Source organism: Rhinoraja longicauda, chromosome 28 (assembly GCF_053455715.1).
Source record: "Rhinoraja longicauda isolate Sanriku21f chromosome 28, sRhiLon1.1, whole genome shotgun sequence".
Taxonomy (NCBI): Eukaryota; Metazoa; Chordata; class Chondrichthyes; order Rajiformes; family Arhynchobatidae; genus Rhinoraja; species Rhinoraja longicauda.
The window spans coordinates 32,659,227-32,803,405 of NC_135980.1; the positions used below are offsets into that span (position 1 = coordinate 32,659,227).

Here is a 144,179-nt window from a genome sequence, read left to right on the forward strand (position 1 = left end):
ATGATCTGTTTCCTTTATCATCGTTACTTTTTTGCATATCTCTCATTCATTGTTCTTTATCTCTCAACATCATCGTCTATATCTCTCGTTTCCCTTTTCCCAAACCAGTCTGAAGAAGGGTCACAACCCGAAACGTCACCCATTCCTTCTCTTCAGAGATGCTGCCTGTCCCGCTGAGTTACTCCAGCTTTTTGTGTCTATCTTCGGTTTAAACCAGCATCTGCAGTTCCTTCCGACACACCTATCCATATCTTTCAGAGATGCTGCCTGACCAACTGAGTTGCTCCAGCACATTGTAATTATTTTTGGCAAACAGCATCTGCACTTACCTTGTTTCTATCACTAATCAATGACCTTTCTATTGATACAAATTTCATATTGTTGCTTTGTTAATATGTGCAAAAGCACAAATTATCCAGTTTAATGGAATTTGTCAGGTCCAGGCCAACATCTAGTTCATATTCCATGTCTAAAGATAAATTGTTTTATTGTGGAGCAGCTGGCAGAGCTGCTGCCTCATTGCGCCAGAGACCCGGGTTCAATCCTGACCCTGGGTGCTTTGGCAGTCTGAAGTTTGCAAGTTCTCCCTGTGACCACGTGGGTTTCCTCCTGATGCTCTTGTTTCCTCCTCCATCCCAAAGATGTGCAGGTTTGTCGTTGCTTGTTACTTAATAGCTCTCTGTAAATTGTCCCTCGTTTGTAGGGAGTGGGACAAAAGGTGGATAACATAGAATTAGTGTACGTGGGTGATCGACGGTTGGCATGGATTCTGAGGGCTGAAGGTCCTGTTTCCATGCTGTACCAGGTAACTAAACTAAACCATTATGCCAGTCTGTATCTGTAGCATATTTAAATTGATGAAGATCTATTTACTTCCCTGTATTGATCACTGCATCAGCCAACAGTCTATTGCAAAGTTCAGAATGTTTTACCAATTATTTCTTCCATTCTTTGTTCTCCTGAAAATGATTACTGGCTATATTACATTTCCATTGATTGGTCCAGGAACGCTGAAGCACTGTATAAGAAGGGACAGAGCCGTCTATACTTTCTGAAGAGGCTCTGCTCTTTCAATGTCTGCAGTAAGATGCTGCAGATGTTCTATCAATTGGTAGAGTCCACTGTCATCTTCTGCGCAGTCGTGTGCTGGGATAGCAGGGCAAAAGCCACCAATGCCAACAGAATTAACAAGCTCATCAGGAAGGCTGGCTCCGTCCTGAGGTTGGAGTTGGATTCACTGGAGATGGTCTTGGAGGGGAGGATGCTCCCCAAACTATGGAGCATCTTGGACAATACAGCTCACCCCCTCCATGACACACTAGTCAACCTAAGGGGTACCTTCAGCAACAGACTGGTTCTACCAAGATGCGGCACAAACTGTACAACTCCTCCCCCTTCTGTAGTAGGGTAGATTGACTCCCCTCCCCCCCCCCCCCCCCCTCCAATCTTTGCACATCCAGAATCCTGGACTTGTCACTTTAATTTCATGTTTCATGTATCTTGTTGTGTCTTATGACTGTTGGCAGACGAATTTCCCTCCTGGCATAAATACATAAAGTTCTATCGTATCGTACAATGACTGCTTTAGTATCAGCTAAAATAATGATTTGTTATGGGTGGGTTTGAACAGGAGCACCAGCTCGAGATGTTGGCTCTGGACAGCAGCAGAATATGCTCCTGATCTGCTCCAACTTTCTTATAAGTGCACATTTTAGGATAGGTGGAAGATTAGAGTTAGATAGTGCTCTTAATAATAGTGGAGTCAGGGGGTATGGGGAGAGGGCAGGAACGGGGTACTGATTGTGAATGATCCGCCATGATCACATTGAATGGTGGTGCTGGCTCGAAGGGCCGATTGGACTACTCCTGCACCTATTGTCTATTATTAGAAGTGTGAACAATTTCATTTTCGCAAAACCATTGATGAACATGTCACCATTCCTGATCAACACTAATTAATTAGATGGAATAAAACACATGGTTGTGCTGTTCTCAGCAAAGATCATTGTCATTTAAATATCCACTTTTAAGGCATTTTGGTCCTAGTCATACAGCGTTGAAACAGACCCGTCGGCCCAACTTGCCCACGTCGACCAACATGCCCCAGCTACATTGTTTGCATTTGGCCCATATCCCTCTAAACCTATATGTAGGGGAAAGAACTGCAGATGCTGGTTTAACCACAAAACACTGGAGTAACTCAACGGGACAGGCAGCATATCTAGAGGGAAGGAATGGGATGTTTCGGGTCAAGACCCTTCTTCAGACTGAAGAATTGTCTTGACCCGAAATGTCACCCATTCTCTCCAGAGATGCTGCCTGTCCAACTGAGTTACTCCAGCATTTTGTGTCTACCTTCCCTCTAAACCTATATTATCCATGTACCTATCTAAATCTTTCTTAAACATTGTGATAGTAACTGCCTCTTCTACCTCCTCCGCTGCTCGTTCCATACACCCACCACCATTTGTGTAAAAAAAGTTACCCCTCGGGTTCCTTTCCCCCCTGAACTTAAACTGTCCTTTGGTTCTCGATTCCCCTACTCTGGGCAAAAGACCGTGTATTTACCTGATCTATTCCTCTCATAATTTTGTACACCTCTATATGCGCAGCCCTCATCCTCCTGTGCTTCAAGGAATGAGCCCTAGCCTGCTCAACCTCTCCCTTTTGCTAAGGCCCTCCAGACCTGGCCCCATCCACATAAATCTCTTTGTATCCTTTCCAGCTTGACAATATCTTTCCCATAACATGGTGACCAAAACATCTTTATAACTAACTAACATAGCCTCCCAACTTATGATAGCCTCCCAACTTCCATTCTCAATATAGACACAAAAAGCTGGAGTAACTCAGCGGCTCAAACAGCATGTTTTGGAGCTATACTCAATAGACAATAGGTGCAGGAGAAGGCCAATCGGCCCTTCAAGCCAGCACCGCCATTCAATGTGATCATGGCTGATCATTCACAATCAGTATCCCGTTCCTGCCTTCTCCCCATACCCCCCAACTCTGCTATCTTTAAGAGCTCTATCTAGCGCTCTCTTGAAAGCATCCAGAGAATTGGCCTCCACGGCCTTATGAGGCAGATCATTCCACAGATTTACAACTCTCTGACTGAATACTCTGACGAAGGCCAGAGTAATGTGTCGAAAACCTTTTTGACCAGCCTATCTACCTGTGATGCCACTTTCAAGGAACTCTATCTGCACTCCCAGATCCCTCTGCTCTGCAACACTCATCAGAGCCCTGCTATTTTTACTGTGAAGGTCATGCTCTGGTAGATTTCCTAAATTGCAACACCTCATATTTATCTATCTGTCTATATCTATATCTATCTATTATATATATACAGTGAAAAACTTTTGTTGCGCTCTAACCTGTCAGCCTAGAGAGCAGCCTACCATGTGGAACCTTGTTGCAAAAATGCAAAATAAAACAGCAAATGCTGGAATACAGAACTTCCCCTGTATTAGATGGCAGTAATTGTGTGATGTACAGTGGTATCACATAGAAAATAGATGCAGGAGTAGGCCATTGCGCCCTTCGAGCCTGTACCGCCATTCAATATGATCATGGCTGATCATCCAACTCAGTATCCCGTTCCTGCCTTCTCTCCATACCCCCTGATCCCTTTAGCCACAAGGGCCACATCTAACTCCGTCTTAACTATAACCAATGAACTGGCCTCAACTACCTTCTGTGGCAGAGAATTCCACAGATTCACTACTCTCTGTGTGGAAAAAAAACATTCTCATCTCGGTCCTAAAAGACATCACCCTTATCCTTAAACTGTGACCCCTTGTTCTGGACTTCCCCAACATCGGGAACAATCTTCCCGCATCCAGCCTGTCCAACCCCATAAGAATTTTGTAAGTTTCTATAAGATCCCCCCTCAATCTTCTAAATTCCAGCGAGTACAAGCCGAGTCTATCCAGTCTTTCTTCATATGAAAGTCCTGCCATCCCAGGAATCAATCTGGTGAACCTTCTCTGTACTCGCTCTATGGCAAGAATGTCTTTCCTCAGATTAGGAGACCAAAACTGTATGCAATACTCCTGGTGTGGTCTCACCAATACCCTGTACAACTGCAGTAGAACCTCCCTGCTCCTATACTCAAATCCTTTTGCTATGAATGCAAACATACCATTCGCTTTCTTCACTGCCTGCTGCACCTGCATGACTACTTTCAATGACTGGTGTACCACGACACCCAGGTCTCGTTGCATCTCCCCTTTTCCTAATTGGCCACCATTCAGATAATAGTCTGCTTTCCTGTTCTTGCCACCAAAGTGGATAACCTCACATTTATCCACATTATACTGCATCTGCCATGCATTTGCCCACTCACCTAACCTATCCAAGTCACCTTGCAGCCTCCTAGCATCCTCCTCACAGCTAACACTGCCCCCCAGCTTTGTGTCATCCGCAAACTTGGAGATGTTGCATTCAATTCCCTCGTCCAAATCATTAATATATATTGTAAATAGCTGGGGTCCCAGCACTGAGCCCTGCGGTACCCCACTAGTCACTGCCTGCCATTCTGAAAAGGACCCGTTTATTCCTACTCTTTGCTTCCTGTCTGCCAGCCAGTTATCTATCCACATCAATACTGAACCCACAATACCATGTGCTTTAAGTTTGCATACTAATCTCTTATGTGGGACCTTGTCGAAAGCCTTCTGGAAGTCCAGATATAACACATCCACTGGTTCTCCCTTATCCACTCTACTAGTTACATCATCGAAAAATTCTATAAGATTCGTCAGACATAATTTACCTTTCATAAATCCATGCTGATGTAGATTAATTGACTGGGTAAAATATAAAAATTGTCCGTAGTGTGTGCAGGATAGTGTTAATGTGCGGGGATCGCTGGGCGGCGCGGACTCGGTGGGCCGAAGGGCCTGTTTCCGTGCTGTATCTCTAAATCTAAATCTAAAAAATCTAAATCATGCAAAATCAGTACTCCGTTCCGGCCTTTTCCCCATATTCCTTGATTCCCTTAGCCCTAAGAGCTAAATCTAACTCTCTTGAAAACATCCAGTGAATTGGCCACCACTGCCTTCTGTGGCAGAGAATTCCAGATTCACAACTCTGGGTGAAAACGTTTTTCCTCATCTCAGTCCAAAATGGCCTACCCCTTATTCTTAAACTGTGACCCCTGGGCTTCCCCAACATCAGGAACATTTTTCGTGCATCTACCCTGTCTTATCCTCTAAGAATTTTATATGTAAAGTGTGCGCATGTGCGGGACTCTCGGACGGGCGTGGTATGCAGAATCAGCGATAATTTCCGGAAGCTTTGAAGATGTGTATTACAGAAATGAGTTGCTTAAAGCTTAAATAAAGTTTAAGTAAATTGGAATTCTCATTTACCTCACAACAATTTAAGCAACTCAATCTCAGAAGTTAAGCAGTGTGACATCGAGATGGAGAAACTATTGAAACCACAACGCTTGGATCTGGATCCCAACTCACCTACTGCAGCAACAGAATGGAAGCACTGGCATCGTACACTAATTAACTTCTTTGATGAGTGTGGCGACAATGCACCAGACAAATTCAGGACATTAATAAGCTCTGTCTCTTATGATGTATATGATTACATCGAGGAATGTACAACTTATGATTCTGCTATTGATATACTAAGCAGACTCTTCGTTAAGACACCCAATGCAATATTTGCTCGACACCTCCTTGCTACTCGCAAAACAATAACCTCGTGAGTCACTTGATGAGTTTTTACAAGAACTTCAAAGACTTAGTAAAGACTGCCTTCAAAGCAGTTACAGCTGATCAATATCGACAGGAACTTATTCGAGACTCGTTTATCAATGGTTTGGCATCGCCTTTAATACGACAGAGACTATTAGAAAATAAAACCTTGGATTTACAGTCAGCTTACAATCAAGCTTACTCATTAGACTTGCCTCAGAAATTCAGATGCTTATGGCTCATCTAATATGTATTCTGCTGCAACAACTAGAAAATAATCTCACCCAAGTACTAATATGGAGCAAGCTGAAACAATTTCTACTGATAAATGTGCCCTTGCTGCAGCAAATACTTATCCAAAAAGGAAGTGTTACTTTTGCGGGGGTAATATTCATAATAGAGAGATATGTCCTGCTCGAGAGGCAACTTGTAATGGTTGGGGCAAGAAGGGACATTATTCTAGAGTATGCAAGTCCAAAGCAACTACTAAAAGTGTGACTGCTGCCATGTATGTGCCTTCTTTATGTGCAATCACAGCTGCATTTCCTCAGAGCCTGTCTCATGCAGCTACAATGGTATCCATCAATGGTCATACACTTAATGTACTACTTGATTCTGGCAGTTCAGAAAGTTTTATTAGTGAACAAGTTGTGTCTCGACTAAATCTAACTATAATTCCTTCAAATAGAGAAATCTCGATGGCTCTGACATCTCTCAACACTCAAATTATTGGATCTTGTATTGTAGACTTTATTCTGAACAAAACTAGTTATAAATCTGTATGTCTTGGTATTTTGGAAAATTTGTGCAGCGATATAATGCTAGGTCAGGATTTTCAGAAACAGCACAGATCACTTCAAATAATGTATGAAGGAACTATACCTGATCTTGTATTGTCAAAGCCACCAGTACTGTGTGTTTTTTCTGCTGCATCTGTTGAATGTCCTTCATTATTCACTAATTTGTCCACTAAGTGCAAACCAATTGCTACAAAATCAAGACATTTTAGTAAAGATGACAAAAACTTTATCAACACAGAAGTAACTAATCTTTTACGAGAAGGTATCATAGCGCTTCCCCTTGGAGGGCACAAGTTGTCATGGTTAAGGACCCCTTGGAGAGACATAGAAAGAGACTCTGCATTGATTACTCTCAAACTATAAACCAGTTCACGAAGCTTGATGCATATCCATTACCTTGTATAGAAGATATTATCAATACATTAGCTAAGTGTAAAGTATTCTCTACTTTTGACCTAAAAAGTGCTTACTACCAAATTCCTTTGAAAGAACCAGAAAAGAAATACACTGCGTTTGAAGCTAATGGAAAATGATACCACGACTGCAGAATTCCTTTTGGTGTAACTAATGGTGTGGCAGTTTTTCAGAGAGAGATGGACAAACTTGTTGAACAGGAAAACCTTAAAGATACTTTCCCTTATCTTGATAATATATTGCAGGAAAAGACCAAGCTGAACATGACAAAAATGTACAATGGTTTTTAGAAGTTGTACATTCTAAAAATCTAACATTAAATGAGGCTAAGTCAATAATATCAGTGTCATCAATTAATATTCTTGATTATTGGGTTGGAAATTATATGATCAAGCCTGATCCAGAAAGACTCCGCCCACTCCAAGAGATACCTGTTCCAGCTACATTAAACTCTCTATGAAGGGTTCTTGGCATGTTTGCATATTATGCTAAATGGATACCAAATTTCTCTGACAAAATTCAACCTTTGATTAGAGCAAAATCTTTCCCCCTTGACTACAGCAATAGGTGCCTTTACTTCTTTAAAGAAACAATTAGAATCTGCGACATTACACGCCATCGATGAGGATCTCCCCTTTGTTGTTGAATGTGATGCCTCTGATTTAGCAGTATCAGCAACATTAAATCAAGGAGGACGACCAATGGCTTTCATGTCTCGTACTCTCCAAGGTAGCGAATTGCATTACCCACCTGTCGAAAAGATGGCGCGGTCCAGTCCAGTCGCCGTCGTGGTAGCTCTGCGGGAACTGTGCGTTTTCAACTGGTATGTTTACTTTAAAATTATCCCTAAGTGCTCTAGCGTGTGCTAGCACTTAGCATTAACCAATGTACGACCGGGAAACGCTCGTAAAATTAAACTCGAGCGCTACCGGAGCACTATTAAACAGAAAACTACTCACCGATATGCCGATAGAGATCATCAAAGGAGCGCACCGCGGCAGCAGCAGTGGGCGCGCAGGTCAGTGGGAAAGTCGGAAAAAACACCGAGGGAAGCGAGGGGGGATTCGGAACAGGCTGAGAACCCAAGCATTACGTCCACCTCTGCCCAGCATACTTCTGGCCAACATCCAGTCCCTGGAGAACAAGCTGGATGACCTCAGAGCAAGGATCAGATTCCAGAGGGACATAAAGAACTGTAACATCCTTTGTCTGACCGAAACATGGCTGACCCCGCTGGTGCCTGACCAGGTGATCTGCCCATCTGAGTCCTTCACTGTTTTCCGGGCGGACAGAACGGAAGAATCCGGGAAATCCAAGGGCGGAGGAGTCTGCTTCATGACCAATAATAACTGGTGCAATCCTGGAAATATTAAGACGCTTTCTCGTTCCTGCTCGCCGGACCTGGAACATCTAACTATCTCATGCCGACCATTCTACCTACCCCGGGAGTTCAGCTCGGTGATCATCACAGCCGTCTATATCCCACCGCATGCGGACATCGACGTGTCCCTGTCGGCCCTGCACGATGTGTTGTGTCGACACCAAAACAAGAACCCTGATGCGGCTGTGCTGGTGGCTGGAGACTTCAATAGGGGAAATCTCAAAAAGGACATGCCCAACTTCTACCAACACATCACGTGTGTCACCAGGGGGGATAGAACTTTGGACCACTGCTACACGCCGTTCAGGAAAGGCTACAAGGCCGTTTCTCTCCCTCCTTTTGGAAAATCTGACCACGCTGCCATTTTCCTGCTGCCGGAGTACAAACAACGGATAGTACGGGAAGCGACAGTGACGAGGGATGTAAAGCGGTGGGCTGACCATTCAGAGGCCATGCTGCAAGATGCACTGAGCGAAGTCGACTGGAATATGTTCCAAGCAAGTTCCAGAGACGTAAATGAGTTTGCGGAAGCGGTTACGGACTTCATTGCCACAATAGCCGATACCATCATCCCCACGGTAAGGGTCAGTATCTTCCCTAACCAAAAACCCTGGGTGGACAGGTCTATTCGCGTGGCCTTGAATGCTCACACCGCTGCTTACAACTCCGGCCTGGCATCCGGCAACATGGACCACTACAAGGGAGAGTCCTACCGACTGTGAAGGGCAGTGAAGGATGCAAAAAGGAGGTACCGGGACAAGATGGAGTCACAGATGGAGCAGCAGGACACCAGGCGCCTTTGGCAGGGGCTACGGACTATAACTAGCTACAGGTCCAGCACCCCCTCAACCGGAAGTGCCGGCTCCTCCTTAGCTGATGACCTGAACTCTTTTTATGCACGGTTTGAGACGGGTAACACCACCAGCTCGCCGTCTAAAAACAGCACCGAAGGGGCGCTGGCTAGCGAGGCTGGAGGGGGATCTACCCCCGGGGATGTGCACACATTCTCGGTGTCCGAGCATGAGGTGAGGTGGGCTCTGACGCGTGTGAACACGAGGAAAGCTGGAGGCCCAAATGGTATATCTGGGCGAGTACTAAAGTCTTGTGCTACTCAGCTTGCTCCAGTGCTCACCACAATATTCAACCTCTCCTTGGCAAAGTCCGTGGTCCCTGCATGCTTCAAAAGATCCATCATTGTACCGGTGCCAAAGAATGCCTCTCCAGCGTGTTTAAATGACTACCGACCGGTGGCCCTCACCTCGGTTGTCATGAAATGCTTTGAGAGGCTAGTCAAGAAGCACATCTGCGCCCTCCTTCCTCGCAACATGGACCCACTACAGTTCGCATACCGTCCGAACAGGTCCACGGATGATGCGGTCTCCCAGGTTCTACACATCGCTCTCTCTCATCTGGACAGCCAGGGGGGCTATGTGAGGATGCTGTTCATTGACTTTAGTTCAGCATTCAACACAATAGTCCCCAGCAGACTGGTTGAGAAGCTGCTGGAACTGGGGCTTAGCACCCGTCTGTGTGCCTGGGTCCTGGACTTTCTCACTGCCAGGCCCCAAGTGGTCAGGATGGGGGAACACACATCCAGCTCCCTCACCCTGAACATAGGATCCCCCCAGGGCTGCGTCCTTAGCCCCCTACTGTACTCCCTGTACACACATGACTGTGGGGCCAGGTTCAGCTCAAACTCCATCATCAAGTTTGCTGATGACACTGTGGTGGTGGGCCGGATCTCCAACAACGATGAGAAGGCCTACCGGGAGGAGGTGGCTGATCTGGCACTCTGGTGTCAGGACAATAGCCTCCTCTTGAATGTCACTAAAACAAAGGAGCTGATTGTGGACTTCAGAAGGGCTAAACATCCAAGGACGTACACGCCACTGGAGATAAATGGGTCTACTGTGGACAGGGTGAGCAGTTTTAAATACTTGGGAGTCCGCATCACAGAGGATCTGACGTGGGCAACGCACATTGCCGCACTGATGGGTAAGGCTAAGCAGCGCCTTTACCACCTTAGACAATTGAGGAAATTCAGAGTGTCTCTGAGGATCCATTGCTTCTACTCTGGGGCTGTAGAGAGCATCCTGTCCGGCAACATTACAGTCTGGTTTGGGAACAGCTCTGCCCAGGACAGGATGGCCCTGCAGAGAGTAGTGCGTTCGGCAGAACGCACCATGGGAACTACACTCATCCCCCTGCAGGACCTATACATCAGGAGGTGCAGATCCAGAGCAAGCAAGATCATGAGGGACCCCTGCCACCCCAGTAACGGACTGTTCCAGATGCTACGATCAGGCAAACGCCTCCGGCTGCGAAAACGGAGAGGATGAGACGGAGCTTCTTCCCACAGGCCATCAGGACTGTCAACTTTTATAACCCCAGAGACTACATTTATTAACTTTATTTATATGCTGTAACTGTAATTCTTTTTTGTGCACAACCCGCAGGCATTGCCACTTTCATTTCACTGCACAGTATGTGTATGTGACAAATAAATTTGACTTGACTTGACTTGACTTGAAAAGGAAGCTACAGCAATTATTGAAGCAGTTTGAAAATTGAGTTATTTCCTTGCTCGCCAGCACTTCACCTTGATAACAGATCAGTGTTCAGTAGCTTTTATGCTAGATAAGCGGAAGTGAACGAAGATTAAAAACAATAAAATTCATGAATGGTGGATTGAATTTTCTGCGTATAGTTATTCAATTGAGTACCGCCCTGGTAAGGATAATGTTGCTCTGGATACATTAACTCGAGCATTTTGTACCTCTGTTCATTCTTCTGCACTCACTGATCTTCACAATAGGCTGTGTCATCCTGGAGTCACTCATATGTTACACTACGTTAATTCCAAAAACTTGCCTTTCTCTACAGAAGATGTGAAGATGACGTGTGCTTCATGTAGAATCTGTGCTGAATTAAAACCAAGGTTTTTCCGTCCTGAAGAAGGAAAACATAGAAAATAGGTGCAGGAGTAGGCCATTCGGCCCTTCGAGTCTGCACCGCCATGCAATATGATCATGGCTGATCATCCAGCTCAGTAACCCGTAGGTTGGGAAGATGGGAAGATTGATCAAAGCTACTCAACCTATGGAACGTTTGAGTATTGACTTCAAAGGGCCTTTACCATCCTCCTCTCAAAATGTTTATATACTTACCATAGTTGATGAATATTCGAGCTTTCCATTTGCCTTTCCTTGTCCAAATATGTCAGCTGCTACGGTTATCAAATGTTTAGATCAACTGTTTTCATTCTGTGGATTTCCAAGTTACATATATTCTGATAGGGGCACCTCATTCATGTCAAAAGATTTAAAGGACTACCTTTCTAATAGAGGAATTGCAACAAGTAAAACAACAACATATCATCCTATTGGAAATGGTCAGGTTGAGAGGTATAACGGGATCATTTGGAAAGCAGTGAAACTGGCTTTAAAGTCAAATGACATACCAGATCAGCAGTGGGACTGTGTTCTACCAGATGCATTACACTCCATCAGATCTCTACTGTCAACCGCTACCAATACTACTCCACGAGTGGTTCTTTAACTTCAAACGGCGTTCTTCTAGTGGTACTTCTCTGCCATCATGGTTGGCTAGCCCTGGGCCTGTGTTGCTTTGTCGATATGTTCGATCAAATAAGAATGAGCCCTTTGTTGATGAAGAACTGACTGATGTCAACCCTTCTTATGCAACTATCAAGTATCAGGATGGACGTCAGTCAACTGTCTCACTTCGTGACCTTGCACCATGTCCATCAGCTCCATCACTCCTTGATAATATTAATCGAGAACTTCCTTCAACACTCCTATCATCCCCTAAGAAAACTTCTATAAGTCATTCTAAAATTGAAAATGTAAATAACAATATGAGTGAAGTTGATGACCAAGCAATATATGTACCACCAGCTATTGAAACACCATTATCTCCTGATGCTCCAGTGCTGCGACAGTCATCAAGACATACTAAACCTCCTGACCGTCTCAACTTATAAATAGGAGGGGAGAATGAAGTGTGCGCATGTGCGGGACTCTCGGGCGAGTGAGGCCTGCGGAATCAGCAATAATTTCTAGACGCTTTGAAGATGTGTATTACAGAAATGAGTTGCTTAAAACTTAAATAAAGTTTAAGTAAATTGGAATTCTCATTTGCCTCACAACAATATGTTTCTATAAGATTCCCTCTCATCCTTCTAAATTCCAGCAAATACAAACCCAGTCGACCCACATTATACTGTATCTGCCATGCTTCTGCTCACTCACCCAACCTATCCAAGTCACCCTGCAACCTCATAGCGTCCACCTCGCAGCTCACTCTGCCACCCAGCGTTGTGTCACCCGCAAACCTAGAGATGTTACATTTAATTCCCTAGTCTGAATCGTTAATATATATTGTAAACAACTGGGGTCCCAGCACCGAGCCTTGCAGCATCCCACTAGTCACTGCCTGCCATTCTCTGTTACTGTTTCTGTTTTCTGCTACACAACCGGCAACAGCTGGGCTATCTTGTGCAGGTTTCGCTCGTGTGGGTACCAGTTGCAAAAAAAAGTCATTTAGATATTTATGGGGGCAAGTTTGGTGAGATGATCTAACATTCTGAAAAGGACCTGCCAACCAGTTCTCTATCCATGTCAATACCGTACCCCCAATATCATGTGCTCTAATTTTGCACACTAATCTCTTGTATGGGACCTTGTCCATTTAAAAAAAAAACATAATCTGCACTGTAAATTGTAATTTCGTGGTCTAGATTCAATTTTACGTCTTTTGCCCCTTTCCTGTGACTGGTCCACTCAGCAGGTCCAGGCTCCGGCAGCGCCGCCGCCAGCTGGGCCTCGTTGCCCTGCCAACCGCGTGGCGCTGCACTGAAATGTCCCGCTTCCGGCCCTGTGCTTCCGGCCCGGGGGACTGTTGATGCTGTGACACCGCGCCCTCGGCCTGCTGCAAAATGAAGAAATTCTTTGGTGATTTGAAGCGGGATTTAAAGTTTAAAAATGTGGGACCGGGGCATGTCGTGACTGAGGAGCCGAGGTGAGAATGGTGGGTGGGAAACGGACAAGGTTGATGATGGTGTGGAGGGCGGAGCCTGAGTTTGATGCGGTAATGAGTTACATTCTTTCCCTGAGATAAAGGGCCGCAGCGCAGCCTCGCAGAGGCCGCCCGGGACAGGCCGCCCGCCGCCCGCCGCCCGCCTCCCTCGGCCTTAATGTCCCACTTAAACTGATGACAACTGTGGACAGATGCGGAATAAAGACAAGGAATGCTGGAGTGATTTTCACACCAAGTTCCTCAGTTGGTGGAGCGTTTGACAGCCAACGTTGCAGTGATTACCACAGACAACAGGTGCAGGAGGAGGAGGCCACTCGGCCCTTCGAGCCAGCCCCACCATTCAATGTGATCATTCTGATTAGCGGCTGGGCAGCGCTCTGGTGAACATTTCTCCCTAGAAGTTTCTTTAACCCCTCCTTCATCGCAGGTTTATTTAACACAGGTTTATTTTCCAAGTTAATTTGCATCTGAAAAAGGCAGATATTTTCATTTTCAGTTTTTTACCTTTAAAAAACAACATTGAACCTCTGCACTAATTTGTTCATTTAAAAATCTCTCTCCTTTCGTCCATGTGTGTTCTTTCTTTGGCTCAATGTCAATATTTCTCACTTATTCTCCATTAAATACTTTGGATGATGTAGCGTGTTATGTGTCCCACCCGCTGAACAGCCGCGGCGCCGACCACCAAACCACATCACGCCCTGGTAGGCCCGACTCACCCACAGGCCTCCCTCCCCTGGGACTGCGGTGAAGCCGGGCAGCGAGGCCTGTCTGGGCCAAAGGAGCCTCAGCAGTGGAAGCCGGGGGGGAGCGGCTCGCGGTCGGTGAATGAGGGGAGGGGGAAGGGGAAGACAATGGGGGCCCGGCGTGGAGGGACCGGTGGAAGAATAAAGGGGGACCTGGGGTGTGTGACGGGAGGGCACCCTAGTTTACAATCCTCTGCCCGGGGGATAAGCCTGCGTCTGTTCATTTGTTCCGGTGAAGGCGCTGTACCAGCCAGTCAACAGTCATTGTCTTTTTTTTGTTTTCACTTTTAATTTCAAGTTGTGTACCTTGTGTCTTGTGACTGTCGGCAGACCAATTTCCCTCCGGGGATGAATAAAGTTTTATCGTATCGTCATGTAAAAGCTAGTTGTTCATTATGTTTTCTCAGGATAAAATCATGTTTTGTTTTGCGTCGCTTCATATACATGCAAGTGCATGGTTCCTTGAAGGTGGAGTTGTAGGTAGATAGGGTGGCCAAAAAGTTGTTGGGCACATTGGCCTACATCAGTCAGAAGATTGAGTATAGTAGTTGGGAGGTCATGTTGGAGTTGTATAAGACGTTGGTGAGGCTGCATTTAGAGCATTGTGTTTAGTTCTGGGCACCGTGTGATAGAAAAGATGTCAAGCTGGAAAGGGTACAAAGAATGTGTAGGAAGGAACTGCAGATGTTGGTTTAAGATCAATAGATGCAAAATGCTGGAATAACAGGCAGCATCTCCTAACTAACAATGATCTATTCTACATTCTCCTTAATCTCCATTCCCTTTGTCGTGTTTTCACACTGTAGACTTCCTTATCTATACACTTCATTATCTCTGTACCGCCCACTCCCCTGACATTAGTCTGAAGAAGGGTTTCAACCTGAAAAGTCGCCCATTCCTTCTCTCCAGAGATGGTGCCTGTCCTGCTGAATTACTCCAGCACTTTGTGTCTATTAAGGGTACAGAGAAGAAATACAAGGATGTTGCCTGAGCTAGAGGGTCTGAGCTAATGGGGAGAGGTTGAATAGGCTGGGACTCTATTCCTAGGTGCGCAGGAGGATGAGGGCTGATCTTATTGAGGTGTATAAAATCAAGAGAGGAATAGATCAGGTAGATGCACAGAGTCTCTTGCCCAGAGTAGGTGAATTGATGACCAGAGGACAAATGTTTAAGGTGAAGGGGAAAAGATTTAATAGGAATCTAAGGGGTAGTGTGTGTATGGAACATGCTGTCGGAGGAGGTATTGAGGCAGAGACTATCCCAACATTTAAGAAACAGTTAGACAGGTATATGGTAGGACAGGTTTGGAGAGATATGGACCAAATGTGGGCAGGTAGGACTAGTGTAGCTGAGACATGTTGGCCGGTGTAGGTAAGTTGGGCCAAAGGGCCTGTTTCCGCACTATATCACTCTATGACTCTATACATGTGACACTGCACAATCTTTAGAGGCAGGAGGAAATAAGCCGCTCGACCAGAAAACGGACACATTACTGAGTACAAAATATAAGAAATTAGACAATGAAGAGTAGCCATTTTAGGTCAATTGCCACTAAACATCATAATTTGATCAACTGTTTTATAGTACTGTATTTCCATAACTGAATTCAGTGCATTAAAGATTTTTGGAAACTTCTGGGTGGAGTCACTATGATGAGATCCAGGGTCTCTGCATCGCAAGAGACATCATGTAGGATGGCCAAAATTATCTCTGTCTATAAACACCAGAAAATTGACAGTCGGCTGCGCTGGAATTGCAAAAAGCTCAAATCTCTTTTTAAACGCGCTGTCTTTGAGACATCAATTTTTATTTTAGAAATTAAAGGAACATGGACTATAAAAGTTTTTTAAAATCTATTTTAAAGTGACCTGTGTAAATGAAAGATTTTAAATAATTTGGGTTACAATTCATTTTTCCTGAAACTCATGCTTTCATTTCCTGCCCTTGCACATTTGGTGGGAATACCTCTGTCTAATATCAATGAAATGCTAAAGTCTTAAATTGTATTAGAGCAATAATTAGCATTGGCACTGTGCTTTCTGATATAAGCATTTCATATTCTTATCAAGTATAATTTTGTACCTTTGGGCCACTAAACACAATGGCTTGCCACTATTATTAGGCTGGATAATTTCAAGGTACATCCCAAATCCAATCTGCTTTTGACAACATTTGTACAGTTCTGAAATGTGTTCCTCGCATGTAATTTAAATTATAGGACAACTTGTCATTCTGAAACAATTTATCACTGCATCGCACATGTGTACATCGTATATTCAATATTTAGTGCAACCTCCGTATTTCATTCTACCTTCTTTCCTTTGGATCTGAATAACTTTTTTTTCATGAACTTTATTTTGGATGAATTTACAATGCATTACTTAGTAAGGAATACAGGTAAATTAAATGCCTCAGAAATATTCCGGATTCAATCCCAATCTCTGCTGGATTAGCTGGCATGCAGTGTTTGTAGTCAGGGTGTTATTTGACTGTAGCAGCCCTGGCCAAGAAAGCAAGTAATGCCCTGATTTTTTTTTTTGTGTACTTCTTTCTTTTGTCCGGTTTAAACTTGAACAATGCTCGTTTGGCAAACTATGATTGGTCCTGTTATGTCCAAATGCCAGCAGCTGGCTTAATGTGGCCCTACATTTTTGTGTGAATTATGGATCCATTTACCTCTATTGACTGAGCCATTGGGCCTGTCGTACTCACTGAGATTCCATTTTGTGTTAATGTTGCGAGTAAAGGCCGCTGGTAGATCACATCCATCACAATTCATAGAGATCAGTTTGATATTCTCAGTTAATGGGAACGGAGTTTCACAAAAAATAATAGCTGGTGGGAGAAAGGCAGTGATATCACTAAAGATGTCATAAACATGATGTCATTTGAACCTCTTGTATGTAACTTTTTTCAAACACGGTGCGTATAGTATTCATGGAGAGGTGTGTGTATGATCAGCTCCTAAGTGTGAATAATATCACTGTAGAAGATGGAATTCTTTCATTATCAAACATCTGGCTACATAAATACACACCCTAGGTCAAATATGTAATGGCTTGTTGCTGAGGGAAGTGCCCACCCCCCGTGCTGCAGCACGGCGTGCCTGTTATTTTACCCTTTGCATTTTAGAAAGTTTGCGGTTTTATGAAGTGAATTATGACTATTGAACATCTTTTCATTGCAGTCGATGAGTATGCTTTCCTACCATAAATCTGTGTTAGATTTGAACCCATGTCACAAAGTTCCGTCACGTAATATTCAGCTATGCTTGTCCTTATCTTTCCTTCCTGAAAGAATCCTGCTCTTTAATTTGTAGGAATTATTTTGCAATTGTTTTTCTGTCTAGTTTGATGAACCATATGCAAGATAAATAGTTTACGACATGAAATCAAAATAATATCCAAGAAATGGAAGAATGCTGTCTGGTGTTGGTTAAGAGAGAGATCCAGGAACTTTCATGGGTAAAACAATGAAACTATCAACAGAATTTGTTTTTTTTTGTTTGTAAATACTGACTTGTATTTGAAGACAGTTTACAAATGGAGAGATGTTGTTTCAATGGCGTTTGAAGTTCAACATCCAATTCTTTTCTTGAAGTGTGATACTATCTTTGCTGAGGCAGAGGTAGACAACCCTAATCTGTTGTACGAGGAAAAGTAAAAGAAGTTGTGTGTAGGAAGAATTTTTTTCTTTGGAAGAAAACACACATCAAATCACCTAACCGGTAAACTGAATAAAGGAACATTATTTGTTATAGAAACATAGAAAATAGGTGCAGGAAGAGGTCATTTGGCTCTTCAGCCAGCTATTCATTGTGATCATGGCTGATCATCCACAATCAGTAACCCGTACCTGCCTTCTCCCCATGAACCTTCATTCCACTAGCCCCTAGAGCTCTATCTAACTCTCTTTTAAATGCATCCAGTGAATCGGCCTCCACTGCCTTCTGTGGCAGAGAATTCCACAAATTCACAACTCTGGGTGAAAAAGTTTTTTCTCATCTCAGTATTAAATGTCCTCCCCTTTATTCTTAGACTGTGGCCCCCGGTTCTAGACTCCCCAACGTCAGAAACATTTTTCCTGCATCTACCTTGTCCAATCCTTTTATAATTTTATACGTTTCTATAAGATCCCCTCTCCTCCTTCTAAATTCCAGTGAATACAAGCCCAGTATTTCCAATCTTTCCTCGTGTCACAATTCCGCCACCCCGGGGATTAACCTCATGAACCTACGCTGCATTGCCTCAATAGCAAGGATGTTCTTCCTCAAATTAGGAGACCAAAACTGCACACAATACTCTAGATGTGGTCTCACCAGGGCCCTGTACAACTGCAGAAGGACCTCTTTACTCCTATACTCAAATCCTCTCGTTATGAAGGCCATAATAAATTATTTTTAGTAACATAGAGCTTTTTAAAACCAAAATAAATGTTTTATTAGTTCTAGGAAAGTAAGTTGAGGATTGTCTTTTCATGTGCAATAAATTGGAAAACTGGTAGTCTTGAAAGGATATTGGAATCTGAAACTGAGGAATATTGATGCTATAGCATTGTTGAACTATAGCTTTATAGAACTCTATTTCTATTGTTCTAGGAAATCCACTGAAATCAAAGCCAAGGCTCCAGAGAAGCCTCGGAGACCAGCCGAAGAATCGCAGATGGCAGCAGCTGCTGCTTTATCTAGGCTGGAAATTAAACAGCATAAGGGCCAACCCACCTCTGGACTAAGGAATGAGGGTAGGTGTTTACAGAAGAGGGTTACAAATGTACCAAGTGGTTGAATTTTGATTTTGTTCAGTGTGACTAGCCAATTCCTTAATAAGAACCAAAATTCTCAACAGCATGTTTGGGGCTCATTGTCTCAATCTGACTCCTTGTCATTTTAATTCAATATTTTATTGGAGAAAATTTCTCCTACCCACCTCCACCTCCTTTAGTAAAAGGTTGCCACCAGGATTTAGAAATGCATGTCCTTCCTTGAACTGTGACGTTCCTGCAAGAATGCATCATAGCAGCAAGATTATAACATTTTGAACTTGCAATGTCGAGTGAATATTTCCTCATATTTTCATTGGGGAGAAATTGCTGTTAGTGGCTGCAATGAGGGGAATATGAGGGAATTAATCAAGGATTTAGCAAACATTGAAATGTCTGGACTGTTTTTTTTCTTTTTTCTCGCCACATATTTGCTATATTAATGCCAATAGGAATTGTAGGTGATACTGTATTTTATTTTCTACATTATCTCTCGGAACTGTTGCTTGGTTAAGAATTCTCTTAGTAGGAGCGAATTGAAGTAAGATGTCATCCAAAACCATCATTACCACCCCTCTTCTCTTACGGATCTTGTTCCGATCTACAGGACTGTGCACCTCTCCAAGTATAAAGCTTTAGTTAAGGGGTATTGTTGGAGTTGAGAATAAGGAGGATAAATATATTGGATTAAAATGAGCACGAGTGGTCATTATGTCGCAATGAGCATGAGCTCATGAGCATACTGATACTCAGTGTTTGGGTTCTTTGAGTGTTTGAAAAGCGCTATATAAATGTAATCCATTATTATTATTATTCTTATTATTATTATTATCAAGAAATTGGTTTGTACCACTGAACCAACACTGATAAATTTGGTCACACGTCAAAGCAGCTTGATTAGCAAACTGATGCAGTAATAAATAAGATCTGAAATGTTACCAAATAAGTTGCATGCAAAGCCCCATAAATCATGCTTGAAACTCTGAGTTTTCTGGTCATGAGATAAACTAGTGTAGGACATTGAATTTTGGTCAATGTTTCTTTTTTGAGAGAGAAGTTAATATCAAACTAAATATGTTTCCAAGCCCGTGCTCAGATTTTGAAAATCATAAGCATGGATCAGGGAAGTATTTTAGTCTATTGCTGAATGTGACGTTGGATGCCACTGAATCTGCTAGCAGCTGTTTATAGCTCAGCAACTTAGCATCAAGAACCTGCTGTGTCACCAAATGGTCACACTTCACAGTATAGATTTCAGAATTGACAGCCAAAACTTGTTGTAGTATGAGAAAAATGGAGAGCTTCCTTTTTATCGATTGAGCTGATAAGTATATGATCTGATACTTCATCAGCACTGCACAATAGTTTTGGTATTAATGCTATATTTAAAATTTGGGTTTGTTTTATTATACTTGTGCAACAGGTACCTGATATTTTTCAATTATTTTAAATGTAGCAACGAATGAACTGACGGCTCAAGCTGTAACCTCTGAAGTACAAACGATAAATAATCAGGTAATATGTGTTTTTTCTCTAGCTTTTCTGTTTTAATTTTTTTATTGAAAATTTAAAACTCCTCCAATTACTTAATTGGGAATAGAATTTGAACTGTCAGTTGCATTTTGCCATCATTAAATTATCCTATTTATTTGTTGCCTATACCATCACTTCCTGTGTAGGAAGGAACTGCAGATGCTGGTTTAAATCAAAGATAGACACGAAATACTGGAGTAACTCAATGGGTCAGGCAGCATCTGGAGAGAAGGAATGGGTGATGTTTCAGGTCGAGACCATTCTTCAGACTGATGTCAGGGGACATAGATCTATTCTACATTTTCCTTGATCTCCATTCCCTTTGTCCTGTTTTCACACCTTACACTGCTTATCTATGTACCTCCCACTCCCCTGACATCAGTCTGAAGAAGGGTCTCGACCCGAAACGTCACCCATTCCTTCTCTCCAGAGATGCTGCCTGTTCCTCTGTGTTGCTCCATTACTTCCTGAATGTTCTGAAGTTTGTGATTCGGTACCACGCAGTTTCAGTACAGAAACCAGCTTAAGATGCATACCAGTATTAGTTATTGGCCTCCAAAAAAAGTTATGTTTGATGCATTTGGTCCATATCAATAGAGAATAGGTGCAGGAGTAGGCCATTTGGCCCCTCGAGCCAGCACCACCATTCAATGTGATCATGGCTGATCATTCTCAATCAGTACCCCGTTCCTGCCTTCTCCCCATACCCCTTGACTCCGCTAACCTTAAGAGCTCTATCTAGCTCTCTCTTGAAAGCATTCAGAGAATTGGCCTCCACTGCCTTTCTTAAACATTGCGATAGTACCTTCCTCAATTACCTGGCAGCCCATTCCATATACCTACCACCCTTTGTGTAAAAAAAAAAGTGGTGTCTCAGTTTCCTATTAAATCTTCTGCCCCTCGCCTTAAACCTATGTCCTCTGGTTCTTGATTCCCCCACTCTGGGTAAAAGGCTCTGTGCATTTACCTTATCTAATCGTCTCATGATCTTATACACCTCAATATGATCACCCATCATCCTCCTGTGTTCCAAAGAATAAAGTCCTAGCTTGTTCAACCTCTCAAAGCATGGTTCAGGAACAGCTCCATTCAAGACCACAAGAAATTACAGAGGATTAAAGAGAGTGTAGGAATAATTAAGAAAGACCCCAGAATTAACGGGACAGAAAGTTTACGAAGGGATAGGAGAGTATGGCCAAGTGTAATAGGAATCTATGTGAAAGGTGAGATGAGTAATGGATTAAAAGTATATATGAAAGCGTGAAGTATAAGAAGTAAAGTGGATGAGCTTGAGGCTCAGTTAGAGATTGGTAGAGATGACATTGTGGGAATTCCAGAGACGTGGCTACAGGAGGATCGGAACTGGGAACTGAAAATTCAGGGTTATATGTCCTACAGAAAGGACAGGCAGGTGGGCAGAGGAGGTGGGGTAGCACTGTTGGTGAGGAATGAAATTCAGTCCCTTGCGAGGGGTGACATAGGGACTGACGATGTAGAGTCACTGTGGATAGAGTTGAGGAATTGTAAAGGTAAGAAGTTATCTACAGGCCCCCGAATAGTAGCCCGGGTATAGGGTGTAAGTTGTAGCAGGAGTTAAAACTGGCATGGTTATGGGGGATTTATTCACAAAATGCTGGAGTAACTCAGCAGGTCAGGCAGCATCTCGGGAGAGAAGGAATGGGTAACGTTTCGGGTCGAGACCCATCTTCAGATTTCAATATGCAGGTAGACTGGGAAAATCAGGTTGGTTCTGGACCCCAAGAAAGGGAGTTTGTAGAGTGCCTCCGAGATGGATTCTTAGAGCAGCTTGTAATGGAGCCTACCAGAGAGAAGGCAATTCTGGATTTAGTGTTGTCCAATGAACCAGATTTAATAAGGGGACTCAAGGTAAAGGCACCGCTTGGAGGTAGTGACCATAATATGATTAGTTTTAATCTGCAATTTGAGAGGGAGAACGTTAAATCAGACGTGTCAGTGTTGCAGTTGAACAAAGGGGACTATGAAGGCATGAGAGAGGAGCTGGCCAAGGTCGACTGGAAAAGGATCCTAGCAGGAATGACAGTGGAACAGCAATGGCAGGAATTTCTGAGCATAATCCAGAAGGTGCATGATCATTTCATTCCAAAGAGAAAGAAAGATTCTAAGGGGATTAAGAGGCAACCATGGCTGACAAGGGAAGTTCGGGATGGAATAAAACTAAAAGAAAAGATGTATAACATAGCAAAGCTAGAGGATTGGGAAACTTTCAAAGGACAACAGAAGGTAACAAAAAGGGCAACATGGGCTGAGAAGATGAAGTACGAGGGGAAGCTGGCCAAGAATATAAAGCTTCTTTAAGTATGTTAAAAGAAAAGGATTAGTAAAGCCAAATGTGGGTCCCTTGAAGGCAGAAACAGGTGAAATTATTATGGGTCACAAGGAAATGGTAGCAGAGTTGAACAGGTACTTCGGATCTGTCTTCACTATGAAAGACACAAACAATCTCCCAGATGTACTAGAGGACAGAGGATCTAGGGAGACAGAGGAACTGAAAGAAATTTGCATTTGGCGAGAAATAGTATTGGGTAGACTGATGGGACTGAAGGCTAATGAATCCCCAGGGCCTGATGGTCTGCATCCCAGGGTACTCGAGGAGGTGGCTCTAGAAATCGTGGACGCATTGGTGATCATTTTCCAATGTTCTATAAATTCAGGATCAGTTCCTGTGGATTGGAGGGTAGCTAATGTTATCCCACTTTTCAAGATAGGAGGGCGAGAGAAAATGGGAAATTACAGACCAGTTAGCCTGACATCGGTGGTGGGGAAGATGCTGGAGTCAATTATTAAAGAGGTAATAACGACACATTTGGATAGCAGTAAATGGATTGGTCCAAGTCAGCATGGATTTATGAAGAGAAAATCCTGCTTGAGTAATCTTTTGGAATTTTTTGAGGAAGTGACAAGTAAAATGGATGACGGAGAGCCAGTGGATGTAGTGCATCTAGACTTTCAGAAAGCCTTTGACAAGGTCCCACACAGGAGATTGGTGAGCAAAATTAGAGCCCATGGTATTGGGGGTAGGGTATTGACATGGATACAGAATTGGTTGGCAAGCAGGAAGAGTAGAAATAAATGGGTCCTTTTCAGAATGGCAGGCAGTGGCGAGTAGAGTGCTGCAAGGCTCTGTGCTGGGGCTGCAACTATTTACAATATATATTAATGATTTGGATATTGGAATTAAAAGTAACAATAGCAAGTTTGCAGATGTCACAAAGCTGGGTGGTAGTGTGAACTGTGAAGAGGATGCTAGGAGGTTGCAGGGTGCCTTGGACAGTTTCAGTGAGTGGGCAGATGCATGGCAGATGCAGTATGATGTTGATAAATCTGAAGTTATCCACTTTGGCGGCAAAAACAAGGAGGTAGATTATTATCTCAATGGTGTCAGATTAGGTAAAGGGGGAGTGCAACAAGACCTGGGTGACCTTGTACACCAGTCACTGAAAGTAAGCGTGCAGGTACAGCAGGCAGTGAAGAAAGCTAATGGCAAGTTGGTCTTCATAACGAGAGGATTTGAGTATAGGAACAAAGAGGTCCTTCTGCAATTGTATAGGGCCCTGGTGAGACCACATCTCGAGTATTGTGTGCAGTTTTGGTCTCCTAATTTGAGGAAGGACATCCTTGCTATTGAGGCAGTGCACTGTAGATTCACGAGGTGAATCCCTGGGATGGCGGGACTGTCAAATGAGGAAAGACTGGGCTTGTATTCACTGGAGTTTAGAAAGATGAGGGGGGATCTTATGGAGACATATAAAATTCTAAAAGGACTGGACAAACTAGATGCAGGGTAAATGTTCCGAATGTTGAGGGAGTCCAGGGGCCTCAGTCCAAGAATAAAGGGGAGGCCATTTAAAACTGAGGTGAGAAGAAACTTTTTCACCCAGAGAGTTGTGAATTTGTGGAATTCTCTGCCACAGAGGGCAGTTGAGGCCTATTCACTGGATGAATTTAAAAGAGAGACCGAGCTCTCGGGGCCAGTGAGATCAAGGGATATCGGAAGGCAGATACGGTGTACTGACTGTGGATGATCAGCCATGATCGCAATGAATGGCGGTGCTGGATCGAAGGGCCGAATGGCCTCCTCCTGCACCTATTTTCTATGTTTCTATTATCATAATCGTACTTTATTAGCCAAGTATGTTTCGCAACATACGAGGAATTTGATTTGCCATACAGTCACACCAATAAAAATCACCAAAACAAAAAAAAAAAAATATTTTAACGTAAACATCCACCACAGTGACTTCTCCACATTCCTCACTGTGATGGAAGACCAAAAAAAAGTTCAATCTCTTCCCTTCTTAGTTCTCCCGCGGTTGGGGGCCTCAAGCCTTCCATCGACGGGACGATCTTGGCTCCCATAGCCAGCGGTCGGGGCGATCAAGCTCCTGCATCGGGGCGATCTCAGCTCCCTGCGCTGGGCAATCGGACCCCAGGTCTGGGCTAGACGATCCTTCTGTGACTTTGGAGCTTCCCGACATCAGTCTCCACTAGGGTTGCCAACTGTCCTGTATTAGCCAGGACATCCCATATTTTGGGGTAAATTGGCTTGCCCCGTATGAGACCGCCCTTGTCCCGTATTAGGCCCGGACGCTGTAGGAAGAAAACTGCAGATGCTGGTTAAAATCTGTGCCTACCTTCCACACAGTGTAAGTCGGTCGGGCCAATGTAGGCCCGGGCGCCGCCTAACAGAGGTGACGTTGCAACCCGCCTCCCGGCCCGGGCGGCCGCCATTGGTGGGGCGGGAGCTCGTGACCGCTGGCTGGGTGAAGTCATGTGGGGCGCGTGGCGGTGAAGTCACCTTGTCCTGTCTTTGGGAGTGCTATAGATGGCCCCCTAGTTTCCACACGAGACTGCGAGCTCCTCGATGTTGAAATCCGCAGGCCGCGTTTGGAGCGTCGATCCAAGGCAAGGGATCCCAGGCTCCGATGGTAAGTCCACGGCCCTGCGGTGGGGCTTAAAGTCAGTCTCAAGCCAGGCTGCCAGCTCCATTATGTTAGGCCGCAAAGCAACAGGAGATACGATCCGGAAAATAATCGCATTACCCTCGGACTATCTTTAATCGTACTCTACTGGACTTTATCTTGCACTGAAAGTTACTCCCTTTATCCTGTATCTGTACCCTTATGGACGCCCTGATTGAAGTCATGTATAGTCTTTCCGCTAACTGGATGGCACGCAACACAAAGCTTTTAACTGTATTTTAGTACACATGACTATAAACTAACCTAAAACTACAAACCTGTATGTGTTTGGAGTGTAGGAGGAAACTGGAGCACTGTGATAAAAACCCACATGGTCACAGAGAAAATGTACAAACTCCTTGTAAACTGCACCCATAGTCGAGCTGGATATCTGGTGGTGTAAGGTAGTAACTCTACTGCTCAGATGTTGGACTTAATTTGCTTTTTGATTAATTTTACTAGTCAGTAAGTTTATCATTGCATGTTTAAATATAGATCCATGGCAAGATGAAATCCTACAATGTTGGTACGGATCCTAATAAATATACGTACTCCGTGTAAGCGATCGAAATTTGCAATTCGCACCCAACCCCAGAGGTGCAGGTTTATAGGTTAATTGGCATCCGTAAATTGTCCCTAGTGCGTAGGATAGAACTAATGTATGGGCGATTGATGGTAAGCATGGACTTGGTGGGTGGAAGGGTCTGATTCCACGCTGTATCTCTAAACTAAACAAAACTTCATCCATCTTTTTGGTTTTAAAATACACAAGAAATTGTACATCCTTGAGGTGTGATTCTAACTGGCATGATATTAACCTCAGTAAAGTTTGATATCCAGATAAAGAGGAAATGTAAACAATGAATTATAAATAAATATTGTTCATTATGATCCCAGGGTCCAAACAGTTCCCAGGAGGAAGATCGCAGCAGTTTCTCTGTTGATGCTGTATATTTTATCTGCCCTTTGACAAATGCCTCAGTATCCAAAAGTGTGAGAGAGGTGCACATTAAGGAGGCCATTCTTATGGTAGGTATTACATGTGCTTGTATACCTTTGTACTTTGCAGTAATATTAAACCATGTTTTGGTTAGCTTTCCTTTTAGGTTTTCCTTTTTGAGACGCAATCACAGCATCAATCAGAGTCATAGAGTCGCACTGCATGGAAACAGATCCTTCGGCCAAACTTGAACATGCCAGCCTAGATGCCCCATCTACACTAGTCCCACCTGCCTGCATTTGACCCATATCCCTATTAACCTTTCCTATCCATGTACCTATCCAAATGTATTTTAAAGGCTGTTATAGTGCCTGCCTCAACTACTTCCTCAGTCAACTTATTCCACATACGCACTATCCTCTGTATAAAAAGATTGCTCCTCGGGTTCCCATTTAAAATTTCCCCTCTCACCTTAAACCACTGTCCTCCGATTGTTTATTCCCATTAGGTTAACGACCGAAGAAGGGTCTCGACCCTAAACGCCACCCATTCCTTCTCTTCAGAGATGCTGCCTGTCCCGCTGAGTTATTCCAGTATTTTGAGTCTATCTTTGATATAAACCAACATCTGCAGTTCCTCCTACACATAAAAGTCTATCTATTTCCTTCATGATCTTAAACAACTTGATAAGATCACTTCTCTTCCTTCTGTGCTCCGAGGAATAAAGTAGTAACTCTCCCTATAGCTCAAACCCTCAAATCCTGGCCACATCCTCGTAAATCTTCTCTGCACTTTCCAGCATAACAATATATTTCCGATAATAGGGTGACCCATAACTGAATGAAGTCAAATCTGGCCTCGCCAATGTACAACATTCCAACTTCTATACTCAATACTCTTGACTGATGAAGGCCAATTTGTGAAAGAAAACCAATTGCTGCAATCATTTACTGCCAGATCCTGAAATAAAATTATGGCTAAGATGTGGAGAAATATTGAAAAGACTAATGAAAGTAACAAACTACCCAAGAATTGTAAAATCATTTCAAACAAATGGGGCCCATTCAGCCCATCATATCTGTCCATGTTGGCTCTTTGAAATGGTAACTGAAATTGACTAGAAGTCACCTTTGTGCATGTATGTGGATGATGGATGCTGACCTCACAATGGCTGATCATGTTTGCTGATGCTGTTTGAATTCATTGTCTGACCTGTGATAAATAAGGAGATGGAAATTCTTCTTCTTCAAATGGTGTGAAAACAGAATTGAATGGATGATATTTCTGCAGCAATAAACTAGAAGGAGTTGTTTCTAAGTGTTTCTAGGATTGTGGTAACTATGGCTGGCCTGGTAAATAATCATTGTCGCTGTTGGGGACCTTGATATTTGACTCTGACTTATTCAAAGAAAATTGATCATAAACGATTATTAACAATTTTTCCAAGTATTATGTTTTATTTTTCTTGGTTTACATGCCTACTAAATGGGATTTCACTACATTAAATCTGATTACCTGTCCTGCGTAAGATGGTCTCTGGCGCTGCCTTGAAAGCTTGCAATTCAAAATCTTTTCTCACAAAGTTATGCCCGTCTATGTCTTTCTCTACAGCTTGCTCTTAAAACTATGTAACAACCACATATTTGATTTCCCATTTTAATATTTTCTCGAACCCACATAATTTCTTCCTGCTTTATTTCAGAATCGTATTTTTCTAAAGTAATAGATTTTAAATCTATTCTAATTGGATCGCACATCTTTTCAATCTAGAAATTTGCTGATGATCGAATACAAGCCTCTATTATGATGATTCATACATTTAACAAGGATAAAGAAAAAATAAAGATTGCTTGTGAAACTCTTGGCAGGTAAGTAATGAAGAAACGTTCCTCTCCATTCAACTGATCGCGGCAGGCAATCCCAGGTCCCTGGAGAGCGGCCCCTCCACCCTTGGTCCCTGGAGAGCGGCCCCTCCACCGTCGATCTGTGGCGGGTCCTTCACCCTCGGACTGTCGGTGGCCAGGCCTGCTTGCCCAACCCAGCCCGCACACGGGTTTTCATGCTGTATACGTACCCACCAAACCTTCATACAACTCCAAAGTGTTAACTACTATTTCTTTCTCATTTATGATCATCTCGCTTTCCTTGAGATGTGCCTATTTTCTTCACAGGCATTGAAGATTCGTTCTAGATTTCAGTCTTTCTTTAAAATTGAAATTCCAATTGGATTATTTGGTGTCTGTATATTGGGGCTAGTAAAGCTGCCTGGTAATATCGGAGATCCGGATTCGATCCTGACTCGTGTTGTCTATGTGGCGTTTGCACTTTTTCCCTGTAATTGTCTGGGTTTCCTCTGGGTGCTCCAGTTTCATCCCACATCCCAAAGAGTTGGTAAATTAATTGGCCATTGTAAATGACACCTCCTATGTCGGTGAGTACTAGATTCAGAGGTGAGGTGATGAATGTGGGGATCATTTAAAAAAAAATGGTGATTGACAGTTGGCATGGACTAAGTGGACCGAATACCTGTTTCTGTGCTGTGCAGTTCTAGGGCTCTACATGTGTACATATTTCTTGTATTAATGAAAATGGTCATTTGACCCATTGATTTCTCGCTGGCTCACAGGGCATCCAATTTGCTCCATTAATTTTCCATGCAACATATTCTCCCCATTTTCCCACCAATTCTACCATGCAATATATGATCGCTAGTTCCAATATTTCTGAAAATGGATATATTTTTCCTGCTCCATCCTTCCAAAGCCTTTGTTGTTTTTAGTGATCGCAATTGGAGTACCGTTCAATGTTTCCTTATTGTTATAACTTCTTAGTTCTGAATCTGTATTATCCCCATCTTGTAGCCACCTACCTTCTCTGGTCATCACTGCTCTAATCTCCCTTTACCACCATTACCATTAAAAACATTAAACTGCACCTTTGTCCCTGTGAGGAAGCAAGCTACTTATTACAAGTTTTATAAACTTTGTTTCAATTTTGTTTTTTCATTAAAGAAACTGTACAATTGTAGAAATGTAGAAACCAGCTACATCCTTTACATTATGTAAACTTTATTTTAAACTGCAGATACATTGATAACATATGCAATAACCCCAATGAAGAAAAATATAGAAAAATCAAGTTGCAGAACAAAGTCTTTCAGGTAACTGCTCTGATTAATTTAATTTTCTGCTCCCTATCACATTATCTTCAACCAAGTGGTGGACTTAAGGTATCCAATAATCAATAGATGTTGGCTTTTGTGCAAGAACACAGAGAATCATTGTACAGTGTCCTCCATACTGTTTGGGACAAAGACCCATCATTTATTTATTTGCCTCTGTACTCCACAATTTGAGATTTGTAATAGAAAAAAATCACATGTGATTAAAGTGCACATTGTCAGATTTTATTAAAGGGTATTTTTATACATTGATTTCACCAAGTAGAAATTATAACTGTGTTTACACATAATCCCCCCATTTCAGGGCACCATAATGTTTGGGACACATGGCTTCACAGGTGTTTGTAATTGTTCAGGTTTGTTTAATTGCCTCCTTAATGCAGGTACAAGAGAGCTCTCAGCACCTCATCTTTCCTCCAGTCGTTCCATCATCTTTGGAAACTTTTATTGCTGTTTATCAACATGAGGACCAAAGTTGTGCCAATGAAAGTCAAAGAAGCCATTATGAGACTGAGAAACAAGAATAAAACTGTTGGAGACATCTGCCAAACCTTAGGCTTACCAAAATCAACTGTTTGGAACATCATTAAGAAAGAGAGCACTGGTGAGCTTACTAATCGCAAAGGGACTGGCAGGCCAAGGAAGACCTCCACAGCTGATGACAGAAGAATTCTCTATAATAAAGAAAAATCCCCAAACACCTGTGTGACAGATCAGAAACACTCTTCAGGAGTCAGGTGTAGATTTGTCAATGACCACTGTCCACAGAAGACTTCATGAACAGATATACAGAGGCTACACTGCAAGATACAAACCACTGACTGCAATACAGGCCTGGCAGAGCATCACCAGAGAAGACACCCGGCAACTGGTGATGTCCATGAACCGCAGACTTCAAGCAGTCATTGCATGCAAAGGATATGCAACAAAATACAAAACATGACTACTTTCATTTACATGACATTACTGTGTCCCAAACATTATGGTGCCCTGAAATGGGGGGACTATGTATGAACACGGCTGGAATTTTTACGTACAGAGGTAAATAAATAAATGATGGGTCTTTGTCCCAAACATTATGGAGGACACTGTACAATGACAAAACCATTGGTAGAATCCCAGATACTTTTGAATAAAACTTCAATTTAACTGATTTAGTCTCATTATGGCACATCTGAATTGAGGCCCATTTCAAAAGACGAGTAGCATTAGAGTTAGATACCGACCCTATTATACAGTCACTTTTATCCTAAAGACATCTTCGCAGGTGTATTCACAATGAGTAGGAACATCGTATTGTCTTCCATTATTAAATGAAATAATATTCCTCTATGTTGATAAAAAAAACATTGAAGCATTGCAAGGATAATAAGGGCCCCAAATACCCTCTTCATGGGAGCATTTCATGTGCAATCACGAAGACTGAGTTGGTTGAATCACCAAGCTGAAGGACAAATCTGCCAAAGTCTCCATGGACAGTCCTCCATCGTGTTGTATGGACCGTTATGCTGAACATAGCAGATCTGGCATTTCAAATCATGGCATCCAGAACTTTCATGACTCATTAGCAAAGGTAGAAATGTTTTCCACCAAAATCTGTAACCATATGGTGAGGCACAGAACTCAGTCTATCAATGAATTCAATCCGGTGGATCAACCCCACTTCAATGAGAAGTGTGGGAACATATATCTGGGAGCTAAACCTAGCGTAACTACAGCCTGGAGAAGCTGCAATCAAGAAGACTCCTTGCACATTATACAGCAAAGGCAGAATACAATTAAGTAAATGATCCCACAACCAGTAGATCAAGTTTAGCGCCGGACTTTGGCGCAGTGGTCGAGTTGCTGCCTTACAGCGCCAGGATTGACGCGGACATGGGGGGCCGAAAGGCCTGTTTCCACGCTGTGTCTTTGAACTAAACTGAACTAAATTTGCACCAGAAGGCATTGGTGTGCAAATCTGAAATGCAAAGAATGCCATGTCAGTAGAAATATTTGAAATATTGGAAACTAAAGGGTGTCTTAATCCCAATCTCTTAAATTAAAGCTCCTATCTTGCTGATATGAATGCCTCCATTTCCCATTAGCTTTCAGAATCAAGTTAACATGAACCAATTGAACCCACCTCGATCTTGGATGTCAACAGTTCTGATATTGTGGCATCCAATAGCATCATGAATTGCTCTGCTGCAGTTTAAACTTCAAATGTGGAAAACCATTTTAGGTGTTATCTACTCTGTAAAGAAGTTTATAGATCGTCAGTATTTTAAATAAAATGCCTGCATTTCTCTTTTCAGTAAAGATTTTGAAATTCGGGTGAGAGCTATGGATTCAAAATCTCTATTCAAAAAGATTCATAACCTTCTCCTCTTCAAGCCAGGAGATTGATTGAATGACCCGCTGAGTTACTCCAGCATTTTGTGATACATTCGATTGAAAATCACAACTCAGTTCTTGAACAACAGAGACCAGTCTCTGCGCCTTCTGTTGGATGGCAATAGATTTGAAGCTAGCAGTAACTGGAGGGATTCATTGGAGCTACCTGCTGACTTTAGTAAATGCCTCAAAATTGTCTTAGTTTAGTTTGTCAGGTTTTGTTGAGAGCCAAACCAGTCAGCGGAGAGACAAAACATGATCACAATCGAGCTATTTATAGTGTATATACACTGATGAGCCAAAACATTATGACCACCTGCCTAATATGCTGTTGGTCCTCCCTGTGCCGCCAAAACAGCGCCGACCTGCTGAGGCATGGACTCTACACGACTCCTGAAGGTGTCCTGTGGTATCTGGCACCAAAACATTAGCAGATCCTTCAAGTCCTGTAAGTTGCGAGGTGGAGCTGCCGTGGATCGGACGTCGATCCAGCACATCCCACAGATGCTCAATCGGATTGAGATCTGAAGAATTTGGAGGCCTGGGCAACACCGTGAACACTTCATCATGTTCCTCAAATCATTCCCGAACAATGTGTGCAGTGTGGCAGGGCGCATTATCCTGCTGAAAGAGGCCACTGCCATCAGGGAATACCATTGCCATGAAGGGGTGTAGCTGGTCTGCAACGATGTTTAGGTAGGTGATGTGACAAATTGACATCCACATGAATGGCCGGACCCAGGGTTTCCCAGCAGAACATTGCCCAGAGCCTCACACTCCTTCCACTGGCTTGTCCCCTTCCCACAGTGCACCCTGGTGCCATCACTTCCCCAGGTAAATGGCGCACACGTACACGGCCATCCACGTGATCTAAAAGAAAACGGGACTCATTGGACCAGGCGACCTTCTTCCACTGCTCCAAGGTCCAATTCCGACGCTCGCGTGCCCAATGCAGGGGCTTTTGATGGTGGACAGGGGTCATCATGGGCACTCTGACCGGTCTGGCGCTATGCAGCCCCGTATGCAGCAGTTTGCTGTGCACTGTGTATTGTGACACATTCCTCCCATGACCACCATTAAAATTTTCTGTGATTTGTGCCTCAGTAGACCTGTCGGTTCGGACCAGACGGGATAGCCTTCGTTGTCCTCGCGCAACGATGAGCCTTGGGCGCCTAACACCCTGTCGTCGGTTTGTGGTTTGTCCCTCCTCGGCCCACTGTCGGTAGGCACTCACCACTGCTGACCGGGAGCACCCCACAAGCCTTGCCATTTCAGTGATGCTCTGACCCAGTCGTCTGGCCATAACAATTTGGCCCGTGTCAAAGTCGCTCAGGTCTTTGCTCCTGCCCATTTCTCCTGCATCCAACACATCAACTTCAAGAACTGACTGTTCACTTGCTGCCTAATATATCCCACCCATTGACAGGTGCCATTATAACAAGATAATCAATGTTATTCACTTTACCTGTCTGGTCATAATGTTTTGGCTCATCAATGTATACTGTACATGATAAGGGAATAACGTTTAGTGCAATGATTAATGCTTGATTAATTCCTGTTCCATAATGACTGAACATGTTGAGAGCTGTGTTCACTGTCACGGTCAACTTTCTTGGGATTTCTTGCCTAGCTTTTCAATCACTATTTATTGGAATTATCATTTGAACTGTCAAATATTTTAAATATTCTGTTCTTTCTTCCTCTTTCACAAGGAAAAGATATCTGAACTGGAAGGAACACATGAATTCTTGCAGTCAATTGGATTTGAAAGAAAAACAATACATGTAGCTGGACAAGGTAACTGTGAATCTTAGCTCACTCTATTGAGCTTGGAGTTATAGAAAAAACAGAGAGCAGGTCATTTGGCCCCTCGCTCCTGCTCCACCACACAGAAACTCGGCTAGTGTGGGCGAGGGGAGCAGGGAGAGGCCGAGTGGACCGAGCAATGGGAGAAAGGAGGAGGACAAAGCGCCGGCTAAGAGGAAGAAGCAGCAGTAGATGGGGAAGGGAGGCCCTCAGGGACTACAACGTGAGATGCAACACAGCCGCATCGACCAGGCGGGTGGGTGAAGAAGGGTTCGCTGGTGCACCTTACGAGTCGGGGCTGGCTTCAAAAGCCAGGGCTCTAAGTGGTCGTGGAGGTGGTGTGAGCAGGTCCTCCCGCTCTAATCGAAATCCGTTATAAAGGGGTCTGTTAAAACAAGGGTTTACTGTACACGTGGCAATTAAACTCCCTTGACTGTGCAAATCCTGTTGAAGCTCAGGCAAAGTCGAATGGAACAGTTCTCTCTATCTCCAGCCCTGCATTAATTGAAGACCATTTTTCTCCTAATCTTTGAGCCAGCATCAAATTCGCCTTCCCTATCCACTTTGGCGGCAGAAACAAGGAGGCAGATTATTATCTCAATGGAGTTAGGTTAGGTGAGGGGAAGTTGCAGCGAGACCTGGATGTCCTTGTACACCAGTCACTGAACGTTGGCGTGCAGGTACAGCAGGCAGTGAAGAAAGCTAATGGAATCTTGGCCTTCATAACAAGAGGATTTCAGCATTGGAGTAAAGAAGTTCTGCAGTTGTATAGAGCCTTGGTAAGACCACATCTGGAGTATTGTGTACAGTTTTGGTCTCCTAATTTGAGGAAGGACATCCTTGTAATTGAGGCAGTGCAGCGTAGGTTCACGAGATTGATCCCATGGATGGCGGGACTGACATATGAGGAAAGATTGAAAAGGCTAGGCTTGTATTCACTGGAGTTTAGAAGGATGAGAGGGGATCTTATAGAAACACATAAAATTATAAAAGGACTGGACACGCTAGGTGCAGGAAAAATGTTCCCAATGTTTAGCGAGTCCAGAACCAGGGGCCACAGTCTTAGAATAAAGGGGGGGCCATTTAAAACTGAGGTGAGAAAAAACATTTTCACCCAGAGAGTTGTGAATTTGTGGAATTCTCTGCTACAGAGGGCAGTGGAAGCCAAATCACTGGATGGATTTAAGAGAGAGTTAGATAGAGCTCTAGGGGCTAGTGGAATCAAGGGATATGGAGAGAAGGCAGGCACGGATTATTGATAGGGGACGATCAGCCATGTTCACAATAAATGGCGGTGCTGGCTCGAAGGGCCGTATGGCCTCCTGCTGCACCTATTTTCTATGTTTCTATAACGTCTGCCTTCAAATAATTCATTATTTTAACCAACTTGTTTAGTCGGTCATCACCATCCTAGCTTAAAGATGTCCATCACTCATAAAGGTGTACACTGCATGAGGCTGTGGTTCAAATATAAAGTAGTTTTAGTTGACCCTGGAAACTTTTTTTTCAGGTACCATAATTGTTAGTTGCCTGACTTCAGATAATGAAATGCAATAGAAGAGTGAGACTGTTGTCAAGCTCACTGCCTGACTGTTTGCAGAATCATGTGCATGCAAGCACATTCCTTGGTGCAGGCTGAATTTGTGTAAGTTTTGGAAAGTGTGAATCTGAATTTCCTTCGAATTATTTTGTTTTTGCAATTGATCTATTAAAGTCTGTTATCATCACGTGACCTGAAGCGACATCGAAGCATGATGTAATGCTGAGGCTTTATAAGGCGCTGGTCAGACAACATTTGGAGTATTGTGAGCAGTTTTGGGCACCATATCAGAGGAAGGATGTGATGGCATTGGAGAGGGTCCAGAGGTTTACGAGAATGATCCCAAGGATGATTGAGTTAACATATAATGATTTTATGACAGCACTGGGCCTGTACTCGCTGGAGTTTAGAAGGATGAGGAGGGACATAGAAACAGAAAATAGGTGCAGGAGGAGGCCTTTTGGCCCTTCAAGCCAGCACCGCCATTCATTGTGATCTTGGCTGATCATCCACAATCAGTAACCTGTACCTGGGACCTCATTGAAACATACAGAATAGTGAAAGGCTTGGATAGAGTAGATGTGGAGAGGATGTTTCCACTAGTGGAAGAGTCTAGGACTAGAGAGCACAGCCTCAGAATAAAAAGGCGTACGTTTAGAAAGGAAGGTGGTGGATCTGTGGAATTCATTGCCACAAATGGCTGTGAGGCTAAGTCTTTAGGTGCTTTTAAAGCGGAGATTGACAGTTCCTGATTAGGAAGGGTGTCCGTGGTTATGGGGAGAAGGCAGGAGAATGGGATTGAGAGCGAAAGATAGATCAGCTATGATTGAATGGCGGAGTGGATGCAATTGGTTGAATGGCCTAATTCTGCTCCTATCACTTATGAACTTACGACTAGCGTACGTGGGACATCTTGGTCGGTGTGGCCAAGCTGGGCCGAAGGGCATGTTTCCTTGCTCTATGACGAGCTGCTGAGTGAATGGCACGTTTTCCATTGGTTGCTGTCTTCAGTTTTGTACTGGAGTTAATCCAATGTTTCAGGTTTGAGTTGTAATGAATGGCACTGCTCTCATGTGAGTGACTCTCCTTTTAAGTTAGGATCAATTCTGCAGGGCAGAAACATGGAAACAGAGGAAATAGGTGCAGCAGGAGACCATTTGGCCCTTCGAGCCAGCACCGCAATTCATTGTGATCATGGCTGATCATCTACAATCAGTAACCCGTGCCTGCCTTCTCCCCATATCCCTTAATTCCACTAGTCCCTGGAGCTCTATCTAACTCTCTTTTAAATTCATCCAGTGAATTGGCCACCACTGCCTTCTGCATTCCACAAATTCACAACTCTCTGGGTGAAAAAGATTCTTCTCCCCTCAGTTTTAAATAGCCTCCCCTTTATTCTTAGACTGTGGCCCCTGGTTCTGTACTCCCCCAGCATTGGGAACATTTTTTCTGCATCAAGCTTGTCTAGTCCTTTTATAATTTTATACGTCTCTATGAGATCCCCTCTCATCCTTCTAAACTTCAGTGAATACAAGGCCAGTCTTTCCAATGTTTCCTCATATGACAGACCCTCCATCCCAGGGATTAACCTGCGCTGCACTGGCTCAATAGCAAGGATGTCCTTCCTCAAATTAGGAGACCAAAACTGCACACAATAATCCAGATGTGGTCTCACCAGGACCCTATACAACTGCAGAAGGACTTCTTTGCTCCTGTACTCAAATCCTCTCAGTATGAAGGGCAACATGCCATTAGCTTTCTTCACTGCCTGATGTACCTGCACGCTTACTTTCAGTGACTGGTGTACAAGGACACCCAGGTCTCGTTGCCCTTCCCCTTAACCTAATCTGACACCATTGAGATAATAATCTGCCTCCTTATTTTTGCCACCAAAGTGGATAACCTTACATTTATCTACATTATATTGCATCTGTCATGCATCTGCCCACTCACTCAACCTGTCCAAGTCACCCTGCAACCTCCTAACATCCTCTTCGCAGTTCACATTGCCACCCAGCTTTGTGTCCTCCACAAACTTGCTAGTGTTACTTCTAATTCCATCATCCAAATCATTAATATATATTGTAAACAGTTGCGGCCTTGCGGCACTCCACTCTCCACTGCCTGCCATTCTGAAAAGGACCCGTTTATTCCTACTCTTTGCTTCCTGTCTGCCAACCAATTCTCTTTCCATATCAATACCCTACCCCCAATACCATGTGCTCTAATTTTGCTCACCAACCGTGTGGGACCTTATCAAAGGCTTTCTGAAAGTCTAGATACACTACATCCACTGGCTCTCCTTCATCCATTTTGCCTGTCACAGCCTCAAAAAATTCCAGAAGATTAGTCAAGCAGGATTTCCCTTTCATAAATCCATGCTGACTTGGAACAATCCTGTTACCGCAATCCAAATGCACCGTTATTACCTCTTTAATAATTGACTCCAACATCTTCTCCACCACCGATGTCAGACTAACTAGTCTATAATTCCTCGTTTTCTCTCTCGCTTCTTTCTTGAAAGGTGGGATAACATTATCTACCCTCCAATCCACAGGAACTGATCCTGAATCTATTGAACATTGGAAAATGATCACCAATGCGTCCACGGTTTCTTGAGCCACCTCCTTGAGGACCCTGGGGATTTATCAGCCTTCAGTCCCAACAGTCTACCCAATACTATTTCTCGCCAAATACAAATTTCTTTCAGTTCCTCTGTCTCACTTGGTAGTCTGTCCACTAGTACTTCTGGGAGATTGTGTCTTCCTTAGTGAAGACAGATCTGAAGCACCTGTTTAACTCTTCCACCATTTCCTTGTTACCCATAATAATTTCATCCGTTTCTGACTTCAAGGGACCCACATTTGTCTTTACTAATCTTTTTCTCTTAACATACCTAAAGAAGCTTTTACTGTCCTTCTTCATATTCTTGGCCAGCTTTGCTTCGTACCTTATCTTTCAGCCTGTATTGCCCATTAAGGCGGAGATTGAAAGGTTCTTGATTAGTTCGTGTAGCAGGGGACATGGCAGGAAAATGGAGCTGAAAGAGAAAGATAGATCAACCATAATTGAATGGCGGAGTAGAGTTATTGGGCATAATTCTGCGCCTATCACAGACAACTTTCTGTTGTCCTATGAAAGTTTCCCATTCTCTGGCTTCCCGCTGCCCTTTATAATGTTATACATCTTTTCTTTTAGTTTTATTCCATCTCTAACTTCCCTTGTCAGCCATGGTTGCCTCTTACTCCCCTTAGAATCTTTCTTCCTCTTTGGAATGAAATGATCCTGCATCTTCTGGATTATGCCCAGAAATTCCTGCCATTGCTGTTCGATCGACATTCCTGCTAGGATCCCTTTCCATTTGACCTTGGCCAGCTCCTCTCTCAAGCCTTCATAGTCCCCTTTGTTCAACTGCAACACTGACATTCCTAGTTTAACCTTCTCCCTCTCAATTTGCAGATTAAAACTAATCATATTATGGTCACTACCTCCAAGCGGTTCTTTTACCTTGAGTTCCCTTATTAAATCTGGTTCATTGGACACCACTAAATCCAGAATTGCCTTCTCTCTGGTAGGCTCCAGTACAAGCTGTTCTAAGAATCCATCTCGGAGGCACTATACAAACTCAATTTCTTGGGGTCCAGAACCAACCTGATTTTTTCAGTCTACCTGCATATTGAAATCCCCCATAACCTCAGTGGCATTACCTTTGTTACATGCCAATTTTAACTCCTGCTGCAACTTACACCCTATATCCAGACTACTGTTTGGGGTCTGCAGGTAACTCCCATTAGTGTCTTCTTACCTTTACAATTCCTCAACTCTATCCCCAGTGATTCTACATCGTCAGTCCCAATGTCACCCCTCGCAAGGGACTGAATTCCATCCCTCACCAACAGAGCCACCCCACCTTCTCTGCCCACCCGCCTGTCCTTTCTATAGTATAAGAAAATAACTACAGATGCTGGTACAAATCGATTTATTCACAAAATGCTGGAGTAACTCAACAGGTCAGGCAGCATCTCGGGAGAGAAGGAATGGGTGACGTTTCGGGTCGAGACCCTTCTTCAGACTGATGTCGGGGGTGGGACAAAGGAAGGATATAGGTGGAGACAGGAAGGTGGAGGGAGATCTGGGAAGGAGGAGGGGAAGGGAGGGACAGAGGAGCTATCTGAAGTTGGAGAAGTCGACGTTCATACCACCGGGCTGCAAACTGCCCAGGCGAAATATGAGGTGCTGCTCCTCCAATTTCCGGCGGGCCTCACTATGGCACTGGAGGAGGCCCATGACAGAGAGGTCAGACTGGGAATGGGAGGGGGAGTTAAAGTGCTGGGCCACCGGGAGATCAGTTGCGTTAATGCGGACCGAGCGCAGGTGTTCAGCGAAGCGATCGCCGAGCCTGCGCTTGGTTTCGCCGATATAAATAAGTTGACATCTAGAGCAGCGGATGCAATAGATGAGGTTGGAGGAGGTGCAGGTGAACCTCTGTCTCACCTGGAAAGACTGTTTGGGTCCTTTGATGGAGTTGAGGGGGGAGGTAAAGGGACAGGTGTTGCATCTCGTGCGGTTGCAAGGGTTTCACTAGTCTGTCTCCTGTGATGGAGATGGTGAGGTCCAGAAACGGGAGGGACATGTCAGAGATAGTCCAGGTATATTTAAGGGCAGGATGGAAATTGGAGGTGAAGTGTATGAAGTCAGTGTCCTTTCTATAGGATGGATAACCCTGAATATTCAGTTCCCAGTCCTGCTCCTCCTGCAGCCACGCCTCTGCAATCCCCACAATGTCATACCTACCAATCTCTAACTGAGCCTCAAGCTCATCCACTTTACTTCTTATACTTCGCGCATTCATATATAGTACTTTTAACCCTTTGCTCATCTCAGCTTCCACATCGATTCCTATTACACTTGGCCATTCTCTCCTATTGCTTTGTGAGCTTTCAGTCCCGTTAATTCTGGGGTGTTTCTTAATTATTCCTATACTCTCTTTCCCGTTAACTCCATATTTGTCAATCCCATTTGAAACCCCCCCCCCCCCCACTATTTAGTTTAAAACCACCCGTGTAGCAGTGGCAAACCTGCCTGCAAGAATGCTGGTCCCCCGCCCTTTGATGTGCAACCTGTCCCTTTTGTACAATCCACCCTTACCCCAAAACAGATCCCAGTGGTCTAAGAATCTAAATCCCCGCCCCCTGCACCAACTCCTCAGCCACACATTCATGTCCCGTATCTCCCTGTTCCTCCCCTCACCAGCACGAGGAACTGGAAGCAAACCAGAGATGACCACCCTGGAGGTCCTGCTTTTCAGCCTTCTTCTGAGTTCTCTAAAGTCACGCTGCAGAATAGACAATAGACAATAGACAATAGGTGCAGGAGTAGGCCATTCAGCCCTTCGAGCCAGCACCGCCATTCAATGCGATCATGGCTGATCACTCTCAATCAGTACCCCGTTCCTGCCTTCTCCCCATACCCCCTGACTCCGCTATCCTTAAGAGCTCTATCCAGCTCTCTCTTGAAAGCATCCAACGAACTGGCCTCCACTGCCTTCTGAGGCAGAGAATTCCACACCTTCACCACTCTCTGACTGAAAAAGTTCTTCCTCATCTCCGTTCTAAATGGCCTACCCCTTATTCTTAAACTGTGGCCCCTTGTTCTGGACTCCCCGAACATTGGGAACATGTTTCCTGCCTCTAATGTGTCCAATCCCCTAATTATCTTATATGTTTCAATAAGATCCCCCCTCATCCTTCTAAATTCCAGTGTATACAAGCCTAATTGCTCCAGCCTTTCAACATACGACAGTCCCGCCATTCCGGGAATTAACCTAGTGAACCTACGCTGCACGCCCTCAATAGCAAGAATATCCTTCCTCAAATTTGGAGACCAAAACTGCACACAGTACTCTCTTTCCTCTTCTTCCCGTCATCGTTTGTGCCGACATGCACTGCTCACCTTCACCCTTGAGGATGCTCTGCATTCGGTCCGTGATGTCCTGGATCCTGGCACCAGGGAGGCAACACACCATCCTTGAAGTAGAATTTCAGTTTGGTATGTAATTCACTTTTTACATTCTAACTTAACCAATCTTTAAATGCATTTGTAATCCACAGAGAATGAAGAAGATTTTTATGTGTTAAATAAAGATTTTCTTTCTACATATGAAGAACTAAGACAATACAAGGATGACCTTTTAAATGCTGAGCCAGTTGCAGCACAGCTGGATCGACGGGTGAAGATTTTTCGACCCTCAGCCCAGGCAGCAAAATTTGAATTGCCCAATGACTTTTATAACCTGACTGCTGAAGAAATTAAACGTGAGCAACTGATGAGGTAAAACGGATCACATATAGTGCTGCAGGGTTAAATTCTCTGGTTTAATTGTGAGGAACAGCTATATTTTTAAAACTTAGCTATCTCTGTGGATGATAAAGAACTGAACTTCTTCCAGAGCACCACACCAAAGTATATCAGCTTCACAGCCTTTACATTCCTGAGCAGCTTAATTCCAGACCGTCAGTACTACACTGAACAACAGATTGCACTATTGTGTGGAACTAGAAGGCATGACGTTATGACTGACGCCAGAGCTAATTAAGTTGGTAGACACAAAGTGCTAGAGTAACTCAGCGGGACCGGCAGCAGCTCTGGAGAGAAGGAATGGGTAATGTTTCAGGTCGAGACCCTTCAGACTGATGTCGGGAATGGGTAGTACAGAGATAAAATGTAGTCTGAGACAGTAAGACTGCTAGGAGAACTGGGAATGGGGAGGGGATGGAGAGAGAGGGAAAGCAAGGGCTATTTGAAGTTAGAGAAGCCATTGTTCATACCAAGTTAGAGAAGTCATTGGGGTGTAAGTTACCCAAGCGAAATACGAGGTGCTGTTCCTTCAATTTGCGCTGGGACTCACTCTGACAATTGAGAAGGCCCAGGACAGAAAGGTCAGTGTGGGAAAGAGAGTCAAGTGTTGAGCCACCGGGAGATCGTAAGTTTAGGCGGACCGAGCGGAGGTGTTCAGCAAAGCGATCGCCGAGCCTGCGCTTAATCTAGTAGGATCCCGTTGGAGGTGGCGAAAATGTTGGAGGATTATGTGCTGTATGCGATGGCTGATAGGGTGGAAGGTGAGGACAAGGGGGACTCTGTCCTTGTTACAAATAGGGGGAGGGTGAGCAAGAGCGGAACTGTGGGATATCGAGGAGACCCTAGTGAGAGCCTCCTCTTTAATGGAAGAGGGGAACCCCTTGTTCCCTAAAGAATGAGGACATCTCTGATGACCTGGTATGGAGCACCTCATCTTGCGCGCAGATGCGCGTAAACAGAGGAATTGGGAGTAGGGCATAAAGTCTTTACAGGAAGCAGGGTGGGTAGAAGTGCTGTCTAGATAGCTGTGGGAGTCAGTGGGTTTGTAATAGATGTCAGTTGATAGTCTGTCTCCTGTGATGGAGATGGTGAGATCTAGAAATGGTAGGGAAACGTCGGAGATGGTCCAAGTGAATTTGAGTGCAGGATGGAAACTAATCGTGAAGTTGATGAAGTCAGTGAGTTCTGCATTGGTGCAGGAGGTAGCACCGATAGAGTTCAGGGATAGGGCCAGTGTATGCCTGGAACAGTGATTGTTCGACGTACCCTACAAAGAGGCAGGCATAGCTAGGGCCCATGCGAGTGCCCATAGCTATGCCTTGGATTTGGAGGAAGTAGGAAGAGTCGAAGGAGAAGTTGTTAAAGGTAGGGACCAGCTCTGCCAGGTGGAGGAGAGTTAGTAGGCTGAAATTGGCTGCGGTTGAGGAAGAAATGGAGGGCTTTAAGACCTTCCTGGTGGGGGATGGAAGGTGTAGAGTGACTGGACATCCTTGGTAAAGATGAGGTAGTGGGATTTATCAGCCTTCAGTCTCATCAGTCTATCCAACACCATTTCCTGACTAATGTGAATTTCCTACAGTTCCTCCATCACCCTAGGTCCTCTGTCCCCTAGTACATCTGGGAGATTGGTTTCGTCTTCACTAAGGAAGACACAAACAAAGTACCTGTTCAACTCGTCTGCCATTTCCATGTTCCCCATAATAAATTCACCTGTTTCTGCCTTTCAAGGGACCCACATATCTTAACTCATATTTTTCTCATCACATACCTAAAGAAGCTTTTACTATCCTCCATTATATTCTTGGCTAGCTTACCTTCATACTTCATCTTTTCTCCCCGTATTACCTTCTGTTGATCTTTAAAAGTTGCCCAATCGTCTGGCTTCCTGTCATATTTGCTATGTTATACTTCTCTTTTATTTTTATACTGTCCTTGACTTCCCTTGTCAACCATGGTCACCTCTTACTCTGAGAATCTTTCTTCCTCTTTGGAATGAAATGATCCTGCTTCTTCTGGATTATTCCCAGAAACACCTGCCATTGCTGTTCCACCATCATCCCTGCTAGGGTCTCTTTCCAGTCAACTCTGGCCAGCTCCTCCCTCATGCCTCCATAATCCCTTTTGTTCAACTGCAATACTGACACTTCTGATTTTACCTTCTCCCTCTCAAATTGCAGATTAAAACTTATCATATTATGGTCACTACCTCCTAATGGTTCCTTTACCTTGAGTTCCCTTATCAAATCCGGTTCATTACACAAAATGAACTAAATCCAGAATTGTCTTCTCCCTGGTAGACTCCAGTACAATCTGCTCTAAGAATCCATCTCTGAGGCACTCCACAAACTCCCTTTCTTGGGGTCCAGTGCTGACATGATTTTCCGAGTCAACCTGCATGTTAAAATCTCCCATAACCACTGTAGCATTACCTTTGTTACATGCTAATTTTAACTCCTGATGCAACTTGCACCCTATGTCCTGGCTACTATTTGGGGGCCTGCATGATAATTCCCATCAGGGTCTTTTTACCCTTACAATTTCTCAGTTCTATCCACAATGACTCTACATCTCCTGATTCTATGTCACCCCTTGCAAGGGACTGAATCTCATTCCTTACCAACAGAGCGACCCCACCCCCTCTGCCCACCTGTCTCTTTTCGATAGGTCGTATCCCTCTGAATATTCAGCTCCCAGCTCCGATCCTCTTGCAGCCATGTCTCTGTAATTCCCACAACATCATACTTACCAATTTCTAACTGAGCCTCAAGCTCATCCATTTTATTTCTTATACTTCGCATTCATATGTAACACTTTAAATTCGATATTCACCTCTCCTCTCACACCGGCCGGTTCCTATTTCACCTGACCTTACTCTCTTATCCCTTCTTCAATCCTCCATCCCATTAATTTGGGTGTCCTTCGTAACCTTTTTGTGTACTTTCTTCCCCTTTAACTCCATCCTTACACTCCCAATTTGTCAACTCCTCCCCCCTGCTATTTAGTTTCAACCCACCTGTGTAACACCAGCAAACCTGCCTGCCAGAACGTTGGTCCCCCTCCAGTTAAGATACATCCCATGTAACCCATGTCTTTTGTACAGGTCAACCCTACTCAAGAAGAGATCCCAGTGGTCTATAAATCTAAATCCCTGCTCCCTGCACCAGCCTTTCAGCCACTCATTCAGATCCCCTATCTCCCTGTTCCTGCCCTCACCAGCACGAGGTTCTGGAAACAATCCAGAGATCACCACCCTAGAAGTCTTGCTTTTCAGCCTTCTTCCTAACTCTCTAAACTCCTTCATCTTCTTCCTGACATCGTTTGTGCCCACATGCACAACCACTTCCAGCTGCTCACCTTCCCTCTTGAGCATGTTCTGAAGTTGGTCCAAGACATCTTGAACCCTGGCACTAGGGAGGCAACAGACCATTCTCGAGTCTTGCTTGCTGCCACAGAATCTCCTGTCCGCACCTCGGACAATGGAGTCACCCACCACTATGGCTCTGCCCGACGTTAGTCTCGCTGGTCGCGCCTCATGGCTAGGATTGAAGCCACTGACTTGTCCGGTGCTCGGACTGGAAGCATCGTCTGCCCCGACAGCTCCCAAGAGAGTGTACCTGTTTTCATTAGGTACAGCCACCGGAGTCTCCTGCACTCCACGTTTACTCCTCTTTCTCACAGTCACCCACTTTCGCTCTTCCCGTATCCTTGGTGACAATCTCACTGTAGGTCCTGTCCAGGAAACTCTTGTTTTCCCAGATGGCCCTGAGGTCATCCAGCTGCTGATCCAGTTCCCCAACACGGTTCATTCAGGAGCTGCACCTGGCCACAATTTCTGGAGGTATAGTTGTCAGAAGCACCAGCCGTGTCCCTGACCACCCACATCCTGTAGGAAACACACTGCACCAACTTGCCTGCCATTTCTTCAGTGGACAAAAAATCCCAAATTTCAATCAAGTGTAGCCTCCTTGTCGAAGACTCTCGAGCCAAAGACTCACATTTTACTCACCAGGGCATTTCACCTCAACAAAGATGCTCCCCCTAGAACAAGCTCTACTTTTATTTGCTGTTCAATTAACCAATTTACAAATTTAGTTGCCGGTTTTTAAATGACCCGCTCTTGAAACCTCACCAAGGCTTTAACTTCTGCAGCCAATCCCCGCACTTGCTCCTTCACCTGCCGCTCCTCTGCCGACCTTGAAGGTATGTGTCTCTCTTTGACTACTTGGGTTTTCCTGCGTGCTCTTGTTTGCAGCTTAATTGGTATGACCACAAACTCCCCTCCCCTGCATAGATGGGAAGCAGGATAATCAGACTTGGGGGTGGGGAGTGCAATTGCTCATGGACAGATGAGAGAAAATAGATTACATGAAAATATTTGAGCTGTGGGACTGATGTGATTGCTGTGTGAGCTGGACTAAATGCCTGCCTCTTGTAAGAAAATATATTTAAATTTATTTAGTTCGTAGAGTTCAAGCTTTTTAAACTAATGCAACAACGTTTGATGGTAGGTCAGAAACTGTGGAAAGGACAACGATGCTGAGAACCAAAGCCATGAGAGAGAGAGACCAGCGCAGGGCGTTGAAGAAATATAACTTCACGTTACTGCGTGTCAGATTCCCAGATGGATATATTTTGCAAGGTCGGAAATTATTCCCAAGGAAGTTATCTTCTCCACTAATTTCTTGATTTATCTTGTCTTCCTTTCAATTCTGAAAGGCTCTTATTATGTACTGCATTTTAAATGTCATCTATAAATGACAGGCTTATTGTTCATTTCTACATTCTTTGAATTTTATAAGAAGCCTACAGAGCTTTCTTAAAACAGATCACATTAATTCCCTTGTTAATATTTCATATTTACATAGACAGGTGAGTTTAATTTTGGTTTGTTTCAGAAGCTTTTGTTATGACATTAAAGTAAATACATTTTACTGGAAAACTCACCTGATCAGGCAGCATCTGTGGAGGAAAATGGATCGGGATCTTTCTAAAGACTAGGATTCTCATCTAAAACATTGTTTGACAATTTCCCTCAACAGATGTTGCCTGATCTGTTGAGTTCCTCTCGCAGATTTTGCTTAAAATTCCCACAACCGCAGTCACTTGTGTTTCCAATAATATAATATTGATTTGGAAAAGAGATTTATAAACTATTAATTATGGGCATCTCTGGAACAACAAATGAAGCCTTCCATTTCTGATAACCTAGTTTGTAATTGAAAATCTTTGTATCATTATGGGCTGTGTTTTTTAAAATTCTTCCTTTTTATTCATATTAAATTTCCTTTCAGCGACATTCTATGCACGAGAGAAGATTTTAGCTCTTCGTGAATTTGTTCATGGTGTTCTTGAAAATGACTGTGTTCCTTTTGAACTGGTGGCTCCTGGAGGTCAGAAGCTGAAGGATGATTCTGCAATGCTTGCGGAAGTTGGATTGGTAAACTGCTTTATCATTTTCCTATTGCTTTGTATTCCTCTTTATTGCCTCCTTGTCAGGGTGTTGAAAGTGTCTTGCTGTTCCCTGGTCTTTGCTGACATCTGGTGGATAGTTATAGATCGGGCAAAAGTTTTAAGTAATTTCTCTGCCTTTCCAGAAGGATGATCTGTAGTTTTGGGCAGACAATTTTGATGATATGTTCAACAGATTTAAAATTTCAACCTGAAACGTCAATTGTTCCGATCCACCCAGAGGTACTGCCTGACCTATTGAGTTCCTTCAACAGATTGTATGTTGCTCCGCATTCCAGCATCTTCGTCAGTTGTGTCTCTAGGGTTAAGATTCATATTTTTAGCATTTTCCTATCTGGAAGATAAAATGGCATAAAACATGGTTGGTGAGTTCCTATGAATAACTCCAATAGTGAATACAGCAAAGAGTTTATTGGTGAAATAAAAATAAACAATTAACATTGCAAATATTGGTCTTCTAAGATTAGCTATGCATTTTGACTAATATCTGCATGTTTTCCCCACACTGGCCACGTGAGGGGCAGCTCCAGGCATTGGGAACAAGCCATCTTCTGCCGTATAACCTTTGAAGCTGTTATATTTCAGAATTTGAGATATGCCTGGTGCAATGTTCTTATTTTTCAGCCCAATCAGCAATTTGTCTTACTCCTTTAGAATTTATAATATTTTGGGGATCTAACCCAAATTTGGAGTGAGGTAGAAATAGAATGGAATTTCTTATACCCTGTCTGTAATTTTTAATGCATTCTGATTACGAACACACCTGCAACTCCAGCGCATTATCACAACTAAATTCACATTTTGAAATTAATCTAGTTGCTTTCCTGATGACCTGTTCAAAAGGCTAAGTCTTTAAGGCTCCACTGGAAGAGTTATCCTGCAGTTGAAAATCTTGCAGATATTCGAAATCGGTGCAGATTTGATCCAGGATCAGGGACGGATATTACATTTGACTAGCAATGTGCCATTTGGGAAACTTTAGTCAGAGTTTATCCTGGTCACAATCTGGTGACTGGTGCAGATAACAGGCGAGTACATTATTGCACAATGTGAAGTATGAACACTAACTGCAGTATGGTTCAATCAGAGCATACCCACTGGGTCAACACTTTTTGGATGTTTTTGTGAAAAGGATGCTTGTAGTGCTATGGTTATGCAATGAATAAAGGGAATAAAAGGATCCTTGTTTTTTTAACAGTACTCATCTATGTTTTCAGGTTCCTGCTGCGTTGCTGACTCTGACATGGGATGCAGAGGTTTTATTGGATCTACAGGCTGCAGGTCATAGTCTCACTGGCACAATAAAACAAGAACTGCTGTCTAATGTTCAAACACTTGTATAAGTAAAGACCAAGACTGCTCAGTTGAATATTGTATATAAATTAATTTTTTTAATTAAGCCATGTTAGTAATTTATCCATGGAGGCAGAAATCAGAAATTCTTGCAAAGTCATTTGATTTGAGATAGCTGCTGTCTCTGTTAGCTGGCTTTAATGCACCATACTCTGGAAATGTTGATGTTAATCCTACCTTTGGTCAAGACTATTTAATGTGGGGATTCTCAAAGAATAGGATGGGTGACTCTTGTAATCCAAATTAGGAATGAACATCACATATTGAAGTAAATCAACTTTACTTGTGAAATTCTGTCCAGTCTAACTGTGAGTGAAGGAGCATACTTTGAAAATAATATCAAAAAAGCATCTTGGATATCTTTTCTACAATACTGTCTAAGCCCTTTGATGACATTGTAGTTGGTACTTGTGAGGAGGTCTTTATGTTCTGAGGTGTTTTCAGCATGGATTGTCTAAATTAATCTTTGTACTCCGGCTTAGTCACAATAATGAACCAGACATTTTAAGATACAATTTGCATGAACTGTAAGAAACAATTCATAGATTATTATCATTGATGTTTCTCATTACATTTGCATTAGCAGCTGGACATCAAGATGGGAGAATTGCAGGGAAAGGTGTGCTCTTCCAGTTTCAGTCAAAACTGGAGAAGTTTAGTAACACCATATTGTGTGCCATCAGAGATAAAAGTGAGATTGATATCGAGTGGAAGTGAAGGAAGAGCATTTTTTAAATTGAGGGAAAATGATTTTGTTTGAAACTGGATTGGGTTCAACTTGTTCACCAGCTAGCTGGCCTGCGCTATTGTCACAGAACTGCCTATTCCGAGCCAAGTAGTAGAAATCAAACCACCTTTTGACTGGTTGCTTCACTGGTGCAGGAGTTTTGGAGGACTGTTTTTCAGTTGATTTGTAAACCAAGGCACAAAAAGTGCACCAGCACAATGAAGCTATGAATGACTTTGACCATAAAGAGGATTAGTTTATTGTTTGTGGATTCATGCTATGTACAATTTGGCTTCTGTCTTTCCTACAAAATAGTAAAAACATTATAAAAGTGACATTAATTATTAAAGTACAGAGGATGAGATGCAAATGCAAGCATTTTGTTTCTAACAGCTCATGCTGTACCAAGAAATTAAGTAAAAATTTGAACTTTTTTTTGATATCGTTCTGCTTTATTTATAAAATTGCTAGATCTGAATTTAAAAAAGATTAGTTAATCATTACTACACAATATCTAGTTTGATAACAATATTTTGGAATTGAATCCCAGTGCCAAAATGTAATAACTTGGCATTTGTGCATATTGATTACTTACAAGTTGACTTGCTGCGTTTTTGGTTATACTGATCGTGAGGCAGCCTTTGAAATTTGCTCCATTGGTTGTGTCAGGATTATCCTCATTATTTTTGAATGTGTACCAAAACCTTACTGGAACAGTCATTATGTGATGTACTTGCCTCCATGTGTGCATTAATTGCAGGCTGAGCTGTTAGATTTTAATGCTCGAGGGAAGCAAATATTTATGTTGTACCTTTTGGAAATTATAATTTGAGAGTTCAATTCAGACTGATGTCTATGCAACATGCACAGAAGCCACAGCTTGCATAGTAACTGCCTGTTTCTGCAATTAGCTCGATCTCCCCTTAACACTGTATATCTATTCAACATAATTATGATTTCAAAACTAAGCTGAAATAGTTTATCCTCAGTAAATCTGTTTTGTGGCCGCATTCTTCATCATTACAATAACTTTCATTATTACAATGTCTTTAACAAGAATGTCCCAAAGTGTTTCACACCATTACCCAAAAATGGACGGCAAGCTGCACAGGGAGACACTGAGACCAAATGGGTAAAGGACATTTTATGGAAAAGTCCATAAAAACCTCTTTATGGAACCTCTTTATCCAAAAAATATAGAGGGTTTGGAGGAAGAAATTATACTTTAAGGCTTTGGCAGCTTACCTGTAGTTACCCAAGACTGACCTGTAGTGAGGTGATAAAAATCAAGCAAGAGGCCAGAATTAACTTAATTAAAGTTTTTAGTTATGATTCTTTGCTTTCAAATGCAGCAGCATTCATTCTTGGTATTTATTTCCTTCCCTTCCTTTCTGTGACAGTTAACAGCTAATGGTGGCCTTTTTTTAAAACTAGATTGATTGTGAGAGAATGTGTAGGAAAGAACTGCAGATGCTGATTTAAATCGAAACTAGACACAAAATGCTGGGCTAATTCAGCGGGACAGGCAGCATCCCTGGAGGTGTAGGAAAGACCTGCAGATGCTGGTTTAAATCGAAGATAGATATCGGAAAGAACTGCAGATGTTGAAGGGTCTTGACCTAAAACGTCACCCATTCATTCTCTCCCGAGATGCTGCCTGTCCCGCTGAGTTACTCCAGCATTTTGTCTACAATTGATTGTAGAGTTTAGTTGTTGGCACTATTTAACCAATTGTGTAATATTGCGGAATAGCTCGTCATTTCTCAGTCAGTGTATATTTATATTTTTCTCTTGGAACTATTTTTTTTTCCATGGCCTTGACAGCAATGCTAAATGTTGCATTGCTGACAAAACTACTGACCAGTTTATTTGTTGAAAAGTTGCAAAGCCGAAACTACTTATGATCATGATTTGTACTAGTTATTTGCTCACTATTTTACTCTACATCAATAAACAGAATACCCATGTGTTGCAAATAATTTAAAAGTAATGTCACACATTGATGTAGTTACCCAAATATATGCTTGAATCAAGAACTTTATTTCTGAAGTCAAATGAAGATAATGGAAAACTGTTTTACACAATTTGAGTTAAGTAGCACAGCTGTTGAGTTGCTGCCTTAGTGCCCGAGACCCGGGTTTGATCCTAACTATGGGTGCTGTCTGTACGGAGTTTGTACGCTCTCCCTGTGACCTGCGTGGCTTTTCTCCGGTTTCCTCCCATTTGAAAGGCATACAGGTTGGTAGGTTAATTGACTGGTATAATTGTAAATTGTCCCCAGTGTGTGTAGGATGTTAATGGGTAGGGAGACTCGGTGGGCCGGTTCCCATGCAGTACCTCAACACTGGCATTTGTACTTGCAGAAAACTGTCAAAGGCTTTTTTAAGATATTTTTTTAACCTATTAAAAGCTAGTCATTTGCCTAATATTTTAACTTATTGGAATATTGTACATTTATTAAGTGATTATTGTGCAGCTAAGAATGAAACTATTAACACTTGCACATTTTGGTTGTGTTTTTTGTTTTCAAACACTATATGTTCTTAGTTAATAAAGTACTCAGCAATTTGATCATTTAATACACCTTTTGCATTATTTGGTTAACTGCATTACACAGATGCCTGTGGTCATTGCTTTCCTTTTACTTCCTACGCAGCTCATTGAGTTAATCCCAAATTCATTGTGTTGAAGTATGTAAAAAGAATGGAAAATTTAAACAAGGATTCTTTAGCCCTTGAGCTTTTCAACATTCAGTGAAACTATAAGCGACACAAATTGTTGGAGTAACTCAGTGGGTCAGGCAGAATCTCGAGAGAAAAAGGATAGAGGGCACATTTAGGTTAGGACCCTTCTTCAAACCATGTGTCTCAACCTGAAGTGTCACCTATCTTTTTCTTCCAGAGATGCTGCCTGACCCATTGAGTTACTACAATGCTTTGTCTATGGTATGAACCAGCACCTGTTTCTGCATTTCAGTGAAACTAGCTGCTCTGTGACTGACTTCATAAAGCTGCCTTTTCCCCCATAATCCTTTATATTTTAATTCATTGATTCAACAATGATTAATCTCCTCCTCTTCCATGCCCCCTTCATACATGTAATGGCTGCTCTGTGACCTGACTTCATAAAGCTGCCAAGTCACCATATTACTCTATATTCAGGCTCACAGATCCAGTGATTTTTACCTCTCCCTTTCTTAAATACTAGTGTTCAATATTACAATCTCCCACTTGACATCTTGATATTCATACTTTGGCATGGTGGCCACCAAGCATAAGAATGCAGAAAGCAACAGGTGAAAATTATTTGATGTGTTCACAACATGATTGTTCAGTCTGAAGAAGGGTCTTGACCCAAAACCACTTATCCATATTCTCTAGAGATGCTGCCTGACACACTTGGTTACTCCAGCACTCTGCCACCTGTGATGTTCATGACGACTGAGGCAGTATTTGTATGGAAGAACTGCTTCAGAACATAATCAGTGATACAAAAGTGCCACCTTACGTCGACAGTAAAATCTACTAATTTTCATCAGTATAATGGTGAAAATGATACAGTAACTACACCTTCAGACCCAATCTATCAGGACTTATTCTGACTAATCAGCAACTTTAATTAAATTGCATACAAATTTATCATTAACTTGCACATGACCCTTTACTAAAAGATTACCAATTATCCTCACCTCAATGCACCATGTTCCCTGTATGAACTAATTCCAAAAAAGCTAGCTAACACATTCAATGAATCTGCTTTTTGAATTTGATTTGCCCAACCCCTCTTATAAATTCCAAAAGCTCTAATCAAAGCTTTCATTTTGTTATTAATTCTCTCTCCATTTGCACTAAACTCATGCTTTTCACAAATATCACAGGCAACCTTTATGGGGAAAATGCAGTGGTTCATGGCTAATCATGCATCTGCTGTGGATCTGGAAAGCCACATTGTAACAGCCAGGTTTAGAAAAATATTGCCCAAAAGCAGGTTAATGGGATTAAGCTTCAATGTGGCAAGATGGGCAACTTTCAGTGCTGTTGCCTTATGAATCCATGACTCTAACGTCCTTACAATTAAATCACGTGCAGATTTATTAAGTATTTTGCAGAGATCATGTTGGAGAGGATGCTGTAAGGAGATGATGGGAGAGGAAATAAACATGAATAACAATATTTAAATACAAAAAGTTTCAAAAATAGATTAAGTAAATAGCATTACAGACAAGTTTTTTTATTCAATACTGAACATCATTTGCAAGGGGACTGATAAGGCAGTTGTATTGCAATAAATGTCAAACTATAATCTATATCTAATAACCTTCAGTGCATCCATTTTCAGAAAATCCAAAAGTAATGTTTCAAGTGTCAGATGTCAAGCTTTTGCATTGTACATAACTGGGTGTTTATTAATGCCAATATTTCCAAAGATACTTGTGTTCATTTCTTAAATTAGAAAATCACAATTTTTTTTGTTGCAAAAGTGGCATTTTATTAATTTTTTTACAGAACCTCAAGTATTAAGTTTATGAAATGATACAGAAATGTTTAAAAAAGTTTCTAAAGAGAAAAAGAGCACCCTACGGACATAAAGCTATTAGTATATATATATACACACACATATATATCTCGATTCAGGTATAGTGGGGGGAGTTGACAGCAGCATTTTCACAGGGTTCAATTTCCATTGTCTCATCAGCAGCCAGTTCTGGGATCAGCTCTAGAGGCAGGATGTCAGGTGCCAATTGGTAACACAGTTCCACATGCTTCTCACGCTTGACCAACAAAGAGCACAAATCTTCAGGCACCTTGTCACACTCTGAAGGATTGGTGGCAAATGGGGAAAGAGAAACATCATCATGAACAAATAGTAATGTAAACTTCCATGTATATTCAATAAAGTGGCAAACGAACACAAAGATCACACAATGTTTCACTAAAAACAAGACCTGTGTTTGTTTGAGATATGCAAATGATCACATTGGAATAGCCACCAGAAATGCAAATCAGTACACCTGGCTTTTTGGAGAAAAAAAGTGGTTTTAATGCACCAGTTCAAAAGGAGAACCTGCCAAGTGATTTTCTGTAACATAGATAAAACACAAGATATGCAACAAGTATTTGAAACCTTAGCAAGGGACAGGTTAATGAAGAGGCGACAACTTCCCGGGGGATTTCAAGTGCACTCTCATAATTTTGTCTGGATTAAAGGAGGTGCCCGACCACCAGTTGCCAGAGAGAGAAAGAAAAAAAAATCGGTGGTGGACATTTATAACTATAAGTTTTAGTGAGTGATGCTGCAAGTGGACAATTGGATGCAAATCTGTTTAAAACACTTGGTCTTGCAAAAATATTCTGCAATTAGTGTTGCAAATGAGGAATCTTTATGCAAGCAAAACATGTACCTTTATCGTTTGGCATAGGCTTGTTCATCTCTACATCAACAATTACACAATCTGCATCATCGTCATCTTCTGTATCTGCCTGAAAACCATCAGTCGCCATTATTTCAGCCTAGAACCCAAATCAGAGGACAAAATTTGTCATTCCTCAATGTTAGTTTGCATGTCTTATTTTCAGTGCAAGAGTGAGGCTGTTGGAATTTCAAAGCCAAACTTTAAATTGAACTCTTTCAACCTGATCATGGCAAGCGGAAAAGGAACTCAATCTGTTCATGACATAATTTTTATCTTGCTACTCAAGAAATCAGTTCCATGACATTACTAATTGACGGGTATCATATTAATCTTATTCTATCCTTGGTGGATAACCTTGAGCAGACAAAGTTAATTTTAATAATAATTTAATAATTGGCACCTTTACTGCCACATGCTTTTACTGGTAGGAACTGGTGTTCAGGAACAGACCCGTCATCTGCCTTAAATACCCTGTTAAATTTACAATTTCTTACAATGAGGCCATTTGATCCATTGAGTCTGATAGAAACATAGAAAATAGGTGCAGGAGTAGGCCATTCGGCCCTTCTAGTCTGCACCGCCATTCAATATGATCATGGCTGATCATCCTACTCAGTATCCCGTACCTGCCTTCTCTCCATACCCCCTGATCCCTTTAGCCACAAGGGCCACATCTAACTCCCTCTTAAATATAGCCAATGAACTGGCCTCAACTACCTTCTGTGGCAGAGAATTCCACAGATTCACCACTCTGTGTGAAAAATTTTTTTTCATCTCGGTCCTAAAAGACTTCCCCCTTATCCTTAAACTGTGACCCCTTGTTCTGGACTTCCCCAACATCGGGGACAATCTTCCTGCATCTAGCCTGTCCAACCCCTTAAGAATTTTGTAAGTTTCTATAAGATCCCCCCTCAATCTTCTAAATTCCAGCGAGTACAAGCCAAGTCTATCCAGTCTTTCTTCACATGAAAGTCCTGCCATCCCAGGAATCAATCTGGTGAACCTTCTCTGTACTCCCTCTATGGCAAGAATGTCTTTCCTCAGATTAGACGACCAAAACTGTACGCAATAATCCAGGTGTGGACTCACCAATGCCCTGTACAACTGCAGTAGAACCTCCCTGCTCCTATACTCAAATCCCCTCGTTATGAATGCCAACATACCATTCGCTTTCTTCACTGCCTGCTGCACCTGCATGCCTACTTTCAATGACTGGTGTACCACGACACCCAGGTCTCGTTGCATCTCCCCTTCTCCTAATCGGCCACCATTCAGATAATAGTCTGCTTTCCTGTTCTTGCCACCAAAGTGGATAACCTCACATTTATCCACATTATACTGCATCTGCCATGCCTTTGCCCACTCACTTAACCAAGCCACGTTGCAGCCTCCTAGCATCCTCCTCACAGCTAACACTGCCCCCCAGCTTCGTGTCATCCGCAAATTTGGAGATGTTGCATTCAATTCCCTCGTCCAAATCATTAATATATATTGTAAATAGCTGGGGTCCCAGCACTGAGCCTTGTGGTACCCCACTAGTCACTGCCTGCCATTCTGAAAAGGACCCGTTTATTCCTACTCTTTGCTTCCTGTCTGCCAGCCAGTTCTCTATCCACATCAATACTGAACCCACAATACCGTGTGCTTTAAGTTTGCATACTAATCTCTTATGTGGGACCTTGTCGAAAGCCTTCTGGAAGTCCAGATATAACACCTCCACTGGTTCTCCCTTATCCACTCTACTAGTTACATTCTCGAAAAATTCTATAAGATTCGTCAGACATGATTTACCTTTCATAAATCCATGCTGACTTTGTCCAATGATTTCACCACTTTCCAAATGTGCTGTTATCCCATCTTTAATAACTGACTCTAGCATTTTCCCCACTACCGATGTTAGACTAACTGATCTGTGATTCCCCGTTTTCTCTCTCCCTCCCTTTTTGAAAAGTGGGGTTACATTAGCTACCCTCCAATCCTCAGGAACTACTCCAGAATCCAAAGAGTTTTGAAAAATTATCACTAATGCATCCACTATTTCTGGGGCTACCACCTTAAGCACTCTGGGATGCAGCTTATCTGGCCCTGGGGATTTATCGGCCTTTAATCCATTCAATTTACCTAACACCACTTCCCGACTAACCTGGATTTCACTCAGTTCCTCCATCTCATTTGACCCCCGGTCCCCTGCTATTTCCGGCAGATTATTTATGTCTTCCTTAGTGAAGACAGAACCAAAGTAGTTATTCAATTGGTCTGCCATTTATTTCCTTGTTCCCCATGATTAATTCACCTGTTTCTGACTGCAAGGGACCTACATTCGTTTTAACTAATCTTTTTCTCTTCACATATCTATAAAAGCTTTTGCAGTCAGTTTTTATGTTCCCTGCCAGTTTTCTTTCATAATCTATTTTCCCTTTCCTAATTAAGCCCTTTGTCCTCCTCTGCTGGACTCTGAATTTCTCCCAGTCCTCTGGTAGGCTGCTTTTTCTTGCTAATTTGTATGCTTCATCTTTTGTTTTGATACTATCCCTAATCTCTCTTGTTAGCCACCCATGCACTACCTTCCCTGATTTATTATTTTGCCAAACTGGGATGAACAATTGTTGTAGTTCATCCATGCGGTCTTTAAATGCCTTCCATTGCATATGCACCGTCAACCCTTTAAGAATCAATTGCCAGCCTATCTTGGCCAATTCACGTCTCATGCCCTCAAAGTTACCTTTCTTTAAGTTCAGAACCGTTGTTTCTGAATTAACTAAGTCACTCTCCATCCTAATGAAGAACTCAACCATATTATGGTCACTCTTGCCCAAGGGGCCACGCACAGCAAGACTGCTAACTAACCCTTCCTCATTACTCAATACCCAGTCTAGAATAGCCTGCTCTCTTCTTGGTTCCTCTACACGTTGGCTTAGAAAACTATCCCGTATACATTCCAAGAAATCGCCTTCCTCAGCACCTCTGCCAATTTGATTCACCCAATCTATATGTAGATTGAAGTCACCCATTATAACTATTTTACCTTTGTTGCACGCATTTCTAATTTCCTGTTTGATGCCATCCCCAACTCCACTACTACTGTTCGGTGGCCTGTACACAACTCCCACTAACGTTTTCTGCCCCTTAGTGTTTCGCAGCTTTACCTATATCGATTCCACATCCTCCAAGCTAATGTCCTTCCTTTCTATTGCATTAATCTCCTCTCTAACCAGCAACGCTACCCCACCTCCTTTTCCTTTCTGTCTATCCCTCCTGAATATTGAATATCCCTGGATGTTCAGCTCCCAGCCTTGGTCACCCTGGAGCCATGTCTCCGTAATCCCAACTGATGTACTTCTCTGATCAATCCCAGTCCCTCACCAATCTCCCCGGCAACCATCCATTTCACTCCCATTCTTCTACCTAGGCTAGGAGGGAATAACTATACCCAATTAACCTACCGATCTGCACGTCTTCAGGTGCACGTCTTCAGGTTGTAGGCGGTTGCACATTGTCAGAGAATATGCAAATTATACACGCAGAACCAGAAATCAGAATGGAACCTGGATCACTAGAGGGCAAGGCATCAGCTTTGCCAGTTAATTCACTGTGCCACACACACAATCATTGGCCATCAAGATACTAGTTATTTACAAAAGACAGAATATGCTGCCAACCAACTAGCTGGATCATATACATTATAACTGTAACACTCATGCACTCTAGTCAAGTCAAGTCAATTCAATTTTATTTGTATAGCACATTTAAAAACAACCCACGTTGACCAAAGTGCTGTACATCAGTTCAGGTACTAAGAACGAACATACAATGGCACACAAACATAACAGCACATACATAAACAGTTCACAGCGCCCCCTCAGAGGGTCTCAAATGCTAGGGAGTAGAAATAGGTATTGAGCCTGGACTTAAAGGAGTTGATGGAGGGGGCAGTTCTGATGGGGAGAGGAATGCTGTTCCACAGTCTAGGAGCTGCAACGGCAAAAGCGCGGTCACCCCTGAGCTTAAGCCTAGACCGCGGGATAGTCAGTAGCCGCAAGTTGGCCGACCTGAGGGACCTGGAGATAGAGTGGTGGGTTAGAAGATTTTTGATATGGGGGGGGGGGGCAAGCCCATTTAGGGCTTTGTATGTGAATAGGAGGAGCTTGAAGTTGATTCTGTACTGTACTGGGAGCCAGTGGAGAGAGGCCAAAATCGGGGTGATGTGGTCCCTTTTACGGGTACCCGTCAGGAGTCTCGCTGCAGCGTTTTGGACCAATTGCAGGCGGGGCAGGGATGATTGGCTGATCCCAGTGTATAGGGAGTTGCAGTAGTCTAGGCGGGAGGAAATGAATGCGTGGATGATTTTTTCAATGTCGTCAAATTGGACGAATGGTTTGATTTTAGCTATGGTACGTAGCTGGAAGAAGCTGGCTTTTACCACAGCTTTGACTTGCTTGTCAAACTTTAATGCAGAGTCAAATATCACGCCAAGGTTTTTGACATGTGGTTTGACTAGGGAGGATAGGCTTCCAAAGCTGCCTGTTATCGTTTTGATGGAGTCGGGGGGGGGGGGCCCGAATAGGATGACCTCAGACTTGGTCTGGTTTACATTTTTTTTAAATTTAGATTTAGAGATACAGCGCGGAAACAGGCCCTTCGGCCCACCGGAAACAGGCCCTCGCCGCCCAGCGATCCCCGCACATTAACACTATCCTACACACACTAGGGACAATTTTTACATATTACCCAGTCAATTAACCTACATACCTGTACGTCTTTGGAGTGTGGGAGGAAACCGAAGATCTCGGGGAAAACCCACGCAGGTCGCGGGGAGAACGTACAAACTCCGTACAGACGGCGCCTGTAGTCAGGATCGAACCCGAGTCTCCGGCGCTGCATTAGCTGTAAGGCAGCAACTCTACCGCCCTAGTTGAAGGAAGTTCTGTGCCATCCAACATTTTATGTCCTCAAGGCAGAGCATGAGGCCGATTAAATTTGACCGGTTTTGTTGGGATTCAGGGGGAGATAAAGCTGTGTGTCATTGCATGCGTGCTTGAAACAGGTTGGAACAGTGCGAGTGGCCAGAGAACTGTTGATGATAGAGAGGATGCTGGGACTGGCTATTGCAATGACATCCTTCAGAAGGGCAATGGGGACAGTGTCAAGGGGGCAGGTTGCAGGTTTTATAATGGAGACAAGCTTTGCAAGGGAGGATTGAGTGACGGGTTGGAGACAGTCCAATTTAGATGAACAGACCAGTGAGACAGCTAGGTCACGGGTGGGAGGGGAAATATTCATTCTAATGTTCTCAACTTTGCTAGTGAAAGATTTAGAGAATTCTTCGCACTTAGCAGGGGACCCAAGTAAGCTGGTACTGGGGGCAGGACATATGACAGAGGTAATAGTGCTAAATAGGACCTTGGAATTATGAGAGTTTTTGGAAAACATTGTTTTCCATCTTAAGTCATTATCGATTTGGCACTCAAGATGGGAATTTTGATTTAACAGAATAGGCATTTCTGTCGGTTCTGCAGAGGGAAACAAGTTTCAACGTTCGTGCTAGCCAACAAATGCAACTCAAAGACCATGGAAATAATTCTAGACATATAAATTGAGTGTCATACATGTCCAACATTGACATGTGTCTGCTTTATCTTCTTATCCCCACAGCTTTAACCATGAAGCAGATGCTGAACAAAAAATCTCTCGATCCTCTGATGACTCAGTTGGGGGTGAGGGAGAAATCACCTCAGGAATGTAGAGCTTCTCTTGCTTCAAACACCATACAGAACATAGATATGTACATACAGAAATACAGCCTTTCCATTAAACAGATGGAGCAACTCTAATATTACCATGACTCATTTGTCTGACTAAGCTTATTGATTCCATGCATAACCTCTCCTTTAACTCCACTTTTGCCAAATCGAAAGATGTAGCTCAGGAAATTTGCACGGGCCCAAACACTGGCTGCATGGAACAGTTATCATTTCAGGCCCATTCAGACACCCACCCACACTCATTTCTTTTCCTGGAACATTATAAATATACTAACGCTGCTACTGCAATCTTACAGAAAAGTTGTATACTTTATTGCTTCCATTTTGAAGTCTCTGATGTTTTCCCATCCCTGGTCTGCCATCAAGGGATAGGATAGCAATCAATGTCTGAGCCCCATAACATAGCAAAGAGTACCAGGAGGCCAGAGGATTGGGTAACTTTCAAAGGACAACAGAAGGTAACAAAACGGGCAATACGGACTGAAAAGATAAAGTACGAGAGGAAGTCGGCCAAGAATATAAAGGAGGACAGCAAAAGCTTCCTTAGGTATGTTAAGTGAAAAAGATTAGTAAAGATAAATGTGGGTCCCTTGAAGTCAGAAACAGTTAAAATTATTATGGGGAACAAGAAAATAGCAGAAGAGTTGAACAGGTACTTCAGATGTGTCTTCACTAAGGAAGACACAAACAACCAAATCCACCCAAAACTTCATCCTCAACATTGATGGTCTCCCAGTATCCACCTCACCTCACATCCGGAATCTTGGAATCATCCTTGATCAAACCCTCTCCTTCGACAAACACATCACAAAGACAGCCTTCTTCCACCTCAAAAACATTGCCCGTCTCCGTCCATCCCTCTCCTCCACAGCTGCAGAAACCCTCATCCACGCCTTCATCACCTCCCGTCTGGACTACTGCAACAGCCTCCTCTATGGCGCACCCTCAAAAATCATCAATAAACTTCAATACATTCAAAACTCCGCTGCCGTCTACTCACACACACCTCGATCCGTGACCATATCACCCCCGTCCTTTATAAACTCCACTGGCTCCCCATCCCCCAGAGAATCCAGTACAAAATCCTCCTCATAACCTACAAAGCCCTCCATAACCTGGCCCCATCCTACCTGACCGACCTCCTCCACAGGCACACTCCCACCTGCACCCTCCGCTCTGCCGCTGCCAATCTCCTATCCCCCCACATCCGGACTAAACTCAGATCCTGGGGGGACAGGGCTTTCTCCATCGCTGCTCCCACCCTATGGAACTCACTACCCCAAACCGTTAGAGACTCCCCCACACTCACCACATTCAAAACATCGCTGAAGTCTCACCTGTTCAGTACTGCCTTCAACCAATGAAGGTCACCTCACCTACTGTCTCCTTTCTCTGTTCATTTATTTATTTACTTATTTATCTATTTATTAATTTCCCTATGTTCTCAAAATCTCTGTAAAGCGTCTTTGAGTATATGAAAAGCGCTATATAAATAAAATGTATTATTATTATTATTATCCCAGGAATCTCTAGAGGAAAGAGGATCTAGGGAGACAGAGGAACTGAAAGAAATTTGCAATAGGCGAGAAATATTATTGGGTAGACTGACTGATGGGACAGAAAGCTGATAAATCCCCAGGGCCTGATGGTCTGCATCCCAGGGTATTCAAGGAGGTGGCTCTAGAAATCATGGACGCATTGGTGATTATTTTCCAATGTTCAATAGATTCAGGATCAGTTCCTGGGGATTGGAGGGTAGCTAATGTTATCCCACTTTTCAAGAAGGGAGTGAGAGAGAAAACGGGGAATTATAGACCAGTTAGCCTGTCATCGGTGGTGGGGAAGATGCTGGAGTCAATTATTGAAGAGGTTATAACGGCACATTTTTGAAAGCGGTAAAAGGATTGGTCCAAGTCAGCATGGATTTAAGAAAGGGAAATCCTGCTTGACTAATCTTCTAGAATTTTTTGAGGATATGACATTAAATGGATGAAGGAGCACCAGTGGATGTAGCAGACCTCCCAACATTTGATTTTACAAATTCAGAATTTTACATAAAAATTCATAATATGGCACCTAATGCAAATTTTCAGCCAAAGAAAAGTATGCACGCCAAATGCGCGTACGCGTTGTGCTACATTCACGTGTGAAAAACGACTATTATTTCCTACAGTTTGTAGTTCTTGGATTACATGTACAATGTTAGGCCTATCATGAGTATATTCTACTGTTATAGAAAGGTTATTGGACAGAAATATTTTTACAACAAATGTGCTTTTTCCTTGCACATTCCAATTCTCTTGGTATTGAATAAAAGAACAATGGTGATAAAATGTATGACAATGTTATGAAGAAAGAGTTTCATTTCAAAAACTGCACATACTTAATTTAATTGAAGACATACTTGCTCCAGTGGTCATCTACAGCAAATCACAACGGTCCATGCCCCCCCAACCCTCTTAGAGCACATGGTATTGAGGGTAGGGTATTGACATGGAAAGAGAATTGGTTGGCAGACAGGAAGCAAAGAGTAGGAATAAATGAGTCCTTTTCAGAATGGCAGGCAGTAGCAAGTGGAGTGCCGCGAGGCTCGATGCTGTGGCCGCAACTATTTACAATATATATTAATGATTTGGATGATGGAATTAGAAGTAACACTAGCAACTTTGCGGATGACACAAAGCTGAGTGGCAGTGTGAACTGTTAAGAGGATGTGAGGAGGTTGCAGGGTGACTTGGACAGGTTCAGTGAGTGGGCAGATGCATGGCAGATGCAGTATAATAATAATGTAGATAAATGTGAGGTTATCCACTTTGGCGTCAAAAACAAAGAGGCAGATTATTATCTCAATGGTGTCCGATTAGGTAAAGGGGAAGTGCAACAAGGCCTGGGTGTCCTTGTACACCAGTAACTGAAAGTAAACGTGCAGGTACAGCAGGCAGTGAAGAAAGCTAGTGGCATGTTGGCCTTCATAACGAGAGAATTTGAGTAGAGGAGCAAAGAGGTCCTTCTGCAGTTGTATAGGGCCCTGGTAAGACCACGTCTTGAGTATTATGTGCAGTTTTGGTCTCCTAATTTGAGGAAGGACGTCCTTGCTATTAAAGCAGTGCAGCTTAGGTTCACAAGGTTAATCCCTGGAATGGCTGGACTGTCATATGAGGAAAGATTGGAGAGACTGGGCTTGTATTCACTGGAGTTTAGAAGGATGAGAGGGGATTTCATAGAGATGTATAAAATTATAAAAGGACTGGACAAGCGAGATGCAGGAAAAATGATCCCAATGTTGGGAGAGTCCAGAACCAGGGAGCACAGTCTAAGAATAAAGGGGAGGCCATTTAAAACAGGCGAGAAGAAACTTTTCCACCCAGAGTTGTGAATTTATGGAATTTTCTGCCACAGAAGGCAATGGAGGCCAATTCACTAGATGAATTTAAAAGATAATTAGATAGAGCTCTAGGGGCTAGTGGAATCAAGGGATATGGGCAGAAGGCAGGCCCAGGTTACTGATTGTGGATGATCAGCCACGATCACAGTGAATGGCAGTTCTGGCTCGAAGGGACTAATGGCCTCCTCTTGCACCTATTATCTATGTTTCATACCTCTTCATTTTCCACACTGCTTCCTGCAAGGAGTCTTTTTAACTATTCCAGAATGTCTTTTTCATATCTGTTCTCACAACATGTCTTTCAATGAGTCTTTCCACACCATGCTTCCCCCAATCTCCCTCATATCTCCTTTATATCCCACTTTTCACAGGACTTCTTCTCCCATTCACTGCAAAGGTAGGGTTCTCCTCCTCTTTATTTTCAATACGATCAGCTGCCACATTCTACAGATGGCAATTCCAGTCACCTTCAACAAGATTCAACCAGATATCATCTCCCCCAGCCCCAGCATTCTGAAGGCATCATCCTTTGTGCAGCTCCCCAATTAGCAAAGCCACCTCCATCAACCACTCCCTTTCACACAGCACCTCCCATGCAACTATAGGGGCTATAATACTGTTCTTTTCCATATGCTGTTCCAGGGTCCCAAGCACGCCTTACAGATAAACCAGCAATTCAAATGCACTTCTTCCAGTTTAACACAATGCATTCAGTGCTCACAATGTGGTCAATCTGCAATAGAGAAATCAAATGCAGACCAGGAGACTGCTTTTCAAAGCACCTCTCATCCATAAGTGCGCATTGTGCTTCCAGTCATCTGTCACATAGAAAATAGGTGCAGGAGTCGGCCATTCGAGCCAGCACCGCCATTCGAGGTGGTGCCAGCGGAACCGCCTCCGGATCAATGCGGGGAAAACCAGGGAGATGGTGGTGAATTTCCACAGGCGCAGCCACGTCCCCCCGACACCGGTGAACATCCAGGGGTGGGAGTCGTTTTCCAGTAGCGGTTCCAGTACCGGTGAACATCCAGGGAATGGACATCGGGAGAATGGACTCTTATAAGTATCTGGGTGTTTACCTTAACAGTAAACTTGACTGGACCGAAAATATCAATGCACTGTACAAAAAGGGCTAGAGCAGACTTTACCTGCTGAGGAGACTCAGGTCCTTTGGAGTGCAGGGGCCACTCCTAAGGACCTTCTACAACACTGTGGTGGCATCAGCCATTTTCTATGGAGTGGTCTGCTGGAGCAGCAGCATCGCAGCAGCGATGGGGAATAGACTTGACAAGCTGATCAGGAAGGCCAGCTCTGTCCTGGGTTGCCCCCTCGACTCAGTGCAGGTGGTGGGACAGAGGAGGACGATGGCAAAGTTAACATCGCTACTGGAAAACGACTCCCACCCCATGCAGGACACTGTCACTGCACTGAGTAGCGCCTTCAGTGACAGACTCCTTCACCCCAAGTGTGTGAAGGAGAGATATCGGAGGTCCTTCCAACCCGCTGCTGTGAGACTGCACAACCAGCGGTACTCCCAGCAGACCAGTCAACAGTTTTAAAAAAACACAGTAAATGAAGACAATCATCCTTATCTTTATTTTTATTTATAATGAATGTCTCTTGCTATCCACTTTGCTGCTGTACCACTGCAAATTTCCCCGGTGTGGGACAAATAAAGGAATATATTATTATTATTATCAATATGATCATGGCTGGTCATCCAGAATCAATACCCCATTCCTGCTTTCTCCCCAAATCCCTTGATTCCATTAGCCCTAAGAGCTATATCTAACTCTCTCGTGTAATGAACCGGATTTCATAAAGGATCTCAAGGTAAAGGAACCATTAGGAGGTAGTGACAATAATATAAGTTTTAATCTGCAATTTGAGTGGGAGAAGGTAAAATCAGAAGTGCCAGTATTGCAGTAGAACAAAGGGGACTATGTTGGCATGAGGGAGGAGCCAAAGTTGACTAGAAAGTGACCCGAGCAGGAATGACGTTGGAAAAGCAATGGCAGGTTTCTGGGAATAATCCAGAAGACGCAGGATCACTTCATTCCAAAGAGGAAGAATGATTCTAAGGGGAGTAAGAGGCGACCGTGGCTGACAAGAGAAGTCAAGGACAGTATAAAAATAAAAGAGAAGACGTATAACAGCAAAGATGCACGGGAAGCCAGAGGTTGGGAAATCTTTAAAGATCAACAGAAGGTAACTAAAAAGGCAATACGGGGAGAAAAGATGAAGTATGAAGGTAAGCTAGCCAAGAATATAAAGGAGGATAGTAAAAGCTTCTTTAGGTATGTGAAGAGGAAAAAATTAGTTGAGACAAATGTGAGTACCTGCTAGCCTGACATCGGTGGTGGGGAAGATACTGGAGTCGATAACCAAAGATGTAATAGAGGCGCATTTGGATAGCAGTAACAGGATCGGTACAAGTCTGAATGGATTTACGAAGGGGAAATCATGCTTGACAAATCTTATGGAATTTTTTGAGGATATCTATATACTAAAACTCATGTGTTTGTTTGTTCCTGAACTACAGCCAAAATGGTACACGATAGCGCAATACTTTTAGGTCCACCTTACTCACCGTTGTTCCTTTGGTGCTAATGAAAGTTTCATTGAAATCGGTGTTATATATTTAAAGTTATTCACATTTTAAAGTTTAAATATATCTCCTAGGGAAGGGGGAGGGAGGATAAGGGGAATGGAGGGGAGGTGGGGGAGAGGGGAAGGGGTGAGGGAGGGGAAGGGGTGAGGGAGGGGAAGGGGTGAGGGAGGGGAAGGGGTGAGGGAGGGGAAGGGGGGAGGGAGGGGAAGGGGGGAGGGAGGGGAAGGGGGGAGGGAGGGGAAGGGGGGAGGGAGGGGAAGGGGGGAGGGAGGGGAAGGGGGGGGAAGGGGGGAGGGAGGGGAAGGGGGGAGGGAGGGGAGGGGAAGGGGGGAGGGAGGGGAAGGGAAGGGGAGGGAGGGGAAGGGGAGAGGGAGGGAGGGGAAGGGGGGAACGGGGAAGGAGGGTGGGGGGAAGGGGAGTGGGGAAGGGGAGCGGGGGAGGGGGAGTGGGCTGCACCAATGCAGAAGAGGTTTGGGCCCAACGAGTCCACTTGGTCTAGTAACAAGAAAAATGGACAAGTGAGAGCTAGTGGATGTAGTGGACCTGAACTTTCAGAAAGCTTTGATAAGGTCCCACACAAGAGATTAGGGGACAAAATTAGAGCACATGGCATTGGGGGTAGGGTAATGACATGGATAGAAAATTGGCTGGAAGACAGTGACTAGTGGGGTGCCGCAATTATTTACAATAAACATTAATGATTTAGATGAAGGAATTAAAAGTAACATTAGCAAATTTGTAGATGGCACAACGCTGGGTGGCAGTGTGAACTGTGCAGAGGTTGCTATGAGGATGCAGAGTGATTTGGACAGGTTGGCTGAGCGGGCGGATGCAGTATAATGTGGATAAATGTGAGGTTATCCACTTTGGAGGCAAGAACGGGAAGGCAGATTATTATCTGAATGGTGTCAGGTTAGGAAGTGGTGAAGTACGAGAACTGGGTGTCCTTGCACTTCAGTCACTGAAAGTAAACATACAGGTACAACAGGTAGTGAAGAAAGCTAATGGCATGTTGGTCTTCATAACGAAGAGTTGAGTATGGGAGCAAAGAGTTCCTTCTGCAGTTGTACAGGGCCCTGGTGAGACCACACCTGGTATATTGCATGCAGTTTTGGTCTCCTAATTTGAGGAAGAACATTTTTGCTATTGAGGGAGTACAGCGTAGGTTCACAAGGTTAATTCCCAGGATTGCGGGACTGTCATATGATGAAAGAATGGAGCGGCTGGGCTTGTATTCAATGGAATTTAGAAGGATGAGAGGGAATCTTATAGTAGAAACATATAAAATTATTACGGGATTGGACACGCTAGATGCAAGAAACACGTTCCCGATGTTGGGGAAGTCAAGAACAAGGGGCCACAGTTCAAGAGGAAGGGGTAGGCCATTTAGAACTGTTGTGAATTTGAGTTGTGAATTTGTGGAATTCTCTGCCTCAGAAGGCAGTGGAGGTCAATTCACTGGAGGCATTCAAAAGAGTTAGATAGAGCTCTTAGGGCTAGATGAATCAAGGGGTCTGGGGAGAAGGCACGAACGAGGTCCTAATTGTGGATGATCAGCCATGATAACATTGAATGGCGGTGCTGCCTCGAAGGGCCGAATGGTCTACTCCCGCACCTACTGTCTAGGTATTTATGAATACATCCAGTGAATTAAACATAGAAACTAGGTGCAGGAGGAGGCCATTCGACCTTTCGAGCCAGCACCACCATTCATTGTGATCCAAATGTTCCCAATGTTGGGGGGAGTCCAGAACCAGGGGCCACAGTTTAAAAATAAGGGGTAGGCCATTTTGAACAGAAATGAGGAAAAACTTTTTCAGTCAGAGTTGTGAATCTGTGGAATTCTCTGCCTCAGAAGGCAGTGAAGGCCAATTCTCTGAATGAATTCAAGAGAGAGCTAGTTAGAGCTCTTAAGGATAGCGGAGTCAGGGGGTATGGGGAGAAGGCAGGAACGGGGTACTGATTGAGAATGATCAGCCATGATCACATTGAATGGTGGTGCTGGCTCAAAGGGCCGAATGGCCTACTCCTGCACCTATTGTCCCTATGTCACCCCTTGCAAGGGACTGAATTTCATCCCTCACCAACAGAGCAACCCCACGTCTCTGCCCACCTGCCTGTCCTTACTATAGGATGTATAACCCTGAATATTAAGTTCCCAGGCCCGATCCTCCTGCAGCCACCTCTCTGTAATCCCACAATGTCATATCTACCAATCTCTAACTGACCCTCAAGCTCATCTACTTTACTTCTTATACTTCGCGCATTCATATACAATATTTTTAATTCCTTACACATCTCACCTTTCACATTGATTCCTATTACACTTGGCCATACACTTCTATCCCTTTGTGAGCTTCCTTTCCCGTTAATTCTGGGGTCATTAATTATCCCTTTACTCTTCTTCCCTTTAACTCCATCATTGACTATCCCATTTGGCACCCCTCCCCCCCATTTAGTTTAAGACCACCCGTGTAGCAGTGGCAAACCTGCCTGCCAGAATGCTGGTCCCCCACCTGTTAAGGTGCAATCCGTCCCTTTTGTACAATTCTCCCTTACCCCAAAACAGATCCCAGTGGTATAAGAATCTAAATCCCTGCCCCTGCACCAGCTCCTCAGCCACACATTCAGGTCCTGTATCTCCCTGTTCCTGCTCTCACCAGCACGAGGAACTGGAAGCAAACTGGAGATAAACACCCTGGAGGTCCTGCTTTTCAGCATTTTTTCGAGCTCTAGAAAGTCACGCGGCAGAATATTCATCCCCTTCTTTCCGACGTTGTTTGTGCCGACATGCACTACCACTTCCATTGGCCTTCACTATTTTCTGTGGCAAGGTATTCCACAGATTCACGACTCTCTGGGTGAATTTTTTTTTCCTCATCTCCATCCTAAATGGCCTACCCCATATTCTTAAACAGTGATTTATTCACAAAATGCTGGAGTAACTCAGCAGGTCAGGCAGCCTGACCTGCTGAGTTACTCCAGCATTTTGTGAATAAATCGATTTGTACCAGCATCTGCAGTTATGCTGCCTGACCTGCTGAGTTACTCCAGCATTTTGTGAATAAATCGATTTGTACCAGCATCTGCAGTTATTTTCTTATACTTCTTAAACAGTGACCCTGTTTCTGGACTCCCCCAACATCAGGAACATTTTTCCTACATCTAGCCTGTCCAATCCCTTGAGAATGTTTCTAAGATCTCCTCTCATCATTCTAAATTCCAGTGAAGAGAAAATCCAGTTGATCCATTCTTTCATCATATGTCAGTCACTCAGGCATGTGAGTCAGGTTAAAAAAAAGGAAAAGAGCCAAGCGCTTGCGCGAGGTTTACCACGGGGGCAAAAAATTGGAAAATTTACACACAAAATTACCAGTTTCAAGCCTCTTTTAGTGCATTTCAAAGTAAAAACAGACATTAAAAAATAATGTGAATATGTCACTGTACACTAATAACATTTTGAAGTAAATTCACACATTAATCGATAATCAGCCCAAAAAGGGGGTAATTGGCTTTTCTGCTGTGTTTTATATTTTAACCCTGTCTTAATTTAGTTATATAATCTTGCACTTAAATTTAATATTTACTCATTACAGTTCCACCACTGATTTTCTGGCACTCTTGGTTCCAGAGCCTTGCTGGTTTATCCAACAGGCCAAGGAAGTTGGCTATGGGGATAGATTTGCTGGCTCCAGCTGGGCTGGAGTTCCACAGCCCTGGCCGCAGGTTGCAAATTCAACCCACCGATCGGCCGTGGAAGTCCTGATGAGGTCGAGATTGGCTGCCTTGCCTAGCCTAGGTGCCACATTTTCAGGGAGACTTCCAGAGCACGGGGGATTTCTCACGAAACCCCTAGCGACCTATAGCAGAAACCTAGTGTTCATTACAAGTCTATACATCGTTTTTTTCCCTTTCTTTTTCTCGATGCGATTTCTCCGTTTATTTGGCAAAGTGAAAAACGCTGAAACCGTGTAAAAAGCGCGGAAAATGGATTTAAAAAACGCAGAAATCCGCGGAAACTTCACATGCCTGGTCACTTTAATTCACCGCCCCATTCTGACCTCAGTTGAAATGCAGTAAACCGTCGATTTACTAGACCTCTTTATAATGGATTTTGGTTGTAGCTGACTGACCTAGCGATGGTTGACCACTCACCCCCGGTTCACTCCCCCACCGCTTAGTGCTGGCTGCCCCGCACCACCCACAAGCCTTTATAACGAGGATTTACTCTACAGTAGAAGTAAAAAAAAGCCCAATCAATGCTCCATGAATAACACCATCTTGCAATGTTAAAACACTGCAGCCCTCAAGAGTGAATAACAAGTTTAACAATTTCAGATAACCAGTTTTTCCTGTTTGTTTCAGAACTGATACAAGGTCATTTGCCTGTGCTGTTTATATTTTTCTCTGTTAAGATGCTGGCTGATCTGCTGGATATCTTCAACATTCTCTTCTATTTTCAACAACTGCTGTGTTCTATAACTTAGAATTGTTTTCTTACCCCTAACTGTCCTCATTAAACTTCCCCTATTTACATTTCTCCAGATTTCCCTCTCCAACTGCACGAATAGTTATCTCATCGGATAACCGTGTTCTCTGTCCTATCACAGGCCCTTCTTTGTAACCTCCACCCAACATCCCTCCTTATTCAACAGATTATTGTCTTTATCAGAACCGAAATGTTAATGCCCTCCTTCAATAAATGCTCTCGAACCTACTGAGTGCCCCCAGCATTTGTTTAATTTAGTCAATACATCAGTGCAAAATTTCTAAATTATAAAACCTCTCAACAGGATGGCAGAGTAAATCTAATTTCCCAGTTCAGGACACGATTTAGTAAATGAGGAACAGTATGTAGAATGATTAATGAGAACAGATTAACATTACATAACTGAAATGGCAACCTTTCACGTAAATGTCACATAGATGTCGGCTTGAAGTTGAGGCTAAGAAAAATGATTTACCCATTTTTAGAAAAATTCCAAAGCAGAAATGGTTGTTTAAAAAATACAAATTGTGCTGTTGACCTGAGGGACCTTTCTTTAAAGAAGACCAAGCATTGCAAAATATTTTATAATTTACACGAACCTCTATAGTGCAATTTGTTCCCACAAGTTTACAAAAAAATGCTCTAGATGACTGCATTTCACCCAAGGTAATCAATTGGAGAGTTTCTGCTCTTGCTTCTGCTACTGAGGGAGTGCAGCATAGGTTCACCAGGTTAGTTCCCGGTATATGATGAAAGAATGGGTCAACTAGGCTTATATTCACTACAATTTAGAAGGATGAAACAGGATCTTATAGAAACATATAAAATTCTTAAGGGATTAGACAGGCTAGATGCAGGAAAAATGTTCCTCATGTTGGGGGAGTCCAGAACCAGGAGTCGTTTTAAGAATAAGGGGTAGGCCATTTAGGACTGAGATGAGGAAAAACTTTTTCATCCAGCGAGTTGTAAATCTGTGGAATTCATTGCCACAGAAGGCGGTGGAGGCCAATTCACTGGATGTTTCCACCAGTGTTGTATCAATTCATAATCTGCAAGTAACAGAGGTAGCGGTGGAGGCAGGCATAATTATAATGTTTAAAATATATTTGGACAGCAGACAAAATAGGAAGGGTTTATAGGGATACGGGCCATATGAAGTTAGAGAAATCAATATTCCTATCACCGGGTTGTACACTGCCCAAGCGAAATACGAGGTGCTGTTCCTCCAATACACGTTGGGCCTCACTCTGACGGTGGAGAAGGCCCTAGACAGAAAGGTTAGTGTGGGAACGGGTGGGGGAGATAAAGTTCACCTCAGCCTACGCGATTTCCTGGTTGCTAAACACTCCCAAATGATAGCAGTGAAGAAAGGTACATTTTTCAGGGAGAAAAAAATGGCAATATAAATGTAATTCACTAATGGGCCAATCTCTCACCTGATCAGCTTCAGTGTCTACACACTTCTGCATGAACTTTTTTATGGACATACTTCCAGCTGGCTTTCGTTTTCCTGAACCAGGTGTGCATTGTGTTGTGGTCCTCACCAAACTAGGAGTATTCTGTCCACATCCTGTTGTAATGGCACTCTCTTCCTTGACTGTAGACTGGACTTGTGTGAGGTAATTCCATTGTCCTGGAACAGGAAGGTTTTCCATCTTAAACTTTCTCAGCACCTCTTCATGTACATACCAGCACTTCAGTCTGAATGCCATTCTTTTCTCATATACTCCGTTTTCCGTAATAAGTCGTTGCAATTTTGCCTTGGATGGGATGGACACATCCTCATCCACCGTGGGAGTCTCGGGTCTGGAGGCATCAGAGCCTGGAGGACTTGATGAATCAGAAGGAGGAAGTGCTGGCACATCTGCAGGTGGTTTATTTTTGTACCACTCCTGAAACTCCTTAATAATGGCTTTTCTTCCATTCACATTTCCATGAAGTAGTGGAAGCAGGCTCATTAATACTGAACAAAAGAACATATACACATTAATAATTTTATAGTAAACAAGGAAATATCTGTGATTTGATTTTACTCAGCCATCAAATGTGCATAACAAAATTAACTATATTCTTATGGTGACTTGCAAGGGAGATATCAGGGATTTGTTCCAAATGCATTAACATTTCAAATATTTTCTCAGCGAGCAGAAGTTTAGATCTCAAATGTAAAGCAAAAAACTGGAAAGTTTGGACAATGTCAACATAACTCAAAGTACTCTTACCGAAATCCAAGGTGCCAGACAGACACAACTTCAGCCAAGTGTACATAATAGCGAGGCTGACGTTTTAGTGCAGTAAAGAGACTGGTACATTCTGAGATGCTGTTTTGCAGACATCACTAGGCTACAGCTTCAACAGGACTTAGTTGCAAAAGACTATATTCTTTGAAGAGCAAGAGTTTCCTGTTACCCCAGTTGACTGAACTAAGCTTATCACTAAAAACAAATCAACCCATCATGCATCATGACAACTTTTGATACTTTGCTCTCAGAATTTTAGGGCAGAAATGATGCAAGTGTTTTTTTTTGTTGTAAGATGTGGTCATTAATGCCTCTCCATATTATATTTGGGCATGCTGAAGAATTCCTGGAATGATTTAAAAAATTTTTTTTTTACGAACAGTTGATGTAAACTGATAAAACTTTGGTAATTTGACAAACTGATTGCCAACAATCTAATTGTCATAGAAGCAGGCCATTAAAGTGGTATACATTTAAATTCATTCATGCTAAGGAATTTAACAATTGCTACACAATTTCAATTGAAAAGGTGACAGTGCTTTGCATTCAGAATTCTAGATTGATTGAGGGATCCTTACTTTGTTCTTTTTTTAATTTCCCATTGTACATTCCCTGCAGTTGTTCATCTTCAGCCTGGTTTTCAAACATGTGAATTGAAAACTGTTGAAGAGTCTTCATGGTGGAGTTGTGCACCACGCCACTGTCAATCTCCCAAACACATCCAAGCAGGGTGGGCTGCAGCACTTGAAATTTCTTTCCTTTCATCAATTCGTCCCATTCTTTTGCCTTCATTCGCTGACGGATTTTCTGTTTTTCGGGATTTTCACACTCCTGGACAAATCAAAAGTTAAACACAAAATAACCTGATCTTTCTTTAAAGGATTATGATTTAAGTAGTATTCATCAAAATATTAACATCTGCTTATAGTTGTTAATTTCCCCCAATCGGACGGTATGGCAAGCCAGTGAAGAACCTTGCACTGCATCTAATTTTCTTCAAGTACTTACTTTGGGAGTAGGGTAGGGGAAAGCAAAGGGTTTGGTTTGCATAGGCAATTCACGTGTATCTCACCCTGGCGATTATTTACACAATCATTGACCACACTTGGAACACAACACAAGCCAATCTCGCCATCAAGTTTCTATTATGTTCCTTTGATATGCAATCATTGCATTCAAGTTCCCTCTTTCACCATTGTGTACTAAATTTAAATTCTGCTTCAGCTTAGATCAATGTTGAGCACAAACTAGAAATTAAAACTATTTAATAACTTGCTGCATTACTTGCCCTTTATTCATGTAATCATAGAGATGTTATTAACAGCAGGCTTGGTAGCCTCTGCTGATGAAGCCATACCTCATCGGGCGCGCCTTCTCCTTCAGACAAATAGCCATGGGGAACAAAAAATCCATCATCATCATCTTCATCATCTCCCTCATCATCATCATCCTAAACAAAGGAAAAAATAAAAACTCGTTAAGCACAAAATGATTTGCATCGGATCACATTTATTCCAATGCCCTAGATCACAAAAAAATTCAATATACCAGCAAGAAAATGGAAAATTACATATCATAGCCACTCTGATGATGCTGCACTCTCAATCAAATGTTCCCAGTGAACAGGGAAACATGTTCCACTTCAGTTTTTAGCTGTTGCAATTATGTTTCTTTTTCTAGGAATACTCCCCTTTCGCAGCTTAGTTATCTTAACCAGCCAGATTTACAATTCCATTAAAAGCACGATCATCTGCCTCTTTTTAGAATATAATGAGGATAGAACAAGTGTAAAACATATCAAATTATATCAGCTATGAAATATTTATAACATAAATATTAACATAAACATAACATAAATATTAACATAATATTAAACATAATATAAACATAACATAAATCAGTTATGAAACATTTAGAATATAATGAGGATAGAACAAGTGTAAAACATATCAAATTACATCAGTTATGAAATGTTAATGTAAAACAAAAAATAAACGTTGGAAATACTCTGCAGTGCAGAAAACAGAGAGTAAGAAACAGAATTCAAGTTTCAGACTGCTTGCAGTTCGGAGGATAGGTCATCAACCCAAAAGACTGGGTATTTGCACCATTTTTGTTTAAACTTCAGATTTACAGCATCTCATATCATATCATATCATATATATACAGCCGGAAACAGGCCTTTTCGGCCCTCCAAGTCCGTGCCGCCCAGTGATCCCCGTACATTAACACTATCCTACACCCACTAGGGACAATTTTTTTTTTTTACATTTACCCAGCCAATTAACCTACATACCTGTACGTCTTTGGAGTGTGGGAGGAAACCGAAGATCTCGGAGTAAACCCACGCAGGTCACGGGGAGAACGTACAAACTCCTTACAGTGCAGCACCCGTAGTCAGGATCGAACCCGAGTCTCCGGCGCTGCATTCGCTGTAAAGCAGCAACTCTACCGCTGCGCTACCGTGCCGCCCATCTGCAGATTTTATTTAAAAAGATTTGCAAATTTCTCAAGTTGGACCTCTGCTTTTGTGCCAGTTTTATTCAAAGTATTGTAGAAAATTATACAGGTCTTTCCCCATGAATGACCACCCACTAAACTGAAGGGAGTCTTTGATTTGTTACTTAATGAAGATTTGGCTCACTACAATAAAGGAAAGGAAAACTGTCTTGTGTAAACAGGTCCGTGAAAGCCAAGAATAAAAATTAAGACTACTTCACCATTACTTTCTTCTGGCAACAATGGTAATCAGTTGATTGAGCTGCAAGTTTAATTTGGCGAAACCAGGATAGTTTGTTTTTGATTTACTGGATCCTTATTAAGAGATTGACTAGCTTCTGACTTTTCTTATCACCTAAAGCAACTGGTACAGATTCAAACTCTAGTCCAACATTCCATGGAAAAGCAACTCCCTTGGTGTGGCATGTTTCAATCTGTAGTTCATATCTATACCATAAGTAATTCTAACAAAGATCTGTACTAATCTGTGGTAATCAACCTATCAGTGCAATGTTTGCAATCTTAGTGGGCAGTGTTTTCCAATTCATATATATATATATGGAACAGTATAGCACTGAACAGGCCCTTCAGCCTACAATAACTGTGCCAAACATGATACCAAGAAAAACCCAATCTCCTCTGCCAACACATGATCCGTATCCCTCCAATGCCTGCATATCCGTGTGCCTAAGAGTCTGAAACACTACTATCGCATCTGCATTCACCGTCACCCCTGGCAACGCAGTCCAGGAACTTACCACTCCATGCAAACAATAATTTCCTTGCTTAAACATTCCCCCTCTCACCTTATAATAACGACCTGCAGACTGTAATTTCCACCCTTTGACCGTCTACTCTATTGATACCTCTCAATTTTATATACTTCCATCAGGTCTCCCCTCAACCTCTAACGTTCCAGAGAATACAATCTAAATTAGACACAAGGAAACTCCAAGTTACATATATTTTTCTGAACCGTTGCATGACCCAGAACAGTTCTCTTGCCCAGGAAGACAATTGGGTGCAATTTCTATGATCCACTGATATAGACAATAGGTGCAAGAGTAGGCCATTCGGCCCTTCGAGCCAGCACCGCCATTCAATGTGATCATGGCTGATCATTCTCAATCAGTACCCCGTTCCTGCTTTCTCCCCATACCCCCTGACTCCGCTATCCTTAAGAGCTCTATCTAGCTCTCTCTTGAATGTATTCAGAGAATTGAATTTCAGAGATATGAAATGGTAAAACACGTATAAAATTGTTCCATCAGGACATAATTATTCCAAATACAAAAAAGTAGAGTGTGAGTAAATATTAATGAATATATTATGCAAGATATCTTCAAATGACACTCAAAAGTCAGTACTAACTCCTTCACTGTGGGAGAGAGATTCTCCAGGTTCTTCTTCCTCCCACTCTTCATCACTGTCCACTTCATAATCCAGTAACTGTTGAAAGAACAAATTAAAATTCACTCTGGTTTAAAAAATAGTTTTAAATGCTTCAAACTTCAATTTTGATACCGGCAAATAATTATATTGCAATATCAACTCCCATGTTATATCAATAAAATACAAATGTTTTTCACTATTGATTTAAAGCAGAACCAAGTAACATTTGTTTCTTCATTAACAATTTTCCATTATTACATTACATTGTAATATTACATCAAGAAAGAATCTGTCAAAGTATTCTTTGAATTCCATATTAGCAAAACAACTCATTTTGTTTGCTTTCAGAAAGACTAATCATATTCACAGCACATCATAACACAATTCAGATTTGGGCTGTATTTCGGGAACAAACAAATATATATACAAACAAGATGAGCGTTTTAGTAATATATATATATACACTAGACCAAGTTGGGCCCAAACCTCTCCTGCATTGGTGCAGCACCCTCTCCTCCCCCACTCACCTCCCTCCATCTCCCCTCCCCCTCGCCAACCGCACTCCATCTCCCTCAACCTCCCTTCTCCCTCGGAGATAGATTTAAACTTTAAAATGTGAATAACGCTAAAAATATAACACCGATTTCAATTAAACTTCTTCCATTAGCACCAAAGGGATGACAGTGAGTAAGGTGGGCCTAAAATTGTCGCGTGATCGTATACCGTTTTGGCAGTAGTTCAGGAACAAACAAACAAACGAGAGTTTTAGTATATAGATAGATATAAGATTATACGAGGGATAGGGCAAATGCACATCCTTTTATCCAGAGTAGGGGAAATTGAGAACCAGACGACATAGGTTTCAGGTGAAGGGGGAAAGATTTAGCCATAATGAAAGGGACCTGAAGGGCAACTTAAAAAACCCCACAAAGGGTTATATGTAAGAGGAGAAAGTTGAGGCAGGTATAATTGCACCGTTTAAAAAACATTTGGACAGCTACATGGATAGGACAGGTTTGGAAAGATATGGGCCAAATGCAGGCAAGTGGGACGAGCGTAAATGGGGCACATTGGTCAGCATGGGCAAGGTGGTCCAATGGACCTGTTTCCACGCTTTATGACTGTTACTAATTGGAGTAAAAGTGTAGGGATTACTTCAAGGATCTGACCATGGCTACTGCAGGTCCCCTCCACCCCAATACACCACCTTTGTCCCACGAACCATGAAATTCCAGGACTTTTCCTGATAACTTCCAAAACCCTTTTCTTCAAAACACAATTGTCAAGAGAAAATTGTTTCGCATTTTATATTGATTGCTCACAAATTCCGCAAGAGCAATTTTATTCATCTCAAAATTTGTGTGCAGTGTGAATTTCCATAACCTGAAAAGCCCAGAAATGGTCCGTTTAGCTTCAAATGCCCAAATGTTTTATTTCAAGTATTTAATTAATTAATTAAAATTGTTGAAAGCATCAGCGACGCAGTGGTGCTGGTTTCTGATGGGCATGGTGACAGACGCACCACATATCTCTGTCCTCCATACAGCTGGCAAGCTCCTCCTTGTCTCTACATATGTGTCTTCCATCAACGTCTTCAGCATCGTCTTGTTTGGTGGTCCCGGGTTCCGTCTTCCATGGGTGGGTTCCCACAGCACAACCTTGTTTACTCGTATTTCTGAATGGAGGCGGCAATGACCAGTGAGCCTCATCCTTCTTGACCTGACCTCGTCAGAGGTGGAATCTCCCCATGGAGCTGGACGCTGGTGGTATGGTCCATCCAACTGACACTTTGAACTTTTCTGAGCATTCGGGTGTAGATACCATCGAGAGACTTGGACAGTGCTCGAGTGAGAGTTCATGCCTCACACCCATACAATAATATTGTCTCTACAGTTGCATGGAAGAATCTCAGTTTGAGACCCTTAGACATCCGAGACGTCCAGATTTTCCCAATGTTATTGAGTGCTTTCCATGCGAGCGCTTTCCGGACATTGATGCCATTCTCCGAGCTCTGCACCCTCGCTCCCAGGTGCTTGAAGTCCTCCACTTTCTTGAGAGATGCATCGCCACTGGTTTAAGAGGCTCGTGGTCACCACTGTTGAATGCCATGTACTCCGTCTTCTTGGCATTGAGGTGGAGGCCCACTTTCTCGCATTCCGTCTCGACCCTGCCGAGCAGCTCTTGTGCCTCCCCAATTTGGTCTGACAGCAGGACGATGTCATCAGCGAAGTCGAGGTCTGACAAGTTGAATGACTTGATTCTTCTCAAACGCCTTGGGGTGATTGTGAAGCCGAGGTCCTCGTGTTCCTTGAGCGCCTGCCTCATTGCACAATCAAGGACAATGACAAAGAGAAAGGGTGCCAGCGTGTCTCACTGTAAGACTCCCGCGAGGATTTCAAACACTTTGATCTCGTCATCTGGGGTGACAACCTTGGCTGTGGTGCCCCAGTGCATATCCTCAATGGCTCGCAGGAGCCGAGGAAGGAAACCATAAGCCTTCAAAATCCTCATCATTTTGCATCAATGAATCGAGTCAAACACCTTCTTGAAATCAATGAAGGTTAGGATGGCCGGCAGGTTGTTATTCTTCACCTTGTGGCGCATCGAAAAGCCCGAAATAAAGACAAGGAGCCAGTTATTTCGGGAGGGATTTAATCGTGGTGTTCTGCCAAGTCTGCCAGAGAGAGATCGCGCCTAAAATCCCGTCCTTTATCCCCGCAGCTAAGGGCTGCTCCCCTGGACTGGTCCATCCCCGTGCCGAGGGGTTCGGTAGTGGTATGGCCCGACCCTTGGGAGCCGCGGCTGCACCACACCACGGCTTATCACCCGCAGGCAAACGGCCTGGTGGAGAGGTTCCACCGGCAGCTGAAGGCAGCAATGAAGGCGCGACTCTCCGGCCCGGACTGGATGGACGCACTACCATGGGTCTTGCTGGGCATCCGGACTGCGCCTAAGGAGGACCTGGCCTCATCTTCAGCAGAGCTCGTGTACGGGTCGCCGCTCACGGTGTCCGGGGAGTTCGTGTCCTCGTCGCCGGGGCAGCAGGAACCGCCCTCATCCACCCTACAGCGCCTTCGCGAGCGAGTTGGCAAGCTCACACCCGTGCCGACGTCCCGCCATGGGACATTCCGCCCGCACGTGCCATCGGCTCTCCGGGACTGCGCCTACGTGTTCCTGCATCGTGACGCCCACCGGACGCCGCTCCAGAGGCCATATGAGGGCCCGTACCGAGTGCTACAGCACGGGCAGATAACCTTTGTCTTGGACATGGGGGGCCGGCTGGAGGCTGTGTCAATTGACCGCTTAAAGCCGATGCATTTGGACATTGACCAACCGGTCGGTGCGGGTTGCCCAGCCTCGGCCGCGAGGTCGCCCCCCTTTGCGGATCCCTCCACCTGTCCCTCTGTTGGCCGATTTTCGTAAGCGAACCATTCGGGTTGTGCGACCGCCAGTGCGTTTCGTGCCTCTGGTTCTGTGGCGGCTCCCAAGGGTCGGGCCATACCACTACCGAACCCCTCAGAAGGGGGATGGACCAGTCCAGGTGTGCGACCCTTAGCTACGGGGATAAAGGACGGGATTTTAGGGGTGATCTCTCTCTGGCAGACTCGACTGGTCTAGAGAACACCACGATTAAATCCCTCCCGAAATACATGGCTCCTCGTCTTTATTTCAGGCTTTTCGTCTCGCCACAACCTCCTCAATGACTCTTCGGAGGGCAAGGATCATGTGTGACCGTGTTACTCTTCTCTCTAACACCGTTCTGAACATAGCTTCAGGTCGATAGCAGCCCTAATCTGGTTGAGAATCAAGCAGCTGTAGACCTTGGCCAAGACACATGTCAGGCTGATGCCACGATAGTTGTCAGTCTTGTTCAATCTCCCCGATTTGGGGACGGGGATGATGTTGGATTGTGACCATTGTGTTGGCTTGTCATATTCGTCATTAGCGCAGTGTTGCAGAATTTGAGCATAATGTCGTCGAGCTAACAGTTTTTCAACAACTCTGGAGGGATGTTATCAGTGCCCGGACTTAACAGTGCCCGGTGCAGCTCGGCCGCGGGACTTTACATCGCTGGTGCGACTCGACTGCGGGACTTAACAGTGCCCGGTGCAGCTCGGCTGCGGGTCTTTTCATCGCTGGTGCGGCTCGACTGCGGGACTTAACATCGCCCGGTGCGGCTCGGCCACGGGACTTAACATCGCTGGTGCGGCTCGACCACGGGACTTTACATCGCCCGGTGCGGCTCGGCCACTGGACTTAGCTGCGCAAGGCTTGGTCGCGGGTCTTTCATCGCCCGGTTCGGCCGCGGGACGTTTCAGCACCCGGTGCGGGGACTGTGCGGGTCGGTCGGGGACGAGCTGTCTGTCCGTGGGCGTGGGGAAGAGAGTGGAAGTTTTGTTGCCTCCATCACAGTGAGGGGATGTTTGGAGTCACTGTGATGGACGTTTGTGTTGGGGTTATGTGTCTTGTGTTCTTTTTTTCTATGACTGCTATGTAGTTTTGTTCGGTACTTCGGTGCCGAACGACAAATAAAGCTCTGTTGTTATATTGGCAAGTATGATGTTGTGGGAATTACAGAGACATGGCTGCAAGAGGACCAGGGCTGGGAGCTGAATATTCAGGGATATACAACCCATCGAAAAGACAGATAGGTGGGCAGAGGGGGTGGGGTCGCTCTGTTGGTAAAGAATGATATTCAGTCCCTTGCAAGGGGTGACATAGAATCAGGAGATGTAGAATCAGTATGGACAGAACTGAGGAATTGTAAGGGTAAAAGGACCATAATGTCAAGTCAAGTCAATTCAATTTTATTTGTATAGCACATTTAAAAACAACCCACGTTGACCAAAGTGCTGTACATCTGATTGGGTACTAAGGAAAAAATGAAACATACAGTAGCACGCAAACATAACAGCACATACAAAACAGTTCACAGTGCCTCCTCAATGGTCCTCAAACGCTAGGGAGTAGAAATAGGTTTTGAGCTTGGACTTAAAGGAGTCGATGGAGGGGGCAGTTCTGATGGGGAGAGGGATGCTGTTCCACAGTCTAGGAGCTGCAACCGCAAAAGCGCGGTCACCCCTGAGCTTAAGCCTAGACCGCGGGATAGTGAGTAGCCCCAAGTCGGCCGACCTGAGGGACCTGGAGTTAGAGAGGTGGGTTAGAAGATTTTTGATGTAGGGGGGGTAATGTCCATTTAGGGCTTAATATGTGAATAGGAGGAGCTTGAAGTTGATTCTGTACCGTACATGGAGCCAGTGGAGAGAGGCCAGAATCGGCGTGATGTGGTCCCTTTTACGGGTACCCGTCAGGAGTCTCGCTGCGGCGTTTTGGACCAGTTGCAGGCGGGACAGGGATGATTGGCTGATCCCAGTGTATAGGGAGTTGCAGTAGTCTAGGCGGGAGGATTGGAGGAAAGGTTTGATTTTACCTATGGTACGAAGTTGGAAGAAGCTGGCTTTTACCACAGCGTTGACTTGCTTGTCAAACTTTAATGCAGAGTCAAATATCACGCCGAGGTTTTTGACATGCGGTTTGACTAGGCAGGATAGGCTTCCAAGACTGCCTGTTATCGATTTGATGGAGTCGGGGGGGGGGGGGGGGGGGGGGGGGGGGGGGGGGGGAATAATGGGGGTTATCTACAGGCCCCCAAACAGTAGCCTGGATACAGGGTGCAAGTTGAATCAGGAGTTAAAATTGGCATGTCGCAAAGGTAATGCTACAGTGGTTATGGGAGACTTCAACGTGCAGGTAGACTGGGAAAATCAGGTTGGTAATGGACCCCAAGAAAGGGAGTTTGTGGAGTGCCTCTGAGATGGATTCTTAAGAGCAGCTTGTACTGGAGCCTACCAGGGAGAAGGCAATTCTGGATTTAGTGTTGTGTAATGAACTGGATTTGATAAGGGAACTCAAGGTAAAAGAGCCATTAGGAGGTAGTGATCATAATATGATAAGTTTTAATCTACAAATTGAGAGGGAGAAGGGAAAATCGCTAGTGTCAGTATTGCAGTTGAGCAAGGGGGACTATGGAGGCATGAGAGAGGAGCTGGCCAGAGTCTTCTCCATCTTAACATCGACTTCTCCAACTTTAGATAGTTCCTCTGTCCCTCCCTTCCCCTCCTCCTTCCCAGATCTCCCTCTATCTTCCTGTCTCCACCTATATCCTTCCTTTGTCGCGCCCCCCTGACATCAGACTGAAGAAGGGTCTCGACCCAAAACGTCACCCATTCCTTCTCTCCCGAGATGCTGCCTGACCTGCTGAGTTACTCCAGCATTTTGTGAATAAATCGAGCTGGCCAGAGTTGACTGGAAAGAGACCCTAGCAGGGAAGACGGTAGAACAACAATGGCAGGTATTTCTGGGAATAATACCGAAGGTGCAGGATCAGTTCATTCCTAAGATAAAGAAAATTTCTAAGGGGAGTAAGAGGCAACCGTGGCTGACAAGGGAAGTCAAGGACAGTATAAAAATAAAAGAGAAGTATAACATAGCAAAGATGAGCGGGAAGCCAGAGGATTGAGACTCTTTTAAAGAGCAACTGAAAATAACTAAAAACGCAATACGGGGAGAAAGGATGAGGTACGAAGGTAAGTAAGCCAAGAATATAAAGGAGGATAGTAAAAGCTCTTTAGGTATGAGAAGAGGAAAAAAAAATAGTTAAGACAAATGTGGGTCCCTTGAAGACAGAAGCAGGTGAATTTATTATGGGGAACAAGGAAATGGCAGATGATTTGAACAGGTACTTTGGATCTGTCTTCACTAAGGAAGACACAAACAATCTCCCAAGTGTACTAGTGGACAGAGGTCCTAGGGTAATGGAGCAACTGAAGGAAATTCACATTAGGCAGGAAATGGTGTTGGGTAGATTGATGGGACTGAAGGCTAATAAATCCCCAGGGCCTGATGGTCTGTATCCCAGGGTACTTAAGGAAGTGGCTCTAGAAATCGTGGACGCATTGGTGATCATTTTCCAATGTTCTATAGATTCAGGATCAGTTCCTGTGGATTGGAGGGTAGCTAATGTTATCCCACTTTTTAAGAAAGGAGGGAGAGAAAACAGGAAATTATAGACCAGTTAGCCTGACATCAGTGGTGGGGAAGACGCTGGAGTGAATTATAAAAGAAGAAATTGCGGAACATTTGGATAGCAATAACAGGATTGTTCCGTGTCAGCATGGATTTACGAAGGGAAAATCATGCTTGACTTTTCTTCTGGAATTTTTTGAGGATGTAACTAGGAAAATGGACAAAGGAGAGCCAGTGGATGTAGTGTACCAAGACTTTCAGAAAGACTTTGATAAGGTCTCACATAGGAGATTAGTGGGCAAGATTAGAGCACATGGCATTGGGGGTAGGGTGCTGACATGGATAGAAAATTGGTTGGCAGACAGGAAACAAAAAGTAGGGATTAACAGGTCCCTTTCAGAATGGCAGGCAGTGACTAGTGGGGTACCGCAAGGCTCGGTGCTGCTATTTACAATATACATTAATGACTTAGATGAAGGGGTTAAAAGTAACATTATCAAATTTGCAGATGACAAAGCTGGGTGGCAGTGTGAAGTGTGAGGAGGATGCTACGAGGATGCAGGGTGAATTGGACAGGTTGTGCGAGTGGGCAGATGAAGTTTAATGATAATAAATGCGAGGTTATCCACTTTGGTGGTAAGAACAGGAAGGCAGATTATTATCTGAATGGTGTCAAGTTAGGAAATGGGGAAGTACAAAAATAGATCTGGGTGTCCTTGTTCATCAGTCAGTTAAAGTAAGCATGCAGGTACAGCAGGCAGCAAATAAAGCTAATGGCATGTTGACCTTTATGACAAGAGGAGCTGAGTATAGGAGCAAAGAGGTCCTTCGGCAGTTGTACAGGGCCCTAGTGAGACCGCACCTGGAGTACTGTGTGCAGTTTTGGTCTCCAAATTTGAGGAAGGACATTCTTGCTATTGAGAGAGTGCCGCGTAGGTTCACTAGGTTAATTTCCGGAATGGCGGGACTGCCGTATGTTGAAAGACTGGAGCGACTAGGCTTGTATACACTGGAATTTAGAAGGATGAGAGGGGATCTTATTGAAACAGAAGATTATTAAGGAATTGGACAAGTTAGAGGCAAGAAACATGTTCCCAATATTGGGGAAGTCCAGAACCAGGGGTCACAGTTTAAGAATAAGGGGTAGGCCATTTAGAACGGAGATGAGGGAAAACTTTTTCATTCAGAATTGTAAATCTGTGGAATTCTCTGCCTCAAAAGGCAATGGAGGCCAATTCTTTGGATGCATTCAAGAGGGAGCTAGATAGAGCTCTTAATGATAGCGGAGTCAGGGGGTATGGGGAGAAGGCAGGAACGGGGTACTGATCGTGAATGATCAGCCATGATCATATTGAATGGCGGTGCTGGCTCGAAGGGCTGAATGGCCTACTCCTGCACCTGTTGCCTATAACTTCCGGGTGCTCAGAGTTGCGACTTCTCTTCACACACTTCACTTTGGGTAGATTCTTCATTACTTCAGAGTTGGCCTCTATGAATCGTTCGTAGTGAGCCGCAACATTTTCCCTCGCCTCAGCTCCTCCCCTCTCCCACCTCCTCCTCTTCTCGTTTCTCCTCCTCCAGCATCTGGAAGCGGTTCACCACCTCTACTGTGTATTGGGCCAGTATAGCTGGTCGAGAGGAAAACAACTTCCAGTCTACCTTTTCCTTGGGGCCTGTAGATTTAGGCTGCCTCAGGCTAAGCATCACTCGCATTGTTACCACTCGGTGATCCGAGCTCATGGTCTCAAAAGTGCTGTACGCTTCAGCGTCAATGACACTGTTGTACCATTTGCGTCGCACCATGATGTAATCTAGCTGCCGCTTTTCTTCTGTGCACCGGTCCTGATGTGTCCACAGTTTCTCGTCACTTCTTGTTGACTGCTAGGAGACTACAAGTATCAAATAGCTTTTTATCCTTGATCATTATCATGAACAGTTGGTCTTCAATAACAAGCCACTCACTGTCAGTGAACACTGCTTTACATGTTCATCTGGAACGTGGCAAGGCTGCAATCATTCATTGTTATTATTACAACTGATATGTTATTTCTAGCAGAATTAACCATTCAATGAATGCAAATAGGCAACTTTCAAGTGTGTGGCATTATCTTCAAAGGCTTAAAGGTTGGAAATTGCAGGAGAAGTCTCCAATTATGCTGTATTATTTCATTTATCGCACCATCTTCCTTACCTCATCTTTAGCAAAAGGATTCCTGGGATTCACCTTTGAACTCTTCTTCTGCCAACTGCCCCAATAGGCAGGACGATGATTTTCACGAAACTGCAGCAGCTTCATCCTGCACAATTTCTTCCTATCAATGATTCCACTACTTGAATTAGTGTCTATCACAATCACATCACTGTTTAAAAAGATAATGCAAAATTAACACCAATTTGGACATGAATGTAGATTATGTCAATGGCAGATTTGTTCAGATGCTAATTATTCATTGCAACCCTAAACCTTGCCCATTTTCAAGAGTTAAGAGTTAGATTTAGCTCAGGGCTAAACGAATCAAGAGATATGGGGAAAAAGCAGGAACGGGGTTTTAGATGATCAGCCATGATCATATTAATTGGTGGTGCTGGCTCGAAACGGTCGAATGCACCACTCTTGCACCTATTTTTTCTATGTTTCTATACACAGTTGTAACAGCGATTAATAACGTTATCATCATCTTAGCATTATACTTAAGTTTACAGTTTTGACCGCCTCGCAGAACACTTGGAGTTGGTCCACCAAGGTCTGCTGGATCCATTGGTTGCTAATCATTTTAATTCCCCTTCCGATTCTTAAACTGTCCTCTCTGTCCTGGGCCTCCTCAATTGCCAGAGTAAGGCCGCACGCAAATTGGAGCAGCAGCACCTCCTATTTTGCTTGGGTAGCTTACAACCCAGTGATATGAACGTTGAATTCTCTAGTTTCGTTTAGTTTAGTTATACAGTGCGGAAGTAGCGACCCTCGCACACTAACACGATCCTACACACACACACACACACAGGACAATTTACAATTTCACCGAACCCTAACCCAACAAACCTGTACGTCTTTGGGGTGTGAGGGGAAGCCGGAGCACCAAGAGAAAACCCACGCAGATCACGGGGAGAACGGACAAACTCCGTACAGACAGCAATAGACAATAGATGCACGAGTAAGCCATTCAGCCCTTCGAGCCAGCACCACCATTCAATGTGATCATGGCTGATCATTCTCAATCAGAATGCACCCGTAATCTGAATTCAAACCCAGGTCTCTGGCGCTGTAAGACAGCAACTCTACTGCTGTGCCACTGTACCGCCCTAATTTACTAATTAGGTGACTTCAACAAACAAAACACTTCCTTCCTTTGGTCTCCCTGCTTCCACTAAACGTTGGCTCACCAGTTCCACAGTTTGCAGCAATGCAGCCCTCTTGGGATCACAGTGCCCAAGCCAACAAATTGGTGTATCAGGGAACACCAATGCCCGAGGTCATCTGTTGCCAGCTGGTCTTTTCCAGCTTCCAGATTCCCCTATAAGCAATCGGAGGAAGGGCCCTGACTTAAAACGTCACCAATCCATTTTTTACAGAGATGCTGAAAAGACACAAAATGCTGGAGTAACTCAGCGGGACAGGCAGCAACTCTGGAAAGAAGAAATGGGCGAGGCTTCGAGACGAGACCCTTCTTCAGACTTCTTTTTTCCATCCAGAGATGTTGCCTGTCCTGCTGAGTTACTCCAGCATTTTGAATCTATCTTTGGTGTAAACCAGCATCTGCAGTTCCTTCCTCCACATTTCTCCAGAGATGCTGCCTGGCCTGACCCGCTGTCACTCAAGCTACCTTTTGTGTTTATCTTTGGTGTAAATCAGCATTTGCAGTTCCTTCTTATTACTTTTACACCAAATTCCACATGTAACTAGGGATGATTTTCAATATGCACATTAAACCAAAATTATCTGACATTAACTGTGACTTTTATGTACCAAACAAAAACAATACTTTGTGAATAATTTCAGAATTATGTAACAAATAACACCATAAAAGTCTGGAACAAGCCAATTCCCATCATGTCTCTCAGAATAAGTATTTGTTGATTGGGCTCTATCTACCCATCTGTTAATCATCCCCCCCCCCCCAGTCTGGGACAAATTTGGTAAAGATATTAGAAAAATTGAAATCATGGGTCTGCAGTTTATTTTTGGCAGAGAAGTTGTAAAGCTCTAGAGATGGAGGGAATACAACATACTGATATACAAGTAAAGATATACTGGTGTAGTTTAGTTTAATTTAGAGATACAGCGCGATAACAGGTCCTTCAGCCCACCAAGTCCGGGCCGACTAACGATCCTTGCACATCCCCTGTAAGGTGCTGGTCAGGCCACATTTGGAGTATTGTAAGCAATTTTGGGCACCATAGTTGAGGAAGGAGGGTCCAGAGGAGCTTTACAAGAATTATCCCAGGAATGAGTGGGTTAACATATGATGAGTGTTTGTCGGCACTGAGCTTGTACTCGCTGGAGTTTAGAAGAATGAAGGGGGACCTCATTGAAACATACAGAATAGTGAAAGGCTTCGATAGAGTGGATGTAGAGAGGATGTTTCCACTCGTGGGACAGTCTAGAACTAGAGGTCATAGCCTCAGAATTAAAGGACTTTCCTTTAGGAAGGAGAAATCTATTTTGTCAGAGGGTGGTGAATCTGTGGAATTCTTTGCCCCAGAAGTTTGGGGGAGGCCAAATCAATGGATATTTTAAAGGCATAGATAGATAGATTCTTGATTAGTGCGGGTCTCAGGGGTTATGGGGAAAAGTCAGGAGAATAGGGTTAGGAGGGAGAGGCAGATCAGCCTTGATTGAATGGCAGTGACGATGGGCCGAATGGCCTAATTCAGCTCCTATCACTTATGACCACATTAACACTATTCCACACACACCAAGGACAATTTACATTTATACCAAGCCAATTAATCTACAAACCTGTACGTCTTTGGAGTGTGGGAGAAAATCAAAGATCTCGGAGAAAACCCACACGGTCACGGGAGAACGTACAAACTCCGTACAGACAGCACCAGTAATCGGGATCAAACCCGGGTCACTGGCGCTGAAAGCGCTGTGAGGCATCAACTTTACCATTGCGCCACCGTGCCGCCTCTTTTTTTGAATCAGGCAATAGACAATAGGTGGAGGAGGCCATTCGGCCCTTTGAGCCAGCACCGCCATTCAATGTGATCATGGCTGATCATTCTCAATCAGTACCCCGTTCCTGCCTTCTCCCCATACCCCCTGCGCTATCCTTAAGAGCTCTATCTAGCTCTCTCTTGAATGCATTCAGAGAATTGGCCTCCAATGCCTTCTGAGGTAGAGAATTCCAGATTCACAACTCTCTGACTGAAAAAGTTTTTCCTCATCTCAGTTCTAAATGGCCTACCCCTTATTCTTAAACTGTGGCCCCTTGTTCAGGACTCCACCAACATTGGGAACATGTTTCCTGCCTCTAACGTGTCCAACCCCTTAATAATCTTATACGTTTCGATAAGGTCTCCTCTCATCCTTCTAAATTCCAGTGTATACAAGCCTAGTCGCTCCAGTCTTTCAACATATGACAGTCCCGCCATTCCGGGAATTAACCTAGTAAACCTACGCTGCATGCCCTCAATAGCAAGAATATCCTTCCTCAAATTTGGAGACCAAATCTGCACACAGTACTCCAGGTGAGGTCTCACTAGGGCCCTGTACAACTGCAGAAGGCAACGGGTAAATTACGCAAAAGTGGATTCTGTTAAGCACACAAGGATAGACATACAACTGAAAATAGTGTGAAATTTGCAAACAGTGACAAAGAAACAAAGCAAATTAATTTTAAGGGCTAAAGGGACTTGCAAGAGATCTTGGTAAGATGATGGAATGAACAAGTGTTGGCACTTAAAATCATCTTCAACAAATGTTGAAAGGATACAAAATAAAGATGATTCAATTAATAAAAAGGACATGATAAGGTTGATTAAAAAAATAGCTCAAGTATTTCAGGAAAAAATTGTATTTAAGAGCAATGGGTTCATGATTAGCTTAGTTTAAGGAGAAAAGTTCGTGCAAAAGGAGCAGAATTAGGTCATTCAGCTCACCGTCTACTCCTCCATTCAATCATGGCTGATCTATCTTTCCCTTTCAACCCCATCCTCCTGCCTTCTCCCAATAACCCGACACCTTTACTAATTAAGAATCTGTCAATCTCCGCCTTAAAAATATCCATTGATTTGGCCTCCACAGCCCTTTGTGGCAATGAATTCCAGGTTCCCCACCCACTGTGTAGAAATTCCTCCTCCTTTCCTTTTTAAGGGTACATCCTTTTATTCCGAGGCTCTGGACTCTAGTCCTAGAATCTCCCACTCGTGGAAACATCCTCTCCACACTCACTATCCAGGCCTTTCACTATTCAGTAAGTTTCAATGAAGTCCCCCATCATCCTTCTTCAGCGAGTACAGGCTCAGTGCCATCAAACACTCATCATACTTTAACCAGTCAAACTGGGGATCATACCCGTAATCCTCTTCAATGCAAGCATGTCCTTCCTTTGATATGTGGCCCAAAACTGCTCATAATACCCTAAATGCGGTCTGACAAGTGTCTCAAAGCCACAGCATTTCATCCTTGTTTTTATATTCTGGTCTGCCCAAAAGAAACGCAAGCATTGCATTTGCCTTCTTAACTACCGATTCGACTTACAAATGAACTTTTTGGGAATCCTGCAGCAGCACTCCCAAGTCCCTTTGCATCTCCGATTTCTCAATTATCTCCCCATTAGAAAATAGTCTGCACCTTTATTCCAACTACCAAATGCATGACTCCACACTTCGCTATGCTGTATTAATTCGACTACTTCTTAGCCCACTCTCCCAACTTGTGCAAGTCCTTCTGCAGAATCCCTGTTTTCTCGACACTACCTGCCCCTTCACCTCATTTCGTATCATCTGCAAACTTGAAAACACTTCATATTAATTCACTTGTCTCCTACTTATTCCAAAACAAAATAATGAAAAACATGGCAATTTTATTTTTACCTGCATGAACTGCATTCGGTGATGCTTATTTTGGGGCTTGTTGGGCCAGATGTTCTGGGCTTCTTGTTGTGCATTTCTTTGAAGTAATTAGAACTGAAATTCTGATATTCCAGCAACTCATCTAATCGCTCCAGAACTTCTTGATCTAAGTATAGCCGACTTGTTGGAGCAAGGAACATGTGTTCTTTGATTTCAAAAGGAGCAAACTTCCCACAGGATCCAGCTAGAGTCTGTGGAACAGATGCACTTCTAGTTACAGGTGCAGAATGGGTTTACACATACAATGGCAATATCCTCAGTGGTGTTACTATTGTTTGAGTATTTAGTTTCCATGTACCGTTCATTCTAATATTAAAGGAAATATGGCTACTTATCAAATACACAAAATCATTAGAAATAGGGAGAGAAATGGTCTAAGCAAAACCAAAATTAATGGAATCAGATTAAGAATGTTGTCACAGTAAGCATTCTGATAAATTGAATTCTGTCCCAGAGGCTGACATAGATGAGAAATAATGCTTTATGAAAGACAAATAGGACAAATTAGATTGCATGGTATCCAAGGAGAGAGAGCTGAATGGTTAGAACATTGCTTAATGGATGGAAGCAGAGGGTGATGGTGAAAGGTTATTTTTCAGTCTGGAGGATTGTAACAAGTGGAGTGCCTCAGGGTTTGGTGCTGGGCCCATTGCTGTTTGTCATCTATATCAATTATTTGGATGAGAACGTACATGGCAAGATTAGCAAGAATGCAGATGACACAAAACTGAATGCTATTGTAGATAGTGAAGATGGTTGTCAAAAATTGCAGCAGGATCTTGATCGGTTGGGCAGAGAAATGGTTCATGGAAAGTAGGTGCTTTTTGGCAAACTCCCAAGCCGGCTGTCATGTGCCTTTTACTGAGTGGCTTCCGTCTAGCCACTCTACCATAAAGGCCTGATTGGTGGAGTGCTGCAGATGTAGTTGTCCTTCGGGAAGATTCTCCCATCTTCACAGAGGAACTCTGGAGCTCTGTCAAGAGTGACCATCGGGTTCTTGGTCACCTCCCTGACCAAGGCCTTCTCCTCCGATTGCTCAGTTTGGCCGGGCGGCCAGCTCTATGAAGAGTCCTGGTGGTTTCAAAGTTCTTCCATTTAAGAATGACAGAGACCACTGTGCTCTTCGGGACCTGCAATGCTGCAGAAATTGTTTTATACCCTTCCCCAGATCTGTGCCTCGACATAATCCTGTCTCGGAGGTCTACGGACAATTCCTTTGTCTTCATGGCTTGGTTTTTGCTCTGACATGCACTGTCAACCGTGGGACCTTATATAGACAGGTGTGTGCCTTTCCAAATCATGTCCAATCAATTTAATTTACCACTGGTGAACAATGAAGTTGTAGAAACATCAAGGATAATCAATGGAAACAGGATGAACCTAAGCTCAATTTTGAGTGTCATAGCAAAGGGTCTGAATACTTACGTAAATGTGATATTTCAGTTATTTCTTTTTAATTACTTGGCAAAAATTTCTAAAAACCTTTTTTCGCTTCTTCATTCTGGGGTATTGTGTGTGGATTGATGATTTAAAAAAAATTATCCATTTAAAAATAAGGCTGGAACGTAACAAAATGTGGAAAAAGTGAAGGGGTCTGAATAATTTTTGAATGCACTGTAGGTGAAAGGCATGGGGGGGGGGGGGTAAAGGAGATTTAATAGCAACCCGAGGGGTGACTCCCCCCCCCCCTTCCCCCACAAACTGTGGTGGGTGTATGGAATGAGCTGGAGGAGGTAGATGAGGCAGGTACAAATTGTAGCATTTTAGAAACATTTGGACAGGTACACAGATAGGATAGGTTTAGAAGGAATAGGGCAAACACAGGCAGGTGGGACTAGTGTAGATGGGGCATGGGGCATGTTGGTTGGCGTGGGCAAGTTGGGCTAAACGCCGGTTTCCACTGTATGACTCGTTGACAAAGCATTAAATTCTGCACACCAAGAAGATGTGTGGTGGGATTAAGTTCCTATCAAGAAAACTGGTGAGAGTCAGGAGTAGCCACCAACCAATTTCTAACGCAGGAGGAAAAAGACAGCATTTTTGAAGCAGCTGCCGATGCACTGGTAGGAAGTCCAGTTGATTCAAGAACCTGTGCATCCACTGGAGAAGCAAGATCTGGTGAATCAAAGCTGCATGAAGCATTGAGGTTAAAATTCAGAAACAGTAGTAAAAAATCTTGGGAGATCTGATTGGTGGTTACCTGACCAATTGTTGCAAAAATAAACTGAGCAACAGTGGCAGCCAATGGATTTTGTCCAAGAGAAGATGATAAAAACTTTAAAAGCAAAGTCAAATACAGTGCAAAAAGGGTCTGCTGCCATAGAAGACAAACGGATAATACAAGTCTTGATGATTCATCAGTATTCACAACAGAATAAAACAGAAAACTCTTTCAAAGAATTTCCTCAGTAGTAATGTCCAGCAAAGTACACGTTTCAATATCTGGGGAAGACAGTGGAATTGCCACAAAGTGCAATCAGATGAAAATATTCACAAAGTTCAATTCTGAAAGGTTTACGGGCTATGTTAGCCAATTTGCATGTGACAATTACAGGTTATTGGGACCATTTGACTCATCGGTCAAAAACATCCCCAATTTAGCTACAAGCTTTTCACTGTACCTCAGTACATGTGACAAGAAACTAAACTAAACTAGATTTCAACTCAGACCTCTTTATTAGGAAGTCCATTTCATGCTTTGATCATTCTCTCTTAGCATCAACCATATACCTACTTTTTGTTAATTTGTGCTGCTATCTCTTTTTCCCATCAACAGGTTTATTAATATTTCTGATTTTCTACCATCTCATCTGTGCATGCATTATCAAAAGTTCTCTACACCCCCTCAAAAAACTTGGATAGTTCAGTCTTAATTATTAAACAGCCTAATTTAATAAAGCAAGGAGTTTTTTTTCTTTGCATTGCTCCCAGTAGTTAAATGTTATGCTCCATTTCTTGATTACCAGAACCAAGACATAGAGTGCCCCTTGTATTAATTCAATCCGGAGAAGTTTTGTTGGTTGAAATGACGGATGAAGAGAGCAGTTAAGAGAAACATTATCTTGATAACTAATCTTGCTCCAAAAATTTTAGATTTTAATCTTCCATCCTATGCTTCAAGAACAGAGGCAAACAAAGTTTCCCTGCGGAAGATAAATGATTGTATCCTGCAACTAGATCAAAAGCATATTCTGAAGACTGAAAACACACAAGATGACATAATGATTGCAAAATTCCTACTATGTAATGACAGTTGAAATGATACATCACAAGGAAAATTTGTTTCCTTTCTTACATGGTTGAGATAAAAAGGAACAAGCATAAAAAAATCTTTGAAGCCTGTGAATAACATATATTTTTAAACAATGTAACTACAACACAAGAATAGGGTATTAATGAACCAGTGGCAAAAATGCCTTTATACATAGTTTGTACAAGAGCTAATTGGTTTCAGATAAAAAAGTATTAGTCTAAAAAATATCCCTTACCTTTGGGGCTTGTGGAGCCTTTGGTTTTTGAAAGAATCTGGTTATTTCTGAAACTTCCTTCACTTTTTCTGCCTTCAAACGCTGCAATCATATTTGACATGTATACTTCAGAAGTTACCATTAGAAACTAATACACTACTGCATTATGATTGATTTTACAATCAAAACAGAGCATCAGTTTCAATATTTAAACACCTGCACCTACAAGCACTTTTGGTTATGGCAATTCAAATGCTTACGTAGGTACTTGTGTGAGATATGGAGTTTTGATTCTGTCACCCTTTCAATTAGTGAGTTCCAACACTTAACATGGATACAAATTAATTCCCTTCCAACAACCACCTCTCTCTCTCCCCTCCCTCCCCCCCCTAATCCTTCTATCAATTATCTTAAATCCATGCACCACACCCAAAAAAAAAAGTTTTCATGTTCACCATTTGGCTTCACATATTGTGCATTACTTTGTGTAAGAAGGGGCTGCAGATCCTGGTTTAATATATAGACACAAAAAGCTGGAGTAACTCAGCGGGACAGGCAGCATCTCTGGAGAAGGAATGGGTGACCTTTCGGTCGAGACACTTTGTCAGACAGAAGGATCTCGACCCGAAACATCACCCATTCCTTCTCTTCAGAGATGCTGCCCGTGTCTATCTTGTGCATTCATTTGCTGGTTTCTCTTAAACGAGTGTATAACAATTCTAACCTACCCACTCTCCATTCATGAACAAGATTCTCCAGTCTGCAAATTCTCCAAAGAAGCATTTCCCTTCATTTATACCACACTTCTCCTGTAATGTGCTGACGATAACTGTGATCATGCACTGTTAGACTTGCATAAAGATGGGGGAGGGGTTGAGCAAAGGAGTGGTTTATTTGTCAATGCAGCCAGTGTCCAAGGTGGGAGAATGCAAATGCTTTGGCAAAGAAAATTAGGTACATGGAGCAAAGAGCTGCAAAATTATCAGGGAAAGCCAAAGAAATTTAGAAGATTGGTATTTTTACCTTTTCTTCCTCTTTTAACCGTTTCTCTTCTTCCTTCTTTTTCTTTTCTTCCAATTTGGCCCTGTAAAATATTAGATATTTTACATCCATAGACAAATTAAAAACAGCAAGTAATGGTCAATCAATATACTAAAGAGGAAAAAAAGAATGATATTCAAACTAGCAGCGTATTCACAAATCAGTAGATTGTGGATTCAAATTGTAACATGAATCAGAAGTACACTAACTAATCTAACACTTCAGAAAAGAACGGAGGCTTTATACACAAATAAAGGCTTTATACATAATAGGCTTTATACATAAATCAATTCAGTTTAGTTTAGCTAATTGTCACATCTACAGAGGGGCAGTGAAAAGCTTGTTGCGTGCTAACCAATCAGCGGCAAGACAATACATGATTACAATTGAGCCATCCAGTGTGCAGATACATGATAAAGGAATCAAGCCATCGTCTCTACACAGGTGGAGATACAACTGATGAAAGGGTAACCACAGTATCATTACACAAAACAGCCCTTCAGCCCAACTCATCCGAGCCAACCAAGATGCCGCATCTAAGTTAGTCCAGTGTTTGGCACATAATCCTCCAAATCTTTCCAGCTGACGCAGCTGTCCAAATGTCTTTTAAAGCTGCTATTGTAACTACCTCAACTACTTTCGCTGGTAGCTTGTATCATAGACCTGCCACCCTCTTTGTGAAACAATTTCCCCTCTGGTTCCAATCTCAACCATCCTCACCTTAAACCAATGACCTCTAGTTCTTGATTTCCATACCCTGGGAAAAAGACTGCATTCAACATACATCTTCCCCTTCGTGATGTTATAGACTTTCATAAGATGGCCAATGTGCCATTTTCAGGGAACTGTCTAGTTGTTCACTGGGAAGGTCCCGCCATGGTTGAGCTTCCCAAAATACAACACCTCACACTTATCTAAATTAAGCTCCATTAGCCATTCTTCAGCCCACTTGCCCAGCTGATCAAGATCTTGCTGATATTCTTGATAACCATCTTAACCATCCAGAATAACACTTCTATTTTGGTTTCACCTGCAAGTTTACTAATCAGACCTATATTCTAATATTCTAATCTAAATCCTCAATATAGATGACAAACAGTCATGGGTCCAGCACCAAACCTCGAGGCAAACCTAAAATCTCAGGCCTCCAATCTAAAGAAACATTCACCACCCTCTGTTTCCTACCGTGGCCAATTCTATATCCAGTTGGTTTATTTTGCTCCCCGATAACATTCTGCATCAACATCTGAAGTAAACAAACTACATATCCAGTAAAGTGCGATTGTTGCACTTCTCATGCAAATTGACTTGGATTTTCAGACAAAACCCAACAATTGTAATTTTTAACGTATTCAATGGATAGGCACCATTTCAATATAAAACACAATATTGCCAGAAAGTGACAGTTATAAGGATGAGTCAGAAGCTACATACTCTAATGCATCTTGTTTTTCTTTCCGTTTCTCTTCCTTTAATCTTAACTTCTCTGCTTTCTCCTTTTCTTCTTTCTCTTTCTTCTCTTTCCTCTCCTTGTCTTTCTGTTCCTTTTCATCATCCTTTTTCCTCTTGGCTTCTTCTTTTGCACGCTCTTTGGCATGTCTGGCCTCTTCTCTTGCACGCTCGCGCTCTTCCTTTAGCATTTTATGGTTCTGCCATTTCTCTTCATGCTGCTATGTAAAAACAAAAGTATCAACATATGAAGGAAACAATTCTCAGCTGGTACTAAAATGCTGGAAGCACCGATTTTGGCTAGTCTTTTGTGATCATGCAAATAAAAGGAGAATTTGCTTGATGATTTTCGTTTATCACTGATTCAATATCTGCAATCCTTGCTACACCTAGGAACAACTATTGGTGAAATACTTATGTTCTAAAAGAAGGCAATACTGAAGATCCAAGTCAAATAAAGATGGCACACCAGATATGAAGTTATAACTCCAAAGGCCGTGGGGAAAGGAAGTTGAACTCAATTCTAGAAGAATGGCCAAATGGCTACAGACAAAAGGCTTCAAATTTTTTCTTTAAAAACAAAAACTGCGGATCAAGTGCAGGTAGAGCAAGAAATTCATTGCTGCAGATGTAGTAATTCTTTAGCAAAGTGCACTCAATGCTCCTTGTCAGTTATAGTAAAAGCTGCAAATAGATGTGTAACTTAATTTACTTAATCAATATCTGTTACCAAATAAGTTGTTTATGCCAAGAGTGAAAGATTAATTCAATACCAACTTTGTTAATAAATCAAAATACCTGTTGCAGTCGGGACTTCTTGCCTGGCACATTAAGAGTCTGAGAGATCTGCAAATCATAATAACCTTCATAAATAAAGTATAGATATAAAATGGCTGTATACATTATTAAATAGGAACAAATTGGCACAACTAATGAGCTTCTTGCAGCATATATTCCATATTTTTTAAATACCATTCAACTCAAAACTGATTATGGATTACAATAGGCTGTAAAATCAAATTAATCAACTCTTCATCGTTAAACTTCAAAATCTACAAACTAATTATAAATACATAGAACTAATTTTCTTCAGGGTTTATAACAATTGCAGAACTAGGGCTACAAAAGTTAACTTTTACAAAATCCAATAGCAGATTCAAGTTACAGAGCAGTAGATTCTCTTCTGCTTTTTAAAAAAGTTAAGGTTAAAGTTAGTCATCAGTAAACTTCAATACATTCAAAACTCCGCTGCCCATCTACTCACCCACTCCCCGATCCGTGACCATATCACCCCCGTCCTTTACAAGCTCCACTGGTTCCCCATCCCCCAGAGAATCCAGTACAAAATCCTCCTCATGACCTACAAAGCCCTCCATAACCTGGCCCCATCCTACCTGACTGACCTCCTTCACAGGCACACTCCCACCTGCACCCTCCGCTCTGCTGCTGCCAATCTCCTGTCCCCCCCCATCCGGACCAAACTCAGATCCTGGGGGGACAGGGCTTTCTCCATCGCTGCTCCCACCCTATGGAACTCACTACCCCAAACCGTCAGAGACTCCTCCTCACTCACCACATTCAAAACATCACTGAAGACTCACCTGTTCAGCACTGCCTTCAACCACTGACCGTCACCTCACCTTCTGTCTCCTTTTTCTATTCGTTTACTTATTTATCTATTTATTTACTTCTCTATGTTCTAGTAATCCCTGTAAAGCGTCTTTGAGTGTTTGAAAAGCGCTATATAAATGTAATGCATTATTATTATTAAGGTTATGAACCAATAAGATTAGTTATTTACACACAAACGATATCAGAATTTGTTACAGAATTTCTGCAGCATTACATAGAACAATGGTCAATTGCTATTCAACCACAAAGTGATATGAAACAGCTGTTTGTGGGAACATTCATTTGGAATTATGCAACCACAGATCCAGGACCAATTAATCTAGGGTTTTTTTGTGAGTGCTATTAAGGTTTCTGGGATTTTGAGGCACTTTCAATGCTCTTACTATAAATTCAAAATTTGGGTTATTTACCCAATTCATTATGAAACATGAAAAGCTTTTGAAGATATGTATTTAAACATCTTTTCCAAACTAGTTTGAAGATGTATTTGTACAAACTTTATGACCGTGCTGGTGCAAAATTTGTTTGGACTGGTGTAATTGCCAGAATGTGATGACCATGCATGCTAAGGATCAGAATAATGCATCCACATCATTACATCTTAGCATGTTAAACTGCAATGGCAATTGCCAAGTAGTTAAAGTTGAATTCAAATATATATCCGATAATTACTATTTTGCCAACCACATCACATAGTTCCTTATGGCTTTCATGGCTATGCTGAAATGATCATTGACTAGATACTACCATTTCAATGTTTACTATAATACCAAATTAAGCATAATCACAACACAGAGCTCCTTCCAAAACACAATTCAGAATAATAATGAAACATTTGCTACATGCTACCCCAGGATAGTACTTTAAAAACTGTAAAGATGTTAGGAGCTTTCAATGTTTCCTATTAGCTTTGTGAATCTGGATAAGAATCCAGTTCAATTATATTCTTAACTTGTTGCCAAAAGAAAATTATGGTTATCCAGAGGCTGCGGTGTGAATGCAGCAGGAGAGTAACATTTAGACCATGTCTGGTCTCTGCAAAAGGCCTATTGGATTAAAATGTAGGGAAAGATATTAGTCATTTTAGCAACCACCAAATGCGATGCACATTTAAAAAATATTAATGAGACGAAAGTTGTGTAATTATCAGAGCTCTAAATAAGGCAAAAAAGGTAACATGTAGAGGCCAACAGATATTTAAATATGAAAAGGAAAGCAACTTTGGGTAAGAAACATTTCCTTGGGAAGCTTCCCATGGAAACTACGGTTGCTTTACGAAAGGATGGTAAAGACATATTAGCAATATGTACATTGTTGAGATTGGCATTGATAAATATAATGAAGCACTGCAGTACAACATCTTTCAAAACACTGACATTATCAGGGTTTGAAACAGAATATATTTTAATATATCCAGATCTGTCTACTGGATTGCTTTCCAGTATCAATGCTAAAACCTTTCTATTCAACATTGGATGACATTTAAGTTTATTTTCTCTGATCATTACCTCTTTTCCAAGTTTCCTTTTGTGCACAAATAACTGAATATTATAGGAATGGGTGACGTTTCCGGTCAAGACCTTTCTTCAGACTGATGTCAAGGGATTGGACGGTAGAGATAAAATGTCGCCGGAGACAGTAAGACTGGTCGGAGAACTGGGAAGGAGGAGGGGATGGAGTGAGAGGGAAAGCAAGGGCTACTTGAAGTTAGAGAAGTCATTGTTCATACCGCTGCAGTGTAAGCTACCCAAATGAAATTTGAGGTGCTGTTCCTCCATTTTGCACTGGGCCTCGCTCTGACCATGGAGGAGGCAGAGGACAGAAAGGTCAGTGTGGGAATGGGAGGGGGAGTTAGTGTTGAGCAACCGGGAGATAAGGTAGGTTTAGGCGGATTGAGCGAAACTGCATTTTATCTCTGTACCGCCCACTCCCCTCACATCAGTCTGAAGAGCCTCGACCCGAAACATCATCCATTCCTTCTCTCCAGAGATGCTGCCTGTCCTGCTGAGTAACTCCAGCATTTTGAATCTATCTTCGATTTAAAACAGCATCTGCAGTTCTTTCCTACACTGAATATTATAGGAGATTGCACTGGAGGTCAAGCAGGTAAAAATATCATTAATGATCGTTGGTTTTAGCTTAAATTCAGAAAACTCTGTGCAATTCCCAGGTGACATTTGTCGTGAATGTCAGCAGTTCATTGTGGGAGATCGCACAACAGGGCTTATCCTATTTGCATTGAACATTTCAAAACAACAGGTATAATTTCAGGACCAGTTCAACACCTTTCCCCTTCTCTAATTCAGCAGACCATGATAAACTATGAGAATAAACTTTATTCTCAAATGACATCAATTAATCTAACACAGACCAGCGATGGAATGTTCTGCCCGTTCAGCTCGTGAATACGGCATACTGCATCAATTAAAAATCAATAGAGAATAGTTGAGGTAGAACATGATTTAATTATGTTTTATCAACTGGGAAGACACTAAATTCATATGGAGACTGGCTGAATAGGGTACAGTTGTTCATCTCAGTACCAGCAACTGCACCCTATTCAAAGCCTACTTAATTTAGAAACCTGAAGATAAAAAGTAGGTAGATTGAAATAATTTAGAAGCAGGAATTCTAGTTAGTTCTAATTAGTTAAAAGAATGTCCAAATCAAAGATGAAAATTCATTAGCAAACAAGGCAGCAGTGCAGCAAACTTCACCAGTAACAGCAGGGACATTGTATTTAGCCTCCCAAGTATCGCAGAATCTGTTATTTGAATTGCATTACTTTAAAAAGAGCAATCTGGCAAAAGTTATGAATAATTAAAATAAAAGCAGTTGGATATGGCATGATCTTCAGAAATGTTGATGTGGCTCTACTTCCCATCAACTTTCCAAAATAACCTAAATGGACTAAGAAAGTAGAAAGCAAAATGATATTTAGCTATAAAAGTAGCCCACATTTTCCATAACACAATGCTAGCATTTATTTTGAAAGGGCTTGTATACAAAAACTGAGATGTAATGCCGAGGCAATATAAGGTGCTGGAAAGGGCACATTTGGAATATTGTGAGCAATTTTGGGCACCATATCTGAGGAAGGGTGTGCTGGCACTGGAGTTTACAAAAAATGATCCCAGGAATGGGTAGGTTAACCTATGATGAGCGTTTGACGGCACGGTGTCTATATTCGCTGGAATTTAGAAGAGTGAGGGGGGACCTCATTGAAACATACAGAATAGTGAGCAGCTTGGATAGAGTGGATGTGGAGAGGATGCATCCATTAATGGGAGAGTCTAACACTAGAGGTCATAATCTCAGAATTAAAGGTAAGGATGTTCTTTTAGGAAGGAGATGAATTTCTTTAGTCAGAGGGTGGTGAATCTGGGGAATTCTTTTGCCACAGAAGACTGTGGAGGCTGGGTCAGTGGACATATTTAAGGCAGAGGTAGATTATTGATGAGTACGTTATGGGGAGAAGGCAGAAGAATGGGATTAGGAGGGAGAGATAGATCAGCATGATTGAATGGCTGCATAGACTTGATGGGGCAAATGGCCTAATTCTACACCTATCACTTATGATCTTATTATACTTTTTTTTAGTGTGTAGTTTCTACTATTTCCTTAAAGCTTATGTTGTCATTTTCAAGCCATTGCATTTTTAAAAAATAATTGCGAACACACCCTTTAAGAGTTTTCTGCACAGATTCAATGTTCTCAACATCTGAGACTCCATCAGAGCCATCTGGATAACACTTTAATATCTCTGTTGGCAAGATATTTATTTTAACTATGAACTATCATCCATTGCATTTGAAAGCACCCCAGTCACTTCTTCTTCTTCTCTCTCCATATCCAAATGCATACCTCAAGATATGGGGACATTTTCTTTCCAGCTGTTATCAGGCAACTGAACCATCCTATCAACATCTAGTGAGCCGTCCTGAGGTACTGTCTACCTCATCGGAGACCCTCAGACTACCTTTAATCAGACTTTATTGGACTTTACCTTGCACTGAAAGTTATTCCTCTTATCATTCTTCTGTACAACATGAACAGATCAATTGTAATCATGCACTTTCCGCTAACTGGTTAGCATGCAACAAAAAAGCTTTTTACTGTACCTCAGTACATGACATTACATTAAACTGAACTAAAAAAGCTTCTCAATGGATCTCTGATTTCCTGCACATTAGCTCACACCATCTCCCTATACTTGTGTGGGTAGAAGTGAAGATCCTCCTTTCAATCCCACGAGCTGCCATGTTTATTGGATCATGCTCTGAATTTTACTCTACCTTCAATGTGGTGCCACCAACATTCTCCCTTCCACTCTCAGCAAAAAGTGTTCCTTCTGATTTCCTAGTTTACTCATTTGCAATAATCTACTTGCGTAGGAAGGAACTGCAAATGCTGGTTATACACCGAAGATAGACACAAAATGCTAGAGTAACTCAGCAGGATAGGCAGCACCTCTGGAAAGGGAATGGGTGACTTTTCAGGTCGAGACCCTTCTTCAGACTGAGATTCAGGGGAGAGGGAGTCTAGAGATATGGACGGGTGACAATAAACAAACCTTGAACCTTGGTATGAAAATGACAGACGTTGATAAAGAAATGTAGAATGGCTCTGTCAGCTGAGGGGAAAGTGACAAGGAGGCATACGATCAGTAAAATTAATCAGAAGATAGTGAAACCAGCCAGAGAACTAGGGTGGGGGAGGGATGGAGAGAGAGGGAAAGCAAGGGTTACTTGAAGTTAGTGAAATCAATATTCATACCACTGGGTTGCACAAGCAAAATATGTGCTGTTCCTCCAATTTGCATTGGGCCTCACTCTGACAGTGGAGGTGGCCCAGGACAGAAAGAACAATGTGGGAATGGGAGGGGGAGTTAAAACATTTTGCAACCGGGAGATCACCTAGGCCGAATCAGACTGAGTGGAGGTGTTCAGCGAAACAATTGCTCAGCCTGCGCTTGGTCTCACCGATATATAGGAGTCCACAGCTGGAACATCGGATACTGATAAGGTTGGAGGATGCACAAGTGAACCTCTGCCTCACCTGAATGGACTGTCGGGAGTCCTTGGACAGTCGAGGGAGGAGGTTTAGGGACAGATGTTGCATCTCCTGAGGTTGCAGGAGAAAGTACCTGGGGACTTTCATCCATTCCCACTGAACAGGGACATAAATAGTAATTCATTTGTTGTATTTCCACTTAGGTTTATTGCTTTCGGTGCACACGATGTACTCTCCTCCAGATCAGAGAAATCAAGTTCGACTGGTTCACTGCTTTGCAAAACATCTTTGTGTGGTCCACAAATACAATTCTGAGCATCCAAATGCCTGTCTCCAAATCTTTGGAGCACCGACTTATGTTTTCAGCTTTTTACAATATTACAACAAATCCAGTCTCGCAGAATGGGATCGAGCCTTCCATCTAAATACTAAACTGTAACTAAGCAGGTTATACAGCTTTCAAGATTTCTACCGAGTTCACAAAGTAAAATGGCCTCAGTATCAAAATATTGCAGCCATGGAATGGCCAATGTCACCAATACTTTGCTGCCCATTTCCTTCTTCACTGAGTCACCTATTAACCCAGTGCATTCTAGCAAGGAAACACGTCGATGTTAAAATGTACATAATCTCAAATTTCACCCCCCCCCCCAAACAGATTTTGGAAAATATTGTAATTTTGGACAAAAAATTACAAAGCTCAATAAAAGGTTAACAGGGGGTAGTGGGGGCATCGGGAAAATAAATCTTCATGAAAATTGAGGGCGTTCTATCATACGCCCACCAGGCCAACTAAAATTAATTTAAAGTACTTATTAACTTTCCTTTATATATGATTTAATTCAATTAATTTGGGTACATTTAATTGTTTAAGTGTGTGCATTGGTGTTTCACTTTTTAGCATAGAAGTTTTATTCTTTTTCCAATGCCCAAGCCATTCACAAATATTAATGTCAGAATTTGGGCCATGGCCACACCAGCTGAAAAAGACAATGCGTATGGCAAAATCTAACACTTGCGTTCAAACAGACACAACATTACGCAGTTTCTCTAATCAGGAGGGAAGCAGCTCCCAGCAGACGATTCCACTTGCAGGCATGCTAGAAGAAACAGACGGATGCTCAAAAAGGCAGACGTCTGGGAATAACCAAAATGCGGGAGTAACTCAGCAAATCAGGCAGCATATCTGGAGATAGACACAAAAAGCTGAAGTAAATTAGCGGGTCAGACAGCATCTCTGGAGAAATGGAATAGGCCACATTTTGGGTCGAGACCAATCTTCAGACTGATTGAAGGGGTGGGGGGGGGGGGGGGAAGAAAAATGGGGAAAGGGAAGCTGGAGAGGTGGGAGTGGAGCATCTGGAAACATTGGGAAATTCATTGGTCAGTGGGACATCTCCTTCCTCACCCTTTTTTCTGGAGACAGTAATTATTTTAACAGATGTTATACATCACAAATTATTTCTCATTGAATGTACTAAAATAGTTACTTTTCTTTCTATCCAAAATATGCAGAGATAATATTAATAACCTTGGTGTCTGAAGTTGTTAATGTAGATACTGGACTTTTCTTATCCTTTGGAGTTCTTGCTTCTGGCGAGCTTTCAACAGATGAAAAGGAACTTGATAAGGAGCTGACACTTCTGTTAGCAAATGACTGTGCTCCTTCAGCTCGAACTAACCCCTTTGTCAGGTTCACCTCCCAGCATGATTTATCAGCCATTATATCTTTTAATACCACTACTGGAACTCTTCGTAGGAAGCGGATAGAAATAGGGCTGTCACTTTCAGATTTGTGCCTTTCCTTGGCCTTTGTCTCACTGCTGGTCTCTCCAGTTGCTGAATTTCCATAATTCATAGATTCAGAAGAATTAACTGTTGTTTTTAAGCTTTGTCTCAATGAGTTACATGCTTTTTCACAATCAACTTTTGTTTTCATACTTGGACATTTAGAAACCACCATTTTTATATTTGTGGTGTCTGCACTGTCCAAGACTTCGTTGCTAGAATCACATGTTAAATCAATAGTGGAATGAAGTTCACTGCTGTGCACCTTGGGCACGGATTTGCTCTTCCGAATGAAATTCAAGAAATTATCAAGTGGTCCTTTCCCATTTACAAGTGTGGAGGGAATGAGACCGCTATCCAAAGTCGCTGGATTTCCAGTTTGGCCATCCAAGTTTATTTTGCAGTCATTCTCAACATCCTCGCCAGAGCTATTCAGTTTGTCTGAAGTTAGTTGCACAGGTGAATTGGCAGATATTTTTAACCGCTTGGTATCATCAGTCTCGTCATTTTCAGGCTTTGGTACAGGATTGAGACGTTTGAAAGGTAATCGTGCTGCAACAAAAAATTACCAGCATTAAAATTAAGAAATAAGGAGTAACTTCTAACATTACAAAAAAAAATCTAGTTTCCTTTCCAATTCTAATTTTCATTCCCTTCAGGAAGTTAGTAATTCCTACCAGTTTGATTTTGTTGGTCAACCTTGGCAAACATAAAAAAAGAGTAACTCAGCCAGTCAGGCAGCATCTCTGGAGAATGTAGATAGGGAGCGTTTCGTGCCAGGACCCTTCTTCAGACCTCTGAAACTGCACCTACCCATGCTTGCCAGAGATGCTGCCTGATCTCCTGAGTCACTCAACTACTTTGTGTCTTCTTTTGCACCAGCATCTGCAGTTCCTTGTGACCACACTTGGGACACAATTGTTTTACTAGCTAACTTGAAATATTTTAATAAAATTTGCACACAAATCCATCAGCAATTGTAAGGGAATAATGTTCGTTGAGATATGGGAAATCCTTTCCGAATATTCAGATATAGAACGCTAAAATTAATGGGGGGGGGTTGGAGGATAAAAAAGAAAAATCACAGAATCTCTAACTACAATTTGTTCAGACTCCAGGAAGTGCCAGAAGATTGCTAACATTGATGTATTTTTATTTAAGGGCCGAATGGATAAACTGAAAAATTGTAGGCCACGTCACTCAACTTCAGAGTTGGACAATTTGTTGCAATCAAGTTTGATAGGGGGAGCAATACCTTGGCAGGCAGGTTTACCAGTGCTACACAGGTAGGTTGAAACTAGATTGGCTGGGAGGGGGTTCTTATACAGGACCAAGGCAGGTGAGGGGTTAGAAGATGGTATGGAGGTTGATGAGAGAAAGTAAAGGACAGAATAGGCAGGAGAAAAGCAGGGAGCGTGGAAGGAATGTTGGTTTAAATTGCACGTACTTCAATGCAAGAGGCCTGATGGGTACGTCAAATGAATTTAGGGCAGGGATAGGTATGAGCGATTGGGATGCTGCGGCCATTGCGTAAACCTGGATAAAAGAGGGACAGGGCTGGCAGCTCAATGTTCCAGGGTACAGGTGCCTCAGGAGAGACAGAGGCGTGGATAAAAGAGGAAGGGAGTTTGCGTTATTGGTTAAGGAGGCTGTCACGGCAGTGGTGGGGGTGACATCATGGATGGTTCGTCTAGTGAGGCTATATGGGTGGAGCTGAGGAACAAGATGGGGTGATCACCTTGTTGGAGATGTACTGCAGGCCCTCAAATAGTCCAGCAAGTTAGAAGAGCAAATGTACCAGAAAATTGAAGGCAGTAGTAGGTCTAAATAAAGTTGTCGTAGTGGGGGATTTTAAATTTCCCAACATTGATTGGGAATGTCATAGTACGGAAGGTTTAGACGGTGTGGAATTTGTAAAATGTGTTCAGGAGTTTCCTTCAGCAATATGTTGAGGACTCTACATGGGAGAGGGTAACGCTTGATCTAGTCTTGGGAAATTGAGAGGGGCAAGTGGATGATGTATTCGGGTGTGAGCCTTTTCGAACCAGCGCCCACTGTTCTATTTTGTTTAAGATAATTATGGATAGGGACCAAGCAGGCCCACGAGTTAAAATGGTACATTGGGGTAAGGCCAACTTTGAGTGTATGAGACAGGTACTCGTACATACAGTAGATTGGAGTAGGTTGTTTGATAGAAAACAAATCGTGCATCCCTGGAGGAGTTTTGGAACTTTGGAGTTCGGAAGATGCAGGATCTTTGCTTTCCAAAGAGGAAGAAAGATTCGAGGAGTAAGAGGCGACCGTGACTGACAAGAAAAGTCAAGAACAGCATAAAACTAAAGAAGGCATATAACGTTGCAAAGATCAGTGGAAAGCCAGAGGACTGGGAAGCTTTTAAAGAACAGAAGGTAACTAAAACGGCAATACAGAGATGAAATACAAAGGCAAGCTAGCTAATAATATAAAAGACGATAGCAAGAGTTGCTGCAGTTATATAAAGAGTAAGAAAGCAAGAGTGGACCGCTGGAAAATAATGCAGAAGTGATAATGGGGAATAAAGAAATGGCAGAGGAGTTGAATAACTTTGTTGCATCAGTCTTCACAGTGGAAGATACCAGCAATGTGCCTGAAATTCAAGAATCAGGGGATGAAAGTTAGTAGAGTGGCTATTACCAGTGAGAAGGTGCTTGGGAAAGGGCTGAAGGTGGATAAGTCACCTGGAGCGGGTGGCCTGCACCCTAGGGTTCTGAAAGAGGTGGCTTTGGAGATCGTGGAGGCACTGATAGTGATATTTCAAGAATCATTAGTCAGGAGTGGTGCCAGATGATTGGAAAATTGCCAACATTACCCCGCTGCACAAGAAGGGAGCAAAGTAGAATAGAGGGAACTATAGGCCAGTTACTCTGAGACTTCGGTGGATAGTAAACATGGTTTTGTACATGGGAGATGTTAAGCTCACAAATCCGATTGAGTTTTGTGAGGATGTGATCAAAAAGGTCAATGATGGCAGTGCTGCTTGATGTTGTATTCATGGATTTTAGTAAGGCATTTGATAAGGTTCCGCTTGGTCAGCTGCTCTGCAAGGTTGTAAATCTGTGGAATTCTCTGCCTCAAAAGGCAATGAAGGCCAATTCTCTGGATGCATTCAAGAGAGAGCTAGATAGAGTTCTTAATGATAGCAGAGTCAGGGGGTATGGGGAGAAGGCAGGAACGGGGTACTGAATGATCAGCCATGATCACATTGAATGGCGGTGCTGGCTCGAAGGGCCGAATGGCCTCCTCCTGCACCTATTGTCTATGTCGGTCACTCGTCTGTCTCCAGTCATGGAGATGGTGAGATCCAGAAACGGTAGGGAGGTGTCGGAGATAGTCCAAGTATATTTAAGAGCAGGATGGAAATTAGTGGTGAAATGTATTAGTGGTCTCACTAGGGCCCTGTACAACTGCAGAAGGACCTCTTTGCTCCTATACTCAACTCCTCTTGTCATAAAGGCCAACATGCCATTAGCTTTCTTCACTGCCTGCTGTACCTGCATGCTAACTTTAAGTGACTGATTTAACAAGGATACCCAGATCTCTTTGTACTTCCCCATTTCCTAACTTGACACCATTCAGATAATAATCTGCCTTCCTATTCTTACCACCAAAGTGGATAACCTCACATTTATCCACATTAAACTGCATCTGCCCACTCACACAACCTGTCCAAGTCACCCTGCATCCTCATAGCATCCTCCTCACAGTTCACACTGCCACCCAGCTTTGTGTCATCCGCAAATTTGATAATGTCACTTTTAATCCCTTCATCCAAGTCATTTATGTACATTGTAAATTGCTGCGGTCGCAGCACCGAGCCCTGCGGTACCCCACAAGTCACTGCCTGCCATTCTGAAAGGGAGCTGTTAATCCCTGCTCTTTGTTTCCTGTCTACCAACCAATTTTCTATCCATGTCAGCACCCTACCCCCAATACCATGTGTTCACTTTGCACCCAGACCATTCCTCCCCAGGTACTTTCCCCTGCAACCGGAGATGCAACACTGATCTCTATACCTCCTCCCTCACATCTCTCCAAACCCAGCAGTCCTTCCAGGTAAGACAGACGTTCACATGCACCCCCTCTAACCTCATCTACTGTATTTGGTGTTCCCGATGTGTCCTCCTTTACATCAGCAAGGCCAAGCCTCGACTTGCCGATTGCTTCACCGAACACTTGCGCAGGGTCTGCCAAGAATTACTGGATTGCCTGGTAGCTAACCATTTTAACTCCTCTCCCCATTCCCACACTGACATTTCTGTTCTGGGCCTCCTCCATTGCCAGAGTGAGGCCACACACAAACTGGAGGAACAGCATCTCATATTCTGCTTGGGTAGTTTACAACTAAACAGTATGAACATTGAATTCTCCAATTTTAGGTAACTAACCCACAAAACTATCCCTCCAACCTTCCCTGTGCTCCACATAGACTCATATCCATTTCCTCCCTTCCACCTCTATTCCTTTCTCTGGCTTCACAATTTGCAACTCTTCTATCCTTCTGTCACACCTTTTGACTTTCCCTCACCTGTATCCACCTATCACTCGACAGGCATTGTCTGCAGAGATATAAAATGCAATACCGTCAATATCAGCAGCCCAGAACTGACAAACAACTTCAGGATCACTGTAAAGGTGCCAGAGGTTTTCATACCAACAGATAGTGGATAATAACACCTCTGGGGACACCAGGTGTAAGGAGAGGAATAAAAGTTATGAAATAGACTTCAAAGATTTCAGAAAATGAATCAAATGTTCTATTGAATTAAACAACCAGTCATTACCGACCCCGAAAGGACTGTAACAAAGCTCAAAAGACCATTTTATAATTTATTATATGAACTTAAAGAAATGCAAATATAGTGTAATAATTAAGTTACCTTGGACTAGTTTCTTCGCTGGATTCGCTGCTTTCAATTTGCATTCCTCCATTGCTGCAAAGGAAAGAAAAAGTTACTTAGTTTACCTTATAGGACTTGGTAATACAATCCCTACTGTAATTGGCACCTTCTTAATCTCTTGAGTGGGGTTAGGGGTAAAGACTTCATTGGGGTCATCAGGTGGGCACCCTCCTTCCTTGGCGTTTCGTTGATAGGCCCACGACACCTCCAGAGGGCTCACCAGCGATACCTGGCGTCCCAGGTACGCTCCCCTCCATTTTTACCCCTGTTGCTGGTCATTTTGCAGCCCAGGACCTGATTGTGCCTCCATGTGTAGCGGCCATGTGAAAGACTAGTTTTGCAACCAGTGAGGATGTGCCTTAATGTTGCTGGGGTTTGGTAGAGAGAACATGATGGATCTTCTCCAAGCCACTGGTTCAGGTTCTTAGGTGTGGGAAGAACATTGTAGGTGGCTCTGATGATGAAGCTAAGGCAGCTTCCTTCCATCTCCCACAGATCCTTCCCACAGATGATGCTCCAGGTTTTCCCAGGTAGTCCACTGGCCCTGTTTAGACTGTGAGACCGCCTTTGCGCATCTCTCTGCCTCCTCTTGCTGACGGATCTCAGCAACTACCAGCTTTCTTCTCTGGGTGGATGTTGCCTTGTGCCATGTGGGTCGACTTGTCCCGAGTCCAATCCCACCTCTTCCCTGCTGCACCTGTCCTACAATGTATCTGTACCCGAGAGCAGATTTTGCTTGCTGTACAGATGGGGTCCACTTCCTCCCAGTTGCCAGTCTGGGAGCAGCCGCTCGTACTGCATCATCTTGAGACTCGGTCAGGGTCATGTCCAGCCTCACTTTGGTGCATTTGTATTCTGTGAGGCTAGAGACAGGCAATTCCAGAGCGCTGTGTCCATACAAGCCGATATTGCTGAGGCAACGCGGGAGTCCAAGCCACTTCTTGATGTATGAACTGACTGTTCTCTCTAAATGGAGAGAATGGCTGCCTAAATGGAGAAATGGCGAAGAAACTAGGAGTTTCTCTGACAAGAGAGTATCAGAAAACTTATACTTGAAGCCAAGAATGAAAAGGTAAAGCCGAAAAAAACCTCGCAAGGGACGGTTCATGTTCATTAAAATAGATGCCACCACTCGTCACAGAATTAACTATTTTGCCATCAATGCTTGATTTGTTGATGAAAACAATAAAATAGTAACTCGGACATTAGGAGTAAAGGACACCAAGGCACACCATGACAACATTTATCTCCAGAACTTAGAGGAAGAAATTTTGAAAGATTTTGAAATTAAGACCAGATTCTATGCATCGTCACTCATAATGCTTCAAATATGCTAAGCACAATAGAAAAGATTAATATAGTTGAAGAAAAAGTCACCACTGAAAGGGAGATCTCTGATGCGGGTTATGAAACTGAAATAGCAGAATGATGAAACTTTACATGATATATTGGTGAGGAGGCATCTCAGCTCTGTCTAATCCAACATATGCGTTGTGCTGTACATACATTGCAACTAGCAATAAGAGATGGATTGAAAGAACACCATCCAGCTACTCTGATAGGTAAGGGGAGGCAAGTAGCCACAGCAGCCAGGACCTCTAAAATTGTTGCTCTCCTCTAGAGACGTGCAGGAAAGGGAGCTATTTTGGACCAAGCAACTCACTGGGGCAGCACATATATGATGGTTAAGCGTTTGCTTGATCTAAAACCCTTTCTAGAAGACTTTGATAGTTCCAAGGTCTTACTGACTGAAAGTCAATGGAGGGAGGTATCACAATTAGAAGCTCTGCTTGCTCACCTTTATGCAGTCACCAAAAAGCTGCAAGCAGAGGATTTAACTCCTGGTACATCAATGAAGAAAAGAGAGGGTCTGCTACTTGAAAATCAGATCTTGTTGGCTGCTGTCTAGGTAGATTCAATGAACTGAACCTTGTTGACCGAAGATCAAATTGCTAAAGCAAAAGAGGCACTCTGTGATGTTCCAGTTCGGATAAAAGGGTTACTACCTGAAAAGTCAGAAGAACCACAAAATGAAGATCACGGGAGTACCAAATCATCATCCTCTTCAAATGAAGTCAGATTTTGCAAAATATTTAAATAAAATTGAACAGTCGAGAGCACAGCATTCCCGTTTAAACGTGCGAATGCGATGGCAGCCTTTTGATGTTAAACTTATGGAATTTAAGCAAGATTTTCTTGGTGGTTTAAAATAAGTAGTGAAATATGATCACTCATCTAAACTTACAGTACAAGAAGTTACCCCTGCTTATCCAGAAATAGTAAAATTTGCCATTATGATAGTAACAACCATGCCAACAACTCAGGTCAGCGTGGAGAGGCTGTTCCCCGCACTGAAAATAATTAAATCAGATTTTAGGGCTTCAATGAAAGAGGGTCTGGCAGAAGCAATTCTGTTCCCAAGGACAAGTTATTAATAAACTTTAGGTATGTACATTTGTAGTAAACTTAACTACCTATGCATTTAGTTTTAATTTCAACTAAGTGGACCCGTTGGGTCCAAATCTCTCATGCGGGCCTCTCCTGGGGCAACCCTCCCCAATTGACGATCCCGCGGGCACGGTAACCCTCTCTAACTGACAAAGCCCATTGCTGGGCGGGGAGTGTCTCCCGGGGCCGTGGGCGGGGGACAGGGAAGGGGAGTGGGTGCCACTCACCTCGGCCGCATGCCGCCAGCGCTGCAGCATTACCTAGGGGTTGAAGTTGGAGTCAGAGACACAAGAAATCAAGGGATCAGAGTCAGAGTCGAGTGTTTTGGGTATCGACTCCACAACCCTGGAAAGAAGACAGACAAAAAATGCTGGAGGCACTCAGCAGTGCAAGCAGCATTTCTGGAGACAAGAAATGGGTGACATTTTGGGTCGAGACCCTTCTTCAGACCCTAATCCCAATGTTATTCTAGAACTGTTTAATATCTGGTAGCTTAACAAAATACTGCAAATATTTAGGATGACATTGGCTTGACTTTAATTCTTAATTACAGAAGCAAGCACAGAATCTACAGTATACTTTGTGAAAAGAAGTTTGAATGACACACACCATAGCCTACAATGACAGAAAAGCAGAAATGTGATTTGAAAAGGCTCAAACATGGAGGAGGGGATTAGAACATTAAAAAATATTATCAAGTAGCGTGTTGCAAAGCAGTACCTCTGATTTACGAATTACCTTTCCCATGTGAACAATGGCACAGTGTGCTCGCACCCATTACACAAGGGCTACCATCAAGTACAAAAGGCAGAATTGCACCCCAGTGAGATGTTTTAAATCTCAACTGATCATTGACGGAAAAGTAATACGCAGCAGGCTGATAAAACACACAGATGAGTGTTCACGATTCTAATTTAAACACTAAGTAGTTTCACAGGAACTAGCAAAATCGTCCAAAATGTCAGAATAGGCTGGTTTGTGTTTTGAACTGGGCTGTGTTCAATATTCTCTGCAATTTCTTGCAGTCTATGGCAGCCAAACCAAGCTGAGAAGCATCAAGATTCTTCCTATTGTGCATTTGGTGAAATTGGTAAGAGTCAATGGAGATATTAAATTTCCTTAACCTCCTGAGGAAGTAGAGGTGTTGGAATGTTTTCTTGTGGTTGGATGCAGGGAAGAGTTTCAGATAAGAAAAGGGGGAGTAAAATGTAAACCCAGAGAGGGGGGGGGGGGGATGTGGGTTGATGGGATGGGGAAGGGGAAAAGGCAGGATAAAATAAAACGTGAGACTCAGAATGGTGGCGGGAGAAATGTCACATCTCTTTTTCCCCCTTCCCTGACACCTCTTTGTCTCCTTTTTACCCGTAGCCATTTACTCCACCTACCTGCCAATCACAACTCTTCAGCAGTATCACTTGCTAGGCTTTGCTCACCCCTACCTATCTACCATTTCTATCCCATCCAAAACCTCTGTCCATCCCCTCCACAGATGCTTCCTGACCAAGAGTTCCCCCTGCAATTTGTTAAGATTTCAGCATCTGCAGTTTCTTGTGACTCCAAGCAATTGAGTCATACAGCATGGAAACAGCCCCTTCGGCCCAACTACCCACAAAGATGCCAATCAACACATCTCATTCATTTGTTGTACTCCACACTCACCTTCCTTGGCAAACTACCCACAAATTGTTTTCCAATACAAGCCCATCCACTTCCTTTGATCCTCTTTACCATTAACTTAGACCAGCTGGGTACATGGCCAGTTAACCTCTCAACACATCTTTGGGATATGGGAGGAAATTGGAACATTTGGAGAACACTGGTACAGTCATGCAGAGAATGTGCAAAACCGACACAAACCAGCAGCAGTCAGATCGAACCCAGTCCCTGAAGCTGAGGCAATAATAATAATATATTCCTTTATTCGTCCCACACCGGGGAAATTTAGAGTGTTACAGCAGCAAAGTGGATAGCAAGAGATCATTCATTATAAATAAAAGTAAAGACAAGGATAAATTGTATTCCTTAGCTGTTACTGTTGACTCGTCTGCTGGGAACAATGCTGGTTGTGCAGTCTCACAGCAGCGGGGGGTGAAGGAGTCCTTCACGCACTTGGGGTGAAGGAGTCTGTCACTGAAGGAGCTACTCAGTGCAATAGCAATGCTTCACAAGACAATTGTGCTGCAACCTAAGTAACGTGTACATTTCTGGTCACAATCCTTTTTTTTGGGGGGGGGGGGAGGGAGTGATAGCCACGAGTAAGAATTTTGCTACGATTGGTGAATTGTGTAAGATGGAGATTATTTCAGGAACGGAGCAGATGGGACCGTTAAGGTGCAAAAAATAATAATTTCAGGGGAAGATAAAAACAACTGAGGTGTTTTTGTCAATAAAAGGATCAAACATCGGGGCCCATTTGATTTTAAGTAATTGGTAGTTGGATTAGAATGGTGACGAGGAAAATTATTTCACGCACTTAACATGATGTAAAACTTGCAGAAGGAAAGTGTGATGATGGCAGAAACCTTCATTATGTCTAAACAGTACGTGGGTATGTACCTAAAGAGCCATGACCTGCATGGCAATGAGCTTTGTACGAGAAGATGGGATTAAGTTGTTTAATTTTTTTTTCAACTCTTGTACATCAGAATATTTGTGATATTCTGCATTTTGTTATGGACATAATTAGTTTTTCTTTCCTTATTTTTGAAGCTTCAAATGCACCAGACTACCCCAGCTACCCAATTATTGTCATCAACATTTCAGGCTCTCAAGAAAGCAGCCAAAATAATCAAGGGCCACTTGCAGGGAACTCTCTCTTTTCCTTTAGGGCAGAAAATACAAAGTTTTGAAAGCATATTCAATAACAGCTTATTCACCACCATTACCAGTGTCTTGAATGGCCATCTTAAATGTTAGGGAGGGATTTCTCCAATTTTCCGCAGTGCAGCCCTTGCATTTTGTTTTAATTTGCAGTGTGTATTTTCACTTTTGCACTCTCTGACATACTCACATATGGTAGGATTTGCTAGGATAGAGTATAAATCTTGGTATGCAAAACAATGTTGGTACATGTTCCAATAATGAACCAATAACAATTTAAAAAAACAGTACCCTATCTCCCTTAACACAACTTAATATTCAACTATGTATATTCCCTTGACTTGCTCCATCTCAATCCATTATTTCACTTGTTTGGATTAAGTTCCATCTACTACCTTTTTACCCAACTGACCAGGTCATTGAGGTTTCCCTGAAATTTAAAGTTTTATCACCCTCTCTTAAAAAACATTTTTTTATTATCTACAAACTTATTACTTTTAGGTATGTGATTAATATATTACAAAATTGGTCTGTGCATTAGCCCTGGTCATAAAGCATACTTGTCAATCATTACCGTTTTGCTTCCTGCCACGGTCTATTGTTTTTTTAAGACAACTCCGCCACGTCCAATCTTGACGCTTAAGAAGTAGCTTTGTGCAGCTGTTTTTCAAATTTTATGATGGATAGAGAAATATGAAAACTGTCAGAACCTGCATAATACATTTTTTAATGTGTAAGAAGGAACTGTAGATACTGGTTTAAACCGAGGATAGACGCAAAAAGCTGGAGTAACTCAACGGGAATGCCCATTCCTTCTATCCAAAGATGCTGCCTGTCCCGCTGAGTTACTCCAGCTTTTTGTGTCTACCTATAATTTTTAATGCGGTCTGTCGATTAGCAAGATGGAACATGTGATATCACTGCACAAATATTCACAAAGGGTTAAGTTTCCCCCAATGAAATACTGCTCGTACGAGACCAAATGCAGCAGGTATACTCGAATTTAGCACGAATAAAGTTGAACATCAAATTGCACGAGTCAACTTTTTCTTCCAAAAGTTGAAATATCACTCTTAATGTATCAGATTTCCACGTGATTTAACAAAAAAATAGCACTCCCTCTACCGAAGCACCAAACAGAAGAAAGAGTTCCACAAACTGAGGAATACCTCCGGAGATAATGAAAATTCGATTAGAGAAAAGAAACATGTCAACAATACCAATTCAAAATGCAGTCTAACGGTATCACAAGTTTCAGCAACCTCGGTCGTAAACCAACTAGCCATTCAAACCATGTGTTTTTTTGTAAAAAGCCAATGGTTTCAAGCGATTGATCGTTGCTGGATTGAATCGCAGTCCCAGGCTCGCTCTCCCGCCTTTCTGCGGCTCAGCAGCTGAGTGCAAGTGACTGGGGCCAAAGTGAACTTCCCGGCAGCGCCTTAAAAACATCTTTCATTTCTTTCAGAAGTTGCCGTGGAATAAAGCGCGTCCATCCGTTCCCGGACCCTGCTCGGCCAGAGCCGGCACGGAGCGAGGCCGCTCAGGTGTTTCTCTGCCCTGTCAATGCCGGGGCAGGCCGGGGCCTAGGCTAGGACCAACCGCGGCCTCACTCACACGGGCCCTCATTCCCCGCTCCTCCTCCCCCTCTCTCTCACTCTCCCTCTCTCTCTCTCTCTCTCTCACACACACACTCTCTCTCTCTCTCTCCCACCTCGGCTCTCTCCCGCCGCTTTGTCAGCGGCCGCTTGTTCGTGTCCTGGTCTCGGGATCTGAAGCATCTCCGGCGCGGTGCCTCCCGCCGGCTTGTTGTTGGTGGAGGAGCCCGGCCGCTGCCTCCCTCTCCCCGCCTCCTGCCGCCAGCACTCGGCTCCCGCGCTCCCCTCCCCCCGCTCCCGCTCAGCGCGCGCCCCTGGAGTCTATTCCCGCGCGCTCCAACCACCAACCCGCGCTGCGCGGCCCCTGCTCCAGCCCCGCCCCCGCGCGGTCCCGCCGCCCCTCGCCCCGCCCCCGCGCGTTCCCGCAGCGCGGCCCTGGCCCCGCCCCCGCGCGTTCCCGCCGCCCTCGCCCCGCCCCCAGCCGTTCGCTGGCATTTGGCGGGAAGCGCCAGCAAGCCTTTGCTCACTGCGCATTAACTGGCGCCTCCCGCGGGGGGAGGGGATCTGCCGCAATGTCACGGCAATATTTCCACGGGGGTAGGGGAGGGTAAAGGGAAGGGAAGGGGAGAGGAGAGGAAGGGGAGGAGGGGGGAGGAGAGGAAGGGGAGGAGGGGGAGGGGGGAGGAGAGGAGGGGGGAGGAGAGGAAGGGGAGGAGGGGGGAGGGGGAGGAGAGGAAGGGGAGGAGAGGGGGAGGGGGAGGAGAGGAAGGGGAGGAGGGGGAGGAGAGGAAGGGGAGGAGGGGGGAGGAGAGGAAGGGGAGGAGGGGGGAGGGGGAGGAGAGGAAGGGGAGGAGGGGGGAGGGGGAGGAGAGGAAGGGGAGGCGGGGGGAGGGGGAGGAGAGGAAGGGGAGGAGGGGGGAGGGGAGGAGGGGGAGGAGAGGGAGGAGGGGGAGGGGGAGGAGAGGAAGGGGAGGAGGGGGGAGGAGGGGAGGAGGGGGGAGGGGGAGGAGAGGAAGGGGAGGAGGGGGGAGGAGAGGAAGGGGAGGAGGGGGGAGGGGGAGGAGAGGAAGGGGAGGAGGGGGGAGGGGGAGGAGAGGAAGGGGAGGAGGGGGGAGGGGGAGGAGAGGAAGGGGAGGAGGGGGGAGGGGGAGGAGGGGGGAGGGGAGAGGAGAGGAAGGGGAGGAGGGGGGAGGGGAAGGAGGGGGGAGGGGAGAGGAGAGGAAGGGGAGGAGGGGGGAGGAGAGGAGGGGGGAGGGGGAGGAGAGGGGGGGGAGGGGAAGGAGGGGGGAGGGGAGAGGAGAGGAAGGGGAGGAGGGGGGAGGAGAGGAAGGGGGGGAGGGGAGGGGAGAGGAGAGGAAGGGGAGGAGGGGAGAGGAAGGGGAGGAGGGGGGAGGGGGAGGAAGGGGAGGGGAAGGGGGGAGGAGGGGAGGGGCAGCCACAGAAAGGCTGGATTGATCTTTGGTTTAAACAATACAATACAATATATCTTTATTGTTATTGTACAGGGGTACAACGAGATTGGAAACCAAACTAGAGGACAATAGACAATAGATGCAGGAGGAGGCCACTCGGTCCTTCGAGCCAGCATGTGTATAAGAAAATAACTGCAGATGCTGGTACAAATCCAAGGTATTTATTCAAAAAATGCTGGAGTAACTCAGCCGGTCAGGCGTGATGCTGCCTGACCTGCTGAGTTACTCCAGAATTTTGTGAATAAATACCCGCCATTCAATGTGATCATGGCTGATCATTCTCAATCAGTACCCCGTTCCTGCCTTCTCCCCATACCCCCTGACTATCCTTAAGAGCTCTATCTAGCTCTCTCTTGAAAGCATTCAGAGAATTGGCCTCCACTGCCTACTGAGGCAGAGAATTCCACAGATTTACAACTCTGAGTGAAAACGTTTTTCCTCATCTCAGGAGCAAGATAGACCACGACTCTAAAAACCTTAGTTCGTAATGGGTACATTTCAACGCCATTTTAGTAAGCAGACTGTGTGTGAGACTGGGCAGTGTTCACAACTCTGGGATTTCTTCGTATATAAAATGTTTGCAAACAATTATTATAGTTTCACACTAGGGCGTCAGAGATGTCCTCATTCTTCAGGAAACGGGGCTTCCCCTCTTCCATTATAGATGAGGCTCTCACTAGGGTCTCTTCTACATCCCGCAGCTCCGCTCTTGCTCCCCCTCCCCCCACTCGTAACAAGGACAGAATCCCCCACGTTCTCACCTTCCACCCCACCAGCCAGCGTATCCAACAAATCATCCGCCAACATTTCCGTCACCTACAACGGGACCCCACCACTGGCCATATCTTCCCATCCCCTCCCCTTTCTGCGTTCCGCAGAGACCGTTCTCTCCGTAACTCCCTGGTCCACTCGTCCCTTCCTACCCAAACCACCCCATCCTCGGGCACTTTCCCCTGCAACCGCACGAGATGCAACACCTGTCCCATTACCTCCCCCCTCAACTCCATCCAAGGACCCAAACAGTCTTTCCAGGTGAGACAGAGGTTCACCTGCACCTCCTCCAACCTCATCTATTGCATCCGCTGCTCCAGATGTCAACTTATTTACATCGGCGAAACCAAACGCAGGCTCGGCGATCGCTTCGCTCAACACCTGCGCTCGGTCCGCATTGGCCAAACTGATCTCCCGGTGGCCGAGCACTTCAACTCCCCCTCCCATTCCCAGTCTGACCTTTCTGTCATGGGCCTCCTCCAGTGCCATAGTGAGGCCACCGGAAATTGGAGGAACAGCACCTCATATTTCGCCTGGGCAGCTTTGCAGCCCAGTGGTATGAACATCGACTTCTCCAACTTTAGATAGTTCCTCTCTCCCTCTCTTCCCCTCCCCCTTCCCAGATCTCAAGAAGGGTCTCGAAACGTCACCCATTCCTTCTCTCCTGAGATGCTGCCTGACCTGCTGAGTTACTCCAGCACTTTGTGAATAAATGCCTTCGATTTGTACCAGCATCTGCAGTTATTTTCTTATATTTAATGAACTGTTCTTCTTTGCTTTCCCTGTTAATTTTAATTTCAACTTCGCTAGCTGTATCTCATTTTGTTTTATTTTTAAATGTCATGGAAGCAGAGATTAGGCATTTGCAAACAATAGAACTCTACTGTATCCACAATATAATTGAAAAGACATTTAACTTTATACTTAGAGCCAAGAAAATTTGAATTGGTGAATTGATGTTAAAAACCCTTGACAGCCACTAAAATGGCCAATGCTGTCTGACGTGGTACAGAAGCATGAATCCAATTCAAATAAACACAGTGGTGGAATAAATCACCAGGTCAGGCAGCATCTCTGCAGAAAATGGATGGGTGATGTTTCAGGTTGGGACCCTTCTTCAGACAAGGGGGGGAAGGTGAAGAGCTGGTATAAATCAGGACCTGATCTTTTCATTGGTTCACTGATATGCGAAACAGTGCAACCCTGTATATCTCGCACACAAAATGATGTAAATCTTACCACGAATGACAGAAATAAAAAGTGTTATCCTTGTTTATGAAATTCAATTTTGAATAATTTAAAATTGAGGGGGTTGGTGCAATATAGTGCTCACCCACAAATGTGTCGTTATGAGATATTCACATTTGAAAAATCCATAAATCACAAAAACCCAAAAAACTATGTTATTTGACCAACTTATCGTTTGAATTTAAATATGAAATTTCTACAGGTTGTAGGGTTGTGGGTAAGGATTATGTTAATGCATGTAACTCATTTTTCAAGATCACTGTTCTCACATACATTTCATTAGAGCCTACCCATACACATTCACAATCAGTGACATCAAACTTATTTCCAGAAATCCTAATATTATGAATAAAATAACTGAACACATGTCAAGATATTTTTTCATTCTTTTCATTCTATATTAATGTAATAAAATGTAATGCATACATACCTACACTTGTGGAGATGAGGAACGCAGAGCCAGATCTATCTTATTTGTTTGCTTGGGCCACACTGATACAGAAGTGATAGCTTTAGGCACGAATAATGTACATTACCACCATAGTTTAGTTTTGAATTTAACATTTAATTGAGGGGGTCGGTGCAATATAGTGCCATCCCTCACTTTTGTGAAAAATTAGTTACAGGCATTAACACGATCCTGGTGGAGGTGAAATTAAAATTAACAGAGAAAGCAAAGACGAACAGTTCATTAAATATGATCAATTGGCCTGATACAGACAGAGTGGATCTCTAGTGCAAACATTCAATCAGTAACATCCAAAGTTTAAAGATCACGGAGCAGCAACTCTTCAAAAAACAGTTATAAATGTCAACTATCAACTTATCCAAGAAGTTGAACAAAAATAATTGATGGCAAACATTTTATGTACAAAGAAATCTCAAAGAGTTGTGAACATTGCCCAGTCTAGCACACAGAGTCTGCTTACTAAAATGGCGCTGAAATGTACCCATGACCTGCTACGGTTTTTAGTCGAGTGGTCTATCTTGCTCCTCTAGTAACTTTGGTCTGAATAAACCTACTTTTGTTACATTTTAAAAACAATTTAACTAATAAACCTTAATAAATGCGCCCCCCCTCCCCGAGGACCAGTGTGCCCCGCGCCTGACCTTCCTCCCGTGGTGCAGCGCGAAGCAGAGGCGGCCGCAAGATGGCCGCCGTTGCTGCCGCTCCCCGCCGAGCTGCAGAAAAGGCTTCGGCTCCACTCCCGGTCCGCAAGAGAAATGGGGCTGAGGTCAGTGCCTACTCCCTGTCCACTCTCGCCCACCCACGGCCCCGGGAGACACTCCCCGCCCGGCAACGGGTCCATGGCGGTGCAGGCTCGAAGGGCCTAATGGCCTACTCCTGCACCTATTTTCTATGTTTCTATGTTTCTATGTAACATATGCAACTTGCTCGGTCAACCGTGTCGAATGACCTTACGCGAGCGACTGTAAAGTGTCGTCCTCTGCCGTGTGTGCCACTTAAACGTCCAGACAAGATGAGAGGAGATGATCGACCATCATTATGTCAAAACAATCCTTCTCGGCAGCATGCCCGATATAGGTCTTCCTGGGCGCACGGGACACGGTGTCGGCCAGGTGCATGTCCTTGCCGGGTTTGTAAATTAGCGTCATGTCGTATTTCTGGAGACGCAGTAGCATCCGTTGCCGTCTTGCCGGGGCCGCATGGAGTGGTTTGTTCAATATAGAAATCAGTAGTTGGTGATCAGTCTCCACCATGGCAGTCCTGCCGAAAATGTAGTCATTTCACTTTTCGCACGCGAAAACAACCGCCAACAGTTCGTTCTCGATTTGTGCGTTGCGTGTCTCCGCGTCCATCATGGTCCTTGAGGCATAAACAATGGGCTGGCCATCCTGCAGGCATGCAGCGCCGAGGCTGTACTGGGATGCGTCACAGGTCAGCGTAACTGGTCGATTGACGTCAAAATATGCCAGGGTGGGAGGACACGACATCAGGTGTGTGAGAGCATCAAAAGCTCACACAAGAAGATGGCGGCGCTGCCCTAGCAGCTGCGGCTTACCTGCAGTCCGTTTGTCTTTGTGTTTTTGTTGTTTTTTTTGTCTTAATTGTAGTTGTGATGTGGTGTTTTTGTGTTTGTGTACTATGTGTGTATGTGGGGGGGAGGGGGGGGAACTGTAACATTGTAAATAGGTGTCCCTTCCGAACGGAGACCCGACCTTTGTTTTCTGGGCCGTGTCTCCGTTCCTGCTGCGGCCTACCATCGGCCAAACTCCTGGAGCTGGCGGCCTCCAGGGCTCTGGTTCGCAGAGCCCGCGGATCGGACTGACCACCACCGGAGCCGGCCGTCCTCGGAGGCTGCTGGAGGAGCTGCGACTCGCCTTAGGCTCGGGCCGCGTGGATGCCGACATCGGGAGCTCCAGCAGCGGCAGCGTGTTCGCCCGCCCCGGATTGCGGGGCTTGGGTCGGCCCGCCGCGGATATTTCACCGTCCGGTGCGGCCTGAAATAGGCCACGGAATTTTCTCTGCTCGGCGGGGGCTTCAATGTCGGGAGCCCCGACCGCCCCGACTTGCAGCGGGGCTTGGGTCGGCCCGTTGCGGACATTTCACCGTCCGGCGCAGCCTGGAACATGGCAACGACAACAGCCTGACCGCAGGAGAAGACGGCAGGGGAAGAGAAAAGACATTCTGGCCTTCCATCACAGTGAGGAGGGGACTGGAGGAGACTCACTGTGATGGATGTTTCTTTTTGGGGGGTTTTGTGTTGGTTGGGGTTGTGTAATTTGCTTATTTTATTGCTCTTATTGTTGGACTGTGGGTGACGAAATTTTGTCCAAAAAACTTGTTTTTTGGATGACAAATAAAGATATCTTGAATCTTGAATCTTGAATCTTGAATCTTGAATCTTGAATCTACGTCCATGCAATGTCTTTGTGAGTTAGCTGTCGCAGTGGAGCGGAGATTTCGCTAAATTGTAGAATAAACTTGCCAAGATAGTTCACCATGCCCAGGAACCTCTGCAGGCTGGCGACATTAGTCGGTACTGCCATCTCGCTGATGGCTGCTGTCTTCTCAGGATCAGCCTTGAGGCCCTCGCTGATGAAAACATGTCCCACATAGTTCACCTTGTTGACATGGAACCTGCACTTGTTGGGGTTGAGTTTCAAGTGTACCTCCCTGGCACAATCGAGTACCTTCCTTATGTTGACATCGTGCTCCTTACCCACCATGATAATGTCATCAACGACAATCACACAGGGCGGCCACCTCCTCCATGGTGCACATGGGGTGATGAGGTCTCTTGAGTGCAATGTTTAAATCCCTTGGGTTGATGCATATACGTATCTTCTGCTTGTTCTTCTTGTGGCGGCCACCAGGACACCCAGTCAGTGGGCTCCATAACAGGAGTAATAACTCCCAGAGCTTCCATCCTGTCGAGCTCTGTCTTAACCCGGTCTCACATGGCAACTGGGATGCAATGAGCAGGGCGGACCACTAGTCTCACATCCGGATCAATAGTCATTGAGTACGTGATAGGCAGCCTACCCAGTTCGTCGCTGAAGAGATCCTTGTAGTCCACGAGGATACGTCGTGTGGAGTCTGCGACTGGCGCAAGCTGATGCACGGACTTGCCGAATGAAATCAGTCCCATGTCAATACATGCGTCTATGCCAAGTAGGGGCACGACTGTGCGATTAACTATGAAGAATTGGAAATTGTATGATTATGCTGCTAGGTGGCACTGTAGCTCCACCACTCCAAGAGGAAGCACCTCGCTGTCCCCGTTCTGCGAAGCCCTGAAAACTCGGCACGAGATATGGCATTGCACGCCGCACCTGTGTCTATCTTCGCAACAACAGGCACACAGTTTATCTTTAACGTGACCATGGGATCTTTGTGTTTAATTAACTGGTCCCGGACAGAGTGTGTATTGAGCCGAACTCCATCCATCGAAGGCATATTCTCTGGAACGTTTACAGTATCACTATCAGATAAGTCATGTGAAGGCTCCGAGTGTAGCAAATGTACAGCTTGTTTTGTCTCAATCTTGCTGGAACGTAATCTGCAGCACTTCCAGAAATGATTTATTCGTTTGCAACCATGACAAATCTGTCCAAAAGCCAAGCATTTCTCCCGTTTGGATATATGAGAGCTACCACAATTAATGCAATCGTTAACAAATCTTATGCCAGATCTACCAGGCTGGGCTTGTGTCACTTCGAACGGTCGATGTGCCTTTCTGATATATGGTCCTGCCGAGTCAATGCTGAAAGCAGACTGAAGCATGGCACTCAAAGTCTTCGTGTGGACATCTGTCAATTCATGAATCCGACAGGTGCTGATCGCTTTAGCTAGAATCAGATCACAATCACGCACAAGGTCCCTTCTCAATTTGTCATTAGTGATGCCACACACAAGCCTGTCTCTAGTGAGTTCATCACAGAGGTCACCATATCTGCAACTCGACACAGCGTGTTTCAAAGAGTTTATATAGGCTTCCGAAAGGATTCAGCCATGGTTAGAGATGTCAAAAGTCTTGAGGAAACAAATGGTGGTGACTCAAAAGTTAAATTTTGGCCACTTCTGACACCATGTTTGTGGGAGTGTATATTCAGAGTCACTCAAGTCTTTGTACATAAGTTCTTTATTAGCAGATCACTAGCAGTACAGATGTTGGCTACTGTTACCCCCAGCTCCCACGATAGTCTGGTGATTAGTAGGCCAGTTCTAGGCCAGACTAGCAGCCTTCTTCCACCTCAAAAACATTGCCCGTCTCCGTCCATGCCTCTCCTCCACAGCTGCAGAAACCCTCATCCACGCCTTCATCACCTCCCGTCTGGACTACTGCAACAGCCTCCTCTATGGCGCACCCTCAAAAATCATCAGTAAACTTCAATACATTCAAAACTCCGCTGCCCGTCTACTCACCCACACCCTGATCCGTGACCATATCACCCCCGTCCTTTACAAACTCCACTGGCTCCCCATCCCCCAGAGAATCCAGTACAAAATCCTCCTCATGACCTACAAAGCCCTCCATAGCCTGGCTCCATCCTACCTGACCGACCTCCTCCACAGGCACACTCCCACCTGCACCCTCCGCTCTGCTGCTGCCAATCTCCTATCCCCCCACATCCGGACCAAACTCAGATCCCCATCGCTGCTCCCACCCTATGGAACTCACTACCCCAAACCATCAGAGACTCCTCCACACTCACCACATTCAAAACATCACTGAAGTCTCATCTGTTCAGTACTGCCTTCAACCACTGAAGGTCACCTCACCTTCTGTCTCCTTTCTCTGTTCGTTTACTTATTTATCTATTTATTCACTTCCCTATGTTCTCTAAATCTCTGTAAAGCGTCTTTGAGTATATGAAAAGCGCTATATAAATAAAATGCATTATTATTATTATTATTATTATTAAAGCGTCTTTGAGTATATGAAAAGCGCTATATAAATGTAATGCATTATTATTATTATTATTATAACGCAGTATAAAACCCGATCTGGAATATGGACCGGATGTGCAACAGTAAAACCAGACATGGATCTACAGTGGGAATTTGGTCTGTGAGGGTAACCATGTGAAACTCTGTGCAAGGGACAGGCAGGGGACAGAGTGCAAGGGAGGGGGTCTGGCTTGATGGGTTTACGTCGACGATTAGCTGAATGACCCTTTTACTGCTCTACACGTGACAATAAAAGACCTTTGAAACCTTCAATCACTTGGTGAATCCTGCTTCTGTCTTCGGTTATTTGCTGATAGATGAATAAAAAATACCTTGCTGATCACAAGCTGTTGATGGAGATGTTTGAAGGTTGGCTAAAAACTGAAGCTCAGAAACTAACAAACATTTTAGCTGCCCAAAATCCCTGGAGCAGCAAAGAGAGGAGGAGCAGGAAGCAAGGCGTGAAGGTCAGTGACGAATGGCCAATTGTTTACAATGCCAGTAACTGTATGAGCTTCATATTTCCTATTTCCATGTGACGTTGGCCGGGGCGGTCAGTGACAAGGCGGTCAGTGATGGTCAGTGAGGCTGGGGCCGGTCAGTGATGGTCAGTGAGGCCGAGGCAGTCAGTGAGGCCGGGGGCGGTCGGTTACAGGGCTGTCAGTGAGGCTGGGGGTGGTCAGTGATGGTTAGTGAGGCCAAGGTGGTCAGTGATGGTCAGTGAGGCCGAGGCAGTCAGTGAGGCTGGGGGCGGTCAGTGATGGTTAGTGAGGTCAGGGTAGTCAGTGATGGTCAGTGAGGCCGAGGTGGTCAGCGATGGTCAGTGAGGCTGGGGCCGGTCACTGCCCACTCTGCTGCCTGATCTGCTGAGTGGAGGGTTGGACAAGTTTGGAGGGTTGTACACATATGGACCAATCGCGGGCAGGTGGGACTAGTGTAGCTGGGACATGTTGGCCGGTGTGGGTAAGTTCTATCACTCTATGACTCTATGACTGAGTGCTGCCAGCAGTTGCTGTCTTTACTGTAAGAGCCCAGCTGCCAGTAAGGCTGGGGCCGTCACTGCTGCCTCTGGTTGTGCGTCAGAAGATGTTTGAAGAGCTGATAAGTGCAGAGTATGCCGGTGTGAATGAAGAAGTGAAACAGCTGGAAGATTTGTGATATCGCTGGATATTGTACAAGGCATCCTGGCGCAAGGCTCACTGGAAATCCACCAATTTCACTCTCAAAATGCTTCATTGGTTTTGGTTTGTTTGCACGTAATGGACATTTTAACCTAAACCGCTGGAGTTAGAGATCATAGTCATACAGCACGGAAACAGGCCCTTTGGCCATACTCGTCCTTGCTGACCAATATGCCCCATCTAAACACGTCCCATTTCCTTCTGTTTGACTCGTATCCCACTAAATCGTTCTTATCCATGTACAATACAATACAATACAATACAATATATCTTTATTGTCATTGTACAGGGTACAACGAGATTGGGAATGAGCCTCCCATACGATGCAATAAATTAATTAGCTAGTCAGTATTAATTTAAACAACCCAATGAAACAAATTAGAACAGTTTTAAAACAGAATAAAGTGCAAGTAGATCTGTGCCGGATCACTGTGCGATGTGACCATCCGGCTCAGCAGGACCGGTTCATAGCAGCTATGGCCCTGGGGATGAAGCTGTTCCTGAATACCTGCCCAAACATCTTTTAAATGATGTTATAGTAACTGCCTCAACTACTGGCACCTCGTTCCACAGACTCACCAGCCTCAGGTTTCTATTCAATCTTGCCCCTCTCACCTTAAACATATGTCATCTGTTCTTGATTCCCCTACCCTGGGTCAAACCTGCATTCACCCTATCTAATCTCATGATTTTATACTTACTCCATCCATCTGCCAACCACCCTCTCATCTGTATCCACCCATCACTCGCCAGGCTTTGTCCTGCTCCCATCTCTCTCCCCACTTTCTCTGTCCTTGTCCAAATTCTTGATAAGAGTGGGTGTCAGGGGTTGTGGGGAGAAGGCAGGAGAATGGGGTTAGGAGGGAGAGATAGACCAGCCATGATTGAATGGTGGAGTAGACTCGATGGGCGGAATGGCCTAATTCTGCTCTTGTTTCTTCTGGTCTTCTCTGACATGAGGAGATGCAAGCAGCCACTTTGTGTAAACAGCAATGAGTCAACAGAGGGCAATTATTGTCCCCAGACAACTACTCCCCCCAGGTGGACATTGTGATGTGTGCAACAAACATTGACCGGCCACTGGTGGGCGAAGGGTTAATGTGGTAAACGACTTGATTGAAGCTCGATAGGATTGAGATGTGACAGGTAATTGCCAACTCCTCTGTATAAAAGGAGTTGTGGGAGTGTCTGAGGGCAGTTGTCCTGGGCTGGTGTTGTAACCAGTGCTCTGGGCAGAGACAGGGAGTCTCCCCTTGTAACCGGTGCTCAGGATAGAGGCAGGGAGTCTCCCCTTGTGTCCTTTGTGGATCTATGTCGCCAAGGCAGGAGGTAGGTGAGAACATTATTGCTTTCTCCTGAAATGTGTTTGATTAATTGTGCTGACTTTTCATTTCAATTGTGTCATTTGAAGTGTCCAGGGTTTTAATGATGATTTTTTTTCTGGTGCAACTGGAATTGTGCTGTTTCTGTGCTGTATCTCAGAACTAAAAGGATGTTTTCACTAGTGGGACAGTCTCAGATCAGAGGGCACAGAGTCAGAGTGAAAGGATGTATCTTTACTAAAGAGATGATACCCTGACCTTGATACAACTGAAATTGAATCTGGGTGATGTAAAATGTAGAAACAAGGAACTGCAGATGTTGGTTTATACCAAAGTTAGACACATTACAGGAGTAACTCAGTGGGTCAGGCAGCATCTGTGGAGAACATGGATAGGTGAAGTATTATAGAGTGCTGGAGTAATTTGGTGGGTCAGGCAACATCTGTGGAGAACATGGATAGGTGATGTTTCACAGAGTGCTGGAGTAACTCAGTGCATCAGGCAGCATCTCTGGAGAACATAGGTAGGTGAAATTTCAAAGAGTGCTGGAGTAACTCAGTGCGTCAGGCAGCATCTGTGGAGAACATGGATAGGTGAGATTTTGGGTCGAGAGCCTTCAGACTGATTTCTGTGTTTGGTTCCATTTACTTCATGAAGGCAGTGGCAAGAATGAAGTTGTCTCCTGGATAGCTGTCCAATTGTGTTTTATTGGGGCACTTCATGAAGACGGGTTTTCAGTTGATGACTAATTGTTATGATTAAGAAGACAACAAGGAATTTAAAGGGGATCTACATTGTACTTGGTTGAGGAAAGTTAATGTGAACTAGTTGTTAACCACTTGTGTGAAATGGTTAATGTGCACTACCCTAATCAAAGCTTGTTTATTATGAATACTTATGAATTTCAGGTGACAAGAAACTGTGAGATGTATAGAGTGGTCATTCATTGAGCTTTGGACTGAACAATCTGAGGGGTAACTTTTCCACACAGAGGGTGGAGGGTATATGGAACGAGCTGAGGCCGTTGAGGCAGGGAATATCACAAAGTTTAAGAGACACTTGGACAGGTAAATAGATAGGATAGGTTTGGAGGGATATGGGCCAAATGCAGGCAGGTGGGACTAGTGTAGATGGGGCATGTTGGTCGGTGTGGGCAGGTGGGGCTAGTGTAGTTGGGGCATGTTGGGCCGAAGGAAGGGCCTGTTTCCTTGCTGGGTGACTTTGTGACTCTCTGAACTTCCAAGAGTAACATTCTCCTTTCTCTGGGTTGTTCTTTGTTAATAAAGAAATGTAGAAACATAGAAAGTAGGTGCAGGAGTTGGCCTCCTAGTTTACCTTTCCTGTTGAAATGCCCACAGTATAGTCAGAAGTGAGCCCACCTGCTTCAGCCAAGATGAATTAAGAAAATACATCACAGTTCATTTCTCAGGTGGTTGGAATAGGTCAGAACATTCCCTACACCCTGACCCTTGACACCAATGCCCCTCAGGGTCATGAGCTTGCCACCCATAACTTGTGGCCCAGTCTCATGCCAATGGGATTGTGATGTTCGTCCACTGATCATAACACTATTGTCAGCCACGATGAGATAGAATACAGGAAAGACATCGGGAACCCTCTGTCCTAAAGGGCCGAATGGCCTACTCCTGCACCTACTTCCCGATGTCAGGACAACAAGCCATCCCTCAACATCTGCAAGTAAAAGAGTTAGCGTTTACAAGAATGATCCCGGGAATGAGTGGGTTAACATACGACGAGCGTCTGTCGGCACTGGGTCTGTACTCGCTGGAGTTTAGAAGAATGAGGGGGGACGTCATTGAAAAGTATAGAATAGTGAAAGGCCTAGATACAGTGGGTGGGGAGGGGATGTTTCCACCAGTGGGAGAGTCTAGGGCCAGAGGGCACAGCCTCAGAATTAAAGAACATTCCTTTAGGAAGGAGATGAGGAGGAATTTCTTTAGCCAGAAGGTGGTGAATCTGTGGGATTATTTGCCACAGAAGGCTGTGGAGGCCACAAGTCAGTGGGCATTTTTAAGGCAGAGACAGACAAATTCTTGATTAGTGCGGGTGTCAGGGGTTATGAGGAGAAGGCAGGAGAATGGGGTTAGAAGGGAGAGATAGATCAGCCATGATTGAATGGTGGAGTAGACTCGATGGGCCGAATGGCCTAATTCTGCTCTTATGTCTTCTGGTCGGAGGAGCTCGTTCTATTAAAATTATTTTTTATTTGAGATTCTTTCAATTCAGGGTGCTGGAGTCTTGAACAAAAACAACAGTGCTGGAGGAACTTTGTAGGTCAAGCTGCATCTGTGGAGCAAATGGTTAGATGTATCCGTTTGGAATCATTCGACTGGAGTGGGGGAAAGCTGGGAAAGTGAGGTGGGGTGAGGCGAAGCTTAGCAAGTGATGGGTGGATAAGGTGGGGGGGGGGTGATTGTGGAGTAAGTGACAAAGGCTTGGGATGAAAAGTTGAGAATGTGTCAGAAGGAGAGGAGGTGTGACATGTAAAGCTTGAGGGAGGTATACAGGTGTAATGGGACAGGGTGGGGATGAGGGAGTAAAAAGGGAAATATGGGACTCTGAGAAGGAGATGTGCATACTGATGGTACTCCCCTCTTACCCTGCACCCCCACCCTGGTGTACACACTTCCCCAACACCTCAGTCACTGCTCCTTCCCCTTGCACCCATATCCATCCCTCTGGCTCTCATTTCCTAATCTGTCAATCTTTGTCTCCTTTTCATCTCTAGCCTTTTGTCACTTTACTCTCCATCTGTCAACCCCCACTCACCTGTATCCACCTATCACTCGCCAGGCTTTGTCCTGCTCCCATCTCTCTCCCCACATTCTCTGCCCTACTCCATCAGTCTGAAGATGGTTCCTAACCCAAAATGTCTGTCTATCCTCTTTGTGTTCAGACAGATGGAGTCTGACCCACTGAGTACCTCCAGCACTGTTTGGACATAGTTATATTCCCTGGTTAAATTAGTGCTAAAATTAGAGTTTAATATTCATGGCCTTTTTTAAGGCAATTACAATTTATTAATCCAGCCCATTCCAGTCGTCTCTAGTTTGGAGAGACAGCATGGAAATGGGCCTTTCGGCCCACTGAGTTAATACTGACCAGCAATCACCCATTCCCTAACCTACACTGGGGACAATTTACAGAAGCTAACTAACTTACAAACCTGCAGGTCTTTGGTATGTGGGTGGAAAACAGAGCACCTGGAGAAAATCTCTGTGGTCACAGAGAGAGCAACAAACTCTGTACAGGCAGCACTAGAGATCAGGATATAGAAATATAGAAAATAAGTGCAGGAGGAGGCCATTCGGCCCTTCGAGCCAGCACCACCATTCATTGTGATCATGGCTGATCATCCACAATCAATAACCCATGCATGCCTTCTCCCCATATCCCTTGATTCCACTACCCCCTAGAGCTCTATCTAACTCTCTCTTAAATCCATCCAGTGATTTGGCTTCCACTACCCTCTGTGGCAGAGAATTTCACAAATTCACAACTCTCTGGGTGAAAAAGTTTCTTCTCACCTCAGTTTTAAATGGCCTCCCCTTTATTCTAAGACTGTAACCCCTGGTTCTGGACTCGCCCAACATTGGGAATTTTTTTCCTGCATCTAGTTTGTCCAATCCTTCTATAATTTTATGTTTCTATAAGATTTTCTCTCATCCTTCTAAACTCCAGTGAATACAAACCTCTAACCCAGGTCTCTGCTCCTTTAAGACAGCAACTCTACTACTGTGCCACCCATATTTTAGTTGGTCTTAATGTTTTTCTTTTAGTACAATGTGAAGAAGGGTCCTGACCTGAAACGTCAGCTATCCATGTTCTCCAGAGATGCTGCCTGACCCACTGAGTTACTCCAGCACTGTCTATCTTTTGTAAACCAGCATCTGCAGTTCCTTGATTTTGATCGCAAATCTTCTCTGGTCTTGGGGCTTTTACAAACTTTGGCTTCTGGGCAATGGGTGCAATACGGGGAAATGAAACGGATCGCAGAGCAATGAAGACCATTTTGCAGTAAAGAGCACAATTATATCTAATTTGTAGACGGCACTCCCAATGTGCAGGAACAGCAATGGCAGGTATTTGGAACAGCAATGGCAGGTATTCCTGGGAATAATGCAGAAGTTGCAGGATCAATTTATCCCAAAGAGGAGGAAAGATTCCAAGGGGAGTAAGACACCCGTGGCTGACAAGAGAAGTCAAGGACAGCATAAATATAAAAGAGCAGAAGTACAACAAAGCAAAGAAGAGTGGGAGGCCAGAGGATTGGGACTCTTTTAAAGAGCAAATGACTAAGATGGCAATACGGGGAGAAAAGATGAGGTACGAGGGTAAACTAGCCAATAATATAAAGGAGGATTGTAAAAGCTTTTTTAGGTATGTAAAGAGGAAAAAAATAGTCGAAGCAAATGTGGGTCCCTTGAAGACAAAAGCGGGGGAATTTATTATGGGAAACAAGGAAATGGCAGACGAGTTGAACCGGTACTTTGGATCTGTCTTCACTAAGGAAGATACAAGCAATCTCCCAGATGTTCTAGTGGGCAGAGATCCTAGGGTGACGGAGGAACTGAAGGAAATCCACATTAGGCAGGAAATGGTGTTGGGTAGACTGATGGGACTGAAGGCTGATAAATCCCCAGGGCCTGATGGTCTGCATCCCAGAGTACTTAAGGAGGTGGCGTTAGAAATTGTGGACGCATTGGTGATCATTTTCCGATGTTCTATAGATTCAGGATCAGTTCCTGTGGATTGGAGGGTAGCTAATGTTGTCCCACTTTTTAAGAAAGGAGGGAGAGAGAAAACGGGAAATTATAGGCCAGTTAGTCTGACATCAGTGGTGGGGAAGATGCTGGAGTCAATTATAAAAGACGAAATTGTGGAGCATTTGGATAGTAGTAACAGGATTGTTCTGAGTCAGCATGGATTTACGAAGGGGAAATCATGCTTGACTAATCTTCTGGAATTCATTGAGGATGTAACCAGGAAAATTGACAGGGGAGAGCCGGCGGATGTGGTGTACCTTGACTTTCAGAAAGCCTTTGACAAGGTTCCACATAGGAGATTAGTGGGCAAAATTAGAGCACATGGTATTGGAGGTAGGGTACTGACATGGATAGAAAATTGGTTGACAGACAGAAAGCAAAGAGTGGGGATAAATGGGTCCCTTTCAGAATGGCAGGCAGTAACTAGTGGGGTACCGCAAGGCTCGGTGCTGGGACCGCAGCTATTTACAACATACATTAATGACTTGGATGAAGGGATTAAAAGTACCATTAGCAAATTTGCAGATGATACAAAGCTGGGTGGTAGTGTGAACTATGAGGAAGATGCTATGAGGTTGCAGGGTGACTTGGACAGGTTGTGTGAGTGGGCGGATGCATGGCAGATGCAGTTTAATGTGGATAACTGAGGTTATCCACTTTGGTGGTAAGAATAGGAAGGCAGAGTATTATCTGAATGGTGTCAAGTTAGGAACAGGGGACGTACAACGAGATCTGGATGTCCTAGTGCATCAGTCACTGAAAGGAAGCATGCAGGTACAGCAGGCAGTGAAGAAAGCCAATGGAATGCTGGCCTTCAAAACAAGAGGAGTTGAGTATAGGAGCAAAGAGGTCCTTCTGCAGTTGTACAGGGCCCTAGTGAGACCGCACCTGAAGTACTGTGCAGTTTTGGTCTCCAAATTTGAGGAAGGATATTCTTGCTATTGAGGGCATGCAGCGTAGGTTTACTAGGTTAATTCCCGGAATGGTGGGACTATCATATGTTGAAAGACTGGAGCGACTAGGCTTGTATACACTGGAATTTAGAAGGATGAGAGGAGATCTTATCGAAAAGTGTAAGATTATTAAGGGGTTGGACATGTTAGAGGCAGGAAACGTGTTCCCAATGTTGGGGGAATCCAGAACAAGGGGCCACAGTTTAAGAATAAGGGGTAGGCCATTTAGAACTGAGATGAGGAAAAACTTTTTCAGTCAGAAAGTTGTGAATCTGTGGAATTCTCTGCCTCAGAAAGCAGTGGAGGCCAATTCTCTGAATGCATTCAAGAGAGAGCTGGATAGAGCTCTTAAGGATAGCGGAGTCAGGGAGTATGGGGAGAAGGCAGGAACAGGGTACTGATTGAGAATGATCAGCCATGATCACATTGAATGGTGGTGCTGGCTGGAAGGGCCGAATGGCCTCCTCCTGCACCTATTGTCTATTGTCTAATTTAAAAAACAGGTCGCTCCAATTTGTGGTCAACTGTGTGTGGTTCGCTGCATTGCAGGCAGGTGCAATTCGTGGTCAACACTCCCACCATGTGGTGATCCGCTGCACTGCAGGCCCGTCCAATTTGTGGTCAACACTCCCACCGTGTGATGATCCGCTGCATTGCAGACCTATCGAATACGTGGGCAACGTACTGGTTTGATCGCCACGATGCGGAGGGCCTGACCGCCGGCTATGGGAGCCATGATCGCCCTGTCAACGGGAGGCTCGAGGCCCCCGACCGTGAGAGGACAAAGAAGGGAAGGGATTGACGTTTTTTTTAAACTTCCATCACAATACAATACAATATATCTTTATTGTCATTGTACAGGGGTACAACGAGTTTTAAAACAGAATAAAGTCCAAGTAGATCTGTGCCGATGTGACCATCCGGCTCAGCAGGACCGGTTCATAGCAGCTATGGCCCTGGGGATGAAGCTGTTCTTGAGTCTGGAGGTGCGGGCGTAGAAGGCCTTGTATCGTCTGCCCAATGGAAGGAGTTCGAACAGACTGTTGCAGGGGTGTGAAGAGTCTTTGTGGATGCTGGTGGCATTTCTGAGGCATCGTGTGTTGTAGATGCCCTCCAAGGCTGGTAGCTGTGTTCCGATGGCCCTCTGAGCTCTATGGACTACCCGCTGTAGAGCTTTCCCCTCTGCCTCCGTGCAGCTGAGATACCACACAGGGATGCCATGTAGCGGTAGAATGTCGTCAGCAGCTGTTGGGGTAGACCAGACTTCTTCAGTGTTCTTAGGTAGAACAGTCGTTGCTGTGCCTTCTTGACCAGCGCAGCAGTGTTATTGGACCATGTGAGGAATGTGGAGGAGTCACTGTGGTGGAAGTTCCTGTTAACATGTATTTTGTGTGCCTGTTGCTTTTTATTGGTGTGACTAAGACAAATAAAATTCCTCGTGTGTTGCAAAACATACTTGGGTAATAAAGTATGATTATGATGGAAGGCAGCAACTCTACAGCTGCGCCACCATGCCACCCCATGCTTGACACGTGAGTAAATTATTCATGATTCAAGTAAATAAGTAGATAAGTAAAAAAGTGCTGAAGGAACTTGGGGGGGTTTGGCAACCTCTGAAGAAATGGACAGATGACTTATCGGGTCAATAGACAATAGACAATAGACAATAGGTGCAGGAGTAGGCCATTCAGCCCTTCGAGCCAGCACCGCCATTCAATGCGATCATGGCTGATCACTCTCAATCAGTACCCCGTTCCTGCCTTCTCCCCATATCCCCTCACTCCGCTATCCTTAAGAGCTCTATCCAGCTCTCTCTTGAAAGCATCCAACGAACTGGCCTCCACTGCCTTCTGAGGCAGAGAATTCCACAACTTCACCACCCTCTGACTGAAAAAGTTCTTCCTCATCTCCGTTCTAAATGGCCTACCCCTTATTCTTAAACTGTGGCCCCTTGTTCTGGACTCCCCCAACATTGGGAACATGTTATCTGCCTCTAATGTGTCCAATCCCCTAATTATCTTATATGTTTCAATAAGATCCCCCCTCATCCTTCTAAATTCCAGTGTATACAAGCCCAATTGCTCCAGCCTTTCAACATACGACAGTCCCGCCATTCCGGGAATTAACCTAGTGAACCTACGCTGCACGCCCTCCATAGCAAGAATATCCTTCCTCAAATTTGGAGAACAAAACTGCACACAGTACTCCAGGTGCGGTCTCAGCAGGGCCCGGTACAACTGTAGAAGGACCTCTTTGCTCCTATACTCAACTCCTCTTGTTACGAAGGCCAACATTCCATTGGCTTTCTTCACTGCCTGCTGCACCTGCATGCCTCCTTTCATTGACTGATGCACTAGGACACCCAGATCTCGTTGAACTCCCCCTCCTCCTAACTTGACACCATTCAGATAATAATCTGCCTTTCTATTCTTACTTCCAAAGTGAATAACCTCACACTTATCTACATTAAACTGCATCTGCCATGTATCCGCCCACTTACACAACCTGTCCAAGTCACCCTGCAGCCTTATTGCATCTTCCTCACAATTCACACTACCCCCCAACTTAGTATCATCTGCAAATTTGCTAATGGTACTTTTAATCCCTTCGTCTAAGTCATTAATGTATATCGTAAATAGCTGGGGTCCCAGCACCGAACCTTGCAGTACCCCACTGGTCACTGCCTGCCATTCCGAAAGGGACCCATTTATCCCCACTCTTTGCTTTCTGTCTATCAACCAATTTTCTATCCATGTCAGTACCCTACCCCCAATACCATGTGCCCTAATTTTGCCCACTAATCTCCTATGTGGGACCTTGTCGAAGGCTTTCTGAAAGTCGAGGTACACCACATCCACTGACTCTCCCTTGTCAATTTTCCTAGTTACATCCTCAAAAAATTCCAGTAGATTTGTAAAGCATGATTTCCCCTTCGTAAATCCATGCTGACTCGGAATGATCCCGTTACTGCTATACAAATGCTCAGCAATTTCGTCTTTTATAATTGACTCCAGCATCTTCCCCACCACTGATGTCAGACTAACTGGTCAGGAGCCTTCAGTCTGGAATACGGGAGAAAGCTGGAAATGTGGGGGTGGGGCACTGCCTGACAGGTGATGGGTGGATACAGGTGAGTGGGTGATGGGCAGATGGGTGGAGTAAGTGACAAAGGTTGAAGGTGAAAGTGATAAAACATGTCGGATAAGGTCAAGAGCTGTGAAATGTAGAGCCAGAGGGAGGTGGGGTGGGAAATGAGCGTACTGACGAGGGAAAGCCCCTCTTCCCCTTCACTCCCCACCCTGGTGTGCACATTCCCCACCACTTCACTAACCTCACTAACCCTGGTCCTTTCCTTTCTGATATACGCTCAGTGCTCTCCATATTTGGCATTTTGCCCCTTTCACCTTGAGCCTTTGGCACTGACTCCATCCGTATGCTCATCACCCCTCACACCTATCCACCCATTTACTTGCTGGCTTTGTCCTGCGTGCCTCTGCCTCTTTTCGCTCTCTTTCATCAGTCTGAGGGAAGTTCCTGATCTGACGTCATCTGTCCATTCCACTTGCGGTCAAGCAGATTGTGCCTGAACTGCTGAATGCCTCCAGCACTTTGTCTTTAGACATAGCCATGTTCCCTGGTTAAATTAATTGTAGTTGGCCCCTGTTACGGGGAAAGTAGATTTTAACATTGTGGCTAAGTCTCACTACGTTATTAATCCTGCCCTTTCAAGTACTGTAGTTTTTGCAGTTGTTTTAAATCCCAGATTTGGATTCATCTGCATTGCCAGAATTTCCTCGCCCCTCTTCCCCCAAAGGATTGACCAATTCCCATTAGTTTCCACCCAGTGTCTCCAAAGACTGGGTCATATGGTGCTAGAAATATCTGCGAGGATTAGACAGTCTCTTCCCAATTTGCCAATGTCGGCATGTCCTGGGGAAAACTTCTTCCCCATCATTGTTATTATAGTTTGTACATGGTTTACTTCAAAGGATGTTTTCATTTAAAGTAGTGTCTTTGTCATGGCTGTGTTTTCACCAGATATTCTGAACACCCTGGATGCTCCTGTTGGTGTACAGGCTTTGATGCCCATGGTAAACACCAGCAGGTGGCACAGTCACAGAACACTGTTTGTGTGAAGTGTTTGGTTTAGCTGGGGTGTTGTTGACCCAGTTGATCAAGTCAATGTATTCTGCTAACCTGTAGGATTCACTACTGTAGTCACTCCCAATGCACCTCGTGTTGCGCTTCGTGTTGTAAAAGTATGTGTTAATATTCTCTGGTTTGTTTTATGAGGGGAAACTTTTTTCAATATCTTGCCTTGTTTTCCAGATCGTATCTCCTGTTGCTCTGCGGCCTAACATCATGGAGCTGGCGGCCTTGCTCGAGAGACTGACCATCGCAGCCTGCGATCCCTCGCCGGGGATCGATGCTCCATCTTTGGCCTGTTGACATCGAGGAGCTCGAAGCCTCGGGTAGAGACTGATGTTGGGAAACTCCAAAGAACGAGGAAGGTCTGACTAGCAGCCACCCGAGGTCCGATCGCCCGGTGCGGGGAAATTGATCGCCCCGATGCGGAGGGCCCGTCCGCCGGCTTTGGGAAACATAATCGCCCTGTCGACGGAAGGCTCGAGGCCCCCGACCATGAGAGGACAAAGAAGGGAAGGGATTGAAGCTTGTTTTACTTCCATCAGTGAGGAATGTGGAGGAGTCACTGGGTGGATGTTTATGTTAAAAAGTATTTGTGTGACCTGTTGCTTTTTATTGGTGTGACTGTAAGACAAATGAAGTCCCTCGTATGCAGCACATTGCTAATAAAGTATGATTATGATGGAAAGCAGCAACTCTACAGCAGCGCCACCATGCCATGCCACCCCATGCTTGCAAGTAAATAAGTAGATAAGTAAATACGTACTGGAGGAACTTGGGTGGTGGGGGGGGGGGGGGGGTTCGGCAGCCTCTGAATAAATGGACATGACTTATCGGGTCAGAAGCCTTCAGACTGGAATACGGGAGAAAGCTGGAAATGAGGTGGGGATGGGGCATTGCCTGATAGGTGACGAGTGGATACAGGTGAGTGGGTGATGGGCAGATAGGTGGAATAAGTGACAAAGGCTGAAGGTGAAAATGATAAAACAAGGACAAGAGCTGAGAAATGTAAAGCCAGAGGGAGGTGGGGTGGGAAGGTAAAAGGGAAATATGGGACAAGGGGATGGGAGATGAGCGTACTGACGAGGGAATGCCCCCCCTTCCCCTTCACTCCCCACCCTAGTGTGTACATTCCTCACTAACCTCATTAACCTTGCTAACACTGATCCTTTCCTTTCTGATGTACGCTCAGTGCTCTCCTTATTTGGCATTTTGTCCCTTTCACCTTGAGCCTTTGGCACTGACTCCATCCGTATGCTCATCACCCCTCACACCTATCCACCCATTTACTTGCTGGTTTTGTCCTGCGTGCCTCTGCCTCTTTTCACTCTCTGTCATCAGTCTGAGGGAAGTTCCTGGTCTGAGGTGTCATCTGTCCGTTCCACTTGCGGTCAAGCAGATTGTGTCTGAACTGCTGAATGCCTCCAGCACTTTGTCTTTAGACATAGCCATGTTCCCTGGTTAAATTAATTGTAGTTGGTCCCTGTTATAGGGAAAGTAGAGTTTAATATTGTGGCTAAGTCTCACTACGTTATTAATCCTGCCCTTCAAAGTACTGTAGTTTTTGCTGTTGGTTTAAATCTCAGATTTGGATACATCTACATTGCCAGAATTTACGAGCCTCTGCTGGATTGACCAATTCCTGTTAGTTTCCACACCAGTGTCTCCAAAGACTGGGTCATGTGGTGCTATAAATTTCTGCTGGTGTCAGACAGTCTCTTCCCAATTTGCCAATGTCGGCATGTCCTGGGGCAAACTTCTTCCCCATCATTGTTATTATGGTTTGTAGATGGTTTAATTCAAAGGATGTTTTCATTTAAAGTAGTGTCTGTGTCATGGGTGTGTTTTCACCATATATTCTGAACACCCTGGATGCTCCTGTTGGTGTACAGGCTTTAATGCCCATGTTATATACCGGCATGTGGCACAGTCACAGAACATTATTTGTGTGAAGTGTTTGGTTTAGCTGGGGTGTTGCTGTGCCAGTTGATCAAATCAATGTATTCTGCTAACCTGTAGAATTCACTGCTGTAGTCACACCCAATGCGCCTTGTGTCGTGTCTCGTGTTGCGCCTCGTGCGTTTTATAAGTATGTGTTAATATTCTCTGGTTTGTTTTATGTGGGGAAACTTTTTTCAATATCTTACCTTGTTTTCCAGATCGTATCTCCAGTCGCTCTGCGGCCTAACATGGAGATGGCGGCCTTGCTCGAGACTGACTTTGAGACCCACCGCCTGCGATCCCATGCCAGGGATCGGTGCTCCAACCTCGGCCTGCAGACTTCAACATCGAGGAGCTCGCAGTCTCGGGTAGAGACCGATGTCGGGAAGCTCCAAAGAACGAGAAAGGTTCGAGTAGCACCGACCCAAGGTCCGATCGCCCGGCGCGGGGAGCTTTATCGCCCCGATGCGGAGTGCCTGACAGCCAGCTATGGGAGCCAAGATCGCCCCGTCAACAGAATGCTCGAGGACCCCGACCGTGAGAGGACAAAGAAGTGAAGAGTGACTTTTTTAAAACTTTTATCACGGTGAGGAATGTGGAGTAGCCACTGTGGTGGATGTTCATGTTAAAATGTATTTTGTGTGTTCTGTTGCTTTTTATTGGTGTGACTAAGTCAACTGAAATTCCTCATATGTTGCAAAATACACTTGGCTAATAAAGTATAATTATGATATAAGGCAGCAACTCTACAGCTGCGCCACCATGCCACCCCTGCTTGAATCGTGAGTAAATAACTCGATTCAAGTAAATAAGTAGATAAGTAAATAGGTGCTGGAGGAACTTAGGGGTTTGGCAAGCTCTGAAGAAATGGACAGATGACTTATTCAGTAAGGAGCCTTCAGACTGGAATAGGGGAGAAAGCTGGAAATGAGGTGGGGGTGGGGCACTGCCTGACAGGTGATGGGTGGATACAGGTAAGTGGGTGATGGGCAGATGGGTGGAGTAAGTGACAAAGGCTGAAGGTGTAAGTGATAAAACATGTCGGACAAGGACAAGTGCTGTGAAATCTAAAGCCAGAGAGAGGTGGGGTGGGAAGGTAAAAGGGAAATATGGGACAAGGAGTTGGGAGATGAGCGTACTGACGAGGGAAAGTTCCGCTTCCCCGTCACTTCCCACCCTGGTGTGCACATTCCTCACTAACCTCATTAATCTCGCTAACCCTGGTCCTTTCCTTTCCGCTCAGTGCTCTCCTTATTTGGCATTTTGTCCCTTTCACCTTGAGCCTTTGGCACTGACTCCATCCGTATGCTCATCACCCCTCACACCTATCCACCTATTTATTTGCTGGCTTTGTCCTGCGTGCCTCTGCCTCTTTTCACTTTCTTTCATCAGTCTGCGAGAAGTTCCTGATCTGAGGTGTCATCTGTCCGTTCCACTTGCGGTCAGGCAGATTGTGCCTGAACTGCTGAATGCCTCCAGCACTTTGTCTTTAGACATAGCCATGTTCCTCGGTTAAAGTAATTGTATTTGGCCCCTGTTACGGGGAAAGTAGAGTTTAATATTGTAGCTAAGTCTCGCTACGTTATTAATCCTGCCCTTCCAAGTACTGTAGTTTTTGTAGTTGGTTTAAATCTCAGATTTGGGTACATCTCCATTGCCACAATTTCCTAGCTCCTCTTCCCCTGGAGCATTCCGATTAGTTTCCACCCAGTGTCTCACGACTGGGCCATGTGCTGCAAGAAATATCTGCTAGTGTTAGACAGTCTCCTACCAATTTGCCAATATCGGCATGTCCTGGGGCAAACCTCTTCCCCATCATTGTTATTACGGTTTGTAGATGGTTTAATTCAAAGGTTGTTTTAATTAAAATAGTGTCTGTGTCATGGGTGTGTTTTCACTACACATTCTGAACGCCCTGGATGCTCCTGTTGGTGTACAGGCTTTGATGCCCATGGTGTACACCAGCAGGTGGCACAGTCACAGAACACACTTTGTGTGAGCTGTTTGGTTTAGCTGGGGTGTTGCTGAGCCAGTTGATCATGTCAATGTATTCTGCTAACCTGTAGGATTCACTGCTGGAATCATACCAAATGTTGTGTCTCATGTAGCGCCCCATGATTGTTAAAGTATGTGTTAATGTTCTCATTGTTTTATGTGGGGGGTGGAGGGGGTCAGTGGAAACTTATTTCAATATGTTACCTTGTTTTCCAGATCGTATCTCCAGTCGCTCTGCGGCCTAGTATCATGGAGCTGGCGGCATTGCTCGAGACTGACCTTGAGACCCACAGCGGGGACATGGACTGACCATCACAGCCTCCGATCCCTTGCCGGGAATCGACGCTCCAACCTCGGCCTGCGGACTTCAACATCGAGGAGCTCGCAGTCTCGTGTAGAGACCGATGTCGGGAAGCTTCAAAGAACGAGGAAGGTTCGAGTGGCACCGACCCGTGGTCCGATCGCCCGGCGCGGGGAGCTTGATCGCCCCGATGCGGAGGGCACGTTTGCTAGCTGTGGGAGCCAAGATCGCCCTTTCAACGGGTGGCTCGAGGCCCCCGACCGTGGGAGGACAAAGAAGGGAAGTGACTTTTTTTAAAACTTCTATCACAGTGAGGAATGTGGAGTAGCCACTGTGGTGGATGTTCATGTTAAAATGTATTTTGTGTGTTCTGTTGCTTTTTATTGGTGTGACTAAGTCAACTGAAATTCCTCGTATGTTGCAAAACATACTTGGCTAATAAAGTATGATTATGATGGAAAGCAGCAAATCTACAGCTGCGCCACCATGCCACCACAAGCTTGAATCACGAGTAAATAACTCTCGATTCAAGTAAATAGGTGCTGGAGGAACTTGGGGGTTTGGCAACCTCTGAAGAAATGGACAGATGACTTATTCAGTAAGGAGCCTCCAGACTGGAATACGGGAGAAAGCTGGAAATGAGGTGGGGGTGGGGCACTGCCTGACAGGTGATGGGTGGATACAGGTGAATGGGTGTTGGGCAGATGGGTGGAGTAAGTGACAAAGGCTGAAGGTGAAAGTGATGAAACATGTCGGACAAGGACAAGAGCTGTGAAATGTAAAGCCAGAGCGAGATGGGGTGGGAAGGTAAAAGGGAAATATGGGACAAGAAGATGGGAGATGAGCGTACTGACGAGGGAAAGCCCCACTTTCCCTTCACTCCCCACCCTGGTGTGCACATTCCTCACTAACCTCATTAATCTCGCTAACCCTGGTCCTTTCCTTTCCGATGTACGTTCAGTGCTCTCCTTATTTGGCATTTTGTCCCTTTCACCTTGAGCCTTTGGCACTGATTCCATCCGTATGCTCATCACCCCTCGCACCTATCCACCCATTTACTTGCTGGCTTTGTCCTGCGTGCCTCTGCCTCTTTTCACTCTCTTTCATCAGTCTGAGTGAAGTTTCTGATCTGACGTGTCATCTGTCCATTCCACTTGCGGTCAGGCAGATTGTGCCTGAACTGTTGAATGCCTCCAGCACTTTGTGTTTAGAGGTAGCCATGTTCCTCGGTTAAAGTAATTGTAGTTGGCCCTGTTAGTGAAAGTAGAGTTTAATATTGTGTCTCGCTACGTTATTAATCCTGCCCTTCCAAGGACTGTTTTTGTAGTCGGTTTAAATCTCAGATTTGGATACATCTGCATTGCCACAATTTCCTCGCCCCTCTTCCCCCGAAGGATTGACCAATTCCA

The 144,179-nt window shown here is 43.9% G+C and overlaps 3 protein-coding genes across 10 annotated transcripts in view; 2 read left to right on the forward strand and 1 right to left on the reverse strand.

Moving 5' to 3' along the window:
* The first annotated feature begins 13,221 nt into the window (after positions 1 to 13,221).
* ubxn6 (UBX domain protein 6) lies at positions 13,222 to 51,712 on the forward strand. Of its 5 annotated transcripts, none has more exons than XM_078423939.1 (11): positions 13,222 to 13,349; positions 18,711 to 18,853; positions 20,328 to 20,386; positions 26,302 to 26,433; positions 28,115 to 28,212; positions 29,429 to 29,504; positions 33,614 to 33,698; positions 41,358 to 41,577; positions 46,113 to 46,243; positions 46,896 to 47,041; positions 48,291 to 51,712. In XM_078423939.1, the coding sequence occupies exons 1-11, from the start codon at positions 13,267 to 13,269 to the stop codon at positions 48,414 to 48,416; spliced, it is 1,299 nt and encodes a 432-aa protein (XP_078280065.1). In that variant the 5' UTR covers positions 13,222 to 13,266; the 3' UTR covers positions 48,417 to 51,712. The 5 variants fall into 5 exon arrangements, with proteins under 5 accessions (XP_078280065.1, XP_078280067.1, XP_078280068.1 ...); XM_078423941.1 differs by having other exon boundaries at positions 13,338 to 13,358; XM_078423942.1 differs by lacking the exon at positions 13,222 to 13,349 and adding an exon at positions 13,462 to 13,661.
* A 1,503-nt stretch (positions 51,713 to 53,215) lies between these two features.
* chaf1a (chromatin assembly factor 1, subunit A (p150)) lies at positions 53,216 to 117,509 on the reverse strand. Of its 3 annotated transcripts, none has more exons than XM_078423927.1 (15): positions 117,354 to 117,509; positions 110,354 to 110,407; positions 105,181 to 105,989; positions 97,803 to 97,850; positions 96,990 to 97,222; positions 95,538 to 95,598; positions 94,536 to 94,616; positions 91,009 to 91,238; positions 86,162 to 86,330; positions 76,924 to 77,001; positions 74,411 to 74,503; positions 73,632 to 73,884; positions 72,250 to 72,776; positions 54,555 to 54,663; positions 53,216 to 53,968 (listed from the first exon to the last, which is right to left on the reverse strand). In XM_078423927.1, exons 1-15 carry the CDS (start codon positions 117,418 to 117,420, stop codon positions 53,784 to 53,786), a joined length of 2,997 nt encoding a protein of 998 aa, XP_078280053.1. In that variant the 5' UTR covers positions 117,421 to 117,509; the 3' UTR covers positions 53,216 to 53,783. The 3 variants fall into 3 exon arrangements, with proteins under 3 accessions (XP_078280053.1, XP_078280052.1, XP_078280054.1); XM_078423926.1 differs by having other exon boundaries at positions 53,217 to 53,968; positions 96,990 to 97,225; XM_078423928.1 differs by lacking the exon at positions 117,354 to 117,509 and adding an exon at positions 112,173 to 112,221 and having other exon boundaries at positions 53,217 to 53,968; positions 96,990 to 97,225.
* Positions 117,510 to 138,786: 21,277 nt separating this feature from the next.
* Positions 138,787 to 144,179, forward strand: part of LOC144607144 (uncharacterized) — a 6,471-nt gene continuing 1,078 nt past the window's right edge. The window contains exons 1-3 of one of the 2 annotated variants that reach the window (XM_078423770.1): positions 138,787 to 139,271; positions 140,693 to 141,027; positions 142,686 to 144,179. The exon at positions 142,686 to 144,179 is cut by the window's right edge and continues 1,078 nt beyond it. In XM_078423770.1, coding sequence (XP_078279896.1) covers positions 139,206 to 139,271; positions 140,693 to 141,027; positions 142,686 to 143,067 — 783 coding nt within the window. In that variant the 5' untranslated portion in view covers positions 138,787 to 139,205 and the 3' untranslated portion in view covers positions 143,068 to 144,179. The remainder of the gene's footprint in view (positions 139,272 to 140,692; positions 141,028 to 142,685) is intronic. The other variant, XM_078423771.1, reaches the window with a different exon arrangement.

What these genes read in the sequence shown, in the direction of transcription:
- chaf1a (XM_078423926.1), bottom strand. Translation starts at nt 117,420, where the DNA reads ATGCTTCAGATCCCGAGACCAGGACACGAACAAGCGGCCGCTGACAAA. An exon ending in AGCGAAGAAACTAGTCCAAG is followed by an intron (nt 105,990 to 110,353) that starts GTAACTTAATTA and finishes TTTTTGTTGCAG; the next exon opens with CACGATTACCTTTCAAACGT. An exon ending in TAGACACTGAAGCTGATCAG is followed by an intron (nt 54,664 to 72,249) that starts GTGAGAGATTGG and finishes TTTGGGTTCTAG; the next exon opens with GCTGAAATAATGGCGACTGA.
- ubxn6 (XM_078423939.1), top strand. Translation starts at nt 13,267, where the DNA reads ATGAAGAAATTCTTTGGTGATTTGAAGCGGGATTTAAAGTTTAAAAAT. An exon ending in AATACATGTAGCTGGACAAG is followed by an intron (nt 33,699 to 41,357) that starts GTAACTGTGAAT and finishes TGTAATCCACAG; the next exon opens with AGAATGAAGAAGATTTTTAT. An exon ending in TGCTTGCGGAAGTTGGATTG is followed by an intron (nt 47,042 to 48,290) that starts GTAAACTGCTTT and finishes CTATGTTTTCAG; the next exon opens with GTTCCTGCTGCGTTGCTGAC.